The sequence below is a fragment of the Aquarana catesbeiana genome, linkage group LG05 (genome assembly GCF_042186555.1).
Source record: "Aquarana catesbeiana isolate 2022-GZ linkage group LG05, ASM4218655v1, whole genome shotgun sequence".
Lineage (NCBI taxonomy): Eukaryota > Metazoa > Chordata > Amphibia > Anura > Ranidae > Aquarana > Aquarana catesbeiana.
The window spans coordinates 550,863,027-551,007,205 of NC_133328.1; the positions used below are offsets into that span (position 1 = coordinate 550,863,027).

Below are 144,179 nucleotides of genomic sequence, written 5' to 3' on the forward strand. Positions count from 1 at the left end.
GAATTCAGGGACATCTCCCTATATAATCCCTCCCACTCCCAGTTAGCCTCAGTTTTTTTTACTAGTGTCCTTAGGTGATAGACATCTTCTCTTCAATGAGATAAGCTTACCCCCTTTTCTATAGAAGTTTTTCTCTTTCTGATGATTCTCCTAGCAAGCTCCCTGGCTGTATTATAGCCACAGGGGCTCCTTCCCCTCCTTTCCCCAGACCCTGTTGGACTGAAAATATCATGCTGGCCTGTAATGTTGCCAGAATGCACTGGATCCTGTAGGCACTCCCAGTGGCATGTAGTGAGACATGTGGAGTAAGCCCTGGTGCTTTCCAGGTCCAGGATAATGGCCTGCCAGTGGTAAAGCCCTGTCCCTAAAGACTACTTTGAGGTATGCCCATCACGAAGGGTGAAACCAGGTTGGGGTGTGTTGCTCTTTTAATTCTGCCTACACAGCTTCGGTGGTAAGTATATGCAGAAGCCCTTTAAACATTTATGCCCAGGGTGCCATGGATTTATTTAAACCCCCACTGCGGTGTGTAGTAGAAGCAGGAGTGCTGAGTTAATCCAAATCTGGTGCTTGCATTGGCACATAATTGCACAGTGTTACTGAGCCAGCATAACTTTCACAGAGCAGCACACTAATGAGTTTGCTTGGCACTATGTCTGTGCAGCCATATTCTCAAAAAGGTTGTTACCTCTTTCTGTTTCTGGGCACACCTTTTGACCATCAACAGCTCCTTGCTCTTTCACTAGCACACATAGTGGTCCCACCATGTTACCTTGGTATACAGCTGCCTACAGTGCTTGGCACCACGACCTTCCCCTCCCTCTTTACAGCAGCTAAATTTGTGAGCACCCTTCTAAACACAGCATTTCAAAGAGCATGGCAGGTAACAAGGTCAGATGGACTTGCAAGCTCAGGCTCAGTACTTTGCTGAAACAGAGATTGTAGTTCATTCACCCAATACCCTAGTACGCTGCATTTTAGTGGTTATTACCAGTCTTACTCTGCCTTTCTCTGGCCATTCTGCTGGCCTGTCACCATCTTCCTTATTTTATGTACAGAGGAATTTTTTGCCACAACGTAGTATCAGAGAACGTATTGATAACAAGGGAGACAACTGTGCCCCGTAAGCCTCCCTTATTGAATCAATATTTGACTTTTCCCTTGATCCAGAAACATTACTGAAGAGGAGGTAGTAGCCAAGGATGATTTCTCTCCTTCTAAGGAATCAGATTAGGATGACACAATTTTGGCAGAGATTTCATTCAAGCTCATGGATTTCACTGTTCCCCTTTTGACGCTGTACTCTCCTGCTTAGCGTTAGAGCAACCTGCTCACAGAACCATCTAAGCCTTTCCTGGTTCACTTGCTGATGAAGCTTGTCTTAAATAAGGACTAGCCTCACCTGCGAAAGATTTTTACTCCTCCTAAACACCTTACTCAACAATATCCTATTGAGAAGAATTTCCTGCGAAATGGGGCCAGAGCAGTTTTTTGGGCACGATGGTCCCTGAGTTAGTGGTCTTCTATAAGAAGTCCTTCTTAATGTTGTACAAGGGCAATAATGTCTTGAGGCTAAAACCTTCTTCCTCCCCTAGCATGGTTTCTTCACCTCAACCAGAATATTGTCCATCATTCCTCATGTCCTGTTCAGAAACATCGCAGGGCAATTTCTTCCCACTTCAAAGGGTTCCTACAGGGGTATACTGCTTCTTGCTTCAGACAAGTTATCATTTGAACTTATGGTTTAAATATAGGGTTCCTCCGTGCTCTGTTAAGGCACACTCCACAAGATCTGTTACTGCTTCATGAGCTATTCAGCTTCAATCATCTGTGTCTTAGATTTGAAACATTGTCACCGAAGCTTCTGTTCACACATTTGTTAAGTTCTACCAGGTTGATGTTTTTGGCCTCTTTTGATGCCAGTTTCAGACATAAGATGCTACAAGCTGCTCTCTGAGTCTGTTGAACCTTTCTTGAGCCATTTGTTATGTGGTTTTGCTGGTGGTTCTTTGCTGTGTTGCCCACCTCTCAGTTTGATTGCTTTTGGACTTCCCATAGTAAAGACTAAAGATCCTGTACAGTACAACCAAGAAAAAAGGATATTTGACCAGGGCGCAGGCTTTAAGCTTCAGCTTTAAAGGAGAAGTCCAGCACTCATTTTGCACTCCTGTGACCCATTTTCAGCAGAGAGCGGTCTGAAGTCCGCTTTCTGCTGATGTCACCAAGATCAGTCCAGGCACCGCGCCATCCCAACTCTGGAAGTCTGGATTTGCCAGGTGCCTGAACTGAGAGCAATCTCAGTCTCTCAGCAAGCCGCTGAGACGGCCGCTCCCCGCCCCTCCACAGCTCATCGCTCCAATGAGCATGGAGGAGCAGAGCAGAAGAGCTGCTGATTCACAGTCAGCAGCTCTTTGCTCAGGGAGCAGTGAGAACCGAGCCATCGGCGATGTTCGATCGCTCGATTCTTAGTGAAGAGACGCCGGGTGACAGATGCACATCGGACCGATGCTGCATCCACCTAGGTAAGTATTAATCTGCAAAAAACAGGATTCCCATACTTCTCCTTTAAAGCAGGAATTACATGTTAGATTATGAAAAGATATCAGTAATAAACAACCTTTCACATCATACATGCATATTTAAACAGCTATGGGCAACTTGCTATAATGCCTTAAATGTGGCCCCTCATCTCGTGTAAAAGACTGCATATTTTTGAAAACCATTAGATAAAAATTATAGAAAATAAATTAATGTACCAAGGATGCCATCCATGATGTTAAACTTCACACCCAGATATACCAATATTTATTAGTATTCCAGGAGTGACATAAGGGTAATATATTTAGTAGAACAAAAAAAAAAGAGAGACTGTTACTTAAACTGACCTGTGCCATACCTTTTGTAATCACATCTAACAGTTCCCGTACATAGAAGTTGTTGTAAGCATATTTAAATGCTTTAATAGTATGTTTCTCCTAATACAATTACATCATCCCTTAATTTTCGATTGCCTGGAATAATAGTTTTTTGGATGACCACAGCTTTTTACAGCTGCTAGGGATTTCTATAGATCTGTGACATGAAAGAAAAGCAAAAAAAGCCTACAACAGTTTTTGTGCACAAATACTGATAGATGGGATAGCAACAGGAATGGCACAAGTCATTTAATATTTTGATTATATATTTTATATTATTTCATTTAAAACAATTACCTGATGGTGGAGATTTTTTCTCCATAAAAAGGATCTGGTCATACATGGAGAGATCTCCTTCACCTGAGACACACATCCGCCATTCGGTGCATGCTGCGCAATGCCTACATTACCACTCATTAAATATTAATGTAAGTGCCAGGCAATTCATATGTTTATCAGCAGAGATGAACAGAAGGATGGACAAGGCCAAACCTTCTGATCTCTTTAGGTGCTTACGCACCACATACAGTAACAGTGTCATGTAACCATGTGTGGCCACCTTTGTGTTTCTAGAACTCTCAAAGAGTTAAAATGATCAAAATAGCAGCTACCTTCTAGTCTACACTTATAATTACTTACTGGAGTAACCCTTTAAGCAATTATAGTATACACTATAATTACTTAAAGGGTTAATCCAGTTTCAGGGGGAAAAAAAATAAAATATATATATATATAGCATATACAATTGCGACACAAGTCATATTGTAATCTATTTTCTTTTCAATCTGCAGCCACTGTAATTTTCTGTAAAATGCAATGCAATATGGCTATCTGGAGGTGTTCTGTACAGATTATGTGTACGGAACACCCCCCCAGAAAAATAATTTCGTGCTTGTAAGATTGGCTCACTGATTTTCCCAGAAGTTTACACTAAGATACAAGTCAGATTTCAGGTGTCCCCTGCAACAAAAATGTAATTTTTGGTAAGATTCCACCATAGGAAACCATGTCTAAAGGGATGCAGACCCAGCTGTTTTCCTCATTAGAGCCCTACAGCTGCAGCAGCTGGTTGATAATTATGAAACCACTCCTATTTGACTCACTCAGCACAGGGGCACGGTGGAACAAACAGTGATTTCTTCAGAATAACAAAAGGTAGGAATCTGCAACAAAGTTTGTTAAAGACCCTGCAATGTACAGAGATCACCCAGAGTGGAGTGTTTTTTTCTCAACAAAAGTTACGCTTTAATAGTGAGCCAGTCTTGGTGGGCCCAGCCAAAACAGTTTTTTGCTCAAGAATAAAAATCAATCATGATTAAAAATTGCATTGGGGAGAAAAACTTTGTTTGTGTTCTGTATGGCTGCCTTCATATTAGGAAGGTGTTGGCTAAAACCTCTGCTATCCACCAGATGTTGTGAGTGTCAGCATTATTTAGCATACTTTGGTGTGTCCACCTTTTTCCTATCACTTTTCATGTGTGATGTTAGACAACAATCAAGGACTTCATTTATCAAAGTGTAAATAAAAAGAACTTTCTGTATTGGCCAATAGCATTCTGGCTCCAAAGTTTCTTCTCCAGCCATCATTCTTCATATTATTCTTAAATCTAACTTGTTGCTGTATTGCAACAAGACAATTCTTATGAGAAATATTATGATGCACAAGGCCCTCATGTGCTTTACACACTTCCTGGTCCTGATCTAAATTTTTTATGCTTTTTAAGTATTTTTGCCCTATCCTTCTTATTAACTGGCAGTTATCTCCAAATCAGGAAACTCAATAATGATGTTTATGTATAAAGTTGTGCATCTGTTCTGAGTCCAATAAGATCACTGATGTACACGTGTACGATCACAAATACATGTAGGAAATGTTCAAAAACTCTGGTGAGCATTAAGCTCGTACATCATCATGCAAACACGGATTGAACATCCCTTTAGTTTTAGTCAATGTTTCACCTATGTGTGAACCTATTCCTTCCCAGGTGATGTTCCTTTATCTGTTCATAGAGAGCATGATCAAAGAGCATGAGCACTTGAGCTCTCCATCAGTGTCTGACACAGGTGGAATTTATCACTTCATCTAGTCAGTCAGGAAACCTCTGACAGGCCTTCTTCCAGCGGCAGGCTGTACACCATTTATCCCGATTCTCCATCCCGTAAACTTTACGACATTTCTTGCCTTCACCGCGAGGTTTTCTGAAAAGAAAAGGGAGGGGGTATTTTTTATTTCAGAACAGCTGAACCACAGTCATAACAAAAAAATGTAGGTCAGGCAGAGATACAAAAGAAATAAAACATGAATATTGTAACTAGCATGTCTATATGTGTTTACGCTTTTTAAAAAAAATTAAGTAACTTATTCATTAGTCAACTTAATGGAAGTTGATGGAAGTTACAGAAACTGTTGTTCTAAATCTTTATTTTTTCACTTTGCTCATCCAATTAAGATCATCTCCTCTTTGATACTGCAATTGTTAATGTCGACTAAACTCAAAAAGTACAGATCTTTGACCTATAGGAAGCAGCTATGTATCAAAGTTGTGTTTAAGAAGCACCCTGAAAGATCTACCCCTTACCTTAAATTCTTCCTGAAAAATAGCAGTTAGCTTACCATTAATAGGGCCCTTTGTATTTTGAGCCTTATAGCTGTATATCTGCAGTGTGAAATAACTGCTAGTTTCACAAGATTTGGATTGAGATTTGGTGTTGTCACTACTGTGCTGCTCACTGTTTCCATGCTGGAGAGAAAACTGTACATGAGGGCCTACAAGTGCATGCATCTTCCTGCTTCATTCATTTTGTGAATTTGTGCTTTCTGCATCTCTCCTGTTACTTCCTGAACATTCCCCTGTCAATCATCCAGTCATCAGGGGGCAACTAGGACACGAGGAAGATAAGCCCAAGACTCCGCACACCCTGACTGGATATCTCTGCCAAGAAGCTGCTTCCCAAGCTCTGGAACACGAGACCAGTGAATCTGGCTATAGTTACCCCAAGAACTAGGCAACACCAGCTTTGGAGTAAACCAGAAAAAGAACTGTTTATTTGAACAAGAATACAAAAAATATACACCACAGGAGGCCATCCCCCCTCCTGATCATATTACCCTAACAATACTACCTGTACACAGGACTATAATTTCAATAACCTACACATACTATAAACATTACGTTAATTAGCCACATGGATGATTCAGAAGTGTTATTCCAAGTCAGACTTGCCAACTTCAAGCTCAGAAGGTACAATACACATTAACATAAGTATAAACATAGAACACCTTCAGACAATAGGAAGAGACCTCAGTAGCAGACTGTCTTGCTCTTACACAGTTCCAGAGGCCAATGTGACCAGCTCTTTCAATTAACATTAATAGTTCAGAATCAAACAAACCAAGAATAGTCTTTAAATATTTCCTGGGAGATATTGTGGATAAATATTACTGTCCCATCTGAAGTAATCCACCACATTCTCAGTGTCCATCATTAGAGAATGATTTGCTCTCTCCTTGGGCCATAGTCAGTGGGTAAGAGGCTTGCTCTTAGACCTCTCCAGAAGCCCCTATCTTGGTTAGGTCTGGCACACCCTGCACCAGTGTTGCCAACCGTCAGTATTTTTACGGGCAGCCAGTAAAAACCGGGCACTTTTCTCCTGCGAGTAAATGCCCGTAACAGGATAAGGTTGTTAACACCTTCCCGCCCAGCCAATAGCAAATTGACAGCCAAGCAGGGGTTCAGTTTAGCGCAGCAACGCAATCTGGCACTGGCCGTGTCCCGCGAACAATGACCGATCTGAGTACCAGCTCGCTGCCAGTATTATGTGATCGCTGTGATGTATCACAACAGGTCAAATGGCAGTTGTAAACAATAGATGGCTTCCTTTCATGCTATCCATTAAATACAACTGTGTTGCTAGCTGTGATTGGTCAGTGTAATCACATGGTACAGACAGGGCCAATCACAGCCCATCTTTACCACGTGATTAGCTCTGGCCAATCACAGCTAATCAAAACAAAACAGACTGAATGAATCAGCTTTAGGCTTTCGGGGGTTATACCGGGATGATGCCCGCAGCTGCTGTTATACCGGAGGAGCGGGAGGGGACGTCCCCCCTCCCGCCGCCTCCCGCTGCTCTTACTGGGCCTCCCGATCCAAAGGGAGGCCCGATCACCAATCCACCGCCTCCGGCAGCTGCTGACAGCCTGGAACGAAGCCGTGAGCGGCTTCGTTCCAGCCTCCCAATTGTAAACCGGAAGCGACGTCATGACGTCACTTCCCGTTTACTCGGCTGCCAATGGCACCAGTTTTAAACAAATATACAGTATTCAGAATCGCCAAAAACGGCAATCTGAATACTGTGAAGTGCAAAGGAGGGATTGGGGATCTTTTAGACCCCCGATCCCTCCATAAAGAGTACCTGTCACCACCTATTACTGTCACAAGGGATGTTTACATTCCTTGTGACAGCAATAAAAGTGATCAAATTTTTTTTTTTCAACACAATTTATAAATATAAAAATAAATAAAATATATAAGTCGCGCCCGCATATGTAAATGGTGTTCAAATCACACATGTTAGGTATCGCCGCGATCGTCAGAGCGAGAGCAATAATTCTAGCACTAGACCTCCTCTGTAACTCTAACCTGGTAACCGTAAAAAAAATTTAAAGCATCGCCTATGGAGATTTTTTTTTGTCGCCATTCTACGAGTGCGTGCAATTATAAAGCATGACATGTTTGGTATCTATTTACTCGGCGTAACATCATCTTTCACATTATACAAAAAAATTGGGCTAACTTTACTGTTTGCTTTTTTTTTTAATTAATGAAAGTGTCCCTTTTCCCAAAAAGTTGCGTTTAAAACATCGCTGCACAAATACCGTGTGATAAAAAATATTGCAACAATCACCATTTTATTCTCTAGATTCTCTGCTAAAAAATATATATAATGTTTGGGGGCTCTAAGTAATTTTCTAGCAAAAAATAATGATTTTAACGTGTAAACACCAAATGTCAAAAATAGGCTTAGCCATGAAAGGGTTAAAGCAATGTAATGCACTGCTATATGCAAACATAGTAAAAAAAATCCTGATCATATCCTTAGAGTAGTACAATGTTACTACGGTAACATTTTATTGCTCTGGTCACAGTGTGTTAAAAAATAAATAAAAAAAATCGTAAAGAAATAAAATGTAATACATTTTTTTTTTAAATATTAAAAAGTGTTTTTTTTGTTTTTTTGTATAATGTCACCAGTCAGTGTCCCTGATTACTGCCACAGCCATTATATGATAATGCTGTACTGCACTGGTGATATTATGTTTAAAAAAAAAAGTTTTTTTTTTTTTAAATTCTAACAAAAACATTACAACTTCAAAAAACTTGCCATGCCTCTTACTAAATACCTTGGACTATATACTTTCCAAAAGGGGTTATTTGGGGGGTTATTGTACTGTCCTGCCATTTTCGGGCCTCAAGAAATGAGATGTCAGTACATCAGGATTGATCAATTTTCAGATATATACCATAGTTTGTGGATTCTATAACTTTCCTACAGACCAAATAATCTGCATTAATTTGAGTTATTTTCACCAAAGAAATGTAGCAGAATACACACTGTTCTACATTTATAAAGAGTGGCTAAAACTAGCTTTAAGCGGCGCTTTTAGGGCGCTTTTAACCCCCACTAGCTACCAAAGAAGGAGTTAAAAGTGCCCGTGTTGTGGCGCTTCCGAAGCGCTTTTAAGGCGCTTCCTAATCGCTTTTCAGGCGATTCCGAAGAGCTGCCCATTTATTCCAATGCGCAGGGGCGGTGTAGGAGCATTGCATACAGCACTCCCACACCACCCCAAAGAAGCTGCTTGCAGAACCTTTTTTCCTGTCCCGCAAGCACACCACCCTAGTGTGAAAGCACTCGGGCTTTTACACTGGGGAGGCATGAGAGGCAGTTTTCAGATGCTTTACAGGCGCTATTTTTACCACTAAAATGCCTGAAAAAAGGGGAAAAACAATTTTTTTTCAAAATTTTCAGACTTTTATCATTTATTTAGCACAAAGTAAAAAACCCAGTAGTGATTGAATACCACCAAAAGAAAGCTCTATTTGTGTGAACAAAATGACACAAATTTAGTTTGGGTACAGTGTTGCATGACCGTGCAACTGTCATTTAAAGTGACATTTGCATGACAGTGCTGAAAGCTGAATATTGGCCTGGGAGGGAAGGGGGTAAAAGTGGCCAGTATAGAAAGTGGTTAAAATATGGCTGTGGCGCTAGGCCAAGACCATCTGAGTGCCTGCTACAGTGTGTTTGCAGCATGGGTCTGGTGGAGGTGGTGACTGAGCGTGTCGTGTGATGTCATGGTGCAAGTGAGCGGCTGGAGCCTTGTGTGCGGGTCTGCCGGATGGGAGCAAGGCAAGACGGGAGCGGGACTGTCAGTGCTGTTTGGACTGGACTGAAGGGACCACCTGGCCTGGCGAGAGACACTGTCACTGAGACTCTGGAAGGGATATGTCATATCGGCGAGGTGTCATCATCATCTGTGCTGCTGCACACTGCTGTCTGTGTCACTGTTATGGGCCATACACACGATAGGATTTTCCGACAACAAATGTTGGATGTGAGCTTGTTGTCGGAAAGTCCGACTGTGTGTGTGCTTCATAGAAAATTTGTTGCCGGAATTTCCGCCAACAAATGTTTGAGAGCAGGTTCTCAAATTTTCCGACAACAAGACTTGTTGTCAGAAATTCCGAGCGTGTGTACACAATTCTGACACACAAAGTTCCACAAATGCTCGGAATCAAGCAGAAGAGCCGCACTGGCTATTGAACTTAATTTTTCTTGGCTCGTCGTACGTGTTGTACATCACCGCGTTATTGACGTTTGGAATTTCCGACAACATTTGTGTGACTGTGTGTATGCAAGACAAGTTTGAGCCAACATCCTTCGGAAAAAAATCCACTGTTTTATTGTCGGAAAAACCTATCGTGTGTACATAGCCTTATACCCCGTACACACGATCAGATTTTCCGACAACAAATGTTGGATGTGAGCTTGTTGGCTGAAAGTCCAACCGTGTGTATGCTCCATCGAACATTTGTTGTCGGACATTCCGCCAACGAATGTTGGCTAGCAGGTTCTCAAATTTTCTGCCAATAAAACTTTGTTTTCGGAATTTCCGATCATGTGTGCACAAATCCGACGCACAAAAGTTCACGCATGCTCGGAATCAAGCAGAAGGAGCCGCACTGGCTATTGCACTTCCTTTTTCTCGGCTCATCGTACGTCTTGTACGTCACCGCGTTCCCACGTGCGTAATTGTTGGCCAACATTTGTGTGACCGTGTGTATGCAAGACAAGTTTTAGCCAACGACCTTCGAACAAAAATCCACAGTTTTGTTGGCGGAAAGTTTGATCATGTGTATGGGGCATTATGCATTACACACTAGCGGACTTTTCAGCATCAAAGGTCCGACGGTCTTTCCGACGGACTTTCGACGGAGTTACTATGGACTTTCAAACAACTGGACTTGGCCACACACGAACGGACTAAAGTCTGTTGGTTTGAACATGATGACGTACGAAGGCACTAAAATAAGGAAGTTCATAGCCAGTAGCCAATAGCTGCCCTTGCGTCGTTTTTTGTCCATCGGACTAGTATACAGACGTACGGATTTTTCGACCAGACTCGAGTTCGTCGGAAAGATTTGAAACATGTTCTAAATCTTAAGGCCATCTGATTTTTTGACAGTAAAGGTCCGATGAAGCCCACACACGATCAAATTGTCGTTCCGTCCGACCTTTGCTGTCGAAAAGACTGCTCGTGTGTACACGGCATTAGAGTCAGTTTCATGTGTGTGTGCCTGCCGTTCTAATTTCTTGCCCTCCTGAGTCCTGTCCCTGAGCTACTTGTTATTTTGAAAATAAAATAAGAAATAGGTTTTTTGCCTTAATATCTACTTTAAAATGGAAGTAAACCCGATTCATGAAATTTGAGCTGGGACCTCAGAGCTGGTCGTGATGACGCCAGTGACAGCATCCCGACCAGCGCTGCGGTCCAGCGAGCGCTCCACCCCTCTCTCTTGGCTTTCCCCCTACACACCATCATCTTGCCGGTCACAACAGCCGCCAGAGCAGCCAGGATGACTCTTCTTATGAACCAGTGCCATAGATGCATCCCCGGACTTCTAACACCAAGATGTGCCTGTCATTAAGTATTAAAAAGTGAGTTTTTACTATTCTGGTTTACTTCATATGTAACAGTCTACACTCAGAGGCTCCTGCATTCTTTTCTTCTTTTACCTACCAAAAGCATGTAGTGTATTTTGTATCTTTTTTGATTCTCCAAGCTGGAAGTCTGACACTTACAGTGGTTTAACATACCTTGTTACTACAGCAGCTCTGGTAGAGGAAGATAACACCGTCTGAACTGGTTGTGTATGTTCCTCAAGTTTTGTAATGCATGGAAGACGGACCTGAAAGTATAAACAGAAATATTTCATATATTGCAGGAAAGGGTTCATTTATATGATCATGCTAATGTTTTAGCAGTATGCACTTGGTATTTCTTCCTTTCTGTGAAATACTTGGTGATCCTGCCAGTCCCCCTGCTTTCCATTTTCAATCTGACCATGCTAGGCATGACAGCCCATCCATCTCAGCGTGGTCAGTTTTTTGGCTGTGCTGGGAGAATGGCCTGCCTGTCCTCCAATGGCCAAGACTTGGGCTCACATGCTCAACTGCACAGCCATTCACTGGGAAGATCGGTGTACTGTTGTTTTTCCACCCCTACCTCTCTAAACCTCTTATGCAGCTGAGAACAGAGGTTATGTGATCACTTATAAAACAAGAAAAAAAGGTATTTATAATTTTCCAATATATATATATATATATATATATATATATATATATATATATATATATAGTTTTTTCTTTTATTTCTGTCTTAAAATGAGTGAGTTGTCTTACAGGGTAAAGCTTCACATGTACTTTAACTACCAAGATGCTTCTCAGAGCCATCAATCAGATTCAAACCTAGCTTGAAAGTGTGAATGTAACATGAATAAAAGAGACAGAGAGGAAGCTACACAGCACCGGTTTCAGGAAGTGTGTGTGCCGTTAATGCAATACATTACAAAAAACTAAAAATCAAGCTAAGTTACCGTATATACTCGAGTATAAGCTTACCCGAATATAAGCCGAGGCACCTAATTTTACCACAAAAAACTGGGAAAACGTATTGACTTGTGTATAAGCCTAGGGGGGGAAATGCAGCAGCTACTGGTAAATTTAAAAAATAAAAATGGATACCAATAGGTCACAGCCCTGGAGAAGAGCGGGAGAAGAAGAGGGGCCGCATCCGACATTCATCTGACAAGGATGCGGTGTGCCCCAGGTACCAGCACACAGAAGCAGGCATGTTCTTGCCCAGTACGGCACAGACAACACAGAGGCTGCCGGTGTGCAGCAGAAAAGAAGAGCGGTGATATCAGCAGTAATCGGACCACCCGCAGAGGCTGCAGGCGTCCGCAGATGAGCGGGAGAGACCGGGGAACACCCGCACTGCCTTGGAGAACAGGTACGTGGGACCCTCACTCGAGTATAAGCCTCAGCATAAAAAATGTGCTGAAAAACTTGGCTTATACACGAGTATGTACGGTAACTGGAATGCTTTAATAGATTGGTATAACTTGTTAATTTGTTGGTGTGGGTAACACACATCACTGTTCTTCGCAGTTATATAAATATCTTTCAAGATTAAATATAAGTGCACAGAGAAATTTAAAATGACCTAACAGCTATCAAAATGTTAATTAATCCTTTACCTACAGGGTGAATATCAACAAAGAAAACTGTTCTGGCAGTAAGTTGGTAAAGAGAAGTTAGAATGGTTTTGGGTCAACATTATTTTTGTATTTTTTAAGTTTATACTTTTCTAATATACTGTTGTATATGTGCTTATTTGACAGTCTGAACTCTCAGACAAACTTTAAAAATTCAGCACTTTGAATGGATGTAGAGAAGAAAAGACTGCAGATAGACAGGTACAATGTATGTAGGAGGATTTATTTAATCTCTGTGTATCACCTGAGGCCAGTCATTTCACATGATATACTGTATGTAAGGCTTTACAACCACTTAAAGCAATTTTATGAGGAAAAATATATATTTTTTTTAATTAAATTTGTTCCTATTTACTCCTTATTAAGCCTTTAGTTAACCCTAGTCATTCTTAAGTAACTTTCTTCCTTTCATTAGCACTCATTTTCTGATGATATTTATATACAGTATATACTGTATATTTATATATATAGATATCAGTTAAAGCAAATTTACAAGGAAAAATAAAAAATATTTTTTAAAATAAAATGTGTTTCTATTTACCCATGTGTTAAACTGTAGTTAACACTAGTCATTTCTAAAAAAAACAACTTACTTTTTCCTTTATTAACTAAAATTTTTCTGGTTATTTTTTCACTATCAATAATCAAAGTTTTTTTTTAAGTTTTCATTCATCTGTTTGTTATTTTTTTTTATTGCATTAAAATGTGCAAAATTGAGAAAAAAAAAAAAGAGGAACTGACATACCTGTAAATGATCTTGGAGTACAGTATAGGACACAGGAGTTGATTCTGTGACCATGTGTTATATGCAGCTACCTTCTGACTGGACCCCTAATATACCCGTATGACCTCTTTACTAGGTTGGCAAAAGAGGTCGGCTTGTGCCAAGGCCAGTTGCTTTTGAGCAGCTGAGAGCAAAAAGACTTCACCACTCGTAAAAGAGGCAGCCTAGTGATCCTTGACCTTAGTACAGGGAGGGCATATCAAAACTCAGGGCAAAATCTGAGTGTTGTACCTTGGGAACAGCAATCATTCAATCAATTATGTTCACTGTAAATCATAGGAAAAGGAGACACAAGGATAGAATATTACATTTCAAAAGAGCCAACTTTACAAAGCTGCGTTCTATACTACACACTATTAAATGGGATAAAACGCTAGAAACATAGAACATAAAGGAAAAATGGGAGTGCTTTAAGACATATTAAATAATGGTATTAGCCAGTACATTCCAATGAGCAACAAATATAAAATAACTAAAATCAAACCTAGGTAGCTAAATTCTAGTGAAAAGGCATATTAACGAGAACAAATGGTTCCTTAATAAATATAAGGCCAAAGGGTCACCGCCAACATTCCAACACTACAGATAATGCAGACATCCCAAGTCTCCCGTGAGGTGCGGGAGCCTCCCGCATTTCAGGGGCGGCTCCCGCACACCCACAAGTGCTGCCTGAGATCCCGGCTGCAGGGCTGATCCTGGATGGTCCCCTGGTTCACAGTCGGGGATGATCGGTGCAGCAGGAGGGACAGCTTTGAACACCGATCTCCCTGTATAGCTGACATCCGCTTCTCCTTCTGTCGCTCCCACAGCTGTCAGCTAAAAAGCTATATAGGGAGATCAGTGATCACAGCTGTCCCTCCTGCTGCATCGATCATCCCGACTGTTCCCTGTATCCTCTTCCTCCAGCCCCCCTCCGTGTCCTTCTACCCCCCTGTTCTTCACCCCCCGTTCTTCTATGGCTCCCCTCCATGTCCTTCACCCCCCCCTCTGTTCTTCTCCGGCTCCCTGTCCTCCTCCTCCGCCCTCCCTCATCCCCCACAGCTGGCTTCCCTCCTCTCCTCTCCCGCCGGATGTGGGGATCTGTCAGGATGGAGAGCGGAGGAAGGGACCGGCCCCTTCCTTTTCTGCATTGGGCACAGTGAACGAGATCGCTGGGAAAAAAGAATCCTTTGAGAGAGTAAAATTGGGGGTACAATTTTGGCCAGCACTACAGAAGAAAAAGATTTGGGGCACTTATTTTAGATGATAGACAAAATGAGCAAACAGTGGGGGTTGACTTAAACATGAGAGTGTCAAATCTAAAGCTAATTAGGGGGATGGAGGACCTAATTTATAAGGAACGACTGTAAACATTAAAGCGGTAGTAAACCGCAAAAAAAAAAAAAATGCCCCCTGCAAAATAATAGCATAATGTGCTAATATGTATTGCATACCTTACCTTAGAATGAAGCCCTCCAGCGGCCTATTGTCAGGCAGTTTGACTGGCCGAGCTGTGATGATGTCACTCCCGCGCATGCGTCCACTGAAGGGCAGTGCGCATGCACAGGTGACATCACTGGCTGCTACTGTAGTAAGTATCTCCGAAACGGTGCATGTTTAGGACATGTCTACTGTGCCTACAGTATTTTAGGCTTACCTGTAGGTATAAGTAAACAATGTAGGCTTTACTATTACTTTAAACATATTTTCCCTGAAGAAGAGGCACTTTAGAGGAGATATGACATGATATGAGCATAGGGAGGAAACTAATCAGTCTTAAGTCTCTTAACAAGACAGGCCACTCAGTGAAGTTGGATAAGAAGCGGATTACCCTTAAACAGTTGGTGATGTCAGTGGGGAGTGTCGATAATTTCGACAAAACTTCTAGATCGGCATCTTAGTAAATGCAATATACAGGGATATGGAAAATGGTAGGGACACATATACACAAATATGCACACACACATTGATCTGGATGGACTGATATCTTTATTCAACCATATCAACTATATTACTATGTAGTGTAACAGACCTGAACTCAGCACCTAGTGAGCAGTAGGGTTCAGTGACCCTTGAATTGAGAAGTCTGGCTGTCCCAAAGACGTTCTTCAGTAGAACCTGAGGAAAACTTGCATTGAGAGCAAACCAAAGGGTGTCAATGGCAGCATGTTCATCAACATGAGTCATTAATAGACAACATGTCATGCTTAAGCACATGTAATTATAATGATATGAAGATTATACAAAATATCATGCTGAAGTGAATGTATTTAGAATGATATGAGAATCAGACCCACATAACCTGAGCAGTAGAAGGTCGAGTGAAGGAGTCTGAGAATGGTGCAGCATCCACTGCAGAAGGAGGTGATAGCATCAGTGTTTGGTCCTATGGTAAGAGGTTTAACTCTGGAGCTTTTTAAGATAAAATGTCTCCAAGGTATCCTTGATTATTGAGGCTTAGGGTTCAATTAAGGGTCTAATAATATAACATCACAAAGGTGAGGTGAGTTTTTTTAAGTAAAAACCACATTAAAGTAAGGATAGATAAGGAATAAAACCCATCACATTGCGGCTGCTATTAAAGGTAGAAGATCTCTCATCAGAGAGATGTAATGATTGGTCAATAGAGGACCAGGCAGAAGCCCACTGCTATGGTAGTCTTAGTGACAAGTTTAAAGGAGATTAGCCAGGAGGTGGGTACTGCAGTAATTAAAATACATGCTTTTAGGAGCATTATGGAACACATTATTGAGTGGATTAGGGCCCATGTGCAAGATTTTGATCCTTGTAATCCACTCTAAAAGAGAAGGAGGTGACCGCCCCTTGTTATTTAAAGCTGCAAGGAGGTGTGGGAAAAACATTCTGTCCTGTGATGCAGCAGGTAAAAATATGTCAGAGAAAAAAGGACAGAGAGAAGACAGCAAAAATAGGATTTTTATAACAGCTTACCTGTAAAATCCTTTTCTTTTGAAGTACATCACGGGACACAGAGCCATAGTAATTACTATGTGGGTTATAGTCCACCACTGGACACTGGCACACCCTAAACAGGAAATTGCCTCCCTATATAACCCCTCCCACTACTAGGAGTATCTCAGTTTTGTAGCAAAGCAATACACGTGTATACTAGAAAGAGGGGTGGTGGGACCCCTATGTCCCGTGATGTACTTCAAAAGAAAAGGATTTTACAGGTAAGCTGTTATAAAAATTTTGGGAGGGAGACACAACCAAGTAGGGCACCATGAGATCAGAGGATTTATACTGCTGCCTGCAGTACACTGCGCCCAAAGGCGACATCCTCATGTCTTTTTACATCCACCAGATAGAATCTGGTAAATGTATGAATTGAATACCAAGTTGTGGCCTTGCAGAACTGAGCCGTGGAGGCTTGGTGATGCACTGCCCACGAAGCACTAACAGCCCTGGAGGAGTGCGTTTTGATTTGAGAAGGTAGAACTACCTCTTTAAACCATAAGCTTGAACAATTACTTGTTGAATCCATTTAGAAGTAGTAGATTTCGATGCTGCCTGTCCTCTATTAGGACCTTCAGGCAATACAAACAAAACATCCGTTTTCCGAATCTGAGCAATCGCCTTTAAGTAGACATTGACTGCTCTCACCATATCAAGAAAATGTAGTGATTTTTCTTCCAAAGAACAGGGTTCTGGAAAAATGAAGGTAGAACAATATCCTGGTTTAGATAAAAACCTGATACTACCTTTGGTAAAAAGTTAGGATGGGGACGCAATACTACCTTATCCTTGTGAACAATAAAAATATGGCTCTTTACAAGAAAGAGCAGCCAATACTGATACCCTTCTTGCAGCAGATATGGTTACCAGAAAAAATAGTTTCCTTGTCAAAAAAGGACCAAGGGAATATGTCGTATCGGACAAAAAAAAGGCTGTTTTGTAATGCTGACAAAAGTAAATTCAAGTCCCAAGGGTTCAGGGGTTACATAACCGGAGATTAAGCCATGTATCCTTAGATGCAGACAAGCAAAGAAAGTGTTTTCACCGCTCAGGCTGACACTGACCCAGGTGTAAGTAGAAGTTTCAGAGCAGAAGAGCTCCAGGTGCTGGCTGAATGCTAGGCAAAGCAGGCTTGAATGGAGGAGAAGATTCGGATGCCGCACACCGGATGTAGTCAAAAAATTTTCACTTTATTGAAAAAATGGGATCATCAAAATAACAAGACTGTCATGCAGAAAGTACAGATAAGCTGTACTTTCTGCATGACAGTCTTGTTATTTTGATGATCCCATTTTTTCAATAAAGTGAAAATTTTTTGACTACATCCGGTGTGCGGCATCCGAATCTTCTCCTCCATTCAAGCCGGAGATTAAGCCATGTTACCCCCTGAATGAACCAAAGAATGCGAAGCAAGTGGTCGATGAAATAATACCGATAAGGCCGAGACCTGTCCTTAGAAAGCACTCAAGGTCAGCTTTATTTCTCACCCCATCTGCAGAAAAGTCAAGGACTCTACCTTGACTTATTTCCTGGGGTGCAGCTCCTGGTTTCACACCAGGAGATATATGTTTCCCAGACTCCATAATATATAACCATGGAGGCCGGTTCCCTTGCATTAACCAAGGTAGAAAACTACTGAACCTGACAGCCCACGTTTCATCAGAGTGTGGGATTCAATATCCAACCCGTTAAATTTAGCGTTTGTAAAGTAGGATGGAACTCCGGACCTTGCGAGAGAAGGTCTGGCCGTGAAGGTAGGGTTCATGGGTCCCCTACTGCCATCTCTACGATCTCTGCATACCAAGATTTCCTGGACCCCGCTGGGGGTCACAAGAATCAACAACTATCCTTCCTGCTTGATCTGTGAAGAAGTCGTGGACGCAGGCAGAATAGAAGGGAATGCACAAATCAGTGAGAACCGATTCCACGGGAATAGCAAGGCATCTGTTCCGCATGCTAGTGGATCCTTTGTTCTTGACACAAAGTTGTTGATCTCTTTGTTGAACCTGGACGCAAACAGATCTATGTCTGGGATCCCCCATCCTTGACATATTGACATATTGATATTGGAGCGAAGGAACCATTCTCCTGGGAACAACTGCTGGCGACTCAAGTAGTCCGCCCGCCAATTTTCTATTCCTAGAATGAAGACTGCCGATAGGCAAAGTACATTGTTTTCTGCCCAAGATAGGATAAGATTCACCTTTCTCTGGGCCGCACAACTTCTTGTGCCCCCTTGGTGATTAATATAGGCCATTGCTGTGGCATAGACGGATTGAATCCTGGCAGGATAATACCTTAAACTGAACATTCAGGCCCTCAGGACCAAGTGCTCTGTCTGAATTTCTAAAATGTTAATGGGCAAGGCCACTTCTCTTGGACAGCTGCCTCTTTCAGGACTGTCCCCCAACCTAAACAAAAAAAGGTTGGCATATGTTGTTACTATTTCCCAGGTAACTGAAGGAAGGATTTTCCCCTTTGCAGATTTTTGGATGTTAACCATAAACTGAGGCTCCAGTGCCCCCAGCCTACAGAACCTGGTATTTCCAGGTGGTCTTTCATCGGGGGACTAACCAGGCCCAACCCTGCTTAGCCTCAAAGATCAGACGAGATTGGGCGCTATCAAGGTGATGTGACTGTAGGCTTTGAAGTCAGACACATTGGGAATGTGGAGCTTGAACCCGTTGTTTCAAGCCGATAGGATACTGTTTTGCAGAAGTCTAGAAGGAAACTGAGCATAAGGAACGGCCTCAATGAAGCCACCATCTTTCCCAATAACCTCATGCAAAGTTGAATAGGAGAAATTCATCTTGCTTCGACTGCCTAAATCAGTTATGGCGCTGATCTTTGCCTGGGATACGAATACCCTTTTCTGGGTGTACCTATGATCAGACCCAAGTATTTTCTTCATGGTTTTAAGGAAGATTCCCCCTAGGTTGAGAATCTGACCTAGATATTCCAGGTAGTCGAATGTGGTGACCATACTTTGGCCTAAAGGGGCTACCAACTGGTCTATCAAGAACAGATCGACTAGGTAAACCATAATCGTTATATCTTGGGCCCTCAATCTGGCTTGAAGAGGGGCCAGAACCTTTGTACTCGAGGTGCAGCAGCTAGATCGGAAAGCAGAGCTTTCCCAGAGCCCCAGTAGGAACAGTCCACCTCTTCTTAAACTCCCCCTCCATAGGGTAGACATCAAAATTGTCAGGAGAAAGGAAAAACTTCTTTGAGTACAGCCAATTATTATATAAGGTTCATTCAGACTGATCAAGAATAGAGAAAAGCATGTGGCGAGAAGTTGCAGAAGTAAAAGATGAAATTATGGTTCTGAAAAATCATTTGCAGCGTCAGTTAAAAAGTCATCATCCCCTTCACATTCTGCAAATTAAATACAATAGGCAGGCAGAAGAGCATTTTTTGGGTGTTATCACCTAACCAATTCCCAAAGTGACAACAACCTTTGGAATAGATCAGACATAGTGGCAGAGAATTATGCTTTAGACCAGGGGTCTTCAAACTATGGCCCTCCAGTTGTTCAGGAACTACAATTCACATCATGCCTAGTCATGTCTGTGAATGTCAGAGTTTTACAATGCCTCGTGGGATGTGTAGTTCTGCAACAGCTGGAGTGCCGCAGTTTGAAGATCCCTGCTTTAGACAGACAGGCTGAATGTTAGACATCTGTGTGGGAGTTTGAATGAGAGATATGAAGCAGTGTCTTTGGACGACCTTGATTCAGAACCAGGGAACTGCTAACAACCTGAGACGTACTTGGAATTTCTTCAGGGCCTGCTGCAGAATGTCTGCTGTTTGTCCCATGTAACCCTGCTCCTGAGTGCTGGTAATCTGCCATTGCTAAGTGAGGATCTTCCTCTGCAGGGTGATCACAGAATGAACATAAAGTAAGGGGGTTCAGTGTGTCTGGTCTTCACCTTTTCATGCTGGCTGTACATATATATGTGGCCTCTTGTTGTGTGGGCATTAACGTTGAGTGACCGCATATTTGCAGCCCTGTGTAAACCACTTACCATGCTGAAAGTGTGCTCACTGGAAGTGCCATAGCGATAGACCATGGCCCTGGACCTGTATAATACCCTGCTGCTAACCCACTCACTGCACCAAGTACCAAAGTGAGCATGGAATTAGGAATCCAGTGTCTGAAGCAAACATTACTGGCTGGTCCTGGTGTTGCAAGGTCCAGGTATGGTTCCCAAGATATACATCGAGGCTAACCAATCCTGAAACTGCTAGTGAGCCATAAGGCAAAAAGCATTAGAATCATGATATAAATGTCAGTTGAAGAAAGATAGAAAATTGTAGGATAGGGATCCATCTTTTAAGGACACTAGCACTATACTGCTTAACAGAGTAGGCGGGGATATATGGGTACACTGGTGGGCAGTTCCCTGTAAAGCTTTTGCCACTGTCCAATCACCTGAAAGTAGCAGCATGTAACCCATATAACTCATGGTCTAAGAATCAACCAATTGTCCTGAAAAAGAATATGTTCTGCTTCAGATAGTAACCTTATAAAGATACCAAAAAAATCATAGTGGAATTGTAAAAATTGCTTTAGTCCTTAAGGGTAGTACAGATGCAAGAGCTGAAGTGGTTACAATGTAAAAAGTAGCCTAAAGCACGCACTGGCTCAAAAACCAAAAAACAACTATTATGCTTCAAAAGATTTTTAAATGTATTTTTTAGGCCTGGCCATGAACTATAAAAGTAATAATTTACAAAACCACTAAGCATTCCATATAAATTCATCACCTATTCTGTGTTACTGTCTATTCACACAAAGAGGGTGGGACTACCTTACTTCCTTTGTCTGGGTACTGTTTATGAAAAATGCTAATAGTAAAAAATATAACAAATAAGTTATGCAAAAAATAAGTATTCATTCCTTTTAAAATAAGAGGCTAGACAAGCAGATTTTAGTCTAAAGTGTATTTTTAAAATGCCACATCCTTTGTTTAAGCTGGTCTGTTCAGTCTCTACAAAGGGCTCCACAGCTGTGATCAATTGTAGTCACAACTCTAGGAATAAATGCAGAATAATGAGGTTGAATAACAGCAATTCTGTTGTCTCGCCATGAAGTCAACAATTAAATTCATGAACTACCCAAATAATTAAACAATTTCTAAGCTCAAACAAGTGACAAGTTAATGAATACTGTGATGCAGAAGATGTGATTTTCCAGCCATGGTTAATATTTGGACTGGGTATGGTGCCATTGTTAAGCACTAGAATGACAATGCCTATGAATGGTAACTATAGCTGGATCCTTCATGGAGGATTGTATGAACTTGTGCTGAGGTTTCTAGATGTAATTAGAATTTTAGTTCAACTTCCTCTTCTGTATGTATGAAATAACCATGTTCTCTATATAGAATCAAGATTAATATATAGAAATCCCTGAAGGCACCTATGGGTATTATTTTATGACATTTGTGCCAAGCAGGCCAGAAAGCTCAATGCTGCCACAAGGGAAAATAATTTGATCTAGCAGATATAACCAGGACTTTATAAAATGGAACTTTACATTTTTTAAATTATATGACGCCCGTCAACTTTCCTTTCATATGTAAGCCACAGGATATGGGTATAGTTATATAAATGTATTATTAAGGAGTTTGGTTAATGTAAAAGTTTAGTATTTACATATAAATTTTACACATTATAGCAGCAAAGAAGGAACTGAGATATATTATTTTATGGAAGCGTCGTGAGTATTCTTATTTTCATAACACCGGATAGACCATTTTACCTATCCATCATCTCAGATTCCCACTCTAATTACTCTCAGGGCTCCTCTTTGCTCTAGATGCCACCATCTCATACGCTTCACAATTTGCACTTCTTGCACAGGCTCAGATGTCTGTCTCCACTTTGTTTTCAAAAATGTTATGGCCTCCTATGGTCTGCTGATATCCTTGATTCTTAAAGCCCAATTTCAAAAATGTTCTTGGTTTGGATAAAACAAAGAAGGACTAAAACTTTTGTCAAATTTTATTGCTGTACATGTTTGGGAGATTTTGCTTCCTCACTTTCTGTCCACGTGACAGGTGTCAGAGAAAACAGGAAGTGAGGGAACATCCCTGCAGCAAGGATACAGGCAGTAATCAGGATAATTCTTTTACTCACTTCCTCTCCAAGTGACAGCTGTAAGACAGAACAGGAGTGGAAATCTCCTTAACAAAGATACAACCAGCATTTAAAAAACTGACAGAGGTTCTGACCCTTCATTATCCTAAACATTTCACTACAGTTGGGCTTTAAGGTATTAATAGATAGGATCTGACTGTGCTTTGTTTTGTAACCCTGTGTCTGATGTCTTCCGGACAAGTACAAGTTTTTGCCTGCTGTTACAATAGCCCATACTAAAGCCTAGAACATACTAGTAGTATGGGCTGATTGAAAAAAAAAACAGGTCAGGAGGAGCTGCTATACTAACTATCCAACCTTAGTACAGCAATCTCCAATTTTGTTCTATTGTGTTCTGAAAGGGGGATGCCCCCCCCCCCCCCCCCCCGCCAGAACACTCCGGTCAGCGCTCCCAGCCATTGGCTGAGCGTGCTGAGCATAAGCCGATTGACAGACATTTTTTGATCATGATCCTTCGGCAGAAGCCAGCCAAATGGCCGGCTTCTGAATTTACTCCAGTACACACGGGCCGAATATCGGCTGGTTTCTTTTGAACCGGCCGATGCTGCCCGACATTTGGTCTGTGTGTATTAGGCTTAAGACTTCTTTATTGCCATGCGTTTTTTTTTTGCCATGTAATATGTGTTGTACTCAACCATTCAGAAGTGATATACTTGCTTCAATCATGCCATGGATTGGATCATTGGATCTGTATATTGATGTTGTTTTTCTATCCTAATATGACATGTATAATTTGTTTTTTAAAAGTAATAAAATTAGATTAAACACGTCTGGTGTCTTTCATTGTCCTATTTTTGACTGTTTATGTTTCTCAGTGTTTGCACTATCTGTCTTGGATCTTCACCAGTGATGTGGTCTGCTCTACTCAGTATCCCCTATGACTTCTTTCTATTATATTTACTCACTGAGGTGCCATTAAAAGTAGTTTGAGGCAGGAGTTGAGGAACACTGAAGTTGTTGACATTACTTTGCCTTGAGTTTGGAATGTTTGGAATGTTCACGGAAGGAGTAGCCTAAAAGAAAACAAAAATATTTTCTATAGTTATCAGGCATTAGTTACAAAGTTATAAATCAGTTATTTACAAATACTGTGAAAAAAAAATCTTAAATTGTGACTTTAAATAGCAAGCCACCAGAGCTTCTTTGTAGACCATTCCAGGACCTTGAAAACCCAAAGTTTTTGGGTTACTGACACGGATTCCCTCCTTCCCTCCACACTTTATGTCCCTTACTGTTGGCTAGCAAGGGCCATCACAGTGATTGGCTAATAGGAAGGCTTGAGAGGGTGATGGGACCAGCAACTAAGAAGCACTTATGTTTCAGTAATCCCAGATAGGTATAAAAAGGTGTCTATTTTTACAGTACTTTAGAAATGTTTTACCCCCACAAGTTTGCTTAATTAGATTCTGGCTAATGCCACAGTGCTTTTGGCGGTTGCACTCATCCAGGGATTAGCCACAAGATTAAATCTAACGAATGAGGTTCTATTTAAAATATATTAGTGAGACCACCTAAATATTTAAATTCAAATATGTAACTCAGAATAGGGGCAATCATGACAACCATAAAAGATATTCCTGATCACATTGCATACTTAAAAAAATAGCACATCAATGGCTTTGCTGTTAACAAGTTGTTGGTTTCTTGCTGAGCAGTAAGAAGATTGTTGAACAAACCTTGTTATCAGATGATGAGGTGGCCAAAAAGAACTTACCCCTGTTTAGGGAGGCTGGTTCCAATTATTGACAGACAAGCGAACAATACAGAACAGATGCAAGAGATATCTTCTTTGTGACATCTTGTCCCATTTCAGACCCACCCATCACAACAGATATAAGAACCAAACCAAAAGCCATCACTTACAACTAAGAACTAATTGGAGATTTTTGCTGTTCTAAATTCCCTCTCTTACTCATTTTCCAACAGTTCCCGACCTTCAGACGAACTTCTTCCTGGTTTCCTCATTCTCATATTGGTCTTCAGCTTCAAGCCAAAACAAAGAGAGGACACTGGGTCCTCCTTGCCCTTGAAGCCATTTCTTTGTGGTGATGGGTTTTGGTCTTTCCTTGTGATGGTGAACGCTCATATCCCGCAGTGTTGTTAAGCATGTCTTCCAAGACTGGGAATTAAAAATGAATGATGGACAGTGTATAGGGTCAAACAGAAAATGGTAAAGTAAAAAATGTATGGGACCTCTTAGAGCCAAAATTAAAGACTTGTCAATTAATGTATTCAGCTAAAATATATTGGTGGAGATGAATTATAATTGGTGGAGAACTAAGTGGCCAATTAGGAGCACACCACAAAACATTGAATTAAATGTCTTTAGTTACTAAATTTAAAATAAATCACTAAATGTAACACATTTTATTTTTTTCCAGATGTAGTACAACTCTTACGCCATGTTATTTATCCATAGGTTGGCGCCACCATTTCTCTTCTATTTGAAAATCCTGGAACTGTTTATAGATATTAGTGTTGTGGCAGGAGAAAAAAAATGTTGTCCCACCACGATATACACAATAGGAAAGTGAGTAAGCTCTTTTGAACACAGCAGGTAAGTGAGTGACAGTTCATAAATATACCAAAAACCTAGATTTCACAATATAACTTTTATCAGCATTATGAACCTTGCTATGTGGTAGGTAACACTATTTTTTCCTTACAGATATTAACTTACTCTGATTTTCATGGTTTACCTGATAATCATGATCTGAGCTCACTAAGTAATAGGTGTTCGGAGCTGATCTACTCAGGTGGGTATGTAGCTTGGTTTCTGCCTTGGTACAAATGGCTTCATAATTTCCAGCACTAGGAAGGAGTACTGTAGATGGAGCCGATGCATAGGTTGGAGATACGGGGGACAGGCTGTACAATCCCTCGCTGCCAGAGTCATTGTTTAGTCTAATCTCTGTATAGTAGAAGTCTTCTTCACCATCACAGTCATCAGATTCACCACTACGGCTGAAGAGAGAAACATTGAAATAAGAATCTTAAAATGAGCTCGCTAAGTGAAAGCTTTGTAGTTCATGTGTGTGTATGAAAAATACAGTACAAAGACATGATTATATAGTGACATAGTTGGTAAGGTTGAATAAAGACACCAATCCATCTAGTTCAACCTGTGTGGGAGTGTATATCAAAAATCATTTCCTATATTCCTGTGTAATGTGTTCCCCAAATTTACCCATCCAAGCGTTTTTTTTAAACTATCAATACTTGCCACTGACACCACCAATTGTGGAAGGGAGTTCCACATCCTTACTGACCTGACAAAGAAAAAAACCCTATGCAGTTTAAGGTTAAACTGCTTTTCATCCAATTTCATTGATTGACCCGTGTCTTCTTACACTCCCTGAGACTGAATAGTTTATTCCCTACGCTAGAATCACCATTGAGGTATTTGTATATCATATCTCTTCTCAAGGGTCTCTTCTCCAGGGAGAATAAATTTAATGTTTGTAGTCGTTCCAAGTAACTTAGGCCCTCCAATCTTCTTATTAAATTTGTTGCCCTTCTCTGGACTCTCTCCAGTTCCCGCATCTCCCTCCTGAGGTTTGGTGACCAGAACTGGACACCAATCCTCAGAAGGAAGATACGGGAACTGGAGAGACAGTCCAGAGAAGGGTAAACAAGTTAATAAGGGGACTGGAGTACCCCAGTTATAAGGTAACTAGTAACACATACCAGTGGTACATCCTGAAAACTTCTGAATACAAATAGGAAGATTCACAATATAGTATGTATAGAGCAGAGGTTCCCCAATATTCTATGTGGTACCAACTGTCAGCCCATATGTCACTACAGGGCACAGTAATGACCTAGGAGCTGGTGAAAGGAACCACATACACTGTATCTCTGCAAGAGATTGCAGATCGGTGGTGTGGACAGCAGGACAGATAATTAATAACTCTTTTCTTTTCAGAGAGACATTTAAAACAATCTTACACCAAATTCATCCAGCAAATTAAAACATATACATATAGCTCTTAGAAAATAAAAATACAGGATCTTTGCTAAATGAATTTTTCAAAATATATATTCAATGAGATTTGGTAAAAAAAAAATGAACATTTTAGCCATGTGAGCAGAAAGTTAATGTGTTGTAGATAATGCTTTATATCTGTTAATTTTTTTCAGGACAAGCTTTCCTGAGATTTAATCACTTTTTTAGATGAGAGCACTACACAAGAACACTAATGGGAAGCAATCACCTCAGTGTTGTGAAAATCTCCCATTACCTTGCACCTGTTAATGGAAAGATTGGATTTATAGACTGTGGTTTCTGTACTGCTTCTTCTCCTGGTAATACCAAGAGACCAGAAGGTAGAGTAGGGCTTAGAATCATTAGACTTATTTCAAGCTGCAAAGATCACAATTTGCCATAAGGACCAGCAATGAGGGGACCATTATTTTCAGTGATGAGGACAAATGAGATCCTATAATAACAGTTGCACAGATGAAAATACCAGATGAGTCGTAGCTAAGCAATTTGAACCCACAGACTACCACAAGTATTATAATAGGTTACCCCAGGTGAATGGTCCGAATGTGTTTCTTGATCCCAGCAGCAGTGCTTAGAATTTTCCCACACTTTTTCCACAGACATTTAAACATCACTTTCATGGAGTTCTATGAATAAACATGACACATTGTAAGGATTCTTTACAAAAAATATGAATAATATAAAAAGACAGAAATACTTTAGAGCCCATTCACACTTTTATGAAATGTAAGGACTGTTAATATAGGTTCACAGAATTGCCATTGTTTATAATAGTGCTAGTGCGGTGGGTTGAGGTGCTTATGCCAAAAAGTTTTAGTCCTCATGTTATAATGTCTTATAGGGGCTTTTGAGTGGAATGGCAGTGTGCATCAACGTATGAAAAGCCATCTGCCCAAAGCAATAAAAAAACACAGGAAAATGCAGACACAGTTGTGAAGACCTTAAAGTGGTTGTAAACTCTCCCCCACAACTTTGTCCCATGTAAATCAGCATAAAAAACCCTAATGAACACTGCTTGTAGATATCTCCTTACTTGCTTAGTATTGTTGTAATCCCTTTTGTTCTTTAGAATGACGTCACTGAGCATGCCCAGATCTCCCCTGATTTACGGCACACTCTTGTCTATCTATTATCAGGACTTCCTACGGCACACCACTGAAATCCCAGGAGACTGCATAATCACTCAGCGCTTCCTCCTACACCCCATGTGACCATGTGACATCACATGCAGTGTAAACCAGGGCATCAGACAGCATTACTGCAGTCTTATCAGCTGAAGCTGATAAGACTGACATAGGCAAACACTAGATAGTCGGCACAAGTAAATACTATGAAATAAAACAAGTCAGCTATGGACAGGGAAGCAAGGTTGCCATAGAAACATTGGATTGAGAAGGAGGCTTGGTTAACAGTACAGGGAGTGCTCAATGTAAGGGAGGAAATACACTCCTCTATGGACTCTATGGACTCTATGGACTCAGAAGACAATACTTAAGATGGCGCTGCCTAACCCCCGGAAACAAGTTTTTTAAAGTTTCTTTAAACAGTAAGTAATATGCGATTTGGGCTGGATTACAGTGGCTATAGTTTGATCATTACTTATTATAATGGACTAAATGAAAAGAAGCATCAGAGCGGAAGAGTTTGCTTCCTCTTTAAAGTGAATTGTAAACAATTACTTTGTAAAACAACCCATTCAGTTTAAAATAGAAATGAAAGGCAAAACATTTTTGTATAGATATAAAAAAAACACTATAAATACCTTTTTCCCCTTTTTTTATAAGTGATCACCACCCCTCTGTTCTCACCTGCATACGAGCTGGGGGGAGGAGGAGAAGCAGCAGCATACTGAGCTTCCCAGTGAATGGCTGTGCAGTGGGGGCATGTCAGGACAAGTCTGATCATTGGAGGAGAGCACACTGAGTTTCCAGCACAGCTAAAGAACTGACCACAGTGTTCCCTCCTGCTTAGTGTAGTCAGTTTTTAATAGGAAAGCTGAGGGACTGGCAGGAACACCAGGGATTTCACAAAAAGGAAGCAATACAAAGAGAACAGGATACATCTTCATACAAGTACATGGTCCAGCAGGCACATATCAGGAATATGAAGTGTTGGGGTAACAAACCCTTTAAGTCCCTAGGCAGCATGACAAACATTTTGCTGTTCCTGGCAACAAATGTTTTATTATTAATTTGATTCATGGCACCAATTCAAAACACATCATACTGCAAAATATCTGAGTGACAATCACTTGCAAGGATTTTAGGGTCTGGTATGTCATTTTAGGGGGAACCCTATTTTTTGTTTTGTTATTTGCGTGGGGTCCCAATTGACATCTATACCAGACCCTCGTCTAAAAGGGACTGTTGGGTCTATGCAATCACATTGATGCATGTGGGCTAACACCCCACTCTCCCTAGCCTCATAAACTGCAATTTATCAGTGGTAATATACAGCAATGAATACAGTACTGTATATAGCAATTTATAGCTCTGTAGTAAGAACTGTCTACTGTCCCTCACTCTCACTTAACTCGAAGGGCTGGATTGAGACTTTGACCAAAAACCATCATTGTTCAAAGGTTTGGAGCTGCCCAGCAGTCAGGCCCAAGACTTTGTCCAATGATTGTGTTTTCAGTGCATTGTGGAATGTTTGGCTGGGTAGTTCTCACCAAAAATCCAGAAATTTCAGATTTAAACCAAACCTCCAAACAAGCAAAATTTAGCCCTGACCTTGTGCTCATCTCTATTGATTATAAATGCTTACTATGAACATGGTAGAGATGCTGTTGGAATTGGGAAAGCAACAGGCCTGAGAGAACTACTACTGGTATTATGTAGCCACACTAAGGTGGTCCTTATTCTATGCCTATTCTAAATATATATATATATATATATATATATATATATATATACACTAAATTGCCAAAAGTATTTACACGCACATGAACTTTAATGGCATCCCAGTCTTAGTCCAAAGGGGTTCGATATCGAGTTGGCCCACCCTTTTCATCTAATACAGCTTCAACTCTTCTGGGAAGGCCGTCTACAAGGTTTAGGAGTGTGTCTATGGGAATGTTTGACCATTCTCCCAGAAGTGCATTTGTGAGGTTAGGCACTGATGTGGACAAGAAGGCCTGGCTTCCAGTCTCTGCTCTAATTTATCCCAAAGGTGTTCTATCGGGTTGAGGTGAGGACTCTGTGCAGGCCAATCAAGTTCCTCCACCCCAAACTCGCTCCTCCATGTCTTTATGAACCTTGCTTTGTGAACTGGTCCAAATCATTTTGTGGAGGGTGGGGATTATGGTGTGGGGTTGTTTTTCAGGGGTTGGGCTTGGTCCCTTAATTCCAGTGAAGGGAACTCTTAGGCTCGATTCACACCTATGCATGTTGCTTTTGAGCGTTTTTGGAGGGTTTTTTTTCATGCTTGCCACGTTTTTGAGCAGCGTTTTTGTAGCGTTTTTGCCGCGTTTTTGCCGCGATTTGCGGGTTTTTTTTTTTCATTTTTTTTTACAGTCTTAAAAAAAAATTACAAAAAAAAAAAAAAACGGCAAAAACGCACCAAAAACGCTGCAAAAACGGTGCACTTGCGTTTTTGATGCTTGTCCACTGAAATCCATTACATGCAAAACGCTGCTTTTTGCATGAAAAAAAGTCCCCGACCCTTTCCAAAAACGCAGAGGTACAAAAAGGCATTGATGTGAACATGTTCCATAGGATCCCATGTTAAAAAATTCCCATGCATTTCTGCAAAATGCATCAAAAAATGCGCTAGTGTGAATGGAGCCTAAAGGGGTCAACATACCAAGACATTTTGGACAATTTCACGCTCCGAACTTTGTGGGAACAGTTTGGGGATGGCCCCTTTCTGTTCCAACATGACTGCACACCACAGCACAACGCAAGGTCCATAAAGACATGAATGAGCGAGTTTGGGGTGGAGGAACTTGCAGGCCAGTCAAGTTCCTCTACCCCAAACTTGCTCATCCATACTATATTGCCCAAAGTATTGGGCCACCCCTCCACTTGACTGGCCTGCACAGAGTCCTGACCTCAACCGGATAGAACACCTTTAGGATAAATTCAAGCGTAGACTGGGAGCCAGGCCTTCTTGTCCACATCAGCACCTGACTTCACAAATGCACTTCTGGAAGAATGGTCAAACATTCCCATAGACACACTCCTAAACTTTGTGGACAGCCTTCCTAGAAGAGTTGAAGCTATTATAGCTGCAACGGGTGGGCCAACTCAATATTGAACCCTACGGACTAAGACTGGGATGCCATTATAGTTCATGTGCGTGTAAAGGCAGGCATCCCAATACTTTTGGTAATATAGTGTATGTACAGTGCCTTGACAAAGTATTAATACCCTTTGAAATTTTCCACATTTTGTCATGTTACAACCAAGAACGTTAATATATTTTATTGGGATTTTATGTGATAGACCAACACAAAGTGGCACATAATTGTGAAGTGGAATTGAAATGATAAATGGTTTTCAAAATTGTTTTACAAATAAATATCTGAAAAGTGTGGTGTGCATTTGTATTCAGCCCCCTTTACTCTGATACCCCTAACTAAAAGCTAGTAGAACCAATTGCCTTCAAAAGTCACTGAATTAGTAAATAGACTCCATCTGTGAGTAATTTAATATCAGTATAAATAAAGCTGTTCTGTGAAGCCTTCAGAGGTTTGTTAGAGAACCTTAGTGGACAAACAGCATCATGAAGGCCAAGGAACACACCAGACAGGTCAGGGATAAAGTTGTGGAGAAGTTTAAAGCAGGGTTAGGTTATAAAAAAATATCCCAAGTTTTGAACATCTCAAGGAGCACTGTTCAATCCATCATCTAAAAATCGAAAGAGTATGGCACAACTGCAAACTTACAAAGACATGGCCGTCCACCTAAACTGACAGACTGAGCAAGGAGAGCATTAATCAGAGAAGCAGCCAAGAGGCCCATGGTAACTCTGGAGGAGCTGCAGAGATCCACAGCTCAGGTGGGAGAATCTATCTACAGGACTATTAGTTTTGCACTCCACAACTATGGCCTTTATGGAAGAGTGGCAAGAAGAAAGCCATTGTTGAAAGAAAGCCATAAGAAGTCCCATTTGCAGTTTGCGAGAAGCCACACAGGGGAAGCAGCAAACATGTGGAAAAAGGTGCTCTGGTCAGATAAGACCAAAATGTTACTTTTTGGTCAAAAAGCAAAACGCTATGTGTGGTGGAAAACTAACACTGCACATTACCCTGAACACACCATCCCCACCATTAAACATGGTGGTAGCAGCATCATGTTGTGGGGATGCTTTTCTTCAGCAGGGACAGGGAAACTGGTCCGTGTTGATGGGAAGATGGATGGAGCCAAATAGAGGGCAATCTTAGAAGAAAACCTGTTAGAGTCTGCAAAAGATTTGAGACTGGGGCGGAGGGTCACCTTCCAATAGGACAATGACCCTAAACACACAGCCAGAGCTACAATGGAATGGATTAGGTCAAAGCATATTCATGTGTTAGAATGGCCCAGTCAAAGTCCAGACCTAAATCCAATTGAGAATCTGTGGCAAGACTTAAAAATTGCTCTTCACAGACACTCTCCATCCAATCTGACAGAGCTTGAGCTATTTTGCAAGGAAGAATGGGCAAAAATGTCACTCTCTAGATGTGCAAAGCTGGTAGAGACATCCCCAAAAAGACTTGCAGCTGTAATTGCAGTGAAAGGTGGTTCTACAAATTTAATGCACATGAGTGGTTGGACTATACCAGGGGATAGTACAGACAAATCTCCCAATCCCTAATAACATATATCATGCAAAAAAAGAGAGAAAAGAGGAACACCTCTTTCTCCAGACACGATATCACTGATTCATATTAACTACTAATAGAGGTCCAGGCGCATCCTGCAGCCATCCATCACGACGGGCAGTAACACACTCTCCGGATTAGGAGCCATGCTTAGGCCTCTCCCTCCTACCTCCTACTAAGGTACGGATCACCAGTTTTCTGCCCTTATTTGTGTAGTCCAGTCCTCCTATTGGTATTGTCCTTTTGGGATCTGGCACCCAGGGATAATCTGCACCAGTTGGTTCCACAGTTGATGCCCGATGAATGGTGGTGATTGCTCTGTTCTTTTTGACCTCTATTAGTAGTTAATATGAATCAGTGATATCGTGTCTAGCCCTGATGAAGCGAAAAGTTCTTTGCGAAACATGTTGGCTGATAGTCACGTATGAATTCTGAAATATACTACTGGATGGTCATTTTCTTATAATGTCAATTTTTGTGTTATATTTTAATTATATTAAATAAAATTTGTATATTTTTATCAAGTTGATTGATTATTACCTACTTCTGATGGACTTAGTATTTCCTTGTAAAATCCCATTTATTTTGGAGAAAGAGGTGTTCCTCTTTTCTCTTTTTTTGCGTGGTTCTACAAAGTATTGACTCGGGGGGGCTGAATACAAATGCACGCCACACTTTTCACATATTTATTTGTAAAGCATTTTGAAACCCATTTATTATTTTACTTTCACTTCAAAATTATGTGCCACTTTGTGTTGGTCTATCACATAAAATCCCAATAAAATACATTTACGCTTTTGGTTGTAACATGATAAAATGTGGAACATTTTAAGGCACTGTATATATACTTTATATATACTTTTTCAAGGCACTGTATATATACTTTACATATACTTTTTTCAAGGCACTGTATATATACTTTACATATACTTTTTCAAGGCACTGTATATATATAGTATATAAACTTACATCTTCCCCTACTGGCTGACCACTGCCAAATACAGTAAATGCCACTGGTGAGCAGTGCAACTACTTTCACCTAACTTTAATTGAATGGCTCTTCTTTATTCTACCTTTATCAGTGTAAGGTACTGATGTAAGCATTGGTGTTTCCTTATTGCCCTACATGTGACCTTTTAGCAGTATATAGCAACTGCTCTAGGTAAATAAATGATTATTTTATTTAATTAAACATTCCATGTTTATTTCATTAAACATAAACTAATTTATTCATTCATTCATTCACTCTTTCATGTATTCAATTTCCGGCCTCTTAGTCCATGAGAGCTGCAGGGCCACACTAGTCGTTGCAAATCTGGGTTCAGGCGTTAAGATTTGTTTTACCTTCTGCATTAAAGGGTTAATTAAATTCTAAAGTGTGTCAAAACCAGGCTATGTTTGTCAGGAGCACTGTGTAATGGGATGGTAAAACATCACATTAGCATTCCACAGGCAATACAGTGTGACATATAACACCTGTACATACATTAAAGAACATTCAACTCATAAAGCAGTGTGCATTGACACCAATGTGGAGGATAGGGTGATCTCAGAATGATAAATGGATTATGCTTCATCAATTCGACCTTGAGATTTCACATTTCTGAAAAGTGGAATTATTAGGGAAGGCTCTAAGAATTAAAAGTTTTTAAGATCTGAATAATAAACAGCCTGGCAGCGCAACCCAATAGCCACATAGTAGGCTCCCCCACCCTAACACATGCAGAGTGGTGCATTAACAACATCCTATAATTCTCATCATTATAAAGTCCTTTAATTTAAAGTGATATTGAACCCAAGAGCAAACATTTATTTAATTGCAGCTTACCAATTCTTAGATGTGATGGCTGCATTCGTTTTCTGTTTTAAGCTTTCTTTCATTTATTTTCACCTGGTAATCTGGCCAGTAAGTCTGTTGTTTTTCAACAGAACAAGCTCCCCTGCAAATGTCTCAGTTAGAGTTTAGAGCAACCATTTACCACTGATTAGCTTTTACTTATTCATGTAAAACTTCTCCAAAAAAAAACTGTTGCTGTAACTGCACTGTGAGCTAGAGTTTGGCTTCAGTGTGTGCCCATTTTCCTATCATGCAATGTTTTTGTTATGCAGCAGCCTGTACACGCTGCTAGTGTTCTGTCAAAACAGCCGAGTCGTCGAAATCTGCAATTACTGCTGCTGGAGAGTCACAGGACGTGACGCAATTGGAAATTTTGACGAGTTGGCTCTTTTGACAGAACACCGTGCCTTTCTCTTTGAGGTGCTCCCAGTCAGGGAGGCCCTGTTTGAAAGCCTGGTGCAGTGGCAAGTGGTGGAGAGAGGAGTCAGTATGTCATTAGCTGATCGCCATCTGGGCTCTCCAGACTTGGTGGTGTGGGAAGAGGATGGCTTCACCAAGAACAGCAGGGTTGAGCACTCCCCTATGGCCAGCAGGTTGCACTCTGTTGAGAGCCCTCACAAGAGGACCAACCAACAAGTGAAGGTACAGCGCAACCAACAGCCGATGAGAGGATCGTCCTGACAGGTGCATGTTCCACTTAATGTGGAGCCTCTATGTGCATTAGTGCCAACTGTGTCCCCAGTCCAGGAGGAGGAGCCTGTGGAGAGGCATGGGCTTCTAAGCGTGCTGCCAGGACAGAGAAGCCTGTAGGATCTGTGGCTTACACAGCTTCATCTGACATGCAAGCATCAGCACCCACCACTATTTTGTATCAGAGGGGGTGCTGTCGGAAGCTCCTCATTCCCTGGGAGACCTGGCATCCCCCGAATATGGAAGCAGAGGGAATGATAGGGATGAGTCTAGAAGCTTGCAGGAGGTGGCCCAGCGCCCAGTCCCCTCTGCTCCCCAGGAACATGGACTGAACAGGCGGCAGAAACAGTACCTTTAATAGTGCATAATCCATCAAGTCTGGGAGCTCCATGGATTAGAGTTCCCTTATTTTCTGGGGGCCCCCTTCCATGTTATAGAATTCCAGCAGCAACATATGATAAACAGTCTGCTGCTGCATGTAGTTAATGCCAGCTTTTGATGTGTGCATCCTCTCTAGTATAAGAACTACTGCTAATTCTATATGCTTAAGATTGTTTATGTTTCTTGATGTGATTTGGCCTACTGCAAGAGAACCTCTATTTAAAGTATCTTCCACTGAACATATGCTTACCTTTTGACCTGATATTGTCTTAGTGTCATTATGATGTATATATTAACATTCTCTATATACGCAAATTGCTATTTTTTGTGATAACTTATATATATATATATATATATATATATATATATATATATATATATATATATATATATATATATATATATATAGTATATATTATTAGTAACAAACCTAAGTATAGCTCAAGATCTACTAAGGCTAAGCCCTAACTGTTTACATCCCCTACTGGTTTCAGGATGCATTCTTGATGTATATATTGATAACTATATTTTCCTACCTTTCATTTATAATGTTTTGTATTGGGTGTATTATGTGTACAGATTTAAGTGAAGTGATATGCTATTGTTTATCACCAGGCTACCTATATTGGTAGGCTTGGTAGCCTTTGGGTTGACTATTGAGCCACTCTTATAGTACAACCTGATAACACTTGTGGTACAGGCACTTGGAGTCTTATAACTAAATTTGTTGCACTGTTGTACAGTTTAAGCATGATACAAGGCATATGGACATTGATACCTTGTCTTTATTGAGTTGGCAACATTTAAACCATGCAACAGGTATGTAGACTAATAAATCTTCAGTTATGTTTTACTGTTTGCAGGTAAAAAAAAAAATTAAATTCATTATTTTATTTTTTTAGGAGCCGGTAAAGCTTTGCACCCACGATCAGCAGATCACAGGTTCAATCTCAGGATCCTGCAGACTGTCAATGTATCTGTCTGCTCGTACCTCGTACGGCAGGCAGTTACACAATGACAGGAAGACTCAATGAACTACCTAGAGCGCTCACTAGTGCCCTGGTACTGTAGTTCATTGAGAACTACAAGCCATCAGCTGCAAAGGCTGTCGATACTTGTAGTTCAATCTCTGCAGGATGGTTCCCTATATACAGCAATCAGTGATAACCAGCAGTGTCAATGCACCCTCACACACATTGGACCACAGACAGCTGTGTTCCACAAGGGGAGACAATGTTGCAAACCTTAAAGGAGAAGTACAGCCAAAACTCGTTTGGCTGTACTTCTCCTGTGGATCACAGGAGTGCAGTTTGTTCTGCACTCCTGTGTCGGCTGATGCCACAGAGATGGTCTAGGCTTGGGAAAGATTGCAACCATGTGGTCGGGATCCACCCAGATGCCTGGACTGACACTTGGCTAAGCCTCTCAGCAAGCCACTGAGAGCCTGAGCCAGCCACTACTGCCCCCTCCACACCCCTCTCACCAGTACTCTGCTCACAGAACCCTGAGAGATCAGTGATCTTTGATCGCTCGGTTTTCAGCCTTCAAAAAAAAAAAAAAACCCAAACTTCTCTTTTAAGGCTACTGTCACACTGATCCGCCGCAAAAAATGTGGAAAAACGCATATGCATTTTTGCTGCAATTTTTAAAGTATGTGTCTAAGAAAACGCACCAAAAACGCATTGCGGGTGCGTTTGTGACGCGTTTTTACTGCCTGTTTGTCATGTTTTCCATTGCTTTCAATGAGGAGGTGTGTTTTTTTTAACTGACCAAACATGCTCCAAAAAATGAGACAAGCAGGATTTTTTACACCCCAATGGAAGCGGTGAACACATACATAGAGTTTAAGGGGAAGCATTTTTCTTGAGCTTTTCTGGTGCTTTTTTAAAATGCAAAAGCGCTTCATAAGCTCCTCAGTGTGAAAGCAGCCTTCATTTAAAGCGGACCTTCATTCATTTTTTTCAACTTTCCATCTATTAAATCTTCTGCCCTTGTTGTTTTAACTTTGAATAGTAAAACATTTTTTTCTGCCAGTAAATACCTTAAACAACACACTTCTTGTTTCTCATCTGGCTATTAGCCTAGGCTTATGACATCATGCACAGCTCTCTCTCTCACTCTCATGAGAGTTTGCCAGGAAGGGAGGAAGATGAGCCATAAGAGGGCCAATGAGAGCTGCAGAGCTGGAAGTGTGCCTATGCGTGTCGGTGTAACTCCAGAAAGTGAACAGGCAACAACTTCAGCTGCCCACCGTTAAAATAGATGCGGCCAGACTCAGTGGAGGGAGATTTCTGCCGCATATTTGGCAAGTACAGAATCACAGTATATATATAATAATATTCAAAGTGGTTGGAGGGAAGCTTCAGAATGGCAAAGATGTTTTATTATAAATTATGTGTGCAGACTGCGGTTCCTCTTTAAACTTTCAGTGCTTTCAATTTAAGGTTTGCAATATTGTCTCTCCTTCTGGAACACAGCTTTCTGTGGTCCAATGTGTGACAAAGTGAATTGACACTGCTGGTTACCACTGATTGCTGTGTATAGGGACCGATCCTGCAGAGATTGGGATAGGGTATATTTTGGAGGTTTTTCAGCATTTGGGCATCCCCTATGATGAAGTCAGAACAAACGAAACAAGTAGGTTGAACCTGACGCTGAGAGCGATTAGGAACTGTGTCCTGTTATTTTTGTTACTTTTGTGAGCTGGGAAGGATTTCAGTGGTAGGCAGCTGGCGGCTTCCCTGTATATCTTTGTCAACACAACTATATGCTTGATTTTATGCTTACACAGATTGTGTGAGTACCTTGATTACTTGTGTAAAATAAATTTGGATGTTTACGATACTATACTATGGGAGCCTGTTTTTTTGTTATTTTATGCTGGCTATGAAATCTAACCACTGAATGGGGAGAGGACAGCAGTGGAGGTGAAGCCCTAGAGTGGACTGTACCTGTTTGGAAGATCTTTGGAATGAATACAAGCTGTGTTTGCCTAATCTTGTAGTGAGGTTAGGCATGCATTTCCTGTACGTGCGTTTTCCCGTATTAGTGGTGGTGGTTACCTTGGACCAAATATTATTCTACACTTGGAAGCAGTGGCGGCCCGTGCACTGTGGGCGCACAGGTGCCGTCCTCCCGTCCATGCGCCCAGCCCCTTTCAGGACGCCAGATGCATGGACTCCTATGGCGGGGTGGGAGGGGGTGGTACTTTCTGAAGCACCTGATCAGAGCCAGAGGCTCTAATAGGCTTCAAAATAGGGTGGGCTCAGGGCGCAGAGAGTGTGCCCTGATCCCACCCAATTGTGTGATGATAGCGAATAAATTTTCGCTATTTTCACATTAACCTTCCTCACCGCCAATCAGGAGGCAGGGTGTCAGACCTGTTTCCTGATTGGCCAAAGCACCAGGCCACCCTATTGGATGCCTGGTGCTTTGGAAGAGGAGTGGAGGAGACATACGCTGGAGCGGAGGTCGCCGCCACTCTGGTGCACTGGAGAGGAGCTGCTGCAGTGAGTCCCCTTGGCTCTTTCAGAGCCGCGCGCGCGGGGGGGAGTGTTTGGGGGTGCTGCCAGAGCCGCAAGTGGAAGGGGGGGGGTTGGTGGGCACAGTGGCTGCATATGATGGGCACAAGTGGCTGCATATACTGGGCACAATTGGCTGCATTTGAGGGGCACAAGTGGCCTGCATATACTGGGCCAAAGTGGCTGCATTTGAAGGGCACAAGTAGCTGCATATGATGGGCAAACATGGCTGCATATGATGGGCAAACATGGCTGCATATGATGGGCACAGTGGCTGCGTTTGATGGGCACAATGGCTGCAATTGATGGGCACAGTGAATATTATTGGTGGTGGGAACTTTTTAGTCATTACACAGTTGGATTGCTTTATTTGGACTTACTGTATTTTGTTTGAAATTAATTTTGGTTAAAAATATTTTCATGTATTGTTTGGAGGACCTTATTTGAATACAATATTTATTGAATGATTTATTGTGTATGAATTTTCACACTAAGGGTCAGGTTCACACTAGTGCAATGCGGGAATCCTGCGAATCCACTGCGGATTCCCGCATCGCACCTGACTCGCGAACTGCTAGGAGTGTCAATAGAAAGTTAATGACACCCCCAGATCAGTTTGCATATCGCAGTGCGAACTATGAATTCGGACAGGAATCGGATCGCATGGGTGTGAACACCCATGAAATCCAATTCTGGTGCAGACTAAAAAAAGGCTGATATCGCATCGCACAGACATCGCATGTGATTTGCACTGCAATGAGGTGCGAATCACATGCAATATCGCACAGGGCACCAGTGTGAAATGAGCCTAAAGAATCATTTATATTATTGAATCCGTGCTGTAATTATTAGTTTATATCACTTAGGGGTTTATATACAGTATATTTATAGCTGTTGGTTATTGGTAGAAGAAGAATAAGTTACTTGGTCACAGTTTTGCAATATCATTTTCCCTCAATTTATTATATTCATCAGCGCAGAAGGGTTTATACATTTATTTAACCACTAAATGTGATTGGTAATATACTGTCAAGTGACTCCTGAATATATGTTGATGTTTTGTGCCATTTTTCAAGTACAACCAGTAAAGTGCAGCAACCTTAATTATGTGTGGACATCCCTTCCTTTGGGGATATAAAGGTCAACGGCCCAGAATGTCATGTGGAGGCCTCTGGCATGGAGCAGGGCACAATATGGCAGAGGGTATAGCCTCAACAGGAGGGTTAGTGTTCTAGAAAGAACAGGAGCAGGGCAGGGACTTGTGCTTTGGTGCCAACATCCAGCTAATTGCAGAGCCACTCTTACAACCACATCGAAGGATTGGTAAGCTGCAATATATCACATTTTTGGTTTTGTGTTTAATACAGCTTTAAAGACATGGGGGGTTATTTACGAAAGGCAAATCCGCTTTGCACTGCAAGTGCACTTGGAAGTGCAGTCGCTCTAAATCTAAGGGGTAGATCTGAAATGAGTGGAAGCTCTGCTGATTTTATTATCCAATCATGTACAAGCTAAAATGCTGTTTTTTATTTTCCTTGCATGTCCACCTCGGATCTACAGCGACTTTACTTTCAAGTGCACTTGCAGTGCAAAGTGGATTTTCCTTTAGTAAATAACCCCCGTAGTCACAAAGTTACATATCAACAAAAGGCTTAGCGAAAATAATCTACACAGGCCTCTGCACACAGATGTAATAATTCAATGATATTGAATGATATTAATACACAAATAGAGAAAAGAAAGATCCTGAGTAAAAAAACACATTTTTCATGAAGACCTTGCCTCCACAGACGTACAGGTGCTTAAACACATGTATGCATGCATATACACGCATAAAAGTATTCTTTGTTCTCTTCTAGCTGCCAGCAGTTCAATTGATAGACTCATATGCACTTGCATATACTCATAATTTATCTTTTTTTTGCAGCTCTGAATGTCCCATTGCGTTACGGATCTTTATACAGCTGTGTGCATTGTCCCATAAACAACAATGCACCTGTACCATGCGGAAAAAAGATTCAGAAGTGGTTTTATTGCTGTCTATGTCACAGTTGGAGGGATTTTCTTATTTGGCAAGGCAGGAAATGAGGGGAAACCTCCCCAGAAAGGAAAATAAAGAAAAGGAGGGGGGACTGTCCATACATTCAGTTTAGTGTCACTTTTAACTGATATTTATTATATTGGAATGGTTCAATAAAAGTCTGAACTTAAAGTGTTTCTAAAACTAGGACCCTGCATTCACAAGATCTGGTCTCCCACAGTACACAGAACATGGAAATGTAATGCAATTATTTTAGTAAATATAAAGGGCCAAATACGTTTTCTCATCAGCAGTATATAGCAGTCTTATTACTTCTATCAGTGTCTGGTTAAAGCCTGTAGGAGGAGTTTTCATACTGCACTGAGCTGACCTATCAGGATCAAGGACCCTGACCCTCTGCCTGGCCCTGTGCTGATCACATGCACTCTCCCAAGGAAAAAAAAAACTCTCTAGCAATACACACCAAACTGAGCATGTGCACACTGACTCGAAAGGTTCTGTCTTATCCGGAAATCTTCTGGAGTCAGTGGAATAAGGGGAGGATCTGTGCATACAACTTTTTACTCAATGCGGAGGATTAACCCCTTATGCCGCGTACACACGAGCGGACATTACGGCGGACTTTGCCCGGCGGACTGGATTTCGTTGGACAATTCGATGTGTGTGGGCTCCAGCGGACTTTGTTTTCTCAAAAGTTGGACGGACTTAGATTTGAAACTTGTTTAAAATTTATCCGTTGAAATCGAGTCCGGTCGAAAAGTCCGCCGTCTGTATGCTAGTTCGACGGACAAAAAGCCATGCTAGGGCAGCTATTGGCTACTGGCTATGAACTTCCTTGTTTTAGTCCGGTCGTACGTCATCACGTACGAATTCGACGGACTTTGGTGGATTGTGTGTAGGCAAGACCGTTCATTCAGAAAGTCCGTCGGAAAGTACATCGAAAAGTCCGCCGGGCAAAGTCCGCCGTAATGTCCGCTCGTGTGTACGCGGCATTAGGTTCCACAGTTAGTATAGCAAACATACTTTACTGCATATACAGACTGATTTTACTGTTGTGGGTTTAGTAACCCTTTAAGAATTTGCTGTTAAAAGAAAGTGTAAAAATAATGGTGAAAATATGATGAAAAAATAATGGTGAAAAAATGAAAAATAATGGTTAAAAAGTACAATATAAAAATATTGGTGAAAAGTATAAACACTGACTAAAAATACTAGGGCAAAAATGAAGAATTATGACTGTGAAAGACACATTATACTTACATATTGCCATCAGTTAGGACGAAAAAAAACGTTCAACTAAAATAGAAAAATGAAAAACTTGTACCCTCAAAATCCCAAACCCACAGTTGAGAAAGGCAAAAAACCTTTATTAAGCATGATCCAATTTAACAGGGAAAAAAATACTTTGTACTATTAAAAGTAATGAAATATTCTCCAGAATAGCATTCTGCAGAATCAGTACTTATAAATATTAATAGCCAGTTATAGTTTTTGCATTTAAAAACAAATCAAGCAATCTACTGAGTTGGCTAAAACAGGCTTATGTGGAAGACTATTCTACATTTTCACATCTCTTACTATAAAGAACCCATGCTGCTTTACAGGAAGAAAGAGATTTGATGGCTCATTTTCCATGTAAGGAGCTACATTTTTTTTTTTTACATTTTCTAAATAAATAAAATAAATTATTAAAAATCACACAGTTAGGCTGACCTTTCTTTTTCTTGGGACAGGATCTTCAAACAGTAGGTTGCCAGCGTCAGTATCATCAGCGTTGTCGTCTGGATGAGCTGTACATCGGAAATGTCTGAAGTTGTCTGCAAATAAAGGGGGCGATGGAGTTGATGGATTTGAATGGTCACTTGTGTTGCTCCAGCTCCAGTAACCACTGCTGTCATGGCTGGATGATGCACACCCCGTCTCTTTCCATGATCCATTCACATCTGCCAATAGAAGGGTCGCAGTATATATACATGCTCACCGGAGAGGAGAATGTCCACAGGAAAGCTGACATTTCTAAAACTAAAAAAAAGAACTGCGACCAGGAAGATTTTATTTTTTTTTAACATGCAGAAGAGACACACCATGTCCCTTTTGCAGTAAAATCTTCTTACCTTCCTGTTTGCAATTTTTTCAGTGTACACTGAGCTGCTGCATCTGCCAGATGCTGGGTTTTATTAACTCCTGTGCCCACACAGATGCCAAACTTGGAGCAGCGGCCGTGTATGTGCAGCTGCTGCGTCCCAATTTACATGAATAGGAGTGCCTGAATGCTGATGCATGTGCATCCCATGCAGGTAAAACATGGCCCCCACATGGATGTACACTAAGGGTCTATGCACACAGGGCAAAGACACATATCTAACATGCAGGGTCATCTTTTACCCACACAGGGATGCTCAGGTGTTGCGTGCATCCCCCTGCCGGCGTCCCACGGATGTCTATTGGGTAACACCACTACATGGACACAGCGTTCCAATATATCTTGCAAGATGTCTTATTAGGACACAGCGTCTGTGTCTCAATAGAGATAAATGGGACGCGACACCTGTGCATCCCACACCGGTAAAAAAATGGCCCCCATATGAATAAACCCTTACAGTAAGTACGCACCACGCCAATGTAATTGAGGTTTTAGAAATAAAGCTGATATAGATACAGCAGTTCCTGAATATGTACATCATACCTGGAGTTCAGTATTATTACATGTGTGTCCTGAGTAGCCATGGGTAATTAATTTGAAAACTATGAAAAACTGCAGGGTAGGTTCTCAATTTGCTTAGTAACTGTACAGAAGGGTCCTATTTTTGTATCCGGCATATACATTCTCATATACTTGTCACAGTTGTATTGCATAACTGCTCCTGAGGTTTCATTTACAGGCAATCCCTGGAATTCATAAAGACTGGTGCAGACAGATTCTGCAAAAGTGTCTCTCATGTGTTCTAAAATTGGTGAAGCATGCGCCAAATTCACGTTCCTGTCTAGAACTTGTACTTGAATTTGGTACACTTTTAGAATGCACGTGAGACACTTTTACAAAACCTGTCTGCACCAGTTTCTCTCTGTGGACCAAGAGAAATTTGGTCTTAATTAGCTCCACTTTTGTAAGATACAAACTGTTGGAATTTTTTTTTTTATTTGGTGCACCACAATGTAAATAGGGCACCTTTTAGAACTACCTGAATTTGGTGCACAAGTTGATGTCAGAAACAAAAGTTTCACATATGCTTCATGAATTTGGGACAATATATCAACAAAAGGGATTCATGCAAAATAAGTGGTGCAGTAGCTTTATTGAATTCCTGACAGTGTGTCTTAAAGGACACTAAAAAAAGTTATATTGAAAACCCAGTGTGTTATATTAGTAGTATAATAAAAAAAATACATAAAAAAAAAAAAAAGTTTAAAAATGTAAAAAAAAAATAGACCCAAGACCATTATGGAGTCCCGCAGTAAGCACTATGATACAGTTTTGGACACATGATCCAAAATTAGGACACCTAAAGACAGACAAAATATCCATATCTTGCCACGTGAAATATAAATTGTCACAATAAATGCTGTACCTACATACACAGGTTTGTAATGACTGTGGTGTAGAAGTATTTACATGTACAGTGGGGACGGAAAGTATTCAGACCCCGGGCCGAAGGTTTACCTTCCAACAAGACAATGACCCTAAGCACACAGCTAAAATAACGTAGGTGTGGCTTCACAACAACTCCGTGACTGTTCTTGAATGGCCCAGCCAGAGCCCTGACTTAAACCCAATTGAGCATCTCTGGAGAGACCTAAAAATGGCTGTCCACCAACGTTTACCATCCAACCTGACAGAACTGGAGAGGATCTGCAAGGAAGAATGGCAGAAGATCCCCAAATCCAGGTGTGAAAAACTTGTTGCATCTTTCCCAAAAGGACTCATGGCTGTATTAGATCAAAAGAGTGCTTCTACTAAATACTGAGCAAAGGGTCTGAATACTTAGGACCATGTGATATTTCAGTTTTTCTTTTTTAATAAATCTGCAAAAATGTCAACAAGTCTGTGTTTTTCTGTCAATATGGGGTGCTGTGTGTACATTAATGAGGAAAATAAATGAACTTAAATGATATTAGCAAATGGCTGCAATATAACAAAGAGTGAAAAATTTAAGGGGGTCTGAATACTTTCCGTCACCACTGTATATGTAGTTGTGTGTGATCACTGTGTATTCTGAGTCTGTGCTGGTTTCTGATAGCTCGATATGGGAAGTACCCTTCGTAGCACCTTGATCACTACATGTGGCTTCCACATAGGTTTGTAAATTATGTAAGTTATCAGCAGCAGTTTAGAGTAAGGTACTTTCTTTGCTTTTTTGCAATATAAAGAAACAAGGGCCCTCTAAGTGCAGCATACAAATAACTTTTAATAAAACAATGGTTAAAATCACATAAGCACCATGCCGATCATCTGTTTCTCCAAGGAAGCGTTTGTGGCAGCTGGATAGTCTGGTTTTGCAAGGGGAACTGAGGACGCTGGATGGTGTCCCTTGGCTGCCTCAAACAGAGCTGGAGCGCATTTGGAACGCACTCACAAAGCGACTGTGACGTCAGAGGATGAATCAATGTCTCCGTGTCTCGGGCAAGGCTATGCTCTCGGAGCCAACTGCTCCTTCGAGAGGCCTGTAGAAGGAACAGTTGGCTCTGAGCGCATAGCCTTGCCCGAGACACCAATCCATCCTTTCCTTTCCTCTGACGTTACATCCGCTTTGTGAGTGCGTTTCAAATATGCTCCAGCTTCATCTTACAATTTGTGAGTGGTTTTAACCATTGTTTTATTAAACAGTTATTTGTATGCTGCACTTAGATGGCGCTTTTTTTAGCTTGATTCATCAGAGCTGGCTTACTCTTAAAAGGGCTGCCACCGGTACGTGCTTTACACTATGAATTTACAAAGGACTACAAGAGATGGCATTTGGAATTTAGAGCTTTCCACTTTTGCACCCATGATTTCTATGGTTTTTCTGTGTTTGCTTTTTTTGCAGTTGCTGTGAATTGTCCATCCCACATGTATCCCCTTAGTTGGTCTAAAACTCAAAAAGAGCTTATTTTATTTTCTTTATATAATGGAGGAGAGTAATTTGCTTTTCTGTACACATTACATACCATTAAGTCGAACCGAAGGACTCTGAACCAAGGGACTTGTAGACAAACTGGTCAGTACCATTGCAGCTGTCACTTTATCCATGTCTATCTCTTCATATTTCCTAGAACACAGAGGAACATATATTACTAGCATCATACAACCTACATCCAGCAATGCTGACTCAACAATTCAAAGTAAAATAACCATCAACCATAAACCAGAACTGGGCACAGAGTTACAAATTGACTTTAGGTAAACTGTTCCTTCCTTGCTGCTGCCATAAAAAAAAAAATTATATATTATTGCTGGCTGTTGGCTTCCTCCCAGTCCAAACTACCGCTGACACCTCTGCTGCTTTATCACAGCCGAAAGATAGTTCTGTGTGATCCAAAGGCTATGATCATTAGATAATGAGTTCCTCATTATCCATTACCCACCCTGGGCTGGGGTGAAAAAGGTAACCAGCAGCCTGTTGGATCAGGAGGGAGTATGCACCAGTGAACAGCTACTCACTTGATGGTTTGCAAATGTTATCTTTATCATGGCAGCAAGCAGGTGTTCAGGACCCAAAGTAAATTTTTGCTTTTTTCACTTTAATATGCTATTTATGCACATATTAACCACTTAAATACAGGGCATTTTCACCCCCTTCCTGCCCAGACCAATTTTTAGTTTTCAGCGCTGTCACACTTTGAATGACAATTGCGCGGTCATGCGATGTTGTACCCAAGCAAAATTGACATCCTTTTTTTCCCACAAATAGAGATTTCTTTGGCGGTATTTGATCACCTCTGCGGTTTTTATTTTTTGCGCTATAAACAAAAGAAGAGCGACAATTTTGAAAAAAACACAATTTTTTTACTTTTTGCTATAATAAATATCCTACTTTAAAAAAAAAACAAAAACAAATTTTTTCCTCAGTTTAGGCCGATATGTATTCTTCTACATATTTTTGGTAAAAAAATTAATGGCAATAAGCTTATATTGATTGGTTTGCGCAAAAGTTATAGCGTCTACAAAATACGGGATAGATTTATGGCATTTTTTTTTTTTTACTAGTAATGACGGCGATCTGAGATTTTTTTCGTGACTGTGACATTGCGACGGACATATCGGACACTTTTGACACATTTTTGGGACCATTCACATTTATACAGCGATCAGTGCTATAAAATTGCACTGATTACTGTGTAAATGTGACTGGCAGAGAAGGGGTTAACACTAGGGGGTGATCGAGGGGTTAATTATGTTTCCTAGGGAGTGATTCTAACTGTAGGGGGCGGGGACTCACAAGGGGAGGAGACCGATCGGTGTTCCTCTGTACTGGAAACACACCATCGGTCTCCTCTCACCTGACAGGACGTGGATCTGTGTGTTTACCCCGCCCAGGATGGGAGATCCCTCTTGCGGGCGTCATATTACTATGGGCGGGTAGGGAAGTGGTTAAACAATCCATACACAATATAAGTATTAAAGTAGAACTATAGATATCTCCCTCAGCTGAGTGCTTTGGCGGTTGTGACTAGGTTTCTGACTTTCTACATTGTTTCTGGACCTGCCCAGTAGTCCAGAACTTCTGGGTGGACATAGGCTCCTTTATCTCCTCCACATTGGGTCTGCCGAATATAGTGAATCCCAAGAACTGCCTTTTTGGGCATTTTTGGTGACCTGACGATTCTCTCCCATGCCAAGAGACTGCTTCGCATCTTATATTTTTATGTGGAAAAGTCCCTTTCTACTGTCCTGGAAGGGATCAATGTCACCTACATGATCCGATTGGCTGAAATTGTTCAATGACTCCTTACCCCTGTATAAACTCACCTTTGAACTTTGGAAAAAAGTCAAAACATTTCATAAAATCTGGGGCAAGTGGATAGCTAGTCCTTTGCAATGATTGTAAAGTCTCGTTTTAAAAAAAATTAATAATAATAAACATGTTATAATTACCTGCGCTGTGCAGTGGATTTGTACAGAGCAGCCCCGATCCTCCTCTTCTCTGGTCCCTCTTCGCTGCTCCTGGCCCCTTCCTCCTATCTAGTGCCCCCACAGCAACCAGCTTGCTATGGGGCACCCGAGCCGAGTCACAGCTCCATGTATCCATTCAGAAGCGGAGCCCTGACCCAGCCCCCTCTGATTGGCTATCTGACTTTGACTGACAGTCACGGGAGCCAGTGGCGCCGCTGCTGTGTCTCAGCCAATCAGGAGGAGAGTCCCGGACAGCTAAGGCAATTGTGGACATCGCTGGAGAGAGATGGGGTTCAGGTAAGTAATTAGGAGGTGCTGGGGAGGGCGCTACACACAGAAGGTTTTTTATCTTAATGCATAGAAAAAAAAAACGTCTGCCTTTACAACTCCTTTGACTTTGACACCTATATCATTGTGATTGGCTGTGACCTTTTATGTTTCTGTCTGCTGTATACCTCGCTCTGACAGATGTTCCGTTTGCTTATATTATATTGTTGGTGAGACATATTTCTATTTTTGTACGGTTAATGATCACGGGAGACATGTGAGATGATTGAAGAAGGAATGTTTATTGCTTGATTTTGTACGCAGGTTTTTCTTTGTATTATGTACTGTTTGTTGTTGGTTTTTTTCTGTGTATATGTCTGTCTTTCTTAAAAAACTGAATAAATATATCTTAAAAAAAAAAAAAAGTAGAACTAGAGGCAAATTTTTTTTTTGGATAGAGCAAGGGAGGGTTATAACCCCTTCAGATTGTTTTTCGCCATGTCCCATAGCCAAACAGGAAGTGAGAGGAAGTCCCTGCAAATGAAGGAAATCCCTTGGGAACCTCTAGGTCATCTGGACTAGTGTCCCCATTGGAAGATTTCCCCTCTATTACTTTTCTGGGGACAACGCAAAATTAGTTTACTTTCACTTTCAATGATAATTGTAAACAGGACAAATATAGAGGGTGAATCTCCTTAACGAGGGTACAAACAGCAGTAAAAACCTAATCCCTCTCCACTTTATCCAAAACTAAAAAAAAAAAAAAAAAAAAAAGTTTTGCCTTAAAGGGGTTGTAAAGTTATTATTTTTTTTTTTTTTTAAAATAACAAACATGTTATACTTACCTTCACTGTGCAGCTCGTTCTGCACAGAGTGGCCCCGAACCTGGTCTTCTGGGGTCCCTCGGCGGCTGTTTCAGCTCCTCCCCGCAAGCATTTACCACCTTCATGTGAGCTCCCTCGCACGGTGGTGAGTGCTTGCGGGCGCGCTCCCGTGATACAGCCGGCGGCTATCACTCGGCCCCGCCCCCCGGCACGCCGCGTCATCGGATGTGATTGACAGCAGCGCGAGCCAATGGCTGCGCTGCTTTCAATCCATCCACTGCAGCCAATCAGCGACCAGGCTGAGCTGCAATGAAGCTGACGAGGACGAGCAGCGAAGATTCGAGGCATCAGGTAAGTAAAACGGGGGGGCCTGGGGGCGGCGGTACTGTCAAAAGTTTTTTCACCTTAATGCATAGAATGCATTAAGGTGAAAAAATTTTTACCTTTACAACCCCTTTAAGTCTTTAATGCACACAAGGCATTAGAAAAAAAATGAGCTGCAAAGCCACTACCAACGCTAGGAAAAGCAGCTGTAAAAATATGCTTTTAGTAGCTTTTTGCATTGGCGTTAATGCATGTTTAGCCGCGCTAGCTTTTAGCAGCATTTCTCTGCCTCTATTCAAAATCATGTGTTCCCTATGAGATCCATCTTAACTGATCCAACTTTCAGCCCATTGATTTGAATAGAAGTCGCATTCAAGTCGGATCATGATGATCTGACGTGGTGCGTCCTTTGCTCTGAGGATCTTGAAGGGAAACCCCACACTAAAATGAAAAAAAAAAAAAGGCGAGCCCCCCCCCCCGAGATCCATGCCAGGTCCTTTGAGTCTGATATGGACCTTGAAAGGGAACCCCTGCCAAAACAAAAATGGCATGGGATCCATAATACAGGGTGTGTGCTAATGAGACCAGCTGGTCAACTCCTTCCTGTGTCATGACCTGAAGTCTGTCCAGGAAGTAAGGCAGAAGTACTGGAGAAGTGTTTTTAAACAGCTGTGAAGACAGTGAGGTAAGCGTGTGTAGAATAAATAGAAAGCTGTTTTATTTTTGCAAAAGAAGTACAATAACGCTATATCGGTACAAGCTGGAGCTGAAATTTAGACAAAAAAAAAAAAAGGTGAACTTAGCCTTTAAGTAACCTGTTGCATTGTGTTACCACGTGCTGTTTAACATTATGTTCTAGTAAGGTTTAAACAGACCTTCACCTCTGTTTCAATACAGTGTACCAAAGTGCTCAATTGGTTCACATGTACAGATGGATTGTGCATTAAGAATGTGTATGTGGATTCCATTCAAAATTAATAGTGCTGCAATTCAGCAAAACATACTGTATATGGTGCATTACCACGTAATGCAGTAATACACAGATATAAATCCAACCTTACAGTAGACAATCTCCCTTTCTGCAGTTTACATACCTTATCCCCCTTCGGGAGCAGGTCCTATGCTGAAATTACCTGTACCTGACACCAAGAACAACTAATCTAGTAAAAAAAGTCCAGAGACACAGAAAAGGAATATACAGGAATATAATGGGGAGAAGGAGAAAAAAAAAGGGTAAGTGAGACAGAAGCTTGGAGGTAAAGAGTGAAGTAAGAGATACTGTAGGAGTAATATACAGATCTAGAGAGAGAACGAATGAAAATGAATGAGGAATGAGATTGTAGTGTGTGTGAGAGAGAGAGTGTGGAGATACGGAATGAGAGGCAAATACTGCTTTTCCATTTGCTCTCTGCTCATTTTATTCACAGTTGTAATAAAGAGGATATTGAGCCTAATGCTTTTGAAACATATCTGAAATGTTCTTTTATTATTGCAGTAATTTATACAGACTATTCTCCTTATCATCTTTTGCTACAAGTGTTTCCTAAGAAGTTTGTGGAGATAAAAATAGAATTTAGCATTTTATGCATGAAACTCTAAATTGGATTTCACATTGTTATGTCCCAGGGGATGACAAGTTGCTTGAGAGTAACTGATAGAACAGGTTTAGAATCACTCTGTAAATAAATTGCAGAAAACGTGTTGCTGAAGATGGACTACCTGCTCTTCAACATGAGTGCAATGATGCTGGATACCTGAAAGAAATACAGAGGCCAGGGCCAGCGCTACCACTAGGCAAACTAGGCAGCCGCCTAGGGCGCATTGCCGCCTAGGGCGCAGCTATGGCCACCTGGGAGGGGCTGATTGGGCCAGCCGCCACAGACTTGCCTTAAAGCAGGGCCAGTGTCAGCATAGTAGGAGGTGCAGGAAATGGTGTAGGAGAGGACTCCAGTGGCAGACAGGAAGCGCTACTTGCAGGGGGACACATACCTCCCGGGCCGGCTGCTGGAGACACAACTGCACTGAAGGAACACAGTGGACTCTCTCCTTCATAACTCCAGCTGGCACACCATGACAGTTGCACTGTGGTAGGGAGGGCCGTCCTGGGAGGAAGGTGAGCGCACTGAACCCTACACTGATCAAGTGCCACAGCCAAACAGTCTCTGCATGGCTGCTGGATGGGGATGTCTCTTTGCTGGATTTTGCCATCTTTTTTGCTGGATTGGGATGTCTCTTTGCTGGATTTGGCTGTCTCTTTGCTATATGTGGATGTTCCTTTGCTGGATTGGGCTGTTTTTTGTTTTTTTTTGCTGGATTGGGCTGTCTCTTTGGCAACTTATGGCACTTATTTTTGCAAATTAAAAAAAAGTTAGCAGTTTCATGTTTAGATGTTTAATTATTTTCTACAGTTTTTAAAAATGTAGACGCTTTTATTGTTTTTTCTTTTGGGGAGTGCAAGTAGCTGGTCTTGCCTAGGGCGCAATATAGTCTAGCACCGCCCCTGCCAGAGGCTGATAGCTGCTTTGCTGCCATTAAAGTCCCTGATCCAGAACAAGCATGTAGTTCAAGAGTTCAACTTTATTCTGACCTCACTTGTTGCATAGTTGTTTCAGATCAGTGACTTTAAGTACTGTAACATATGCAAAGTTAGAAGCAAAAGGCAAAACGTTCAGGATGGCAAAAACATGCAGACATGTAGAATAATTGAAAGCTGCACATACGTGGACTCTTCACAGAAATGTCTCTGTGGCTTAATCAGGGTAACATGGCTGAATAGCATAGTCTCTATAACAACAAAGTGAAGATTAGAATCACTACTCAAATAAAAACATAAAACAGTTGCTGGCGATTATCATCATAGACAGTGTCCCACTCAGTGAAGTCAAGGTTAGCTCTGGTAACACAGATGAACAACTGGGGGGACATGATGCCAAAGAATAAACCCTACTGGAAAAAGTACTTTGGTCACAATTAGGGAGGTGCTCCCCACAGTAGCCAAATCTTTTGGAGAAGCTGAATGGCGCTATTGGGTACCTGCCAGGCTGCCCACACGCTGGTTCTGACAATGGAGGGCTGCTTACCTTGCTGTAGATCACTTACCTAGCTACTTCAAGTGTGGCCTCTCTGAGCTGCAGGGGGGAAGTTGGGGAATTTATACCCAATTTATACTCCCTGGTTGAGTCCAGGAACCCCGGGAGTTGTGGGAAATGGAGTTAAAGGGACCTGTGCCTGAATCTGAGCATGGTGAGTAATTGGGCACTCCACTATATATATTTCTACTAGTCAAAAATATTTTATAAGTCATGACTGTCATCTTATGTCTATGTTCAGCTTAACGTAAACTAATGTAAAGTATTGTATTTGAAAAGGTGTTCTGCCTTCTGCACAAAAGGTAAGTGCTGTATTCTGAGATAATGGCTATGAGCATACAAGGAAGGCAGTTTCCAGAACATTTATTGAAAAGAATACAAATCCAAAAATTAAGGCTTTTACGTATATATAAGATAGTGACCCAATACTACAAAGTGTTAAAGGAAAGCTGCAATTAATCAACAGCAGCATTAATAGATAGAATTCAGACATAACAGCCCAACCAAAACAATATTTTAGTTACTGGTGACAGGATCGCTCACTGGATTCCTCTATCATTTGGTGACTCATTAGGTTTCCTCAGAGATGTTCCTTTTTACTCATGAAAATTTCTCTCTTCCTGTTCTAGCCTGAGGGGGATAGAAGGGGTTGGGGGATTTGGTAGTCTTACTAATACTGCTTTGTTTTGTATAGTGTAAAATAAATGAAAAGTCTACAAATAAATAATGACCCTCTTGTAATGCTTACAGCAGGTGGATGCAGCTGGAGCTTCAGTGCAAATGCTTCTTAATTTCTACCAGGAGGCAATTGATTTATCCTACTAAGAACTACTCTAAACTACAAAACCTGTTTTGGGTGGAATAACCAAAATTCTGGTTCTCTGTCTTCAATATCTGGCCTTTTACCCAAAGCAGATATTGACTTCTATTGCAATTCCTGCCATTAGGACATCCCTGACAAGCAGTGCCCTGGATTGGTATCCCTGACTCCAACACTGATGGCATTCAGATTCAGATACTGATTCATCCAGAATACTTTATTAATCCCGAAAGGAAAGTAATTATATACAGTTACATTCAACGAAGGCAACACAAAATTACAAAAACAAACAGAAACAAGACACAATAACAACAATAAAATTACCAATAACAGCAAATGAATACTAAATAGAACTAAATAAATACGATACTGTAATAAACCATACCATCCTATTAAAACACTACAAATAATTCAGATTGAAAATAACAGAAAATCAAACTACCAAAATGCAAATAATACACCACTTTCTCTAATATTACTCAAAAATCATTACGCATAGTTAACCTAATACCAACATAATAAAAAACTACAAAAAAATCTTGGTCATAAACCAGAATAAATTATCACAACCAGCACTCACAGAGAAGAATTATATAATTTGATGGCCACAGGCAAAAATGATTTCCTGTCTCACTTTGTGGTGCATTGTGGCTGTACCATGTATTGGAAGCTGAACCAGGGCGCCAGCCAAGTGTTTTGTTTCTTGATACAGTATATGCAATAAATAAAAAATATTTGCATATATCATTACTTTTATAATTGAATTTATTTATTCGTTTGACTACTGTAGTTGGATTATAAAAAAGTTTTATATTATTTTACTGACCGTGGAGTCACTTAATACATGATTCGAAATAATTAATCTAATCATGTGGACGTACAGTGTGTTTTGACATATGATGGACTTTAATCAGCCATTCCTAACCAAGGTCCCATGGAATCCTAGGGTTCCTCCAGAGGCTGCTAAGATTTTCTTAAAGCGGAGTTCCACCCACTTTTGAGAGGTGGCCTTAAACTAAAGACCACCTTTTTGCAAGTACTCAGTGTACTTCCGTTCCACCTGGGCCGCAGCGCAGGACGTCATGTCCTCTGACCATGCGCAACTCGCTCATGGACAGTAGGAAACTAGCAGTGAAGCCGCAAGGCTCCACTGCCGGTTTCCCTTAGAATTGCGGCACCTGCACCCGATCAGATGAACGGATCAGCCTCAAGGGGGGCTGACATCGTGGGCTCCCTGGACAGGTAAGTGTCCTTATTAAAAGTCAGCAGCTACAGTGTTTGTAGCTGCTGACTTTTAAAAAAACAAAATTTGTGTCTGGAACTCCGCTTTAAGTTGTGGCTGACTGACCTCTAATTTGATGGTGCCTGTATTTTTCCAGGGCCAAGGCCACCTGGCAGAGCTAGCGGCATGACACCAATTATCTTTTTTAGCTGTCTGTAGGAAGGGAATCTGACCACCACTGGGTTCCTCTGAAGAAAAATGATCGAGAAAGGCTGGCTAAGCTGGTTATAGATTGAATTATCTTTTCTCTATTTAATTAGGCTTCATCAATTGTTTGTACTTTTTATATGATTATATATTTGTAGCACTCACTGGATCATATGTGTTCTGAATAGAATTGCAGTGTTGTCCATTTACTATATGCAAGTTCCTGACTGAGCACCTTCAGCCCCTGGATGCAAACCGCTAGCCCCATTCCCTCATCTTTTGATGATGCTTGAGAATTTAGGAAATCATCTGATAATAAAGACTGCAGTTTCATGACAAGCTAAAAAGGTCAGCTGTCTCTTGTAACACAGCAGCAAAAAAAATGCAGGTGCACACTTGGTATCATTTGAAAAAATCAAAGAACTTATGTGAAGTGAAATGTTCTCCTCAAATTGTCCCTATAGGATTACGATTTAGCCACACCTGTTACTGCCTCTAACTATGTCAACAGGTTGCTTAAGCACCCTTCAAAATACTAATGCCCCGTACACGCGGTCGGAATTTCCGACAGAAAAAGTCCAATGGGAGCTTTTCATCGTATATTCCGACCACGTGTATGCCCCATTGGACATTCTACGTCGAAAATTCAGACGGACTTAGATAGGGAACATGTTCTATATTTTTCAGACGGAACAAATTCCTATCGGGAAAACCGCTCGTCTGTATGCTGTTCCGACGTACCAAAACTGACGCATGCTCTGAAGCAAGTACGAGACGTTGTACGTGTTGTCCCGTCGTACGTGTTGTACATCACCACGTTCTTGACGGTTGGAATTTGGTGTGACCGTGTGTATGCAAGACAGCTTGAGCTCCACTCCACCCACCCCCTTCCTTTAACTCTACCTGCCTCCTCTGCTCATCTTTGCACCCACCTTCCTTACCTCTATACATCCTCTCCTTGCTCACCTGTGCACCCCAAACTGTAATTCCTTCTCTGCAGGACTGGCTGATGTTAGGCTTAATAACTACAGTTGCAGGCAGGACTTTCAAGCATGCCCTTTTACCTCCCCAGTGGGCAGCATTCAGTATAGGTGTAGGTGATGGTGGATATGACCTCAGGGGGGCATGATATACATATGAATGCCGCCATTATTTAAATATCAATGCAGCCAGCCACCACTATTTACATATCAATGCTGCCACTATTTACATATGAATGCCAGTTATTACAGGGTCTGCAGGTGAGTCATCCATACACAACAATAGGGCAGAGCTGGGCATCTTTTGTAGCAGCACTTCACACTGAGATATTGGGACACAGCACAGGACTAAAACTTTAAGGAACAAGGGAATTTAAACCAGGATAGTTGGCAAGTATGAGGCAGCTGCTTTGGGCCCCACAACAATGACAGGGCCCAGGGCAGCTGCCCCTTTTGCTCTGCTTTAAAGACGGCCCTGAGTGTAGCATTAGTATAGTTTGTTAGTATAGTGTAGTGTGAGTATAGTGTCAGTATAATGTGAGTACAATGTAGCGTGTCAGTATAGCGTGAGTTTAGTGTGTCAGTATAGTGTGAGTATACTGTAGTGTGTCAGTATAGTGTGAGTATACTGTAGTGTGTCAGTATAGTGTGAGTATAGTGTTTCCGTATAGTGTGAGTATAGTCCTTGTCTACAGCTACTCCTGACATCCAGCATCAAGCATGGAGGAGCCAGCTGAATTATGTGAACACAGCGTCAGCCACTTGCTTTCTGATAATGCACAGGCATTACTTGATTCTAATGTTGGTTCTGAGGTAGAGGAAGGGAGTAACATGAGCCTACAGAGAGGGCAGAACACTGATAACCAACAAATTGGCAGTCATGTTCTCCCTGCCACAATGTATTGCCAAGTTGGCTCCAGTGTTGATAAGGATGGAGGGGATGATGAGGTCACTGATACGACTTGGGTGCCAGATAGAGCAGAGAAGGAAAGTGAGAGGGAGGCACAACCCCAATGAGACAGGATGTCCTCCAGAGGCAGCCACCATGGAGGAGTAGAGAGCAGACACCTTATTCCATCAGATTGTGGATTATCTCCTGGCCCATTTCCCACAGCTCTGCTGTGTGGGTTTTTTTTGCACATGTGCAGCCGATCACACTGTTGCAATTTGCAATCTCTCCCGCAAGCAGATCAAGCATGGCAAAACACCAGCCATTTGAGTACCACATGCTTGACAAGGCATTTAACCTCCCACCACTCTGCCCATTGGGAAGAGCACCTGAAAGCCGCACACAAGGGACACAATTTTTCTCCTCCTCACTCCTCACCTTTCAGGTCCACCCCCCGCTATATCTCATGACCTCTCAGCAGCCTCCACTGACAGGGATGATGGTATAGCGAAGGGTGTCACATGTCCTTGCAACACATCTACCAGTAGCACACCACCAGCTGTACAGTATAGCAGGCAAATTTCTCTGTCCCAGCTACTGCATCGGAAAAAAAATAAATACACTCCCTGCCATCCACATACCCAGCATCTAATTTCCAGCTTGTCCAAATAAAGATAGCTTGCAGGGAAAATCAATTTAAAAGGTCTTTTTTTTTTCTTTATAAATGTCAGTTGGTTCTGCAGCAGGTTCTGTAAACGGTACAGATGCACCATTTCCCCCGCAGACTAAGGGGACCCCCAGGCACTATATTTAAAGGAATTTCTAATTTTTTACTGTTTCACTTTAAGCATCATTAAAATTACTGGTTCTTTAAAAACAATCTTTTTTTAAAGTTTTTTTTTTTGCATTGGTACATGTCCCTCAGGGCAGTACCTTGGCCCCCTACCCTTTTTATGGCCAATAACTTGTATATAAGCCTTTTTTCAAGTTCAGGTCCCATAGACTTTCGATGTTCGAGAGTTCTGGCGCAAACCGAACCGAGGGGTGTGCGCCCCATCTCTATAAGAAACCTTCTGCTGAATCCTTACCAGACCATTATCCCATAGTTTGTAGGCGCTATAACTTTTGCGCAAATCAATATACGCTTATTGGGATTTTTTTTTTTACTAAAAATATGTAGCAGAATACATATTGGCCTAAATTGGTGAAGAAATTTGATTTTTTAAAATGTTTTTATTGAATATGTTTTATAGCAGAAAGTAAAAAAATTTTTTTTTTCAAAATCGTCAGTCTATGGGAATGTTTTACCATTATTCCAGAAGCGCATTATGAGGTCAGGACCTTGCACGAGCAAGGTCCATAAAGACATGGATGAGCGAGTTTGGGGTGGAGGAATTTGACTGGCCTGCACAGAGTCCTGACTTCAACCCGATAGAACACCTTTGGGATAAATTAGAGCAGAGACTGGCCTTCTCGTCCACATCAGTGCCTGACCTCACAAATGCGCTTCTGGAAGAATGGTCAAACATTCCCATAGAAATGCTCCTAAACCTTTTGGACAGCCTTCCCAGAAGAATCGAGGCTGTTATAGCTGCAAAGGGTAGGCCAATTCAATATTGAACCCTATGGACTAAGACTGGGATGCCATTAAAGTTCATGTGCATGTAAAGGCAGGCGTCACAATACTTTTGGTAATATAGTGTATATCCAACACTAGTATGATTGCTGAGAGGTAATATAGAATTACTGTCATATCTTAAACACCCTTTAGCCAAACAACAGTATGTCAATGTGATTACTGTTGCTGTAAAAAAACAAAACAAAATGGATATTAAAATTTAATCACAATTTGCATTGCAAATGTTTGTCTCACTACTCTTACAAATAAGCAACTACAACATATTAGGTAGCTGTGGCTGCAAGCCATTTTCCTTTCCGAGTTGCACCCTACCAGTGAGGCAATTTGCTTTCTTATGAAAGTATATTGGATACATGAACACTAATGTCTTCCCAGTTTATTCTCTGCGCTGCAGTTTGGAGACGTGAGCTGGTGAAGAGAATTAAAACAAATATCTACCTCACATGTAAAATTCTGCTGCAACAGCAGCCTGAGCAAATCACATTTTAAAATAAATGACAAGCTGTTACAGTTTTTGTAAAATGAAAGTTTATTCTTGAATACAACTAAGAGATGAATAAACTGAGAGTTGCAAGTCAAAGATGGCAGAGCATTGGTGATTTGACTTAAAGAAAGGCTGGCGGATAATACACCACCACAATTCATAGCATTTTATGCCTCGTTTCCACTGAGTAGAATGGTTCGGGGTCGGTACAGTTCGGAAGGGTTAGAATGGTCCGGCCTATTCAGGTGAGTGTTTCCACTGCAAGTCGGACCAACAGGGGCCATACGGGGTTTAGAAAAAATGCCTTTGACGTGAGCATTGACGTTTTTTCTGTCCGCCATTCAGTGGAATGTATCGTGTGATGTCAGTAGCTCCGCCTTAACCATGCCGTACCATTTTCTATGGCCCACATCTGAAGCAAGACCATGAATGGTACGGCATGGTTTGGTGGTCTGGGCCGCTTTCATAATTGAAACACTCAAAATAGCGTACCGTACCGAACCAACCCGAACCCATCCGCTCAGTGGCAACGAGGCATTATGCCCCGTACACACGGTCGGACTTTGTTCGGACATTCCGACAACAAAATCCTAGGATTTTTTCCGACGGATGTTGGCTCAAACTTGTCTTGCATACACACGGTCACACAAAGTTGTCGGAAAATCCGATCGTTCTGAACGCGGTGTCGTAAAACACGTACGTCGGGACTATAAACGGGGCAGTGGCCAATAGCTTTCATCTCTTTACTTATTCTGAGCATGCGTGGCACTTTGTCCGTCGGATTTGTGTACACACGATCGGAATTTCCAACAACGGATTTTGTTGTCGGAAAATTTTATAGCAAGCTCTCAAACTTTGTGTGTCGGAAAATCCGATGGAAAATGTGTGATGGAGCCTACACACGGTCGGAATTTCCGACAACAAGGTCCTATCACACATTTTCCGTCGGAAAATCCGACCGTGTGTACGGGGCATTAGTGTGTCTTATTTGAAGTACATTTAACCCATAACAATGAAGTTCTCTTATTTGCTCCTGTTTAGTTATAGCTATTTGATAATTGGAAAAAATATCTTGGAGTATAGTACACGACGCAGGAATTTATTCATAGACCATGGGGTTTTTACCACTACTTTCAGGTGATTGGGCACTAGCAAAACCTTTGCCAGGTCTGCCTCCCCTAGTGCCCCCATGCAGTATAACACTACCCTCTGCATGAGGTCCCAGTTTTGTTAGCAAACAATAAAGAGATCACAGAGAAGACAAGGGAGGGACCTGTGTCATGTACTGTATTCAGGGATATGGAATTTACAAGTACATTGGAATTCCTCTTATTTTTATTGTACAGGACAGGATGCAACAGGCCATGGGATGTCCCTAAGCAATATTTGAGGGATGGTACATAGCCATACAAGTCTTGACTGACCTCTAACATCTAAAGGAAACTAAAAACAAAATGTTAAGCCATACAGCAGTATATGGCAAGCAAAGAGTAGAAGATGTCATTATGGAAGCAAGGAATAAACTGGCCACAAGTGTAAAAATAAGGAAGAATCCAATGCAAAAGTACCACTTCTGATGGTACCAGAAAAGGAGGATCTGCTCTTAATGATCCCCCAGAAAGAAAAGCCTTTTATTTAAAAAGATGGATCTTGACTTGGCTACAAGGTCCTGCAGGAGTCCCAGCAGGTGACAAGGAGGAGCTCTCTCCAGTAGGAAGTTGCACAGGAGGTGCAAGGTCTCAGAAGCCAGGGAAAGGGTGTATATAACCAACCAAGACCTACAGGGTTCTAACTAAAATGCCATGAGCAAAGCCAAGTTGATGGATTTACAGAATGAAGGACAAGTGGCAAACATAGGAAGGGGTTACTTATCAGACCTTTGGGTAGAACTGTCTTTCCAAAGGCTACAGAGCAGAGGCAAATCAACCTGCCCCTATGAAGATGTAAGGGGGACATCTAAGGCAAGGATTAGAATGTGCTAACATAGGGGGGTATCCAGGAAGTAGGGATATCACCTGGGAAGGCTGCAAAGCAGTCATAGGCTAAGGAAGATGACTAAGCAGGACAGGCAAGCGACAAAGCTCCTATAGAAGGCAAGTGGTGAGGAAAGGGGGTCACTTAAGAAATCCTGAAAACAGGGGGATGGCAATTTGTTCTAATTCAAAATTTGGCAATGAAGTCACCCGGCACCAAGTTTAAGATCTGTGGAAGAGAATGCAGGTTAGGCGCCAGCTACAGAAAGGTTAGGGGAAGAGCGCGTCGGAGCTCAGAACAAGGCTTAAGGGCTGAAGCCAGGAATTACATTCTATGGCAAAGCAGGGCAGCAGAGGCTCTGTGCACCTCCTGTAAATGGTATAATGAAAGAATGTTCATAGTTGAGCCAAGGGCAAGAAGTGTAATTTTGAATAAAGATTAGGATTACCTACTATAGGAGAAAGTTCATCATGAATGTCTTTGGAAACCACTAAGGTGACAATGAAAAATGGTCGGCTAGGGGCGTGACCGGAAGCCGACCCTGATGGCAGCCTAATCCCTCAGCTCTCTCAGCCCACAGCGAAAACGGCGTATTTTGGGTGATTTTGACCGCAAATACATGGGCAAATCCAGGACCACCAGATCCTCCAAGCCTAGAGGATCGTCCCTACCACCTCCAGGGGCTTCCACGGACCTCCGTTCCTATTTTACACAGCCCGGAATGTCCCAGGGAGACGAGGCCAATATGGCGCCGGACACTCCAGCCCGCACACCAAGGAGTCCCGCCCAGTCTCCACGATCGGATCATCCTGAGCAGCAGCTCTTGGAAGGACTTCAGCAGGCCATGGAGTACCCCCGAGCATCCATCACAGACATGGGAACGGTGAGTCCCCACCGCCAACCACACTCCCCCACTGAACAGACTCGGTCCGCCATGCCGCCCGCCTCCCCCCCGCACTACACTCAGTGCTCGGCGGCGTTCCCGAGACTCCTGAGAACGGCTCCGGAGCCGCTCTCCCAGACCCTAGAGCCAGTCTTCACTGATTCCTCGGACATCTCTCAGGACTTCCCCCCTCTGCCAACTCCTGCAGGTCTGCAGGCTGGCTCACACCGATCCCCTGATGACCCCAATGAGAGATCATGGGCAGTGGATGCCGCTTCCCCACCTCCCAAAGCGCAAAGAATGTCTCGCTCCAGAGACCTTAGTGCATCCAGGCGGCCATCCCCCTCAATACCATCCTACGCACAGAAAGCAAGTGCCCCGCTCTCCCACCCAGCAGAGGACTCTAGTTCTAGACCCCCAATGCAGCAGCAACAGAGAGGGGCATACATAGACCCATGGGACCCCCCAGCAACTGGAGTGCAGATCAACCATGCAGCAGGTGCTTTAATCCTACACTCCCCGCCACGTGTATCATCCCCCCCTCGCCACTACTGCAGTCCTACAAGAGACTCATATGTACCCCCACATATGCCTCAACCATGGCATACATATCTGCAAGCCATGCCCACAAAAGAGGATTTCAGACAACTAATTGAGGACGTGAAATCCACATGTCGCACGGAAATACAAGTACTCCAAACAGGCCTTAAACATTTGACAGACAGAATGGAAATGGCTGAAGAAGAAATACAAGAAACGAAACTAGCGGTCCATAGAACACAACTACAGGGAGCAGACCACAGAGCAATGCTAAGAGATATGCAGAGACATATAGAAGACCTGGACAACAGGGGGCGCCGTAACAATATACGGGTGAGAGGCATCCCGGAACCAGAAAACGCAGAGGACCTGCAAACCATTTTGCAATCCATTTTCAACAATCTCATTGGGGAACCCCCCTCTAAACACATAGATATGGACAGAGCCCATCGGGCACTCAGACCCAAGGGAGCCACCCCCAAACCCAAAGACGTTATCTGCAGAATCAGTTCCTATCCCCTCAAAGAGGAAATCATGAGACAAGCACGTTTGGCATGCAAAATAACTTATATGGAAGCTCAGATTCAAATCTACCCGGATCTGTCCTGGATAACACTGCAAAAACGGAGGCTTCTTCAACCCCTACTACAGCAACTACAGAAAGAAGCCATTATCTACAGATGGGGCTTTCCCTTTAGCCTCACAGCGAAACATCAGGGTAAATCCGCTGTCCTACGATACCCAGAAGACCTTCGTATATTCTGTGACATTCTTGAAATACCAATCCCACAACTACCAGAATGGGACATAGTTGCTACACCCCCACCGCCACCTGCAACCTGGCAAAAGATCCCTGCTCCTAACCGACCTAGACATCCAGATTCCCAACGCAAATCCGCAAAGTATAAGGATCGCAGATCCACTACTACCACAACAACAAACAACACGGGGACTTGAGCATTTAGGCTCAGCAAATAGAACTGTCCTACTAATACCCTGTCTAAAAAGACCCTGGATTGTCCCATTTGAACACACCCTAACGCCCAACTTTAGTTCACCAGTGAGGGCTAAACTCAGACGAGCTTTGAGTAGACCGGCATAGAAGCCATCGTTTATCACCCCCCTCCCCTTATTTTTTGTTCCCTCTTATTTCAATTTTATTTTAGCTAGTTACTGGTACACAGTATTAGACTGTGTGCGGTCTGGAAAATATTGTTGACGGGATGCGGGCTCCTGGGTGGACCTCTTCAACCGCCCTAAGGGGGGTGGGGGGGGGAGGCTCACGCGGAATTCCGCTCTAGTCTAGGCCTGTTGGCCTATCAAAGATGTTTGACGAGGTTGATGTTGTCTTATTTTTGTGCATTAACTGTTCGCCTCTTCTCTCCCCAGTCTTCTCTCTTCCTCTCTCTTTCTAACCACCTTCTTTGGTACATGACTAAGTCCATGAAATTTCCTGGTCTCCTCCCGGAGAGTGCATTTCCTGACCCTGGGATCTCGAACCATGACAAGCCGCCATTAGGTAAGCGTATACCTGCACACACTGAACCGCCACCATGACTAAGGTACTTTCACTAAATGTACACGGATTGAACTCTAATAGGAAAAGACATCTGGCACTGAGGGAGTTTAGCCAATCAGGAGCTGATATTATTATGGTCCAGGAGACCCATTTTGACAGGGAAGGCTCATTCGCGTTTGCATCCAAATATTACCCCCAAATATACATAGCTTCGGGTAGTCGTAAAAAGGCTGGAGTGGCCATACTTTTCAAGAAGGGAACTCCCTTCACATGCGTGTCTCAATACTGTGACCCTAACGGCCACTTCATTATTCTGAGAGGAACGTGGCAAACACAAGAAATAACGCTATGTGCTCTATATACCCCTAATACTAAGCAACACAGCTTTCTATCCAAGGTAATATCCCGAATATTTAGATCTACCCCTAAGGTGCTTGTTTTGGGAGGTGATTTTAATCTTGTACAGTCACCCATGGCGGACCGCCAGACGATAGCCCCCCACGCTCCAACGCCTAGGGTCCATAGAGACTCGAGACTATTCAGACAAATCACCAGACGATATGCGCTCTTTGATGCATGGAGGGCTCTATGTCCTGGAGGCCGACAATACACATTTTACTCAGCTCCCCACTGCACACATACACGCATTGATTACTTTTTCCTTAATAATTTCACTCTAAAACTGACACGTAAAGCGCAAATACGACCTATCTCTTGGTCAGACCATGCCCCTATTTTACTAACGCTAGACCTAGGCACCCCCGTCCGCAGACCCTACAACTGGAGACTGAATACATTCCTTCTCCAACACCAACCGGCCCTAGAGGAACTAAACTCTACACTTAAACTTTATTTCCTAGAAAATTCCAATCAGGAAGTTTCACTCCCTACTCTTTGGGAAGCCCACAAGGCGGTTCTTAGGGGTAAATGTATAGCGATCTCCTCAAAACTTAAAAAAGACACATTAGCTGCCAAAATAGAAGCAGAGAGCCAACTTAAAACACTTGAACATAGGCTCCAGACCAACCCCACGATAGAAAATCTAAGGAAAATAATTAAACTTCGTGCTACTCTACGTGATCTAGCTATGGGACAAGTGGAGAAAGCCCTAACCAGGTTGAAACAAATGTTTTATGACAAGGGGAATAAGGCACACTCTCTGTTGGCTAACAAATTAAGGGAGAGATCCCATATGCAAACCCCGAATCAGATTAAAAACAAATTAGGTCAGTTACTATCGCATCCTGAAGAAATTGCAAACACATTTGCGGACTTTTATAAAGACCTCTACAACAACCCGGGCATACCTAGCAACCCTCCCTCTTCTGACCTGTCCCACTCGATGAAACAATACCTAGAGCAAAGTGGAATTCCCCATATACAATCATCAGATCTGCTAGCACTTAATGCACAGATCACTGACGAGGAAATAGAACTCACTATTAAATCCCTACCGTCCCATAAAGCCCAGGGTCCAGACGGGTTCCCATACGAATACTATAAAGCATTTCTCCCTCTTATACTACCCCATCTTCGTAAACTGTTTAATGCTTTCCTTCAGGACACTCAAATTCCCTTAGAAATGCAGAAATCTTTCATCACCCTGATTCCCAAAACAGATAAAGACCCTTCCATTTGTGCAAATTATAGGCCTATTGCACTGTTAAATTCTGACTTAAAAATCTTCACCAAACTTCTGTCTAATCGCCTGAACACGATCCTGCCATCATTGATCCATAAAGATCAGGTAGGGTTTGTCCCATTGCGACAAGCAAGCGATAACACTAGAAAAGTGATAGATTTGGTGGAGGTGGCGAACAGGGACGGCGCCCCCTCTATGTTGCTCAGCTTAGACGCTGAAAAAGCTTTTGATCGGCTAGGGTGGCCGTTCCTGTTCGCCACGTTGAGCCACATGGGCTTCCGGGGCCCCTTTTTGCGGGCAATAAAACACTTATATTCAAATCCTTCCTCACAGGTCAGAACTCTTTTTGCACTCTCAACAACATTTTCAGTCTCGAACGGTACAAGACAGGGGTGCCCGCTGTCGCCCCTGTTGTTTGCACTATGTGTAGAACCCCTAGCGGCTTCTATCAGGAATAATTTAAACATACGGGGAGTCATGGTCAGAGATAGAGAATTTAAGATTTCCCTCTTTGCGGATGACATAATTCTCACCCTGACCCAACCCCATATCTCCCTCCCAAATTTACACGCTGAGCTGAACCAATTCCGAGCCATCTCGGGATATAAAATTAATGCCTCAAAGTCAGAAGCTCTACCCATCAACATCCCTGACGCTGACATCGCACTCTTAAAATCTAACTATAACTACAAATGGAAAACAACTGCCCTGAAATACCTAGGGACTTATATCACCCCTAAATTTAATACCCTGTACCAAGAAAACTTTCCCCCTTTTTTTGGCACCATTAGATCCCTATTAAATCAATGGAACAAACACCATATATCCCTACTAGGACGAATTGCATCTATTAAAATGACTATTCTCCCAAAGCTACTGTACCTTTTCCAAACACTCCCTATACCTATACCACTTAAGCAATTGAAAAAGCTCCAATCAGACTTACTTCACTTCGTATGGAACTATAAAAAGCACAGGATCTCCAAAACAGTGTTGATGGCATCACGCAGTGAGGGGGGTCTAGCCTTCCCCAATATCGTTAAATACTACCAAGCTACACAGCTAAGAGCGGTGGTATCATGGTTTACTCAAAAATCATATAATAAGTGGACAGAGATCGAGAAATTATGGCAAGCCCCGATACACCCGAACAACTTATTATGGAATGCAAATGCGGAAGTAGCTCCAGAACGCCTTCTGGGTCCCATGTCCATGTTAAAGAGGATTTGGCGTAAATTAGCTCAACCTCACAAATTAATTTCAGAAAGATCGACCCTGACATCTTTTGTCTGTAACCCCAAGGTGCCAGATAGCCTCACGCATCAGATGTCACACCCTTGGTCCTCTAGGAGCCTGTTCCACTTTGGAAACATAATAGATCCCAGAACCCGTAGGCTCCTATCTTTTTCGGACCTGCAGGCCAAACACAAACTGCCAAAACAAGCTTTTTACGGATACCTACAAATACGACATTACGCGCTAGCTATAGCCCCGAATCTACAATTTTCACCTCCATCCCCGTTTGAAACTACCATCTTGGCAGGTAGCTCACAGAAAGGGCTAATATCAGAAATATATAAGAATTTGAATACCATCGATCTGGAAGAGCAGGGTAAACACCATTACATGCTCAGATGGGAGAAGATCCTTGGGGAAGAACTTCCATTAGCGCAGTGGCAGGCAATATGGAATCAGACAGCGAAGAGTTCAATGTGTACACTATATAAGGAAAACTCATATAAGGTTCTCTACTTCTGGTACATGACCCCAGATGTACTTCATACAATTTTCCCAGATAGCTCAGATAAATGCTGGCGATGTCAGGACGCTAAAGGCACTCTCATACATATATATTGGACCTGTCCAATATTAGCTCAATACTGGGAGATGGTTCGCCATCTCCTCTCCCGCCTCCTAGAAGTAGAAGTCCAAGCGACTCCAAAATTCTTTCTATTAGGTCTATCACCATTAAAAATTTGCAGACCATACAAGAAATTAGTAAGACATATACTCACAGCAGCACGCTGTCTTATAGCCTTAAACTGGAAACGTACCACTCCACCCTCAGCTGAAGATCTTTACTCTAGAATTAAAGATATAGAGTTGATGGAGAAAATGACAGCTAGAATTCAGGACAAGTTGGAGGCGCATAACAGGGTCTGGGAGCTATGGCACCTCCGGGAGGACCCACCATGACCAGGTAACAACGCCAATTAGAAGGCTTATTTTCTTCTTCCCCTTCTTTCCTTTCTTTCCTCCTATCCTATTCAGTAACTGAATGAGCGTTTATATAAGCTTACCTGCATTACCATAGGAACTAATATCAGATAAACCATAAAAAAAAAAAAAAAAAAAAACACATGTGTAATACCACAAATGGATATACTGTACAATGTTTGTGAATGTCCATGTTCCTTTATATTGTATTACCATAATCTACAATAAAAATTGTTATTTGAAAAAAAAAAAAAAAAATGGTCGGCTGTAGGACATGGGCCAGCTGTAGGAACTCAAAGAGTCCCAAAATGCCCAAGCACCCAGTAACACCCAGTAACCCCAATATAAACTGTAGACTGAACATTCAGTGCAATAATGGCCAGGTCCACAATTAAGACAGACCATTTTTGCATCTATGTACATAGGATACAAGGCTTCAAAGTTGTCAGGAGGGGGAAGAACCTCTCCAAGCTTGGCCAATCATTTTATAAAGCCCAACTTGCCAGATCCAGAGTAGGAAAGGACTTTATAGAAAAGGTCCTATTTTTGAGCATCCTTGAACCTAAAGGTGCTGTGAAGTGCTAGGCATATCTATCTATAGACTAGTACATGCTGCTATAAGTATGTCAGGAAATGTTGGTTTTAAGCTACAGTTTACAGTCAGGGAGAGGCGAGGCAGAAGAATGCTTCTGGCTGACAGTGGCTTATGCCAGTGGTGGCGACAGCCCTTTGAATGGGTCTGACATCGTGGATGCGAATTCTGCATTAGTCAAAGAGGTTGCATGTTTTGCGCCTGCAGAGAATTAGAGTCAGGGGCTGGAGCAGTGTCTGTGTTAGAACTTGGGAGAAGGGAACCTCTATCAACTTATGAGGAACTTGGAGTTTCTTCTGCGACTGGCAAATTCACTGTTGTTTGTCCCATGTGTGGATTAAGGGAGGTCAGCGTGTAAACAAACCAAGCATTAACTGAGTGTCAATGGCTGCAGAATCTTGCAACCGGTGGTATGGCAAACAAAAGTGGACAGCTAGAGGTCTTAATGGAGCTTGATGGAGTAGATGTTCAAAAGAGCATTGGCGGGGGGACCGCACAATGTATCATGATACGTTTCGTAGGTACCATAGCCTCACTTCTTCAGGTTCTATGAAACTATAAAGCTATTCCTGGTAGGCTTTGCAACCAAATGTAATTTCCTTCCAGCCAACCAAGAGGATTCTGGATTTGAAGTCTACCACTAATTCTGTAGTTCCACCAAAGTATAGTTGACAATGGCAGTTTGCAGGGCCCAGATAATTGGGTGAGGAGCTAATGCAAGAAATGCTGAACTGTACTACCATTTTCTCAGTGTCAGCTACTTTTTGGAAGTCAACTGTTACCAGGTCTTTTAGTTGCAGAGACCAGCAATGTCAACTCATATATTTACTTTAGAGTTTCCTTTAAGGCAGAATGGAGCAGAGCTAGTCTGTGTATTGGCAGCCCTCTATCTACCAGAGACAAATGTGTAAGTTATATTCAGAGATCTAAATGCAGGGCAGCAGTAAACCATGCATGAGAAAGGGACACCCAGGAACAGTCTAAGCAAGTTTTTCCTGCAGCAAAGTCAAGGCAGCAGTTTCAATGCATGACTTTGTACAGTAAGTCCATAGCATAAAACAAAGAAAACATCTATTAGTCTGAGCCTCTAACAGTTCCTTACTACCAGAGTTCCCCCTAATGGGTTCCACAAACAGAAAGCACTTATATCTTCTTTCAGTATTCTGTCAGCACTCAACCTTTTTACACAGCAGCAAAGAAAGTGGGAGAGAACCCTGAGCATCTGCCAGCGCACATATATAAAGGCCTATTGACAGCTGAGTCTAATGAGTTCCAGGTAAGTCGTGAATTTGAGAAATGGAGACCTTATTCCATCCAAAGCTCTACAAAGCCTCCAGACTCCAGGACCCAGACAGACATTATTAAGATTCTGAGGAAACAAAATGTTTGTTTTCTCCACATTAGCCGATAACCTTGGAGCCCCTCACCATGTGTATGTAAGAAACCAAGTGGACGCATGCAAACTGTCCACGGTTCTGCCAGTCAGTGCCTCAAAGTTCATATTTCAGTTTCAAGTTTCAGTAACATGGATAAAATACAGAGCTGGTATAAGCACTTGGGATATATTTCACATCAAACACCTGTATTTAATTCCTGCTATATATCATGAATTCAATAAATGCCTTGCTTGGAAGATTATATTTTTTAAAGGTTGAATATGGAAACCCTTTTCATGCTGCCCCCAGATAATTCTCCCCTGAAGAGAGTACCAATATATCAGCTAAAACACATATATAGTTCATAATTAAAGAAAATTACCATTTAAATGACACTTGTGACAAAACCATTCCAATTTTTTCTTTCATGGTCACATACAGTGGCCTAATTTAGTAAAGCTGTTAATCTCAGTTTCCAAAGACACTAGGAGAAGTATTACATGCCTGAACACTTTCTGTGAATGATCACCCCTCATATCCGATTAATGAAAGACATGTACAGCTTGTGCTAGACATACCTGCATAAAATGATAGGTAAAAGCCACTTTCAAGTTTACCCTTAAAGTGCGCCTACAGGGCCTGAAGGACCATGGCAAAATGAATTCATGTCCTTGTTAATCTTTTTCATTAAATGTTCAAGTTCCTATGAAATTGAAATCTTATTCCCAACATATGTTTAAAGAACAATTCCAGACAAAAAAATTAAATCAATGATTGAAATGTTAATGTGGTCAGTGTGATTGTACCAGTACAAAAGTCAGATAGGAGACTCAATTTTTTACTATAGTTTTTAGGTAATCCACAGTCAAATATCAAAACAGCTCCTCTTATTTGGAAAGACAGGGGTAGAGGGAAGGTCTACCTCTTATTTCCTCGGTTTCTGCTTTCATATTTCTAATTTAGGTGTGAAAAGTACTTGGCCTTCTGACCTGGACACAGGGATTCTACCCCCACAGATATAAAATGTCACACCAAACTTTATCTACAGTACTCCAACATAGGCCTGCTATAGTGGAGTACACTTTTCTGCAAATCTGAAAAGTCAGTTGACTTTACATGCCTGTGCCTGTACAATAGCACTGTGAAGTACCAGCACTTTCTCTCTATCTGTGAAGGCCTGTCTGGGATTAACTCCTGCCATTACCAACATTGGTTCAGGTGTAAGCACTGGAGTTTCTTCTGAGAATGGGAAAGCATGTCTGTTGATTAATAGTGCAATCTTCTTTCTGAAGACTAAATAGACTGAGATATAACATGTATCCTTGCCCTGACCCCTTTATTTTATAACTTCGGTTCTAACCTATTACATACCTTGCTTGAGGGACATCAATATTTGAAGACACCACCTTGCGCTTCTGTTCCAGCAGACAGACTGATCTTGCACATTCTTGACTCACTTCCTGTTCAAGTTCGATCATTCTGCTAGAGCTTCTCAGTACCATGTAGGAAGCATCCTTCATTTCTTCAGTAATTTTGGGATTCAAGCTACCATGACCTCTTCTGATGTTCACTGGCTGCTCTTTTGCTTCCCAGTTTTTTTTATCATGTGTTATCTGCAAATAAGATTCGGTACTTTAATGTTTAAAGGAAAGCAAACTTTTAATATTGAAAACAGTAATGCATATCTTCCTTTACAATATACCTGGCTGTCACTCTAGACACAGGTTATAATCTAGACTAGTGATACAGTGCAAGCAGTAGCTTGTGCAGTAACCCCAGTAACCAACTAGAGTCTTATGTATTACCATAGCTATCAATCAGAACTGCCCCGTAACTAAGGTGGTGGCAATGAAAAAATAACTCCACTCCACTTCTTAGTAAACACTAATTGATACATAAGGCCCTCTGAGTTAGCTTTAATCATATTGTCCATTATATTGTATTTGATTGAAAGTTGATCCTATATTGGTTGCTTTAGGTTACTACACACACATTGTTATGTCATTTTCAATATAGTAAATACATGTAAGACATGAAATTGTTTTTTTTTAAAGCTGAAGTGCAATGTATGCATACATAATCCTCCCTTGCCCCTACCCCTCCCTCCAAACCCATTCAAAAAACATTTTTCAAATCTTATTGCTTTCAAGAAATACCTCTTTTGAGACCCAGTGACGTCTTTCTGTTGGCCTTTGTGCCGTAGCAAGATCGACTTTGGTGAGAAGGCCTAGAAGACACCTGTAAACATCACAGCACCCTGTCTTACATAGTTACATAGTTACATAGTTAGTCAGGTTGAAAAAAGACACAAGTCTATCCAGTTCAACCTTAAAAACAATAAATAAAAAAAAAATGAGTGTTGAGTGTTAAATGAAAGAACAAATCCCTGGCATCCCTTTTGGTGTGCATTCCTGCTGGCTGCTGGCAGCTGACTAGTTGTGGTTGGATGGTAAAAGATTTGGAATTTATGTCAACGTTGTTAGCTGCCTGTGTTCCCAATTCTCCCCAGTTCCTATATGATGAGTGTCACATTGAAAAATACATTTGGAGAAATCTTCCTGCTTGTATACTGGTTTACAATGCCCCAGTCGGGAAGCTAACAGGTAAAGTGGTTGTAAACCCTGTACAACCACTTTTACCTTCAGGTAAACCTATATTAAGGCTTACCTGTAAGTACTGGAAATATCTCCTAAACCTGTACGGTTTAGGAGATATTTACCATCTACGCTTGTGCCGACATCGGATGCGCACTGAAGAAAGGGCACAATCGTGCCGTTTCTAAAGGGCTTGTGCCATGACTGGCAGATGCGCGGGAGTGACGTCAAATATTATATTAACAACAACTTTTAAGTGCCCCTCAGCACAGCCTCACCAGAGCCCATCAATGCAGGCTCACCTGTGCCTATCAAAGCGTGACCTGTGCACATCATTGCTGCGTGACCTGTGCCCACCAATGCAGCCTCACCAGTGCCCACAATTGCAACATCACCAGTGCCCACAATTGCAGCATCACCAGTGCCCACAATTGCAGCATCACCAGTGCCCACCATTGCAGCCTCACCTGTGCCCACCATTGCAGCCTCACTGTGCCCACCATTGCAGCCTCACTGTGCCCACCATTGCAGCCTCATCTGTGCCCACCATTGCAGCCTCACTGAGCCCACCATTGAAGCTTCACTGTGCCCACCATTGCAGCCTCACCGTGCCCTCCATTGCAGCCTCACCATGCCAATCATTGCAGCCTCACCATGCCCACCATTGCAGCCTCACCGTGCCCACCATTGAAGCCTCACCGTGCCCACCATTGCAGCCTCGCTGTGCCCACCATTGAAGCCTCACTGTGTCCACCATTGCAGCCTCACTGTGCCCACCATTGAAGCCTCAGTGTGCCCACCATTGAAGCCTCACTGTGCCCACCATTTCAGCCTCACTGTGCCCATCATTGAAGCCTCAGTGTGCCCACCATTGAAGCCTCACTGTGCCCACCATTTCAGCCTCAACTGTGCCCACCATTGCAGCCTCACTGTGCCCTCCATTGCAGCCTCACCTGTGCCCACCATTGCAGCCTCACTGTGCCCACTATTGAAGCCTCACTGTGCCCACCATTGAAGCCTCACTGTGCCCACCATGGAAGCCTCACTGTGCCCCCCACTGCAGCCTTGTCTGGGCACAGGAAGAGAGAGGGTGGCCGGATCATGACTGGAGGAAAGGTGAGCAGAGGGATCACAGAGCGGGATAGCACACCGAAACAGCTTACATTACAATTGCCTCCGCTCTGCTTGCCGTCATACACAGCCCCGCTGATAGACAGAATGCCGGTCCAATGCTGGGATGCGTTCTCTCTATCACAGGCTCCGTGTCAGGAGGAGGCGGGGCTGTGTATGATGGCAAGCAGAGTGGATGCAATTGTAATGTAAGCTGTAACAGCAGGCTATCCGCGCACTGTGGTCCCTTGACTCTCCTCCTCCTTCATGCTCTCTTCCCCGGGGTAATCGCTGGGAGCCCGCCGGCGGTGCTCGCCCCCCCGCTCCCAGGCAGCCCAGCTCCTCGCCAGCCCTCATTTTCCATTCGCATTTAAAATTTGAGGGCTGCACTAACCCATTATGCTTTTACTTTGCAGCGGAAAAAGAGGAAGTAAAACCCATCAGGGTTTCATGGGCTTTGCTGGGTCTGGCCCACTGGTTTCATGTGATATAAAAGGAACAGAGGGTCCAAACCCAAGGATTAAAGAGAGAGAGAGAGAAAGCCTGAGCCTAAAAAGGGAAGAGAATAAGGTACGTTTGGAGTCGAATTGGACCCAGAAATGCAGGGGTTGGAATACTGTCATGCTGTCATCAGAGCCTGGAGGACCAGAGGGTTGCCGAAATCGGAGTTTAACCCACTATGGACTCATCCAATTACGGACTTAATCTAAGCAGGTATGCTGGGGCAGCCACAAGCCTGTATACGTGACTAGGATTAGGGATATTAGTGGAATGTCTGCACTTTATTTCGAACTGTTACATGTGAATGTCATCATTTTAATGTATTCTTCAGTAAAGCTTTTTGAAACTTTGCCTGGTTTGAAGTTACTAAAGGGGTGCAATGTAAGTAACCGGCACATATAGTCTACAGCTCGGGTCACTAAACACATTGGATGAGTTTGAAGATGAGTATGAAGACATTAGTACAAAGAGTTAATGCAGTGTGAAGACACAAGTGGTTACCAAGGGTAGCAATGGTTTCTCCAGCAGCCTATCTTTAACTGTGTACATGTGACAGGTGGGCTATCCTCTTGCAGCGAGGGAGCTAATGTCACCGCTCCTTTAGCCACAATCGGTCTGCCATTGCAACGGTAGCAGATCAGCACTGCAGATGGGCCTCAGCCTGTGCACAAGTACAGAAGAGAAAGAGTTCAGTGAAGTGCACAGAGTCCACGCTAGGTGCATGGCAGGACCCCATACCGTTACTGAACCGTGATGACCACCCCATCGCCTATTGTCACTATAAGTAGATTTATTTTTTTGTTCGGGTAGCTGGTGACAGAACAGGAAAAAAAGGAAATATCTCTTCTGTATATATGGACTAAACCTAGGAAAGAGCTAATATAGAGCAGCTGTAATGTGCCTAAAATTTGCCCATAAATTGTTAACAAGCCAGCAGGTGGATCATGGCTGCCTTTTTGTTACACAAAGCACAGTTGTTTATTGTGTAGATTTCAACCTTGAGCTCTGGTACTGTGCCCACCACTGGCATCCTAACAAGGGATGATGTAATCGTTTGATAAGGAAGACGTCAGGCGCCTGCATCCTTGTTTGGCCCTCTCCTGCTCCTCTCCATCAGCACTGGGATCACTTTACCTGAGTGAGGGGGAAGAGGAATGCTGGAATACTAGCCAGTACCATTGTGCAAAGGTGTATTAGCTTTGTAAGAATACATCACCTGTAATGTTGGGTGTCCTAAATGTGTGGATGTTGCTGCTTGTTTAAGTTTTACCCCACATTATATGGTTCTGGTAAACCTAAAGGAAAATTGTATAATGTAGTGCTCACAGATTTACTATAAATGATTTAAAGGGTTAGTTTACCTTTACGAAAAAAACTGCCTATGCAGATAAAGGTTCTGTAGATAAAAACAAGCTGTGCAGCTCTGACCAAAGTTGAATGATACTCTTGACATAGGAGTAGGCCATTTGCGTACCTCATGAAGCCTGACTGGAAAATTCTAGGACATGCCTAGCTGTTATTGTTCACCTTCACCATCACAGTATTGAGCTCCCAAATGATGAGCTCAGAGCTACTGCATCAGGGGCAAGTAAGTGCAGAGAAAGAACTCGCTCCTGTGATGATGGGGGTAAATAATAACAGCTAGGCTTCACTTAGCAACATCCTAATAGCTTACCAGTCAAGGTTCATTAGGTTTATAAACGACCTGCGTCTACAGTATAGCAAGGGCATTATTCAACTTGGTCAAAGCTCCACAGCTTGTTTTTATCTACCAGCCACCCTTTTTCTGCATAGCCATTTTTTTGGTAAAGGTGAACTACTTTAACCGCTTCAGCCCCGGAAGAATTTACCCCCTTCCTGACCAGAGCACTTTTGGCGATTCGGGACTGCATCACTTTGACAATTGCACGGTCGTGCAACGTTGCACCCCAACAAAATTGACGTCCTTTTTTTCCCACAAATAGAGCTTTCTTTTGGTGGTATTTGATCACCTCTGTGGTTTTTATTTTTTGCGCTATAAACAAAAAAGAGACAATTTTGAAAAAAACACAATTTTTTTTACTTTTTGCTATAATAAATATCCCCCAAAAATGTATAAAAAAACTATTTTTTTCCTCAGTTTAGGCCGATATGTATTCTTCTACATATTTTTGATTAAAAAAAAAATCGCAATAAGCGTATATTGATTGGTTAGCGCAAATGTTATAGCGTCTACAAAAAAGGGGATAGTTTTATAGCATTTTTATTATAATTATTTTTTTTTACTAGTAATGGCGGCGATCTGAGATTTTTATCGGGACTGGAACCTTATGGCGGACACGTCGGACAATTTGGACACATTTTTGGGACCATTGGCATTTTTACAGCGATCAGTGCTATAAAACTGCATTGATTACTGTAAAAATGTCACTGGCAGTGAAGGGGTTAACCACTAGGGAGCGATCAAGGGGTTAATGTGTTCCCTATTGTGTGTTCTAACTGAAGGGGGGAGGGGACTGTGTAGGGGAGATGACAGATCGCTGTTCATACTCTGTATGAACAGACGATCTGTCTGTTCTCCCCTCAGAGAACCGGGATCTGTGTGTTTACACACACAGATCCCGGTTCTCCGTGTGCCACGAGCGGTGATCGCGTCAGGGCACTCGCATCAGCTGCGTGGGCGAGTGGGGGGGGGTGCACACGCACGCCCCTAGTGGCCAAAGATAAAAGTGACGTAACATGGCGGCGATTTGCGCAGCCGAGCCATGTTGCCGCAGTACAACTGCAGTGGCTTGTCGCCAAGCGGTTAAGCATTTTTGGTACCTAACAGCTGTACAGAATCTAAGCAAGCAGACAAGGAACACAGGTCTTTGAGTGTATTCTATGCCACAAACAGCCCACCTATCACTAGCAGAAGAAATCTAAACCCATGTAAAGTGAGAAAAAACTTGAAAACCCAATACCCCCAGCTACCTTTTTCTTTATCTAATACAAAATTCAAGAGAGTTGGAAAAGACGCGAGGTAAAGTAGAAAAGTCCTTTGAAGACTCTTTCAAAACAAAAATGTATTCAGAAAACATGCTAGTAAGAAGAAATATGGCATCTTATTGTTTAATATGTAAATTATGGAATGTTAGTTTCTTTCTTTGTATCTACAAGCTATTAATCCATGTCTGAAAGGTACAGAACAATAAGGTGTGATAAGTGCTGGAGCCAGTGGCTTGTGTTGATTATCTTCTGTGTCTATTATAATTAATATGACGTAAAAACTGTGAATTTACATTGAATAAAACATTTTCTTGAATGTGACTATTTTTGTATTAAGTTAGCAAATGGCACATTGCTGATAGCTCACTGTTCATTAGTAACTGTAACACCTTTGCTGTGATTCACTGAAATATATGACAAGAAACATATTTTAAATGTATCATACGGTTTCTCCGTTGACTTTGTCACTATTTTAGTGGATGATTTCCAACATTACCAAGGCTAGATTTACATACCTCCCAACTTTTTGAGAAGGGAACGAGGTACACCTATTAGGAAAAGTACGTAGGCATAGGACACACCCCATGCCACGCCCCCTCAAAGGAGAATTATACAAAAAAAAAAGATTGGTTAAACCCACAGGTGCTTTTTTTTAACCACTATTATTGCTTTACACCGGATTTTGACATTTACAGATGCAGCAATTTAAAAATTGGATGAAAGGTTTAGAACTGGTAAACACTTTTTGAAAGATAAATAGTGCATTTTATATACAGCTGTATAGATCAGAGCAAAATGAGGGACAAATGAGGAGGAAAGAGGGAAAAAAGGACTTTGTTCCAAATCAGGGACAGGCCCCCTCAAAATTAGGGAAAGTTGGGAGCAATGGCTGTAGGTCTACCAAAAGGTTCAAGGGGCTTTGTTCCTCTTAGTAAGCTTAGGAAAATGCCTGCTTCGCTCCTCTGATGGTGAAGCTTTGCATCAAAACCCATTCTTTCAGCTATAATACAGCGTTAGTTAAGAGTAAAAAGCATTGATTACATGCACACTGCGGCAACATATAACAACCCATCTGAAATAATCTCTAGATTAATACAACTTCTTATTATTTCATGCATGTTCCAGGTCAGCAACTCAGTAGTACTAAAGCCAGGCAACTAGCATTTTCATGAGGTTAACATTAGCAACCCTCATATTTCTCAAATGACTGCTGTTCTGCAAACTGGATTATGTAATTGAAGAATGCCAGATGCCAAGGTTTTGTTAGTAGAGAGGCAATGAACCATCCCCATCTATGGATTAACTGAAATGATGAAGCCACTCAGGCTGTGCGGGCACATTACCTCTTACATGTAGAGAATGTACAAAGATTTCGTGGAAGCCGCTTTAAAATAGAAAAATATAATCGTACACTTAAAAGCTGCAAAACAGTTTTCTTTTCTACCGCTACACAGAGAAAATGAGTTACAACCTCTTAATGGCTTTGTTCCTGGAAAGCACAAAGGCTGAAGAATAATTGTATTTGCAAAGAACACTGCCATCTACAGTCAGAACTGCCCAGCCAACATCAGGAAGGAATATCGCAGACTCGCTGCTGATTATATAAGGTAATAGACATTACTCTGCCACAACCAGCAGCAATTTTCTTCTAATCAAAATTCTGTTGCAGATGGATTCATTTCTGTTAAAAGGCAGACAAACCTAATACCCATTACCAAGTATGTTATTTAAAGGAAAGCAGTACTGAGGAAAAATTATAAGCAGCCATTGGTGACCTCCTTCTAAAAAATACAATTTGCCTTGCTGTTTCTGGCTTTAATAATTTTACAGATTTAGAACAAGTGTCTCTAAAATACACTCACTGACCACTTTATTAGGTACACCTGTTAAATTGCTTGGTAACACAAATTGCTAATCAGCAAATCACATGGCAGCAACTCAATGCATTTCGGCATCTAAATGTGGTGAAGATAACTTGCTGAAGTTCAAAGAATGGGGAAGAAAGGGCATTTAAGTGACTTTGAACATGGCATGGTTGTTGGTGCCAGACAGGTTGGTCTGAGTATTTAAAAAATGGGTGATCTACTGGGATTTTCATGCAAAACCATCTCTAGGGTTTACAGAAAAATGGTCAGAAAAAGAGAAAATATTCAGTGAGCGGCAGTTGTGTTGTTGCCTTGATGATCTCAGAGTTCAGAGGAGAATAGGCAGACTGGTTTGAGATGATAGAAAGGCAACAGTAACTCAAATTAGTACTCGTTATAACCAAGGTATACAGACTACCATCTCTGAACGCACAACACATCGAACCTTGAAGCAGAAGGGCTACAGCAGCAGAAGACCACACCGGGTGCCACTCCTGTCAGCTAAGAACAGGAAACTTAGGCTACAATTCACACAGGCTCACCAAAAATTGGACAATAGAAGATTGAAAAAACGTTGTCTGGTCTAATAAGTCTAGATTTTAGCTAGATTTTAGCTGCAACATTTAGATGGTAGGGTAAAAAATTGTGGTAAACCACATGAAAGCATGGATCCATCCTGCCTTGTATCAATGGTTCAGGCTGGTGGTGGTGGTGGTGTAATGGTGTGGGGGATATTTTCTTGGCACACTTTGGCCTCTTGGTACCAATGAAGCATCGTTTAAACACCATGGCCATCTGAGTATTGTTGCTGACCATGTCCATCCCTTTATGACTACAGTGTACCCATTTTCTGATGACTACTTCCAGCAGGATAATGCACCATGTCACAAAGCCCAAATCATCTCAAACTGGTTTCTTGAAAATGACAATGAGTTCACTGTACTCCATTGGCTTCCACAGTCACCAGATCTCAATCCAATAGAGCACCTTTGGAATATGGTGGAATGGGAGATTTGCTTCATGGATGTGCAGCCGAGAAATCTGCAGCAACTGCGTGATGCTATTAAAATCCAGACCAAATCTCAGAGGAATGTTTCCAACACCTTGTTGAATCTATGCCATGAAAAATTAAGGCAGTTCTGAAGGCAAAAGGAGGTCCAACCCAGTACTGTGGCGGCACAGTAGTGTAGTGGGTAGCACTCTCGATTTCTACCTGCCTGGGGTTTGCATGCTCTCCCTGTGCCTGCGTGGGTTTCCTCCGGGTACTCTGGTTTCCTCCCACACTCCAAAGACATGCTGGTAGGTTAATTGGCAAATTTTGCCCCCCATAGCTGTGCCATTACTCTGGAGATAAAAGGTGCCATTGAATTCAAAACAATTATGTATGAGGCAAAAAAGGGTCCATTCAAGGATGAATTGAGCCTGCCTAGCATTCATGAGAGGATCCTCCGCCAGGTAGTGCTCAACCGCCCGAAGACCCACCTCATGGGGAATGGATGCATAGAGGGAAGACACATCAAGTGAGACCCACAAAAATGTGGTCTCCCAAGAATAAGGTGCAATCATTTTTAGTAGGTGTGTTCCATCCCTAATATAGGATGGTATTGCTAAGCGACTGGCTGTAGAAACTGGTCTACAGAGATGGAAAAACCACTCCTAAAACTGTCCATCACTGCCACAATGGGACGGCCAGGTGGATTATTTAGGTCCTTGTGGACTTCTGGCAGATGATAAAAGTATGGGCTCTTAAAAAAATTGTCTCTTAAATAAGGATGCCTCTGCCTTGGTGATAATATTTTCCTCTAATGTTGCATTAACAGGGGAGAAAACTTCCTAGGAAAAACTGGAAGGGGGGTCATGATTTATTTTTTGATATGTATGACCATCAGACAGTAACCTATAAGCTTCTTTGTTATAATCATCTCTATCTTGGATTACCAAACCTCCTCCTTTGTCGGCTGGTTTGATTACAATGTTCTTATTGTTGGTAAGATTATCTAATGCTTTGATTTCAAGAAGAGTGAGGTTAGAAGGTCCACGTGTTTTGGAGGAGTTTGCTTTACACATGCAAAGTAAGTCAGCATACACAACTTGATAGAAGGTTTGTACATAAGGCCCTTTTTTATGTGTGGGATTAAAAGTGGATTTGGGCTTAAGATGGGTGTTTTTAATAGGCGGGGAAGTGGGACAATGTTGGGTAAGCCAATCAATGTCCTCATAGCAATTATCTACATAAACTTCTCAAGTTGTGCTAATATGGGTAATTCAGTGTCATCAAATGATGTAGATTCTACTAAGATTTCTGATGTAGGAGTGTCAGTAGTGGACAAATTGTCTGTGGGTTTAATACTGTAGAACCTTTTGATCATAAGGTCTCTAATGAACTTATTTAGGTCCTTAAAAGGGACAAAGGGGTTGGGTTGTACTGTAGGGAAAAAAAGTTAATCCCTTACTTAATAGGGAAATGTCATCACTGGACAGTATGTGGGTGGACAAGTTGAACATTTTCAGCTCTACCCCCCTCCTTCCTCTTTTGTGAGTTTTCGTTCTGTGAGATGTGGTGGGGGGCTCATAACTAAAAAAAAGTCACCGGATTGGGAATAGAGGGGAAGGAAGGTTGCCCATTCGGGAGCCTGGAGGAGCCCCGGGAAGCCACACTGACCAGCGTGGAACGTACGCTGGAAGTGACATCACTGGGAAGGATGAAGGACCAGAAGATAAGGCAAGGCTATGTGCTCGGAGCATCTAGCTCCTTCTACAGGCCTGAGGGAGAATTGTAATGGAGAGCAATATATAGCAACATGTAAGCTAGAGCCTATGCAGGAGAGACCGCAGGCGACCTCCCAGAGTTCTTTTATAACAGAATAACTGTGGTTAGGACAAGAGAGGTCCCACCTGTTTTGGGTCTCATCCAGCCAGCCCCCAATGGTGTCAGTTCCCTCAATTCCACCATAACCACATTTGCTATATCAGATAATGAGGTCTCTACTCATACTTCATAAGATAAGCAAACTCATATGTCTCCCCTTGAGTCCACTTCCATCTGTGATTCCCAACTATACATCATCAGATACTGTATGCACTCCAATATGCCCTGACCACAACAAAAGTTCTTCAGTGCCCTCTATTTCCAATCCGGTGACTTTTTTTAGGAATGAGTTCCCCACCATACCTCACAAAACGAAAACTCACGGAAGAGCAAGGAGGGGGTAGAGCTGAACCAAAGGAAAGAAAAAATCTGAAGACTGTGAAAATCTTCAACTTGTCCACTCACATACTGTCCAGTGATGACATTTCCCTACTAAGTAAGAGATTAACTTTTGCACCCACAGTACAACCCAACCCCTTTGTACTTTTTAAGGACTTAAACAAGTTCATTAGAGACCTTACTGTCAAACGGTTCTACAATATTATTGAATGGCTTACTCAATATTGTCCCACTTCCCCACCTATTAAAAATACCCATCTTAAAGTGGATGTAAACCCAATGTCATCCTTTCTAAACTACTGCCATAGTGGTTATCTATAAGGATATACATGCCTCCTGCATGTATCTTTACCTGTCAAATGTCTCCCCTCTGTCTGTTATGAGAGCCGAAAAACTGCAGATTTTGTGGGTGGGTCTGTTGTTTGGAGCTCGGTGGGTGGAGTTGTGATGTCAGTAGACTCCCCCCCACCTCTACACTCCCCTTGTCAATATGCATTTTCTCCTGTGTATTTCTAACACTGAACTTCTGCTATGATCTCTAACATCCAGTGAAAAGACAGGAAAGTAACCACATGACTTCAGCATGCCAAATCATGCTGAGGTGTGGAACAGTCAATCCTTGCAGAGCTGCTGAAGAAAGGAGTGGGGGTGGGAATTCAAAAATAATGCATGTCTTAGACTAGTGCACGAGATATGTAAATCACCTGTCACTCACAGCAAGGGGGAGGATTTGACAAACTTTTTCTCTGTTTGTCAAGATTTATCTCACTGAACAATAAAAGAGGATTGCTCAGAGCTGGATTAACTCTGTGTGGCAAGACTGGGCTCAACTGATAGGAACTCTTACACTCTACATTATGACATCAAAAAAAAAAAAAAAATCGGGTTTACATCCACTTTAAGCCCAAATAAAAAATGGCCTTATGTACAAACCTTCTATCAAGTCGTGTATGCTGACTTACTTTGCATGGGTAAATCAAACACCTCCAAAACACGTGGACCTTCTAACTTCACTCCTCTTGAACTCAAAGCATTAGATAACCTCACCAACAATAAGAACATTGTAATCAAACCAGCTGACAAAGGAGGAGGGTTGGTAATCCAAAATAGAGATGATTATACCAAATAAGCTTATACAGTAGGTTACTGTCTGATCTTTGTACATATCAAAAAATAAATCATGACCCCTTCCAGTTTTTTCCCAGGAAGCTTTCTCACTTGTTAATGCAGCATTCAAGGAAAATATTATCACCAAGGCAGAGGCATCCTTCTTTAAGAGACAATTTTTTAAGACCCCATACTTTTATCATCTCCCAAAAGTCCACAAGGACCTAAATAATCCACCTGGCCATCCCATTGTGGCAGCAATGGACAGTGTTATGGTAGGTTTTTCAATCTATGTAGACCAGTTTCTACAGCCACTTGCTCAGCAATTACCATCCTATATTAGCGATGGAACACACCAACTAGAAATGATTGCACCTTATACCTGGGAGACCACTTTTTTGTGGGTCTCACTTGACGTGTCTTCCCACTAAATGTCCATTCCCCATGAGGTGGGTCTTCGGGCGGTTGAGCACTACCTGACGGAGGATCCTCTCATTAATGCTAGGCAGGCTCAATTCATCCTCAAAACGACCCTTTTTTGCCTTAAACATAAATATTTTGAATTTGATGGCACCTTTTATCTCCAGAGTAATAGCACAGCTATGGTGGGCAAATTTTGCCCCCAGCTATGCCAACCTCAAGATGGGTGTTTGAAAGCATCTATACAGTACTAAGAACAACCCCTATGCAGCCCACATAGTATTTTATGGTCGCAATATAGACAATATTGTTATTATATGGGATGTTCCAGCACATACAGTTCATGCTTTTACGGCACACTGCAACCATAACACCCTGGGACTCTCTTTTACTTACATACAAGACCCAGATACTCTTGCCTACCTGGATTTGGAACTGTGTCATGATGGCCCTCATATTTTTGCTAAAAACTACGTAAAACCCACGGCTGGTAACCCATATATTCATTCACTTTCAAAGCTGTCACCACCCTAGATGGATTCAAAATATTCCCAGAAGTCAGTACTGCCGCCTTCGTAATAACTGTACTCGGGATGAGGTTTATGTTATACATGGTAACCTTCTCACTGAGAAATTCCTGGACAAGGGGTACCCTGTTCCCATTGATCAGGAAGCCTTCCAGTCCTATCTTCATAATCCTCCTCATAATTGTGAGCAAACTACTAACTCTGTACAACCCCTCAGATTTACCACGCAATTTCATGCCCAACATAAGAAAATGGAGGGGATTCTACGGAAGCATTGGTCTATATTGTTGGAGGACCCCTACTTATCACCATGCCTTACAGCCCATCCCAAGGTATCCTACCATATGGCTAGTAACGTAAAAAGCAAATTGGCCCCTAGCAAACTCAAGGGCCCTCAAGACCACAACATCCAACGCTCCATCACCCTCACCCCCTTCACTGGGATGGTCCAGTGTAATAAAGAATTATGCCTCGCATGCGAGTTTGTACAACATGGTAAAAAAAAAAACATTCACTGTCAAAGGTAAAACATACACTATCAGAGATTTTTACAACTGCTCTACTGAGTACTGTATGTTGTATATTGTCTGATGCCAATACAGTTTGTTTTATGTAGGGAGGACCATTAGGACCCTACGTAAACGTGTCTTTTATAACAGTGTTTTTTTTTTCATAATAATGTTTTTACAATGTGGTTTCTTTATATTCAATGCTTATAGTGCTTCCTGATATAATTTCTTGTCCCCATACTGTTTACTGCTCCTTTTTTTGCAATCATTGGTTCACTCATAGGCAAGTCTTTAAATGTTTACTTGTTTAAATGTTTATTTTTTTAGAATTTTGACATTTGATTTTCCTCCATTTGCATTGTGTTCTGTTTTGATAGAGTCGCTGGTCCTTGTAGTTCTCTGGCCGCGGCTCTAGCTTACATGTTGATATATATTGCTCTCCATTACAATGCTCCTCCAGGCCTGTAGAAGGAGCTAGATGCTCTGAGCGAGTAGCCTTGACTTCTCTTCCGGTCCTTCATCCTTCCGGTGACGTCACTTCCAGTGTGTGTTCCACGCTGGTCAGCGTGGCTTTCCAGGGCTCCTCCAGGCTCCAGCAGTTGGAACATCCCACAGTGGTCCTGCAGGTTGGATTTAGGAGGAATCAACTCCCATTTACCCCACACCAGACAAGCCTTTTTATCATATACCTCTTGTGAGTGTTTTTTATCCACTGTCTATTGTAACTGTCTGTTACTACACTTTGATGGCGCTTTCTTCCCTTTGTTCCTTTCTCTCATTTGACTTCACCACTTCACCATTGGCTGTTTGTGTTAACTAGCAATTGAACAGGTGTACCTAATAAAGTGGCCAGTGAGTGTATATGATTTGGTATCTCCAAGTAGGGGGCACACGAACAAGCACCTGCTGCTCCTGCTGTGCTGTCATTCACTACAGCACAACCCGATCAGTGGGTCCCGTTCAATGATTTATGGTTGAGTGAATGACAGAACAGACCCCTGTGTAGGTAAACAACACAGGGCTTTCTACAGACAGCAGCGATGTGCTGTTTTTTCCTCCCTGCAGGTAGGAAGTAAAAACTGCAACATTGCTTAGTAAAAACAGCACACATTACACACATTAAGCATTGTTAGGCGTACATTTAACCTCTTGATTGCCCTAGATGGTAAAACATTCCCAGCCATTGTCATTAGTACAGTGACAGTGTATAGTATTAGCACTGATCTCTGTATTAGTGTCACTGGTGATGCCAGTGTCAGTTAGTCAGTACCCCCCCCCCCAGTGTCAGATTGCCGCACTATCGCAGTCCCATTATAAGTCATTGATCACCACCGTTAGAAGTACAAAAAATAAAATAAATAAAAATTCAAATATATACAGTTGTACTCACGAGTTTGCATACCCTGGCAGAATTTATGATTTCTTGGCAATTTTTCAGAGAATATGAATGATAACTCAAAAACATTTCTTTCACTCATGGTTAGTGTTTGGCTGAAGCCATTTATTATCAATCAACTGTGTTTACTCTCTTTAAATCATAATGGCAACAGAAACTACCCAAATGACTCTGATCAAATGTTTACATACCCCAGTTCCTAATACAGGGGGTCCCCAGGTTACAAACAAGATAGGGACTGTAGGCTTGTTCTTAAGTTAAATCCGTTTGTAAGTTGAAACAGGTACATTTTTTAAGTGTAGCTCCAGCCCAAAAATCAATTTTTAAGCTTTTTGGATAACATAGGGAGGGGTTATCACCCCTGTAACATTTGTTTTGCTGTCTGTGCCCCTGTTCAGAAGATTTCACCTCACTTTCTGTCCCAATGACAATTGGATTTTGAAAATTTTGGGTTATTAGGGAAACAAGGATTGGTGATAAAGCATCAGTGGAGACACCTTTTTCCCATATTAACTCTTACAGGAGAGAATTTCCCTTCCTAGGGGATGATTTCCTCTCACTGCCTGTTGTCTCCCACCGTTTGTAAGTAAGAGTCGTTTATAAATCGGATGTTTGTAAGTAGGGGACCGCCTGTACACTTACCATGTATTGCCCCCTTTAACATCAATGACAGCTTGAAGTCTTTTGTGGTATTTGTGGATGAGGCTCTTATCTTTATATTATCTTTATCTTAGATGGTAAAGCTGCCCATTCCTCTTGGCAAAAAGCCTCCAGTTCCTGTAAATTCTTGGGCTGTCTTGCATGAACTGCACGTTTGAGATCTCTGTAGAGTGGCTCAATGATATTGAGGTCAGGAGACTGAGATGACCACTCCAGAACCTTCACTTTATTCTGCTGTAGCCAATGACAGGTCGACTTGGCCTTGTGTTTTGGATCATTGTTATGTTGGAATGTCCAAGTACGTCCCATGTGCAGCTTCTTGGCTGATGAATGCAAATGTTCTTCCAGTATTTTTTGATAACATACTGCATTCATCTTTCCAACAATTTTGACCAAATTTCCTGTGCCTTTGTAGCTCACACATCCCCAAAACATCAGCGATCCACCTCCATACCTTTCATCATAGGCCTTGTTGACTCCTCTCCAAATGTAGTGTTTATGGTTGTGGCCAAAATGCTCAATTTAGATCTCATCACTCCAAATGACTTTGTGCCAGAAGGTTTGAGGCCTGTCTGTGCTGTTTGGCATATTGTAAGTGGGATACTTTGTGGCATTTGTGTAGTAATGGCTTACTTCTGGTGACTCGACTATGCAGCCCATCTTTCTTCAAGTGCCTCCTTATTGTGCATCTTGAAACAGCCACACCACATGTTTTCAGAGAGTCCTGTATTTCACCTGAAGTTATTTGTGGGTTTTTTTTTTGCATCCCGAACAATTTTCCTGGCAGTTGTGGCTGAAATTTTAGCTGGTCTACCTGACCGTGGTTTGGTTTCAACAGAACCCCTCATTTTCCACTTCTTGATTAGAGTTTAAACACTGCTTATTGGCATTCTCAGTTTCTTCGGATATCTTTTTATATCCCTTTCCTGTTTTTATACAGTTCAACTACCTTTCCCAGCAGATCCTTTGACAATTCTTTTGCTTTCCCCATGACTCAGAATCCAGAAACCTCAGTGCAGCACTGGATGAAAGATGCAAGGGTCTGTCAGAAGTCCAGAAACTCATTGACCTTTTATACACACACGCTAATTACAAGCAAACTGATCAGAATGAGGATGGTTACCTTTAATAGCCATTTGTGTCAACTTGTGTGCATGTTATCAGACCAAAATCACCATTGTATGTAAACTTTTGATCGGGGTCATTTGGGTAGTTTCTGTTGCCATTATGATTTAAAAATAGTGAACACAGTTGATTGATAATACATGTCTTCAGCCAAACACTAACCATGAGTGGAAGAAATGTTTTTGTGCTATCATTCATATTCTCTAAAAAATGGCCAAGAAATCATAAATTCTGCCAGGGTATGTAAACTTACGAGCACAACTGTATACCATAATATGTAAACACTATAACTTTTGCGCAAACCAATCATTATACACTTATTGGGATTTTTTTTTACCTGACAAGTAGCAACATAAATTTTGGTCAAAATTTATAAAGACATTTGATTTTTTAAATTTTTTTAATTGAATATGTTCTACAGCAGAAGGTAAAACATATTGTATTTTTTCAAAATTTTTGGTATTTTTTTGTTTATATCACAAAAACTAAAAAAAACAGTGGTCATTAAATAGCACCAAAAGAAAACTCTATTTGTGTGACAGACAAATTTTAAATTGTCACCAGAAAAAGAGGGAAAATCTTCAATTTGGGACACTCTAAGGCCCCAATTTTTGTCTTCAGATTTACCAAAACCATGTAGTGCAAGGGCCTGCCTGATTGCATACAAATTGAAACTCTTAAGCCTCGTACACACGATCGGATTTTCCACAGACAAAACCTCAGACTTTTGTCCTAAGGGCGTTGGCCAGGAACTTGTCTTGCATATAAACGACAAGGAATTGTCGCCCAACAAAAACAAACGTAGTGACATACTACGTGGTTTTTTTAGCTCTTTAGCGCCACCCTTTGGGCTCCTTCTGCTAATTTTGTGTTAGTAGAAGTTTGGTGAGTGTTGATTCGCGCTTTTCATTTCGCGCTTTTCAGTTCGTTTTTGAACGGCCGTTCGTTGACCAGCCATGTTGTGGAATCGGAGGCGATAACGTGTTACATAGTTACATAGTTACATAGTTACATACATAGTCATAACTCCATCAGTATCACCAGCAAAGCAGCTTCATTATTATCCCATAAAAGAAGAAGAGAATGTGTGCTGCATTTCGAGATTTCATAATTTGCCACGTCACGAATGTTAATTCTCCATTACGAACGCTAGTTTACAAGACCGACCGCTTCAAGCTCATCCTTGCTTCCGAGCATGCGTGTTTGTACTTTGGACTTTTGTCTGACGGACTTGTGTACACACGATCATAAAATCCGACATATGTCCGCGGAAAATTTTAAAGCCTGCCATCCAACATTTGTCCGTGGAAAATCCAACAACAATTGTCAGATGGATCGTACAAACGGTCAGATTTTCCGCCAACAGCGTGTCATCACACAATTCCCATCGGAAAATCCGATCGTGTGTACGAGGCTTAAGGGTTTGACCGCAAATTACACGGTTTTGGTAAATCTGAAGACAAAAATCTGCAGAAAATCTAATAGTGTGTATGGGGTCTTACTTTCTATGTCTAAAGGACAGGTGGTAAAGGAAAGTCTGCCCAATGAAACACAGATAGTCAAAACACTTTGCAAGGGTTTAACCATTCTCTACTCCAGACAAAATTGAAAAAAAGTTGTTCATCATCAAACTACTATAAAGATTCTCAAACTTTCGAAATATATAATAGCATCAGTGAACAATAGAGCTCAGTTACATAATATAACACCTTTTAAGTTTTCTGGTCTTTTATGTTAGTCACTGGGCATCTGTTATTTTAAGATCAAATGTGCTCTGTTGCCAGCTCTGTATTCCCTACAATATCACAGCTTGCGTGGCCAGCATAGCAAATTTATGGATATTTTAATATCTTCTTACTTAGCTGCTGCTGCACAATTTCCCTTAAATTTGCTCTCATGCTGTTGTGGCATATTGGACTTGTCTGAATTCTGCAAAGCAAGCAATTAAGTGCCACACAGAAATGATATTCCCTGTGAATGTTTTCATGTGAATATTTGTATTTTGCTCATACAAGTCAAGTCCTGCACCACAGTGGGTTGCTCTGGAGCAGATCCACTCCAAGGTATGGAAGGTCCTACATATAATAAGATTCAAGTCATTTTTCCATCTTCAAAATAAGAATGACAGCTGAAATTGGATAGCTCATGCAACCCTATTTTTTCTTTTCTTTTTTTTTTTTTTAAAGTTTACACAATGCCCAGTACACACATATAAAGCATCTTTAACTTCTAAACTGTAAAATATATAGATCTAGATCTATATATACACCTTAAAACACAAAGACACAAAAATATAGAAGGGTGATAGCAGAAAAAAGAGCAAGTAGTCACTCGAGTCTGCCCTAAATTCTTTTTACCTACACAATATATATAGATATATATACAGTGCCTTGCAAAAGTATTCACCCCCTTGGATTTTTACCTATTTTGTTACATTACAGCCTTTAGTTCAATGTTTTTTTAATCTGAATTACCGTATTTATCGGCATATAACACGCACTTTTTTCCCCTGAAAATCAGGGGAAAATCGTGGGTGCGTGTTATAGGCCAATCCCCGCCGACATACACAGCCCTGGGTAGATTCAAATATGGCGCAGAGACTGCAGGGATTCGTCGGAGCCGAGATAAACATACTCGAGTGTTCTCGGCTTTTTTCGGCGCCGCCGTCACGCCCAGTCCCGCCCTTGGACCTGTGTTATGTCCATCATAGGGCGGGACTGGGCGTGACTGTGAGCGGCGCCGAAAAAAGCCGAGAACACTCGGGTATGTGTATCTCGGCTCCGACTAATCCCTGCAGTCTCTGCGCCATATTTGAATCTACACACGGCTGTGTATGTTGGTGGCGAGTGCACAAAGCTGCACTGACATGGCTGCACTGGGGCAAAGCTGCACGGGCAAACCTGCACTGACAAAGCTGCACTAACAAAGCTGCACTGGGGCAAGGCTGCACTGGGGCAAAGCTGCACTGACAAGGCTGCACTGACAAAGCTGCACTGACAAGGCTGCACTGACAAAGCTGCACTGACAAGGCTGCACTGACAAGGCTGCACTGACAAAGCTGCACTGGGGCAAGGCTGCACTGACAAGACTGCACTGACAAGGCTGCACTGACACTGAAAAGGCTGCAGATGGACAGATAAGGCTGCATTGATGGGCATTTTAATGTAAGTTTTTTTTCCTTAAACTTCCCTCCTAAAAGTTTTTTTTCCTTAAAATTCCCTCCTAAACTTGGGGTGCGTGTTATACGCCGGCGCGTGCTATACGCCGATAAATACGGTATATGTGATGGAGCAGAACACAATAGTCTTAGTTGGTGAAGTAAAATTAGAAAAATATATACATAAAACTATTTTTCAGAAATAAAAAAATGATAATTGGCACGTGCGTATGTATTCACCCCCTTTATTATGAAGCCCATAAAAAAGCTCCGGTGCAACCAAATACCTTCAGAAGTCAAATAATTAGTGAAATGATATCCACCTGTGTGCAATCTAAGTGTCACATGATCTGTCATTACACATACACACCTTTTTGAAAGGCCCCAGACACTAACCAAACCAAACACTGCCATGAAGACCAAGGAACTCTCCAAACAAGTAAGGGACAATGTTGTTGAGAAGTACAAGTCAGGGTTAGGTTATAAAAAAATATCCAAATCTTTGATGATCCCTAGGAGCACCATCAAATCTATCATAACCAAATGGAAAGAACATGGCACAACAGCAAACCTGCCAAGAGACGGCCGCAAACAAAAAAACTCACAAACTGGGCAAGGAGGGCATTAATTAGAGAGGCGGCACAGCGACCTAAGGTAACCCTGGAGGAGCTGCGGAGATCCACAGCAGAGACTGGAGTATCTGTACATAGGACGACAATAAGCCATACGCTCCATAGAGTTGGGCTTTATGGCAGAGTGGCCAGAAGAAAGCCATTATTTTCAGCAAAAAACAAAATGGCACGTTTTGAGTTTGCGAAAAGGCATGTGGGAGACTCCCAAAATGTATGGAGGAAGGTGCTCTGGTCTGATGAGACTAAAATTTAACTTTTTGGCCATCAAAGAAAATGCTATGTCTGGCACAAACCCAACACATCACATCACCCAAAGAACACCATCCCCACAGTGAAACATGGTGGTGGCAGCATCATGCTGTGGGGATGTTTTTCAGCAGTCAGGACTGGGAAACTGGTCAGAGTTGAGGGAAAGATGGCTGGTGCTAAACACAGGGATATTCTTGAGCAAAACCTGTACCACTCTGTGTGTGATTTGAGGCTAGGACGGAGGTTCACCTTCCAGCAGGACAATGACCCCTGTGATAGCCGCAAAAGGTGGCTCTACAAAGTATTGACTTTAGGGGGGTGAATAGTTATGCACATTGACTTTTTCTGTTATTTTTTCCTATTTGTTGTCTGGTTCACAATAAAAAAAAACATCTTCCAAGTTGTGGGCATGTTCTGTAAATGAAATGATGCAAATTCTCAAACAATCCATGCTAATTCCAGGTTGTGAGGCAACAAAACACGAAAAATGCTAAGGGGGTGAATACTTTTGCAAGGTACTATATATATATATATATATATATATATATATATATATATATATATATATATGAATGAATATGAGATACAACAGTCTGTCACATTAAACAAACAAATGTGAAAAGACACATAATATCAAAGCGGTGCTCCTGTCAAATTGCTGATAATTGACACAATATCATATAGGTTAAATACACATAAAGTCGCTAAGCATTAAATCACAGATCTGACAAGTGGATAAACGTGAAGATAAAGTTCGTGGCTAGCTTTATAAGTGAATAAAGAAGTGGAGATGGTCGGATTCAAACCCGTGCTCCACACGCCCCTCTGGGGTTCAAACTCACCACAAAGTTGCAGATAATAAGCATTCACGATCTCCCACTAATTTACTGCTGGGCCGGCTTGGAAATCCACATCATCAGCGTTTATACGGAAAAAAAGACAGGCTCCACATAGAGTAGTACTATTTTCCAAAGGATTTGTTAAAGATGCGTGTTGTCCAAGTTGTATATAAAAAAACCTTGCTGTTTCACATAACTGCCATCAATATCCTCTCATGCAGTGACCTAATGTCAGGTTTCCAAGCTGACAGTGTTCAGCCAAAGGAACGAAGATGGATCGGAAATGCCAAAAAGCCGTGCGGGAGACACTGTAAACCAGTGAGCCGCTCAGTACAAATCCTTCCCAAAAACTATGCTGGACATTAGAGCGCAGTATATGTAGATCTATTCAATACGCCATGAGATCGTTCCCTGATCGATTTCATCTTTCTGACTTTATCAAAGGGGTTTGACCTCATGGCATTACATGTCAGAATAAATAGTGTTGTGTGAAGGCAATTAGTGTTAACTCCTTGTATCCCTCTCAGTTGCCATGTTAAACAGGTGCACTCCACAACCTGAGAGTTCCAAAGGAAACAAGGAGGTCAAATAGATTACTAATTTGAACCGGCATTAAGTCAGAGGATCACAGAATCTACAAAAATCATGTACATCATTATTAATGACACCTCTCTCACACAACACTCTATACACATAAAACAAATTCATTAAAATGCATTAAAATAGGTGGTACGCTTTACTCTTAATATTCCTAGACTAAAATATAGTATATATTCACTAGGATCATTCACAGTGCAACTTATATCAAAAATAGAAAATAAAAACCTCTCTTGTTATCTCTGAAATTACAGTGTCCAAAGCATTAAACAAAGTCAGCCCAGTGTCAAAAAAGAAAAAAAAAAAAAAAGAAAAAGAAAAAAAAAAGGAATAAATAAAAAAATTAATAATCGCTAATAAAACAGTTCAAATCGATATCCACATTTAACCCTCTAGGAGCAAGGCTATCAGTTAAATAGATCCACTCCGTTTCCTTTTTGGATAATTTTCTCACCAAATTGGTACCCCTCCAAGAGGGTTTAATGTGGTCTATACCCCAAAATTTAAGACCAGCATGAACTCTTTGTTATTGGAAGGGGAAACAAAGGTCTTTACCCTTCCAATAACAAAGAGTTCATGATTAAACAGTCTATGACATGCAATACGACACATGTAGTGTATGCCCTAACTTGCCCTTGTGGCTTGTAATATATTGGAAGAACCAAACGCCTTTTGAGAATACGTGTAGCAGAGCACATTCACAATATACGTATTGGTTTTATAGATCATAATTTATCTTTACATTTTAAAATCTACCATAATCAGAACCCTGCTGGTCTTAAATTTTGGGGTATAGACCACATTAAACCCTCTTGGAGGGGTACCAATTTGGTGAGAGAATTATCCAAAAAGGAAACGGAGCGGATCTATTTAACTGATAGCCTTGCTCCTAGAGGGTTAAATGTGGATCTCGATTTGAACTGTTTTATTAGCGATTATTAATTTTTTTATTTATTCCTTTTTTTTTTCTTTTTTGACATGGGGCTGGCTTTGTTTAATGCTTTGGACACTGTAATTTTTATTCTGAGTAAATCCTCTGTTTCAGTTATTCAGAAATAACAAGAGAGGTTTTTATTTTCTATTTTTGATATAAGTTGCACTGTGAATGATCCTAGTGAATATATACTATATTTTAGTCTAGGAATATTAAGAGTAAAGCGTACCACCTATTTTAATGCATTTTAATGAATTTGTTTTATGTGTATAGAGTGTTGTGTGAGAGAGGTGTCATTAATAATGATGTACATGATTTTTGTAGATTCTGTGATCCTCTGACTTAATGCCGGTTCAAATTAGTAATCTATTTGACCTCCTTGTTTCCTTTGGAACTCTCAGGTTGTGGAGTGCACCTGTTTAACATGGCAACTGAGAGGGATACAAGGAGTTAACACTAATTGCCTTCACACAAAACTATTTATTCTGACATGTAATGCCATGAGGTCAAACCCCTTTGATAAAGTCAGAAAGATGAAATCGATCAGGGAACGATCTCATGGCGTATTGAATAGATCTACATATACTGCGCTCTAATGTCCAGCATAGTTTTTGGGAAGGATTTGTACTGAGCGGCTCACTGGTTTACAGTGTCTCCCGCACGGCTTTTTGGCATTTCCGATCCATCTTCGTTCCTTTGGCTGAACACTGTCAGCTTGGAAACCTGACACTAAGTCACTGGATGAGAGGATATTGATGGCAGTTATGTGAAACAGCAAGGTTTTTTTATATACAACTTGGAAAACACGCATCTTTAATAAATCTTTTGGAAAATAGTACTACTCTATGTGGAGCCTGTCTTTTTTTTCCTTATATACGCTGATGATGTGGATTTCCAAGCTGGCCCAGCAGTAAATCAGTGGGAGATCGTGAATGCTTATTATCTGCAACTTTGTGGTGAGTTTGAACCCCAGAGGGGCGTGTGGAGCACGGGTTTGAATACGGTGATTGATGCACTATCCGACCATCTCCACTTCTTTATTCACTTATGAAGCTAGCCACAAAATTTACCTTCACGTTTATCCACTTGTCAGATCTGCGATTTAATGTTTAGCGACTTTATGTGCATTTACCCTATATGCAATTGTGTCAATTCTCAGCAATTTGACAGGAGCGTCGCTTTGATATTATGTGTCTTTTCACATTTGTTTGTTTAATGTGACAGACTGTTGTATCTCATATTCATTCATTTAATTTTTAGTTTAAGTGGCAGCCAGATTATATATTTCTCTCTTATTGTGATTAATCACAGTGCCAGCATGTGTTAATCTGTTTGGAAACTCATTGAGCTTGGTTGGAAGGAGATAAGTGAGCCTAGTTTTATTTCTTTCCTCTTTTTTTCATATATATATATATATATATATATATATATATATATATATATATATATATATATATATAGTGAGTACACCCCTCACATTTTTGTAAATATTTTATTATATCTTTTAATGTGACAACACTGAAATGAAACTCTGCTACAATGTAAAGTAGTGAGTGTACAGCTTGTATAACAGTGTAAATTTGCTGTCCCCTCAAAATAACTCAACACACAGCCATTAATGTCTAAACCACTGGCAACAAAAGTGAGTACACCCCTAAGTGAAAATGTCCAAATTTGGCCCAATTAGCCATTTTCCCTCCCCGATGTCATGTGACTCGTTAGTGTTACAAGGTCTCAGGTGTGAACGGGGAGCAGGTGTGTTAAATTTGGTGTTATCGCTCTCATTCTCTCATACTGGTCACTGGAAGTTCAACATGGCACCTCATGGCAAAGAACTCTCTGAGGATCTGAAAAAAAAGAATTGTTGCTCTACATAAAGATGGCCTAGGCTATAAGAAGATTGCCAAGACCCTGAAACTGAGCTGCAGCACGGTGGCCAAGACCATACAGCGGTTTAACAGGACAGGTTCCACTCAGAACTGGCCTCGCCATGGTCGAACAAAGAAGTTGAATGCACATGCTCAGCGTCATATCCAGAGGTTATCTTTGGGAAAGTGCTGCCAGCATTACTGCAGAGGTTGAAGGGGTGGGAGGGGGTCAGTCTTTAAGTGCTCAAACCATACGCCGCTGTCGTCCCAGAAGGAAGCCTCTTCTAAAGATGATGCAAAAGAAAGCCTGCAAACAGTTTGCTAAAGACAAGCAGACTAAGGACATGGATTGCTGGAATCTGCGGTCTGATGAGACCAAGATAAACGTATTTGGTTCAGATAGTGTGTGGCAGCAACCAGATGAGGAGTACAAAGACAAGTGTGTCTTGTGTCCAGGCAAGCATATTGATATGAGTCTGGGGCTGCATGAGTGCTGCCAGCACTGAGGAGCTACAGTTCATTGAGGGAACCATAAAAGCCAAAATGTACTGTAACAAACTGAAGCAGAGCATGATCCCCTCCATGCGGAGACTGGGCTGCAGGGCAGTATTCCAACATGATAACAACCCCAAACACACCTCCAAGACGACCACTGCCTTGCTAAAGAAGCTGAGGGTAAAGGTGATGGACTGGCCAAGCATGTCTCCAGACCTAAACCCTATTGAGCATCTGTGGGGCATCCTCAAAGGGAAGGTGGAGGAGCGCAAGGTCTCTAACATCCACCAGCTCCATGATGTCGTCATGGAGTAGAAATCGGATTCCAGTGGCAACCTGTTAAGCTCTGGTGAACTTCATGCCCAAGGGGGTTAAGTCAGTGCTGGAAAATAATGGTGGGCACAGAAAATATTGACATTTTGGGCCCAATTTGAACATTTTCACTTAGGGGTGTACTCACTTTTGCTGCCAGCGGTTTAGACATTAATGTCTGTGTATTGTGTTATTTTGAGGGGATAGCAAATTTACACTGTTATACAAGCTGTACACTCACTACTTTACATTGTAGCAAAGTGTAATTTCTTCAGTGTTGTCACATGAAACGATATAATAAAATATTTTTAAAAATGTGAGGGGTGTACTCACTTTTGTGAGATACTGTATCTATCTATCTATCTATCTATCTATCTATCTATCTATCTATCTATCTATCTATCTATCTATCTATCTATCTATATATATATGTAGCACTACCTATGAAGGAACCGTTGGCAATTTGGGCCTTTTTCCCCTACTCACAACATACAAAGCCAGGCACACAGCATTTTCATCATTCTTCTTTTGGCTCAAGAATCAGTCTAGGGGTTTCTTTTAGGGGTTTTTTTGGAACAGTAACTTGGATAGGGATGGGAAGCATAGGGTAGGATCGGAAGCATGGGATACTCTGAAAATTTAGAACTTGAGGATTGCTAGGCGTCTGGCTGCTCCAAACAAAAATGCAGGCTGTATTGCACAACCTCAGGCTGCACTGTAATCTCTTGGCTGACTTGTACAACTCCTGAATATCTTGTACAACTCCTGGCTGTACTGAGCACACTTTAGCAGTATTGCATGTTCCTGGCTTTCTTGCACAATTCTTGGCTGCACTGCACTTACTTGTGAGATAAACCACCCCACAGCCACTTCTCAGGATCAAGTACTCAATCAGCCGCTGAATGGCTAGGCTTCCTCCCACCAACTCACTCCTGGCTCTGCTCAGTCTCTGATCCAGGCATCATTCAGTAGGCCCCCCCAGCTAAGCCTAGCTGGGGCCTTGATGTCTTCAAAAGGCTCCTCTGTCTCTCTCTACCCCAGGGTCAGAGCCCCCTGCACAGGGGTCTCCTTCAGAAGGCTGGACTATGGAACCCTACACCCTGGCTGCTAGGCCTCAGAATATTTATGGGCTTTCCTTCCACCTTCCTAGCACGCCTCCCAGGGATTGGCCAGTGTTTTATAAATATTCAGGCTGCCTGTCCTGCTCTTCCACCCACTATACTTCTAGAAGTCTCCAGAAGACATGGGGAATTAACAGAACAGCAGCCTGTGAGACACCAAACAGCCCCAAACAATCAACCCCTGCTCCACCGTTTACAGAGGAGCTAACTAAATTTACCTAAAACCTACTGTGAACTAGAAAGGTGCTGCATATATTTTTTTAAAAATCTATCATTAGAATTTTTATTTTACAGTTCGGTCCCCTATGGGACAAAGTAGATTTAGTACTTTGTTCAATGGTTCTAAATGCTTTCTAAACCTGATTTTGTGTACCAACCTGCCCCCTCCCCTTCTGCGCAGCCAATTTAACAACAGCTGTGAAGGAGACACCAGATTCATAGCTGCACCACAACTTGTCTTGGTTGTGAAGACTTTCCCGAGACAAGTAATGGCAGGAGGAATGCAGAGGGAGCGGGGACAGCTTGTGCATGCCTCTTTCCCCTGCTTGACTCAAGAACATCACAGCCGAGACAAGCTTTAGTTATTTATCAGGCATTTCTTTCATAGATGTTGTCAGATCAGCCATGGCAGGATAGGACAGGGGCAGGTCGGACCTCATAACTAGGGTTAGAAAGCATTTAAAAACATGGGACAAAGTACCACATGTATCTTGTCCCATTGGGGACGGAACTATAAAATAAGCCTGAGTATAGATCTAAGTTTGTCCCAAGCATGTTTGAATACACTTGATTGTTGACTGGCTCACTACCTCTGCTAGAAGTCTATTCCAAACATGCAGAGATGGAACCAGCTAAATCAGGGATATGCAATTAGCGGACCTCCAGCTGTTGCACAACTACAATTCCCATGAGGCATAGCAAGAGTGACAGCCACAAGCATGACACCCAGAGGCAGAGGCATAATGGACTTGTAGTTTTGCAACAGCTGGAGGTCCGCTAATTGCATATCCTTGAGCTAAATGTTGATTTCTTCGGCCACCGACTTCCTTACACAGGTTTTACATAAAGTATGTCACCTGGTTTGAATAACAAATGCCAAGCAACATTGTATTTACTGCTGCAGATTGACAATATCTGCAAATATAATGGCTCTGCAGGGGTGGACGCTACAGTATAATTTTCAATACAAAGAAGTTATAGGAAGTTCAAGTAACTTGTCGCAGGCAACATCCACTTTGCTCCTGCGCAAGTGCTGCTCTCATGCACTGCTCTGAATATACAGCTGCCAAGTATAATGCGGCAATTACTCTACAGCTGCAAGGGTACCTGCCATGTCTCCCACAGAGAGATTTACACTAAGAACACACATAACATTCTGCCACTGACACACTTACAAACACACTAGAGGTGCTATCCAGCATCCTCCACCAGTGCTGTCCTCCTGTGAGTGCCACCTCCACAGATCTCAGCATAGACTCCTCCCCTGAAGTCCCACCACACCAGGAAAGACACCCACAAGATAAGGATGCCCTTTCAGCCCTGCATGGCAGCAGTTTTCATGTAATAGGGGACTTTGCCCTACACCTCCTTTCACAATTAGCATCCTTAAAGGATAAGTTCATCTTTGGGAACATGCTATATGTTCCACCCGTTTTTAGTTTGTTCCCACTACTGCAGCCGCTGCCCACTCCACTCTAGTGACAGCTAGCGTGGTATCTTCTCCCCCCGATGTCACTATTAAAAAAAAATAAATAAAACACGGCCGAGCGGGGCTCCGCCTATCCAGTCACATCATTCATTTACAGAATTTGCAGCTGTTGGCTTGTAGTTCTCAATTAACTACCATGTTGAGCGCTCTAGGTAGTTCATTGTTTCTTTCTGTCAGTGTGCATCTTTCTGCCTATACAAGGTACAAGCAGACAGACACACTGAAAAGTCTGCAGGAGGCCTGCATGGCACCCGCGATCTGCTGAATGTCGGTGCAATGCTTTCCAGACTACAGTAAAAAAAAATAATAAATACATTTTTTTTTTTTACCTGCAAAAAGACATGCATTTATTTCTTATAAAGGTGAACTATTACTATAAAGGAAATCCACAGTCACAGCATGCACTTTAACCACTTCAGCCCCAAGCCTCTTTCTGAGATTTGGTGTTTACAAGTTAAAAACAGTTTTTTTTGCTATAAAATTACTTAGAACTCACAAACATTATATATATTTTTCTAACACCCTAGAGAATAAAATGGCAGTCGTTGCAATACTTCCTGTCAAACCGTATTTGCGCAGCGGTCTTACAAGGGCGCTTTTTTTGGAAAAAATACACTTTTGTGAATTACAAAATAAGACAACATTAAAGATAGCCCAATTTTTTTATACTGTGAAAGATAATGTTACGCTGAGTAAATCGATACCCAACATGTCACGCTTCAAAATTGCGCCCATTCGTGGAATGGCGACAAACTTTTACCCCTAAAAATCTCCACAGGCATCGCTTAACAAATTCTACAGGTTGCATGTTTTGAGTTAGAGGAGGTCTAGGGCTAGGATTATTGCTCTCCCTCTAACAATCGCAGCGATACCTCACATGTATGGTTTGAACACCATTTTCATATGCAGGCGCTACTCACGTAAATGGCCGATTTGCAGAACTCACTCATCCAAAATACCGTTATCTGTATCTGTCTTAAAGACATATTAACAGTATAACACTGATTCCTTATATTGACCAATATTAGTATTTACAAATATATGTAGATAAATAAGACAGAATTTGTACCAATATAACGTTCTAGATTATACTTGATCCCTCTAAAGATGGCCGCAATTTTATACACAATGCCACCTGTAAAATGGCCGCGACAGCACAGGCGCATTTAATGACATAAAAATGGCCGCGGTAAACACTAATGAGAATATAAAGTCACTGTACCACAACAAAGATGGCCGACACACGACTTCCGGTATCGTCATATATAAGACATGCTCCTCGGACCAATCCGGTTCCCCAGTTGAAGTCACGGGCGGTGACGTAACGCGTAGGGCGTGGCCGAGCACAGACGAAACCGGAAACTAGTAAGGAGGCGTCTCCAACGCCGCTCCACAACTCCTATACTTTTTATGCTGTTTTAACTTGTTTTAAATGTAAGAGACCACCTGTATGTTTTAATAAATAGCCAGTTGTTTTAACCTACTACACCATCGGAGGCATCTTTTCTCTCTCCCCTTCCCATTTACACCACCGGACTGGTGGAGCCCAGGTGGGCAATCCTCTTTGTCCTTATAAATCACAGGTACTGGCAAGCAGAGAGATCGCTGCAACATCACCATATTACAAAGAACAAAGAATCTGGTTACAATGCCCCTTATTATTTGATTCAAGGTGAGAGTCTAGAGAGCCCGGTGCTACCGGATTAGAAAATTCAAGATTATCATTACTGTGTACCTCCATTGAATGACCCCAGTGAAACAACACAATATAGACTTTGGGGCACATTATGAACTTTTGATCACAATTTATGTTTTTTATTTGCATTGCCACTTCGATGCACATAGCACTTTGATATATTATTGCACTATGGAGCACTTTTAATACTGCACGGTTAGTGATCTGTATTATTGTATGCACTTTATTTTTAGGTGATAGATGCATTTAGCGCGAAATCAATTTTTATTATACTTATGCAGAGTGAAAGTGAACACTGTTAATTTTGCTGCTATCCACAGAGATATCATCACTGTTCATTTGTATCATTTTACACATATATAGGTTAGCTCCATTTAAGAATATTCACATTATCCACACACTCAATTCAGCGCGAGGGATCACCATACACCATTATTGTTGGTCTTACAAGGGCGCTTTTTTTGGAAAAAATACACTTTTGTGAATTACAAAATAAGACAACATTAAAGATAGCCCAATTTTTTTATACTGTGAAAGATAATGTTACGCTGAGTAAATCGATACCCAACATGTCACGCTTCAAAATTGCGCCCATTCGTGGAATGGCGACAAACTTTTACCCCTAAAAATCTCCACAGGCATCGCTTAACAAATTCTACAGGTTGCATGTTTTGAGTTAGAGGAGGTCTAGGGCTAGGATTATTGCTCTCCCTCTAACAATCGCAGCGATACCTCACATGTATGGTTTGAACACCATTTTCATATGCAGGCGCTACTCACGTATGCGGCGTTCGCTTCTGCACGCAAGCTCGGCAAGACGGGGCGCGGTTAAAATAATTTTTTTTTTCTTATTTATTTTACCTTTTATTTTTACACTGTCACTTTTATTCCTATTACAAGGAATGTAAACATCCCTTGTAATAGAAAAAAGCATAACAGGACCTCTTAAATATGAGATCTGGGGTCAAAAAGACCTCAGATCTCATATTTACACTAAAATGCAATAAAAAAAAAAAAATTATTAAATGTCATTTAAAAAAAAAAAAATTCTCTGGAGCTATAGGTGGAAGTGACGTTTTGACATCGCTTCCGCCCTGCAATGGTATGGAGACGGGTGGGGGCCATCTTCCCCTCACTCATCTCCATACCACACACAGAAGAGGATCCGATTGATTCCGCCGCTACCGATGGCTCCGGGTAAGCGACGGAGGGCTCCGGAGCATGGCGGGAGGGGGGGGGGCCCTCTCCCGCCACCTCAAAGACCACTTTTATCTGAAAGCGGACCGCCCGCTGAAGAAGAGGATAACAGGGTTATGGCAGCTGGCTGCTGCCATAACAACGATATTCCTCTTCAGAGTACTGACATATAACGACGGCGGGTAAGTGGTTAATTTTTATAACTACAGCATTATAATGACAATACAAACAATAGTTGATTTTGACAATCCAATATAAGTTTTCTTGAAAAATCTCCTTTCACAATGTTAGTTCTGCCTGTCTGCTGGTCATCTCTTTCCACAACTTCCTGGGTTCCCTGCATGCTTTGCAGCTTCTCCTCTGCTGCTTAATTTCTAAGGACTACATATCCCATGGTACCTTGTGCATGCAAGCAGTGACTCCTGCACTGATGCCTCCTAAAGCTCCTACCCTCAGCACCTGTCATTCAGAAGGCAGGGTCTGTGAAATGTGTGACACAGCAGTACATACTCACGGGACATAATGAATACGTCACAGAATTCTAGGAAGTAAATGTGTGCAGATCTAAGTAAGTATACATACTTTAAGACTGTTTGGATTAATAGGAGTAGGCTAAAAATAATTGAAATCCAATGTGCACGTTAATATATATACATTATAATATATATATATATATATATATATATATATATATATATATATATATATATATATATATATATATATATATATATATATATATATATATATATACCATAGATACACTTTAAACCTTTGTTAAAACTGAACTCTGGGTTGAGTAAAAAAAAAAAAAATATATCCTTGCAATGTCAATCCCCTCCCCCCCCCCCCATACTGCAAGGATTGAATGCAAATTGTGTCCAGGGGTAGAGGAACACTTTAGCTTATTCCTCGGTTCTGTAGGCTTTGTCCCTGCTGTAAGACCAGCCCCCTGAAGCCTTCCCCACGCTGCCATTTGTAGGCATTTCAATGGTACCAGGTACAATGCAGGACCAGCAGTATGAGAGGATGGTGAGAGCCCACCCACATCATGGAGAATAGCACCTATAGACCAGAAAAAGGTGAATGAGGTAAGTATAGTTGCTTACACCTCTACCCCTAGAAAAAATGAGCATTTAATCCTTGCAGTAAGGGGAAGGGATTAGCATTGTAATTAGCTTTAAAGTGCAATTCCAATAACAGAGTAGGTGGGGGGGCCTGTCTGTATGCATGTTTGTATGTTCATTGTAGGGTGGAGGTGGCTGCAGTGAGCTTCTGTGAATGGAGATGGAGGGGTGGGGTGGAAGGGGACATCAGAAGATGACAGCTGCTTGGGTACTGGAGGTTGTGGGTTAGAGGAATTAACTTAGAACTACAGGCAAAACTTTTTTTCCATTTTGGATAGAGTAATGCCCCGTACACACAATCGGACTTTCCGCCAACAAACCGTGCATTTTTGTTCGAAGGTTGTTGGCTCAAACTTGTCTTGCATACACACGGTCACACAAATGTTGGATAACAATTCCGAACGTGGGAACGCGGTGACGTACAACACGTACAATGAGCCGAGAGAAAGGAAGTTCAATAGCCAGAGCTGCTCCTTCTGCTTGATTCTGAGCATGCGTGAACCTTTGTGCGCCAGACTTGTGTGCACAGGATCGGACTTTGAGAACCTGCTAGCAAACATTTGTTGGTCGGAAAGTCTGACAGCAGATGTTTGATGGCGTATATACACGGTCGGACTTTCTGACAACAGGCTCACATCCAACATTTCCCGTCGGAAAATCCGACCATGTGTACGCAGCATAAGAGAGGGTTATGACCCCTATCAGATTTTTTTTCGCCATCTATGTCCTATTGCAGAGATTTCCCTTCACTTCCTGTCCCACAGCCAAATAGGAAGTGATTTGAAATCCCTGCAAATTAAGGGAATACCTTTGGGACCCCCAGGTCACCAGAGCTAGTGTCCCCATTGGAAGATTTCCTATCTATTACTTTTCTGGGAACAACCCCAAATTTGGGATTTTCTTTTACTTTCACTTTTAATGATAATGGTAAACAGGACAAATAGAGAGGGTGAATCTTCTTAATGGAGGCATAGACAGCAATAAATACCCAACATGGGGTCTAAACTCTCTCCACTCCATCCAACACTAAAAATAAAGTTTTGCCTTTAGTTATACTTTAAAGTTTCAATGAAAATAGCAGCCACCAGCACAAGGGACACTTTTCATTCAACAGAGTGTACTCTGTTACACTCATTAAAAAATATACTGTATATATTAGTTAAAGTAGAAGTTAACTTCCATGCATGACTTTTACCTATAGGTAAGTCTATAATAAGGGTTACCGATAGGTAGAGTAAATGTCTCCTAAACGTGCACTGTCTAGAAGATAGTTACATTAGATGCAGCCAGTGACATCACTGGCACATGCGCTCTGAAGGAATGGCCACCCATGCCGTTTCTTCAGAGCCCGCGCCATGACTGTCATCGTGGCTCCGGCCAGTCACAGAGCCATAGTCCGCAAACCTGGAAGCAAGTCGGGTGAAGATGGAAGCGGCCTCCAGATCTGACATCTCGGCGCAGGAGGGCTTTGTTTTAAGGTAAGTTCAACATAATGTGCTAGTATGCGATGTATACTAGCATATTATGCCTTTACCTTGCAGGGTAAAAAAAAAAAATTCAGTGGTTTACAACCACTGTAAGCTTTATGTATACTTTGTATGATCAAAACCTTAAACAGAGCAATAGGGAGGGGGTGAAATTACTTTCTTGACTTGAATTGATTTGTATGTGCCTGAGTATTATTTTTTTATTATTATTAGTACTTGTCATAAGAACTAAAAGCAAATGTATACAAAATTATAATGTATTATCTTTAGGCTACTTTTAGCTGCGCTTCAGGTAGATCTAAATTACATAAGAAAAAGAGACAATCAGCGCAAACTAAAAACTCATAAAATGCAAGCTGGACACTATAGGAAATCACCAAGCCTATATAACTGTAATGGAAATTTGTAAGTTCTGTATATAATTGTATTGTATTTTGTATGTATTGCACACTGCCCTCACTGTGCACACAGCACTAATAAGGTTTTCAGTACATTACATTCTTTTGAGTCCTGATTAGAATTAGCCTGCCTTTGTAACGCCCCTTGTTACCATAAACGTACAATTGTAATATTAATGTGATACCTACGTAATCATGTGCATAAAAACCTTCAATTGCGTCATAATAAAGCAGAACAGTTATTTGGAAAGATGCTGAGCGTATCTTTTGTGTCTGTTCCCTACTGCAGTAGTTATTATTAATTTGGAACCACTAATCAATATGAGGATAGGAGTTGCCTATCATCAATTCAACTGAGTCAGCATGGCGAGCCAGCCAGGAGGGGATTCCAGGTGACCCTGAGTATCCGAAACGAGGAGCTTGAGACGATCCGGGAATTTCTGATAATCAGCCGGCTGAGGTAAGCCTTTTGCTTACATTTGAGTTATCAGACTTCCTTGATCGGTAAGGCATTTTCGGGACAAAGGGTACCTATTTTACTCCCCTTAATCGAACTGTATTGATTGGTGGTTATATGTTATGTTGTCCCTGTCTACTGTCCATTGGAGTGTTATAGATAAGAAAGAGAAGAATAGTGCTGTTCACAGGTATATGTAGTAAATCTGCTAGATAAAGTAGTTTAGAGGCAAGAGGGTATAGGCACAAGTAGAGAAGAGAGAAGAATGGCCAGTCATTATGGGCATTGAATTAAGTAAGGGAATGAAGGGTAAGAGACCCTCAAAAATGCCCAGCGCAAGAGGAGCGCTATATATGAACCAAAGGTGCGGTTCCGCCTATACTGAGCCCCTAGATTAATGGTTAGAGTGGACATGGATCCACAATGGGTAACTGGGTTACCAAAGGCCATAGGGACTAAGAATCATGCAGAGTAAACAGCTAGAGAAACAGCTATCTATGTGAGCGGGATGGATCAAGGGTGACATTAACACTAGACAGAAAGGGACATTTTCATGTTAAGTTGTGGGATGAATTTGGGGTCAGGCACTACAACTAGTAAAAGTCAGAAACAGAGAAATGAGAATTAAAACAGAATACTTTATATGTTGTCAGAGAGGGAAGATGGGATGAGCACTCTGGCTGCCCGTCTGATCATAGAAGCTAGATATAAAAGATATCTGAACAAAATAAGGAATGCAGAATTTATGCAGGGAAATATTAAAGAGTTAAAAGAAAGTGAGAGAATGATATGCATGTGTTGTGTACAAATGGGAAAATAGTGCGATTTTAGAGAGATATTGGTGTATGTGTGTGCTAATGCTGGGACCTTTAGTTCTATTGCTTGTGTGTGTCATGTACGCAGATGTGACCCCCTCCTTTGTGCTCTCCTGAAAGAATGTCCCTGAGAGGTCAGTGATAAGCTGGAAGGACACCATGCCAATTTCAGTTTTTTAGACAAAACATGTGCCGGGTTAACGAATCTAATGGTAAACAATGTGATCACAATTATTTTTTGAATCTGTTTTCCAAACATGGTAAAATGAAGGTTACATTTAACCGTGTATTACACAAATTGAATATCCTTTGATAGTGGAAACAGTGCATTTAAAAAAGGGAAATTAAGTAAAATTAAGTAATAATGAGTATTCATTTCTAATATGAGTTTAACAATTTTATTAATAATATAGATATATTGAAACTGGTTTAGACAACCTTTGGTTGGAAATGAAATTCAGGTTAATGGGGAAATTTGTAATGAATGAGATTAGTTTAGATTAAGATAACAATTTTGTAATTTTACATTTATAGAATAAGCCCTGGGAGAAAAAAACGATTAAGATGAGGTTGTTATTTGGAATAAAGCTGCCATAATATTTAACAAAGCCAAGATGGATGGGATACATAAGAAGTTTTTCTACAAAAATGAAATTTCAAGGTTCTTGATAATAACTTGATGTGCAGTCCATGATGTGAGAGTAATAATAAATAAAATTTAAATATAACAGACCCATCACATCAAGTCCACACAACCTGTTAGGATAGATGCCACCTGCAGCCAGTTGTTTTATAGTTTTTGATGCTTTCTGGTCCATCATACAGATTGTTGATCCTTTTGTTTTTATTTATTTTTATTTTTGAAATCCAAAGCAGAATGTGTGGATTGTGAAATGATGTGCCCCTTTTCCTTGTAAGTACAGTGGTATAAGCAGAAGAATATTTTGGATTTATGGGCATCTCTCCATGACCACAGGGTATTGTTATCATTTATTATAATATTGCCAGGAAAAAGTTGTGTTTTGAAACATGAAACTGGAGTTCTTACACAAACAGTGTGATAGAAAACAAGCCATTGTAATATATTTATGCAAGCTGGACCCAGTAATGAAGGGTTCACCCCGATATATCAGAGCTGCAGCTTTTATGCAAAGGTGCTATTAGACAAAGTTAGATATTGTTTTGGTCAAACATTTAATTTTTAATGGTCCGACATTCTGTGCAGCAAATATACAGCTAACTAAATGTCTGTCTAATGAAAGGTTTAAAATATGAGTTTGCTTATGTACAAATCTAACAATGAAAAATGCGTACATTTGAATCCAGACACCTTATGGCCTCTATTAAAGGAGGCTGGAGACAAAGGAAGACACATGTGTTAAATTGATGACGTAGGAATCAGCTGCTGTGAGCCCAGTGCAGGACACACTCCCTGAAGACCCAGATATTACATTTCTTGTAGATTTGAGGATGCAGTTTATCACCCAGAAGGATACTCTGTATTCAAAGTCATTGGATCCTTTTTTTCCCCAGCTCAAGAAGCAGAGCTCCATGTTTTAGCAAAGCCCGTGAGCTATAAAAAGAATGTATATTTATATAGATAGTCGAGATATAGAGAGCTTTTGGTTCCATTTAAAGGGCCAGAAGTTTGTTTTTACTTCAGCAGGTAAACCAACCAAGCATGCCAAGTTAATTTGATCGGCTGTTTTCAGCCTTCCAGGTTCTTGCTGAGGTAGCCATATTAACTTTAAAGCTCACACATGGAAGTAGACCAGGTGACTAAGAATGCTGCATTTACAGCCCCGGACACTTGATGGGTCTGTGCAACTCACAGATTCCACCCCAGTTCTGGCCCAGTATAGCTGGGATTAATAATTCAACTTTAAGGACCCCAGAACGAGAAGAACAAGTGGTCCACAGGGGGCAACTTCTTATGAAACAGGACTTTGGAAAAGGTGATCATTTATGTCTGCCAGCCACTCTTTTCCCTCCAGCTTGACACATGGACCGTGTCATCAGTCACAAGCAGTTATGGCTGCCTTAGTAAATGAGCGTGGGATAGAGCCAGGGTTCACCGCAGTTGTTTTTATAACATACCACTTCTTGTTTTACCTGTTACCAAAGGTGTTACCAAAAGCTGAACATCCCTTCCAGAGATCACAAAAACATATATCCAGATGCCCAAGTCAGGATCTTACAAGTATGCATTTTGTCTGTATGGACATGTTTTTTGGATGTCCAGTGGCAAATGCAAGGCCACAGTAAAAAGTGTTATCAGAAGTAGTTTGTAAGTACAGAGTGCCAGAAAGTACAGGGAGTAACAGAGGAAATAATTCTTTATAGGAGAGTCCTTACTAGAAGTTTTGAGGTTTTATTTTTACACCCCTTACTGTCTACAATGTAGCGGACAAAGTAGAGTAAGAAACTAGAAAACTTTTGCCTGAATGTTTTCTTATATTTTATCAAGCCCCTAAGGGGGATGTTGGACTCTCTCCCTATGGGATTTGGTTTGGGAGTGTGTTACTCACTTGCTTATATTTTGTCTCAGCAGCTGAAGTCCTCCATTCGGATCTCACAGAGAAAGTTGCTGATCTTTTAAGGTTTTTTGACAAACTCATTTATGTGTTTTCTCCCCAATTCCAGATCCTAAAAGTTTGGAAGGATCTAAAACTAAAGACAGGTGACTTGTGGATTGTTAAGAGACATTTATATATAAGGAAATGTTTGGAGACTCAATACAGCATCTATTTCATGTACAGTTTTTGCAAAACTTGAAGGAAAAGTCACCTGGATCCACACCAGACACAAAAATGACTAAATTAAAGAAATCTCTGTGTTTGATTTGTTTCCCTCTTGTGATCACAGTCTAGGGTACTTTTTGATTCAATTACTTTAATTGTAAGGGATATATATATATATATATATATATATATATATATATATATATATATATATATATATTTGAAAAGTAGTTCAGCCATGTTGAAGTCATATTTGTCTTTTGTACGTCTTCCATTTTATGTAGAATTGTCTGTGTTTACATATGATGATAAGTCAGCATGTCCACAATTAAGCTAGAAGGCCATTCTGGCCACATGAGTGTACAGCCAGTACTCTGTAAATATGTCTTATCAATCATTTGTTTTTCACAATGAAAAGTCATTTGGTAATGAAAAAGTTGCTCAGCTATTATTTTCTCCACAATGGAGTTTTTGCCTCTTTGGCCAGGACTACCTCCACCTAAGCGTGTGGAGGTTCCAGGTTAAAGGTGATAGCAGGTATGGTTAGTGATCAAAATATTGATCAAAAGAGGGGAGACTGTAATGGAAATTTGTAAGTTCTGTATATAATTGTATTGTATTTTGTATGTATCGCACACTGCCCTCACTGTGCACACGGCACTAATAATGTTTTCAGTACATGTTTACATTCTTTTGAGTCCTGATTAGAATTAGCCTGCCTTTGTAACGCCCCTTGTTACCATAAACGTACAATTGTAATATTAATGTGATACCTACGTAATCATGTGCATAAAAACCTTCAATTGCGTCATAATAAAGAAGAACAGTTATTTGGAAAGATGCTGAGTGTATCTTTTGTGTCTGTTCCCTACTGCAGTAGTTATTATTAATTTGGAACCACTAATCAATATGAGGATAGGAGTTGCCTATCATCAATTTAACCGAGTCAATAACTATTGCAAAAACTATATTAGTGCAGCGCATAAATAAAACAGTCCATGTAGAAAAGGAGAGAATCCCTCGTGGCGAGAAGAGGAAAAACAATTCTTCTGTATAAAGTGACGATAACCTCCACCCCAGACACGCAGATGTGCTTACCAGGTAGGGTGGACCTCTTATTACAGGAGGTCATAAACGCATGTAATCACTCAAGTGGGTAGGGAGTCCACGGCCACTATAGATATCCAATGCAGCCCGCAGGAGAACTCTCCAGTGCAGTGGTAAGGGAGGTATATCCGCCGTGTGGTTGGATGTAGAAGAACTCCTATGGTGGCCGTGTGTTCAGGATGGAGACTGAGAAGAACGTGTTCACCATGTGGAAAGGTCTAAAATGGCAGAAAAAGCAAAACAGGACTTCAGCATAGGAGTTCTTCTACATCCAACCACACGGCGGATATACCTCCCTTACCACTGCACTGGAGAGTTCTCCTGCGGGCTGCATTGGATATCTATAGTGGCCGTGGACTCCCTACCCACTTGAGTGATTACATGCGTTTATAACCTCCTGTAATAAGAGGCCCACCCTATCTGGTAAGCACATCTGCGTGTCTGGGGTGGAGGTTATCGTCACTTTATACAGAAGAATTGTTTTTCCTCTTCTTGCCACGAGGGATTCTCTCCTTTTCTACATGGACTGTTTTATTTATGCGCTGCACTAAGATCTAAATTACACCATTAATGTAATTCTGTATTCATTAGAGCTGTGTATTTTCAAAGCAGTGTAAGTATCTGAATGTAACTTGACATCAGCCTCTTGCAGTCCACTGTACAGCAGAGCTCAGGCTGGGAGAGAAAGACACAGCACAAGGAGCCAATCAGTGTTCATGTGCTAACAAGGAGACAACAGTGTGACATAGAGATGAGCTCATCTGTGTGCTGCTTCTTGTTCCAGAGTTCAGTTACAGGATGGTGGTGAGGAGGGGACCTGCAACAGTGAAAGGTTGGATCCCCCCCTGCCAGACAGGTCTGTTTGGTGTAGCAGAGCTGTGTAAATCTCAGAGCTGGAGGGGCAGAGATGCAAATCCTCTTGCAAGTAAAACAACTTGCATATATTTTAGCCGTGTATTTAGCCGCTTACCTAGAGTTCAGCTTTAGCCATCAACACTGAGAAAAAAGAAAGGGAGGAAGATTAATTCAGAGATAATATGAAAACCTGAATTATGTAGGAAATGGCACAGGAAATTCCAGTGGAAATGGTAAAAATCTACAGGTAAACTGAAAAATACATTTAAGAATATCATAAAAGCTATAAAAAAATCTGAAAATATGGAGGGATACAGATTGTTTATTTAATTTCACTTTATTCAGAACTTTTTTTTTCTACCAAAAATAGCTGAATTGAAATGGCAAATCCTCTCAGAGTCTGCAGCTCCAGACACTTCTCCGACATCAGTGTGGGAGCCTATCAATGCCTGATTTGAGGTTATTTATTCAGCATGGGGCCAAATGAAAAAAAACAGGCAGGCACACGTAGATACATTAATTTCCTAAATTGCCACCTTAGAGGCAACACATAAATTCTCCTTCGCAGAGAAGAAACAACTGACTGAGCTCCAAGCCCTTAGAAATAAACTACTTTATCTCCTGGTACAGAGAAAAAAACATTATTTTACCATCAGCCAAAAGGTACTGTGAGTACAATAATAAGTACAGAAAAATGCTAGGAGATCCATTCAAAAGAAAATATTCTAAAAGATTTTTGAGACACATTATTACATTATTTAATAAAGGCAGCGTAAAGTGCAGTGACCCATAGCAGCCTACCAGAATTTGGTTTACTGCAGTCAATGTCACTTTATTCTAAAAATAAATATATAAATGTGCCAAAGGGAGACACTTGATGAATGCTTTGAGCATCTGTCAGCCAACCCTAAACACCTCCCAATGACCAGATGGATCCTCTCATTTATCAACTGCATGTGTGAACAACCATAACATTAAAGTGTATTTTAGGTTAAAATATTATTTTCTGGCTTTGGATAGAGTGGAAAGGGGTTACAATGCTTTCAGGTTTTTATTGCTGTCTGTGTCCCTATTCAGGAGATCCACTGCTTCTGTATGTCTTGGTGACCATTGTCACTGGGACAAACAGTGAAGGAAAGTCCAACATTTTGAACTGTCACCAAACTAGGAATAGAGGGAAATGCTTCCAATGGTGACACTTGTTCCACTGACAACTAAGATTAAGGGGAGACAACTAAGGTTAAGACAACTTAAAGGATTTCCCGAGCTTGTTGTGTCTAAAGGAAACAAAGTAAAGGGAAGGCTCCCCAATCATGCAGTGTGGGTTTCATTTAAACCAACTTCTGAAGAGCAGACATTGAAGGACCTGCTTCTGGGCTATCCAAAATTGTTCCCTGAGCACAAGACTCCATTACTATCCAAAATTGCTTCCCTAAATTCCAGGGCTATTGTTTCCTCAAACACAAGACTCTAGGGCTATCTGAAATCATTTCCCACTGAACTCTAGTCCATGGCTATTCAAAATTGTTTTCCTAAACTCAAGACTCCAGGGCTATACAAAATCGTTTCCCCACATTCATGACTCCAGGGCTATTGTTTCATAAAAAATTATGATTCCAGAGCTATTCAAAATAGTTTCACTGAACTTAAGTCACCAGGGCTATGCAAAATCAATTTCCACAAATTCAAGACTCCAGGGCTATTTCAAATAGGGTTCCTCGAACTCATGACTCCAGGGCTATCGTTTCCCCAAACTCAAGACTCCAGGGTTATCCTAAATAGTTTTCATCAAACTCATGACTCTAGGGTTATTGTTTCCCCAAATTCAAGACTCTGGGGCTATCCAAAATCATTTCCCTGAACTCAGGACTCCAGAGCAATCCCAAATCATTTCCCTGCCTCAAGACTCTTCTCTACTTTCTGATCCTTCAAAGGAGCTCAAACCCCAGGAACAAACAGTGGCATCCTGACCATCCTATATGGAGCTCTCCACTTTCCAAACCAGGGATAAGATATTCCACACATTCGTGGCTGTGACAGTTTAACATAGTGTCTCATGTGCTAGCCCTATAGGGACATGAGGCACATTCATCATGACAAAGTCAGCACTAGTCAATACCACCGCTCTTAGCCCACTCTGTAACAAACAAAACTACACCCTCCACCTTTTTTGCAGGTTCTTAATAACAGCAATGTCCAGGCCAGACTGACATTGTGCTCATTACTTGCGAATGTTGGTACAAATCCAGCAAAGAGGTGCTATTCTTTAAGGAAGTTGCAGCCTTCCTTCAGAGTATAAAAAACATAGAATTCTTCACAGTACTTTTGGTATGTAACAATAATCCAGTGTCTCTGCCTATCTTCCCCAGGGAAGAGAGTAGAGCTATTAGTTATGGAGTGGACTAAGTGTGGTGGTATAGACTAGTCTGACTTTGCCATGCTGGAGGTGCCTCATGTCCCTGTAGGGCTCCGCCACTTCCCCATTGAGCTCCACCCACCTCTCTTTTATAATACTCAGTAAAAGCTTAAAGTGTAGGAAGAGCTGCCTTGAAACCTCCTGGACATGGCTCTTCCTAAAAGAGATAATCCACAATCAATTCAAAGAAATATTAGGACATCTAATAACACCCATCAAAATTACACCCTAGCCTCTACCATGAGAATACAACAGTCCTACATAAGTGAAACAGACAAAACCAGATTGTGTAGTGACATCTAGTGGTGCTTGAGAAAATTACAGCTGAGATCCTACCGGATAGGGATGTAACACCCAGAAACAATTGAACACATGGGCAAAAAATAAAAACTTGACAGGGGTTTTAAACATTCACTACTCTATCCAAAATAAAAAAAGTTTTGTCTTTAGATATACATTTTTTATTTTTTGCCCATGTGTTCAATTGTATCTGGTGATATATATATATATATATATATATATATATATATATATTTTGTGGCACACTTAACTCCTGCTCCCTTCAGACCTTTGCTCGGTCTTCTTAAGGGTTCAGAGTCTAAAGTAACTTTGGATGGCCATCCTAGGGTGAGGTAACTCCCGTACATGCACATGACAATTACTTCATCCAGGCTCCCAAGACATGCTGAGATTGAACACCAAGCTGCACATGAGCAGCTCAGATTACACTCAGAACAAAATTGCTGCTAGGAAGGGAAGACGCTTTTATTACCGAAGAGATAGAAATGTTGTTTCACACTATTCATTTATATGTTTACTGCCAGAAAAAACTCTCATGAAAGGTCTTAAGTGCACCTTCCATCAAAAAGCAAGTTCTGATTATTTTTAGACTGCCGTTCCTCTATGTAAAGAAAAAAAAAACATATTTTTTATATTAGGCAGGGGTCTACAAATAATTGGATCTGGCAATTATATATATATACTGTATATATATATATATATATTTGTTTTTTCTCCTAATTGTGTGATTTTTTTTGTAAGGTTACTTTTTCAGGGAGAATCTGGGAAAGCCAAAGATCCCAAATCTGGTGAGAAGATGCACCTGTAGCACGCTAGAACATCTTCTTGTGAGATTTGAGATGCTCAACTTGACTAAAAATTCCTGTGAGGCCCATGATATCGCCCTTGTCTATGCAGTCAAACAGGTAGATTTTTATATACTGGGGCGGCACAGTGGTGTAGTGGGTAGCACTCTCGCCTCACAGTAAAAAGGGTTGCTGATTCAAATCCCAACCATGACACTACCTGCCTGGAGTTTGCATGTTCTCCCTGTGCCTGTGTGGGTTTCCTCCAGGTACTCCGGTTTCCTCCCACACTCCAAAGACATGCTGGTAGGTTAACTGGCTTCTGTCTAAATTGGCCCTAGTATATGAATGTGAGTTAGGGACCTTAGATTGTAAGCTCCTTGAGGGTAGGGACCAATGTGAATGTACAATGTATATGTAAAGCACTGCGTAAATTGACAGCACTATATAAGTACCTTAAATAATAATAATAATAGTAATAATATTACTAGATAGTCAAACAGGTATAATGTATACTCAATATAAATACCACATTTAAAGGAATCTGCCTGTCTGCTGACTGCAATGTACGCACCTCACTGACATTAATTTTTCAAACTTGGTTACCTTTTATTATTGTATAAATAACATTTTTAACAAAAAAGATACATAAACTCCATCTAAGAAAAGAAAGTAATTCATGCTACAACAGCTATAGGGAATAAATTAGCTCAGCATGATTGATAGTGAACCTCATTCTGGAGAAACCTAATCTAACACATGAAAAGAATGCAACTACTTGATAATCAGACATTTGTTAATTGATGTGCTGTTAGCAAGCGCATGATTCATGCAGGAAATACACATAGTTATAAATCAGCAATCACTGAAATCAACCATCCTAATTATTCCATGACCGTTTAAACTATTGAAAAAAAAGGTCAAAAATAATGTCCATATAGTCACGACTGCCAAATATGTACTAAACAGCCATTCATGCTTCCATAAAAAAGCTCTATGGAACAGGGCTGTCAATAGCACAGGTATGTAACAGCTTAAAGGATATGATGCAAAGAACAGAAGTCGAGCCACTCAACTTCGGAGGCCAAAATAGATTTATTAAACTTACCTGGTACAAGAAAAATCCACCTGCTCCCCCACCTTACGCGTTTTGGTGCACAGTCTATCTCTATGACTAAGCTCTGGATGGAGTGAAACAAGTCACAGGGGAGCAGGTGGATTTTTCTTGTATCAGGTAACTTTAATAAACCTATTTTGGATTGTGAAGTTGAGCAGCTCCACTTCTGTTCTTTGCATCATTACCTCTATCTGGTCACTGACTGATTAGAGCTGGCACCCGTCTGTCGGTGCAGTTAGGATGAAAAAGCGGAGTATTTGGAAACTGTTTGCAGTAAAAGCTTAATGTTCAGCCAAAACATTTTTCTTCATTTTGAATAGACTGAGCAAGAGTCAGAACCCCTCTCATATTCTTACTGTTATCCAGGTCTGCATTCCAGAAGTTTCCCCTCATTTCTTGTTCTGATGACAATAGCAAAACAGATATAAAAAAATCTTTTTTTTTTTTTTTTTAAAGTAGGGCATAGATCCCAACTGTCCCTGATTTCGGGGGACTGTCCCTAATTTGGAACAAAGTCCCTCTGTCCCTCTTTCCTCCTCATTTGTCCCTCATTTTGGTCTGATATTTGTATATAAAATGCACTATTTATCTTTCAAAAAGTGTTTCCCAGTGCTAAACCTTTCATTCAATTTATAAATTGCTGCATTTGTACATTTCAAAAGCCTGTATAAAGGAATAGTAGTGGTAAAAAAAAGCACTTGTGAGTTTAACTAATCTTTTTTTTTGTATAATTCTTCTTTAAGGGGGCCTTGCAGGGGGCGTGTCCTATTCCTACATACTTTTGATAATAGGTGTCCCTCATTCCCATCTCAAAAAATTGGGAAGTATGAAGTAGGAATTTCACTTTATGTTTCAGATTTCCCCTCACATCCTGTCCAGGGAAAGTGTTTTCACTGGGACAGGAAGTGAGGGTAAATCTCTCTAACAGAGCGTTGAATAGCAATAAAAACCTGACAATTTATTCAAAACTAGAAAAATAATGTTTTGGTTTGGCATAAACTGTCTACTGAGTTATAGTGGGCAGATTCCCCCAGTGTGATGGGCTTTGAGGTTGTCAGAGGTACAGTAAACTTTTTTGCATAAAGATCAAAGATCAATCAGCAACCTCACATGGAGGATCCTTGTCAATGCAGCAGCTGAATAATGGTCCATGAGGCTGTTGTGGCAAATCGTTAAGAATAGACTATAACTTTTGATGGAGGGTGGCTAGGCCAGTGCCATAGGCAACCAAGCTGGGTGAATTATGACAAAACACTGGACAATGCCATGCATGATATGTGATCCTTACATACAGTATATAGTTAACAATTGTGGAAACACCCATCCATCACTTGTCTTTGATGATGTTGTTAAGAGAAGAATACTAGAAGTGAGCATGCATGTCAGGCAGCGTGCTAAGGTTAAGAATGCAAGTAATGGCTGTAACACGTAGGTTGGAGAATTTTGCACGTACACACAATTACCAATATACATTGTGTTCAATACCGAAATTCCATTAATGCAAACTGTAAGCACCCAACCACTGGCACCAAGAGGAGCCCCCTTCTTCTAGAATCGCCTCATTTACGCCAAACAACTTTTGGTCTACTACTCCTAACTGGCATTGAATACTGCCCAACTCCATGAATTAGACAAAATCTACCTTTACATTCAAAACAATCCCCATACACTGCAAAGGTTAACTGTTTGTTAGGTCTTTGGGATGTGGAATATTATTATTATTATTATACAGGATTTATATAGCGCCAACAGTTTGCGCAGCGCTTTACAGCATGAGGGAAGACAGTACACTTACAATACAAATCAATACAGGAGGGATCAGAGGGCCCTGCTCGTTAGAGCTTACAATCTAGAAGGGAGGGTCAAGTGGAAACAAAAAGGTAATAACTGTGGGGGATGAGCTGATGGAAAAAATGAAAATACAGTTGTTAAGTGTGGGTAGGGTAGGCTTCTCTGAAGAGAAGGGTTTTCAGGGATTGTCTAAAAGCTAATAGAGTAGGAGATAAGCAGACAGATTGGGGTAGGGCATTCCATAGGATTGGAGAGGCTTTGGAAAAGACCTGGAGGCGAGCATGGGAGGAGGTGACGAGGGAGCTAGAGAGCAGGAGGTCTTGAGAGGAACGAAGAGAACAAGTAGGTTGGTATTTAGAGACTAAGTTAGTGATGTAGCTGGGGGCGAAATTGTGGATGGCTTTGTACGTAGTTGTTAGAATTTTGAATTTAATTCTTTGGCCCAGCGGAAGCCAGTGGAGGGATTGACAGAGAGGAGTGGCAGACATAGAGTGATTGGTAAGGTGGATGAGTCTGGCAGCGGCATTCATGATGGATTGAAGAGGTGATAGACTATGTAGAGGTAAGCCAATGAGAAGGGAGTTGCAGTAGTTGAGGCGAGAGATGACCAGCGAGTGAATTAAGAGCTTTGTTGTGTCATTGGTTAGAAAGGGGTGTATTTTGGAGATGTTGCAGGGGTTGAGGCGGCAGGATTTGGACAGTGATTGGATGTGTTGTTTGAAGGAGAGTTCAGAGTCTAGGACTACACCTAGAACCTTGGCATGTGGGGATGGGCTTATAGTTGTGCTATCGATTTTGACAGAGAGATCAGGGGAAGGGGCATATGGGGGAGGAAAAATTATAAGTTCGGTTTTGGATAGATTGAGTTTGAGGAACTGGTGTGACATCCAGACTGATATATCTGATAGTAAATTAGTGATACGTGAGGAGACAGAGGGAGTGAGCTGAGGGGTAGAGAAATAGATTTGGGTGTCGTCAGTGTAGAGGTGGTATTGGAAGCCATGGGAGGCTATCAGTTGACCCAGGGAGGCGGTGTAGATTGAAAATAGGAGAGGTCCAAAAACAGAACCCTGGGGGACCCCAACAGAGAAAGGAAGAGGGGAGGAGGAAGTAGAGTTGTAAGAAACACTAAAGGTGCGGTTGGATAAGTAGGAAGAGAACCAGCGAAGTGTACAGTCACGGAGACCAAAGGCATGTAGTTTTTTGAGGAGGAGGGGGTGGTCAACCATATCAAAGGCAGCAGAGAGGTCCAGGAGTAGGAGTACAGAATAGTGTCGATTGGTTTTGGCCGTTAGTAGATCATTTGTTAGTTTTAGGAGAGCAGTTTCTGTGGAGTGTTGAGGACCAAATCCAGACTGAAGGGGATCAAGAAGGTTATTATCAGCGAGGTGGACGCTCAGTCAGTGGTAGACCAGACGTTCAAGGAGTTTGGATAAGAAGGGGAGCAAGGAGATGGGTTGTAGGTTGTTAAGATTGGATGGGTCCAATGAGGGCTTTTTAAGTATGGGTCTGACAAGTGCATGTTTTAGAGAGTTGGGGAAGATGCTAGAAGAGAGGGAGAGATTGAAGATGTAGGTTAGAGAGTGTAGCATAGGGCCAGAGGGTGAACGTAGCATTTGTGAGGGAACGGGATCCAGAGGGTAGGTGGTAAGGTGGACATTAGCAAGTAGTTTAGCAACCTCGTCTATAGTGGTGGGGTTGAAAGAGGGAAGTAATGATTGTGCCTGTGGGCATGAAGTGTAAAGCGTGGAGGGTATCGGAACAGTAGAGATCTCCGCGCGAATTGTATCAATCTTTTGTTTGAAGTGATTGACGATCTCCTGGGCAGTGAGTGAGTTGGCGGGTGGAGGCGGTGGAGGACGAAGTAGAGAGTTGAAGGTGGAGAAGAGTTGTCGGGGATGGGATGATAAGTTGCTAATGAGTGTGGTAAAATAGGTCTGCTTGGCAGAGAGGAGGCTGGAATTATATTTTTGGAGGGCAGATTTATATTGGTTGAAATCTCTCTGAGAGACTTAGTCTTACGCCACAGGCGCTCAAGAGCATGGCTACGTTTTTTCAGACTTCTAGTATCATCTGTTTGCCAAGGTTGAAGGGGTCGGGGCTTGATTCTGTGTGTAGTGAGGGGGGCCAGTGAGTCCAGTGAGGCTAGAAGTGAAGCGTTGTAGACAGAAGTGGCTAGGTTGGTGCAGGATAGGGGTGAGATTTGGTAATATGACCTTACTCTTCACTCCCTTAGTCTTCCAAGGCCTCCTAAGGTACTACCAGCTGCCATTGCATGCCTGCCTCCTCCATATACAATGTTGGGTTATTAGTCCTGCATTGTACATGGTAATGCCAAGGGAACACCCAGAGCACCACAAAGAGAAGGGGGAAGTGCCAAAGCTTGTAAGAACAGACAAGGGTGTAAGGTAGGTTTTACAGTCTCTTCAGCTTCCCTAGACCTAATGGTCCCTAAACCTAAATTAACCCTTGCAGTGCATGGAGGAGGAGAGGCATTGCAAGGGTAGATCTTGTATAATTCAGGCTTTAAGACCAAATATGTTCCAAATAACAAATATTTGCTAATCACTGGGTGAAGAACATAAAATGAAACGTATAGTTTATTATTCTAGCCATTGGCCAATTCATTGTTTAGAATCTCCATTGACTGTATTATTGTAAACGACTGTACTAAAACATACTGTTAGTAACAAAGAAAAAGCAGCACATGTGTTATGAACAGGGTGACAATAAAAAGGCCAAATCTAATGGTGGTCCCATGAACATTCTGCATATCTGACCCCATACTGAGGCTAAGGGACAAATTGCTCATTAAAAAAATGACCTCACATAGCAACACCTTTTTTGTCAAAATCACTCCTTCTATTCTCTGTATGAATTCTATCTGGAACAAACAATCTAATGCCTTTAGATGTCCACCGTGCTTAAAGAAAAAATGTTTGGATACAGAGGAACAAAGCCTTGAATGTCTGTGATGTGGTCATATACACATACAGTATGCAACATCAAAAAATGTTGCGATTTCCCAGGGAAATGGTAATAAATATACTGTGCCCTCCAGATTACAATTAGCATAATGTTTGGCATAAATTATTCTTTCCATTTGCAACAAGAATCAAGCAATCTGAGTCCTGTTCCTTATATTGGCAATAATTATGACTCCTGCAGAGAAATGTACATTTTATCTCACAGCTATCACCTCCAGATGATCTCTTGTAGGGATTATTGGAAATCCACTCACATCTGCCACTGATAATGTAATGTGTAGATTGAAAGGACAATTTTCTGCACTAAGAGATTGGTTTTAAAATAGTGCCCAACTTTTTGAGATGTAAATGAGGGACACCTATCAAAAGTATGCAGACATAGGACATACCCCTTGCCACGCCCACTTAAAGTAGAATTGTACAAAATAACAAGATTGGTTAAAGCCACAAGTGTTTTTTTTTACCACTACTATTCCTTTATATTGGCTTTTGGAATTTACAAATGCAGCAATTTAGAAATCAGATGAAAGGTTTAGTGCTGGAAAACACGTTTTGATAGATAAAAAGTGCATTTTATATAAATCTATATAGATCACATCAAAATGAGGGACAAATGAGGAGGAAAGAGGGACAGAGGGACATTGCTCCAAATCAGGGACAGTCCCTCAAAATCAGGGAAAGTTGGGAGCTATGTAGTGCTGTTGTTTTCACAAGTGTCTGTTGTAACATATAATAAGATTACTGTTATACATTATGTAATTATTTTTTTTTCTCAAGATGGTCTCAGTCAAAATTGCAGAATAAAGCACCTATAAACTAATCGCAGTTGCCCATTCATAAGATAAGTATGCCTATTACAAGATGCAATGTGACTAATCTAAAACACTGCTACTCTCTATGAATATTTGCATGATTGTAGGCCTTAAAATGTCCATGAACTTTCCCAAATGGAAAGCAACAAAGCAGGCAATCAAACTGAAGTTTAGTCACATAATCACATGATCAAAAATCAAATTTTTTGCTTTAGCCAAAGGTGCTGACTGATGGAAATGCCTTAAAGCAGAACATAACCCATAACAATTTGATAAAGAATAATGTTCTTTAACAAGGAACATGCATTCCACATTAATATGTTATCAAAATTAGTGTGTGCTGCAGACTGCCTCCAGCATTGCTCCTGTTTCTTCCTGTTGGAGGCTGCCATTTTGCTGAAGCCCCAGAGCCTCTGAGCAGCAGTAAATCTTTAGGCTGTCAGCAGATCAGCCTCTACATTTTTAGCAAAGGGCCGGAAAATAGAGAGCAACTGAGCGAGTGAGACAGTGTATTAGTGGATTTCAACTATTTCCTGCCGTAAGGCAGCTACAGCGCTTAGGGGGTCCATGGACGTCCTCCTGTGATTTTGCTGCCCGCACGCCCCCTGTGGCATGCAGGCAGTGTGCTCTATTGATGAGTCCTTTGGATCATGGTTTGGGGTAAAGGGAAAAATCAGATTGGCCCTTTACCACGTGATCAGCTGTCAGCCAATGACAGCTGATCACAGGATGTAAATACAAGCCGTTATCAGCTTTTCTTTCCTCATGCTGACATCGTGAGGAGAGAAGAAGAAAGTTGATAACCCGCTTATGTTAAAGGGACATAATAATCAGGGCACTGATTATCAGTGCAGTCCCACCAGTGCTGCCAATCAGTGCCTACCAGTGCTGCCAATCAGTGCCACCCATCAGTGTAGCCTCATCAGTACAGCCTATCAGTGCCCATCAGTGCAGCCTCATCAGCGCACATCAGTGAAGGAGAAAAATTACCTGTTTGCTATATTTTATAACAAACTATGAAAAATGTTTTTTTTTATTTTGTAATTTTTTTTTCTTTTGTTTAGCAAAAAAAAAAAAAACTGTGGTGATTAACCACTTCAATACAGGGCACTTAGACACCTTCCTGCCCAGATCAATTTTCAGCTTTCAGTGCTGTCGCAGTTTGAATGACAATTGCGCGGTCATACTACACTGTGCCCAAACTAAATTTTTATCATTTTGTTCCCACAAATAGAGCTTTCTTTTGGTGGTATTTGATCACGTCTGCGGTTTTTATTTTTTGCTAAACAAATAAAAAAAGACCGAAAATTTTAAAAAAAATAAAAGTTTTGCTTTTGTTTCTGTTAAAAAAAATTGTAAATAAGTAAGTTTTCTCTTTCACTGATGGGCACTGATAAGGCGGCACTGACAGGCACTGATACGGCGGCACCGATGAGGTGGCACCAATGAGCGGGCACTGACGATGGGCACTGATATGCTGCACTGATGGGCACTGGTAAGCGGCATTGATGGGTGGCACTGATATGCAGCACTTATGGGCATTGATAGGCCGCACTGATGGGCACTTATGGGTGGCACTGGTTGGCACTGATAGGCGACACTGAAAGGCGGCACTGCTGGACACTGATAGGGTGGCACTGATAGGCGGCACTGCTGGGCACTGATAGGCGGCACTGATGGGCACTGATTCGTGGCACTGCTGGGCACTGATATGTGGCACTGATACGCGGCACTGATATGAGGCACTGATGGGCATCCCTGGTGGCACTGGCAGTGGTAGGCATTGGAGTGGGTACAGATTGGCAGCTGCCTGGGCACAGATTGGCAGCTGCCTGGGAACATAGTGGCATTTCCCTGGGGGTCTAGGGGCATACCTGGTGGTCCAGTGTGGATGGCTTCCCTGGTGGTCCTGGGTGGCTTCCCTTATGGTCCTGGGTAGGATCCGAGGGGGGACTGTGCTGATAAACAATCAGCACAGACCCCCCCCTGTCAGGAGAGCAGCCGATCGGCTCTCCTCTACTCGCGTCTGTCAGACGCGAGTGAGGAAAAGCCGATCACCGGCTCTTTCTATTTACATTGTGAGCAGCCGTGATTGGACACGGCTGATCACGTGGTAAAGAGTCTCCATCACAGACTCTTTACCTAGATCGGTGTTGCAGGGTGTCAAACTGACACCCCGCAACAACGATCGTCGCGATGCGCGCCCCCGGGGGCGCACAGCGGCTCGATATTCCTGATCACGTCATATGACGTCCGGTCAGGAATATCAAACCACTTTGCCGCCGTCATTTGGTAATAGGGCGGGCAGCAAGTGGTTAAATACCACCAAAAGAAAGTTCTATTTGTGTGAAAAGAAATGTGGCCATTGTTTCCCACTGGTCCTGTTTCGAGGATCTCCCGCCTCATCCCCGGTTGGGACCACCTATGCCGGGCCACCACTCTATTCCATTCCCTGGAGCTGGCCATAACTTATGGGCTGCTTTGTAACTAACATTGATAGTGCTTCTTCTTTCTCCTTTCTGCCTTTTTCTTTTACCTATGGGGAATAGTGGATCCCTATAGATAACTCAATAATTTGTCTATTTAATTTTTTTTCTATTTCATTTTTAGTTAATTCATGCATCAGACTCCTGACGATTGGCAAGAGGCCATGAAACACGTTGAGTGTTCATCTATGGGTGCCAAGTACAGGTTTGTCCTGATAACTGTATCATATTACAACTTTTATCAATTTCACATATCATGTAAACATGTATGAATTATCTGTATGTATTTTACTGCTTATCATTTACTTAGTTTGTCACAAATCATGTTTATCAATTATTATTATTAAATGTATTATTATCATATATATTGACTCTTTATGATTACATTTTGTATCATAAATGTTTCACAGTTATGCTTATTTTTATTATTATGAATTACCCCCTTGGGGATTGTGACATTCAATTTATACATGTTTATTCTATATATCATCATACATATCAACATGCCTCATGTAAAGTCCCAACCCCACTTGTATAAAACAACAGTTCATTTTATTGTAAGGCCAAAAAAAACTGCTTATACTCACCTTCATTTTTGTCCCTATCTGCTTTTTTTATTCCACCAGCAGTGAGAAGAGGTAGCTCTGTATAAGCGACTTGGAGCTTAGACAGGTCTGAGGTCCCACTCCCTGCCAATAGGATTGTGCTGGTACAGGAGTAACTGTCACATGGAGCAAAAAGTATGGCAGTCAAAGACCCCTGTACAGGATCATCATTTTTTCAGGCACTTTTTGGTCTCCCATTATTCTGTACATTGCTACTTTCAACATGGATTAGGTAACCCATTGTCTTTTTTCTAGCCACCACCCATAATATATCAACTTAGTTTTGATGTTTTTCTATTTTGTTCTGTGTCCAGGATTTTTGATACCTAGGGCTCGGGAGGAATCTTACTCATTTTGGGAGATTCCCCCTATCTGAGTTTGGGAGTCGATTTTTAATTGGGATTAGGCTGATACCTTTGTTTACTTTGGGTGTTATCTCTTCATGGATTTATGGGACATGCTAGGGTTTGCAAATACTACATAGAAATGTAATAGAAATGTGTAGCGCCAACAAATAAAAATCTGTTCAATAAAGAAAAAACAAATGTGTGAGTGTCCATCAATGATAAGAACAATCCTCTGTGAGAAGGAAAGTTCCAAAAGTGAAGTCTTGTAAAAAAGTATATATGATACAGATAGAATCCAACACCTTCTGAAGTGAAAATAAATTCCCAAAGTGCTCAGAGGTCAACCACCGCATCCCAGTGAAGTGAACACTCACCAGAGATGATGGCAGCCTTTACAACACCATATACGCCTGTATCTTTAAGTCAAACTCCCACTGGAAGTATAAGGATTGCGCCCAATATTCACATTTAAAGACACTCCTCAGAAGGATCAGGCTAGGGTAAATGAAGCTCACCAGGAGCCAACATAATACTCTGATTGTGTAGTATTTTTAATATGAATGCATGTACATATAAAACCACAGTATAAAACATAAAACTCTTACATAGAAAACCGTTGCTGACAAGGGATCATACAGCAGCATGACATCAGCACTAGTAACTCCTCTCCGGCACGTTTCGTCCGGGAGGAGACATGTGCTACATACATGTCTACAAATTACGAAACTGAAAAGCAATAGAATTTGTACACACATGTGGACATTTACCCAATCCTGATGAAGCAAGGAATCTATTTTTCAATCGATATATGCTAAGCCGTATAATTGTACTATAATCCATTCATACATGAATTGGATGCAGGTTTCCGGGGCAGCTGCGGTCAGGATTCGGAAAGGGTCTTGTGCGTCTTTGGCTCTGAATCAGGTGCAAATTCAGGCAGAAGTCCGGACCTGATTTGCACCTTAATGGGAGAACAGGAACGCACTGGGCCCCCTGCTGTGAGCCACGGCTGCAGCATGTCTGAACCCAATCTAAGAGTCTGGAGAGCTCCACGATTTAAATGCAGCACAAAAAAATGAACAGACATGGATGTCACAAAAATAAAATTAATTCTATTCTGATTCCATTCAGCAGGTGGTGTTTACAGATCCCCTGCTGATTGGGCCAGACATGGCTTGTGTGAAAGGGGCATAAGAAGACATCTGTGTAAAACAGCAAATCCATACTTAAAGTGGTTGTTAAGCCACTACTATAAAAACCTCCCATTCACTCTGTAACATAACAATAGGTGTCCCTGTGCCTGTGTTATAGATCAGCATATTTTTTATGTAACAGACACAGGAATACATATTGTTATGTTACAGAGGGGATGAGAGGATTTTATAGTAGTTATGAGAGCAGCAGGAGGGAAGGGGAGGGGGCACTGAGATGAGCAGACAGGCAGGGAGGGGAGAGAGGACAGAGAAGGACAGAGGAGAGCTGCAGATGACTGAGGCATGTAAACTGACCACAGTGTCAGGGCTCAGCAGCCATGATAAACCGTGGTCAGTTTACAGAGGGTATAGCCAGGCAGGATCAGCCAAGTTTTTTTAGGTGATAGAAGGGGCCAAATTACACAGCACAAGCACTGTGCTGTATAAGATGCTTTAAGGGAACATGACCTGTGTTTTTTTTTTTTAGGTTAACAAACACTAACCTACAAATTTTTTGCAATATATGGGCCAGCCACTCTACCAAATATTCCTGCATGTTGATGAATGTACAGAGACCCAATAAAACAATGGAAATTAACTAGAAATGAGAACTTATGTGAAAAAGGTCAAAGCACCCTGCAATGTACTTTGCAATTCACTATAATAGGGCCCATGTACATTTTTGCAGAGCATTAACGCATGCGCATTATTGAGCATTATCTTGTCATGTTACTGTGTATGTGTGGCATGCTGCAACACAGGAGCATTGCCTTATCGCCCTGGAGCCCAACTTGCAGCCCTTTGGTATATGATGTGTGGCCTTTGGCCCTCAGCAGTCTGTAGCGGGAACATTGATTAGGGTAACAGCATTGATCTCTACTAGCCTATTAGCCTCATGTTCCCAGTTTTGTATTGTCTTCTTCAGCATATCCCCAACCAAAAATGTAGCATGTCCACACTCTGTGATCCTAATTTTCTCTATTAGGTCTGCAGTTTCTGAAAGTCCTCTCAAGCATTACATATAATGAATGTTATTATGTGTGGCCCTTTGATGATGCCAGGGGCCGCATTTGAGGCTCATAAGTTGACAACTACTACCTTAGTGCATTGGGGAGCCTTCAAAATGAATAACACCACAACAGAGCAGTGCATGTTATGTGTGTTACTGCATGTTGCGGTAAGATGTACAATGCTTAGCACATTACCACAATGTGTTCTTGTCACTGGACCCTTAAAGTAGCAATGCAGACAAAACTTAGAGCCAGTTCACACCACATGCAGTCTGGTGTGTTTTTTCTGCATCAAAACTGCATGGAAAGTAGGTTATATGGTTTTCAATGGCTTAGTTCACACCAGTGCTTGCAGTTCCAGTGCATTCCAGTTCCAGAAAAAAAAGTAGAACATGCTGAATTTTTTCTGCACTGACTGTACTGAAATGCTGTAAAATGCATCAAACATGCACTGAAATGCACCTAAACGCACCAAAACATGTCCTTTTTTAAGGTTAATAAAAAAGAGGGGAAAAAATGCACTGCACTGCATCAAAAACGCACTGGAACGCATCAAAAACGCGCATATGAAAAGTATCTGGAATGCATCCAGACTACGTTTCTATGGTGTGAACTGGCCCTTATTCTTTAGCTCTGTGTAGAGTGAGGAGTGGTTAAAATATCCGTTACGTTGGTCCATTTCTTTTGGACTTCTGGGAAGCACTTCAAATTAAACAGTTTTTTATTCACTTTCTCCTCCTCATGCTTTTCAACAACCTCTATCTCACTTGAAAGAATTATGCTCTGTCACAGGCCATATAAAACACTCTCTCGCCTCGACTTACTCTATTTTGAATACTACAGCTGACGACTATAAACCAAATTATATCCAGAAATGGGAGAGTGACTTAAAGAGTAACTCCCCTTTTGTTGAGAAAAAAACATTCCCCTCTGGGTGATCTCTGTACATTGCAAGGATTTTAACAAACTTTGTTGCAGATTCCTACCTCTTGTTATTCTGAAGAAATCCCTGTGTGTTTGTCTGTGCCCATGTGGTAAGTGAATCTAATGGTAGTGGTTTCATAATTATCAATCAGCTGTGCACCTGCAGAGCTCTAATGAGGAAAGCTGCTGGGTCTGCATCCCTTTATACATGTTCCTATTGGGTGCATCTCACCAAAAATGACATTTTTGTTGCAGGGGATGCCAGAAATCTGACTTGTATCTTAGTGCAGACTTCTGGGAAAATCAGTGAGCCAATCACACAAGCAGGAAATTATGTTTCTGGGGGCGGTTCTGTACACATTCTGTGTACAGAAAAACAGCAGGTAGCCATATTGCATTGCATTTTTAGAAAATTATAGAGCTGCAGATTAATAAGGAAAGGTAATTATTAATAACATTCAATTAATTATTATATGACTTGTGTCGCAATTGTATACACTATATTACTTTATTTGCTATTTTTTTTCCCTATGAAAGTGGAGTTACCCTTTAACCACTTCAGCCCCGGAAGGTTTTACCCCCTTAATGACCAGAGCATTTTTTGCGATTCGGCACTGTGTTGATTTAACTGATAATTGCGCAGTCGTTCGACATCGTACCCAAACAAAATTGACATCCTTTTTTTCCCACAAATAGAGCTTTCTTTTGGTGGTATTTGATCACCTCTGCAGTATTTATTTTTTGCACTATAAACAAAAAAAAGAATGACAATTTTGAAAAAACAATATTTTTTACTTTTTGCTATAATAAATATCCCACATTTATTTTTTAAAAACAAATTTCTTCATCAGTTTAGGCCAACATATATTTGACATATTTTTGGTAAAAAAAATCGCAATAAGCGTATGTGGATTAGTTTGCACAAAAATCATAGCATCTACAAAATAGGGAAATGATTTATGGCATTTTTATTATTATTATTTTTTTTTAATTGTAATGGTGGTGATCTGCGATTATTATCGAGACTGCGATGTTGCGGCGGACAAATCGGACACTTTTTTGGGACCACTGACATTTATACAGCGATCAGAGCTAGAAATAGCCACTGATTACTGTGTAAATGTCACTGGTAGGGAAGGGGTTAACACTAGGGGGCGATCAAGGGGTTGAGTGTGTTTCCTATGAGTGTTTCTAACTGTGGGGGGGGGGGCTTACTGGGACATGACAGAGATCACTGTTCCCGACCACTGGGAACAGTAGATCCCTGTCATGTCACCTGTCAGAAAGAGGAAATGCCTTGTGTACATAGATATTTCCCCGTTCTGCCTGTGTACAAGGCAATCGCAGGCCGCTGGAGGACATCAAGTAAATACCTTATGGGGGGGGATGAGTCATAAGAGGGCCAATGAGAGCAGTGCTGGAGGTGTGCCTCTGTGTGTCTGTGTAAATCCAAGAGGTGAACAGGCAGCAGCTTCAGCTGCCCACAGTTAAAATGGACGCAGCCAGACTCAGTGGAGGGAGATTTCTGCTGCATATTTGGCAAGTACAGAATCACAGTATATATAAAATAATATGCAAAGTGGTTGGAGGGAAGCTTCAGAATGGCAAATATGTTTTTATTACAGATTATGTGAGCAGACTGCAGTTCCTCTTTGATGACATGGAAAATCGAGTCCTTTCCTCACACAACCTACATGAAAATGACAATGTTTTTAAGTGCTCAGATGAGGGAAAAGTATTATGCATAACTAGCAGTTCATTTATTACATTCTGGCCCCTATTCCCTACCCTACATCCCCCTTTTCCCTTTTGTTTGTTTTTTGTATATTTATACATTTTAGGAGAATATGAAGGAAGTGAATTTGGTTTCTCCTTTCTATTTCCTCTAACTTATTACTGATTTTATGTTATTTATTTACTTATTTATTTTTTTGTGACATTTTAACTATATTGTATATTGTTTGATTCCGCTTTTCGGAACCCCCCCCCCCCCCCCATGTCACATTTGGCACCTTTCAGGGGGGAGGGGGGAGCATATACCTGTCTAATACAGGTATTTTGCTCCCACTGCCAGGCATAGATACCCGAGCCACCTGCGGGTATCTAGGCCACTTCCGGCGCCTTCTCCATCCCCCCTGCTGTCTCCAGGGAGACACACAGGTCAGAAGACAGCAGGGACCAGTGGTATCGCATAGCGCAAGTCGGGCATGCGCAGTAGGGAACCAGGAAGTGAAGGCGCAAGGCTTCACTTCCTGTTTCCCTTACTGAAGATGGCTGCTGCAGCACCTGAGAGCTGAGGGAGAGATCAGCTTCGGGTGCCGACATCACAGACGCCCTGGACAGGTAAGTGTCCTTATTTATTCCTTAAAAGTCAGCAGCTGCAGTATTTGTATCTGCTGACTTAAAAAAAAAAAAAAAATAGTCGGAACTCCGCTCTAACCACTTGCCGACCGCCGCACGACTATATACGTCGGCAGAATGGCACGGGCAGGCAAAAGGACGTACAGGTACGTCCTTGCCTGCCCGCGGGTGGGGGGTCCGATCGGACCCCCCCCCGGTGCCTGCGGCGGTCGGCAAATCTCCCCCGGCGATCGGTGGTGAGGGGGAGGCCATCCATTCGTGGCCCCCCCCTCGCGATCGCTCTCAGCCAATGGGATCATTTCCCTGCCTCTGTATTGTACACAGAGGCAGAGGAAATGATGTCATCTCTCCTCGGCTCGGTATTTTCCGTTCCGGGCCGAGGAGAGAAGACTGCAATGTGAGTGCACAACACACACACACAGTAGAACATGCCAGGCACACAAATCACCCCGATCCCCCCCCCGATCGACCCCCGATCCCCCCCCAATCACCCCCCCCCCGTCACAAACTGACACCAAGCAGGTTTTTTTTTTTTTTTTTCTGATTACTGTATTGGTGTCAGTTTGTGACAGTTACAGTGTTAGGGCAGTGAGTGTTAGGCCCCCTTTAGGTCTAGGGTACCCCCCTAACCCCCCCTAATAAAGTTTTAACCCCTTGATCACCCCCCGTCACCAGTGTCGCTAAGCGATCATTTTTCTGATCGCTGTATTAGTGTCGCTGGTGACGCTAGTTAGGGACGTAAATATTTAGGTTCGCCGTCAGCGTTTTATAGCGACAGGGACCCCCATATACTACCTAATAAATGTTTTAACCCCTTGATGGCCCCCTAGTTAACCCTTTCACCACTGATCACTGTATAACCGTTACGGGTGACGCTGGTTAGTTTGTTTATTTTTTATAGTGTCAGGGCACCCGCCGTTTATTACCGAATAAAAATTTAGCCCCTTGATCGCCCAGCGGTGATATGCGTCTCCCCAGGCAGCATCAGATTAGCGCCAGTACCGCTAACACCCACGCACGCAGCATACGCCTCCCTTAGTGGTATAGTATCTGAACGGATCAATATCTGATCCGATCAGATCTATACTAGCGTCCCCAGCAGTTTAGGGTTCCCAAAAACACAGTGTTAGCGGGATCAGCCCAGATACCTGCTAGCACCTGCATTTTGCCCCTCCGCCCGGCTCGGCCCAGCCCACCCAAGTGCAGTATCGATCGATCACTGTCACTTACAAAACACTAAACCCATAACTGCAGCGTTCGCAGAGTCAGGTCTGATCCCTGCGATCGCTAACAGTTTTTTTGGTAGCGTTTTGGTGAAATGGCAAGCACCAGCCCCAGGCAGCGTCAGGTTAGTGCCAGTAGCGCTAACACCCACGCACCGTACACCTCCCTTAGTGGTATAGTATCTGAACGCATCAATATCTGATTCGATCAGATCTATACTAGCGTCCCCAGCAGTTTAGGGTTCCCAAAAACGCAGTGTTAGCGGGATCAACCCAGATACCTGCTAGCACCTGCGTTTTGCCCCTCCCCCGGCCCAGCCCACCCAAGTGCAGTATCGATCGATCACTGTCACTTACAAAACACTAAACGCATAACTGCAGCGTTCGCAGAGTCAGGCCTGATCCCTGCAATCGCTAACAGTTTTTTTGGTAGCGTTTTGGTGAACTGGCAAGCACCAGCCCCAGGCAGCGTCAGGTTAGTGCCAGTAGCGCTAACACCCACGCACGCACCGTACACCTCCCTTAGTGGTATAGTATCTGAACTGATAAATATCTGATCTGATCCGATCAGATCTATACTGGCGTCCCCAGCAGTTTAGGGTTCCCAAAAACGCAGTGTTAGTGGGATCAGCCCAGATACCTGCTAGCACCTGCTTTTTGCCCCTCCGCCCGGCCCAGCCCAGCCCACCCAAGTGCAGTATCGATCGATCACTTTCACTTACAAAACACTAAACGCATAACTGCAGCGTTCGCAGAGTCAGGCCTGATCCCTGCGATCGCTAACAGTTTTTTTGGTAGCGTTTTGGTGAACTGGCAAGCACCAGCGGCCTAGTACACCCCGGTCATAGTCAAACCAGCACTGCAGTAACACTTGGTGACGTGACGAGTCCCACAAGTGCAGTTCAAGCTGGTGAGCTGGCAAGCACAAGTAGTGTCCCGCTGCCACCAAGAAGACAAACACAGACCCGTCGTGCCCATAGTGCCCTTCCTGCTGCATTCGCCAATCCTAATTGGGAACCCACCACTTCTGCAGCGCCCGTACTTCCCCCATTCACATCCCCCAACCAAATGCAGTCGGCTGCATGAGAGGCATTTTTATGTCCTCCCGAGTACCCCTACCCAATGAACCCCCCCAAAAAAGATGTTGTGTCTGCGGCAAACGCGGATATAGGCGTGACACCCTCTATTATTGTCCCTCCTGTCCTGACAATCCTGGTCTTTGCATTGGTGAATGTTTTGAACGCTACCATTCACTAGTTGAGTATTAGCGTAGGGTACAGCATTGCACAGACTAGGACACACTTTCACAGGGTCTCCCAAGATGCCATCGCATTTTGAGAGACCCGAACCTGGTTACAATTATAAAAGTTACAGTTACAAAAAAAGTGTAAAAAAAAAAAAAACACAAACAAAAATATAAAATAAAAAATAATAGTTGTCGTTTTATTGTTCTCTCTCTGATCTCTCTCTCTATTCTCTCTATTGTTCTGCTCTTTTTTACTGTATTCTATTCTGCAATGTTTTATTGTTATTATGTTTTATCATGTTTGCTTTTCAGGTCTGCAATTTGTTATACTTTATCGTTTACTGTGCTTTATTGTTAACCATTTTTTTGTCTTCAGGTACAGCATTCACGACTGAGTGGTTATACCAGAATGATGCTTGCAGGTTTAGGTATCATCTTGGTATCATTCTTTTCAGCCAGCGGTCGGCTTTCATGTAAAAGCAATCCTAGCAGCTAATTAGCCTCTAGACTGCTTTTACAAGCAGTGGGAGAGAATGCCCCCCCCCCCCCACACAGTCTTCCGTGTTTTTCTCTGGCTCTCCTGTCTCAACAGGGAACCTGAGAATGCAGCCGGTGATTCAGCCAGCTGACCATAGAGCTGATCAGAGATCAGAGTGGCTCCAAACATCTCTATGGCCTAAGAAACCGGAAGCTACGAGCATTTTATGACTTAGATTTCGCCGGATGTAAATAGCGCCATTGGGGAAGCATTTTATCACACCGATCTTGGTGTGGTCAGATGCTTTGAGGGCAGAGGAGAAATCTAGGGTCTAATAGACCCCAATTTTTTCAAAAAAGAGTACCTGTCACTACCTATTGCTATCATAGGGGATATTTACATTCCCTGAGATAACAATAAAAATGATTTAAAAAAAAAAAAAATGAAAGGAACAGTTTTAAAATAAGATAAAAAAGCAAAAAAATAATAAAGAAAAAAAAAAAAAAAAAAAAGCACCCCTGTCCCCCCTGCTCTCGCGCTAAGGCGAACGCAAGCGTCGGTCTGGCGTCAAATGTAAACAGCAATTGCACAATGTATGTGAGGTATCACCGCGACGGTCAGATCGAGGGCAGTAATTTTAGCAGTAGACCTCCTCTGTAAATCTAAAGTGGTAACCTGTAAAGGCTTTTTAAAGGCTTTTAAAAATGTATTTATTTTGTTGCCACTGCACGTTTGTGCGCAATTGTAAAGCATGTCATGTTTGGTATCCATGTACTCGGCCTAAGATCATCATTTTTATTTTATCAAACATTTGGGCAATATAGTGTGTTTTAGTGCATTAAAATGTAAAAAAGTGTGTTTTTTCCCCAAAAAATGCGTTTGAAAAATCGCTGCGCAAATACTGTGTGAAAAAAAAAAATTAAACACCCACCATTTTGATCTGTAGGGCATTTGCTTTAAAAAAATATATAATGTGTGGGGGTTCAAAGTAATTTTCTTGCAAAAAAAAATAATTTTTTCATGTAATCAAAAAGTGTCAGAAAGGGCTTTGTCTTCAAGTGGTTAGAAGAGTGGGTGATGTGTGACATAAGCTTCTAAATGTTGTGCATAAAATGCCAGGACAGTTCAAACCCCCCCAAATGACCCCATTTTGGAAAGTAGACACCCCAAGCTATTTGCTGAGAGTCATGTCGAGTCCATGGAATATTTTATATTGTGACACAAGTTGCGGGAAAGAGACAAATTATTTATTTTTTTTTTTGCACAAAGTTGTCACTAAATTATATATTGCTCAAACATGCCATGGGGATATGTGAAATTACACCCCAAAATACATTCTGTTGCTTATCCTGAGTACGGGGATACCACATGTGTGAGACTTTTTGGGAGCCTAGCCGCGTATGGGACCCCGAAAACCAAGCACCGCCTTCAGGCTTTCTAAGGGCGTAAATTTTTGATTTCACTCTTCACTGCCTATCACAGTCTCGGAGGCCATGGAATGCCCAGGTGGCACAAAACCCCCCCAAATAACCCCATTTTGGAAAGTAGACACCCAAAGCTATTTGCTGAGAGGTATAGTGAGTATTTTGCAGACCTCACTTTTTGTCACAAAGTTTTGAAAATTAAAAAAAGAAAAAAAAATTTTTTTTTTTTGTCTTTCTTCATTTTCAAAAACAAATGAGAGCTGCAAAATACTCACCATGCCTCTCAGCAAATAGCTTGGGGTGTCTACTTTCCAAAATGGGGTCATTTGGGGGGGTTTGTGCCACCTGGGCATTCCATGACCTCCGAAACTGTGATAGGCAGTGAAGAGTGAAATCAAAAATGTACACCCTTAGAAATCCTGAAGGCGGTGATTGGTTTTCGGGGTCCCGTACGCGGCTAGGCTCCTAAAAAGTCCCACACATGTGGTATCCCCGTACTCAAGAGAAGCAGCAGAATGTATTTTGGGGTGCAATTCCACATATGCCCATGACCTGTGTGAGCAATATATCATTTAGTGACAACTTTGTGCAAAAAAAAAAAAAAATTGTCACTTTCCCGCAACTTGTGTCAAAATATAAAATATTCCATGGACTCAACATGCCTCTCAGCAAATAGCTTGGGGTGTCTACTTTCCAAAATGGGGTCATTTGGGGGGGGGGTTTGTGCCATCTGGGCATTTTATGGCCTTCAAAACTGTGATAGGTAGTGAGGAGTAAAATCAAAAATGTATGCCCTTAGAAATCCTGAAGGCAGTGATTGGTTTTCGGGGCCCCGTATGCGGCTAGGCTCCCAAAAAGTCCCACACATGTGGTATCCCCATACTCAGGAGAAGCAGCTAAATGTATTTTGGGGTGCAATTCCACATATGCCCATGGCCTGTGTGAGCAATATATCATTTAGTGACAACTTTTTGTAATTTTTTTTTTTTTTTTGTCATTATTCAATCCCTTGGGACAAAAAAAATGAATATTTGATGGGCTCAACATGCCTCTCAGCAATTTCCTTGGGGTGTCTACTTTCCAAAATGGGGTCATTTGTGGGGGTTTTGTACTGCCCTGCCATTTTAGCACCTCAAGAAACGACATAGGCAGTCATAAATTAAAGGCTGTGTAAATTCCAGAAAATGTACCCTAGTTTGTAGGCGCTATAACTTTTGCGCAAACTAATAAATATACACTTATTGACATTTTTTTTACCAAAGACATGTGGCCAAATACATTTTGGCCTAAATGTATGACTAAAATTGAGTTTATTGGATTTTTTTTAGAACAAAAAGTAGAAAATATAATTTTTTTTCAAAATTTTCGGGCTTTTTCCGTGTATAGCGCAAAAAATAAAAACGGCAGAGGTGATCAAATACCATCAAAAGAAAGCTCTATTTGTGGGAAGAGAAGGACGCAAATTTCGTTTGGTTACAGCATTGCATGACCGCGCAATTAGCAGTTAAAGCGACGCAGTGCCAAATTGTAAAAAGTGCTCTGGTCAGGAAGGGGGTAAATCCTTCCGGGGCTGAAGTGGTTAAAGGGATAGTTCACCTTTACCACAAAACTGCCAATGCAGATAAGGGGCATCTATAGATAAAAACAAACTATGCAGCTCTGACTAAAGTTGAATAATAGCCCTTGCTATAGGCGTAGGCCATTTACATACCTTATGAAACCTGAATGGAATACCCCCAGGATGCTGCTAAGTACTCCCGGACGTTGCTAAGTGAGGCCTAGTCATCACTGCTCACCTCCACCATCACAGGAGTGAACTCTCAAATGCTGAGCTCAGAGCTACTGCATCAGGGGAGAGAAAGAGTATCTGAGGGGGTTTGAATCAGAGAAAGAGCTCACTCCTGTGATGGTGGAGGTGAGCCGTGATGACTAGGCCTCACTTAGCAATGTCCTGGGAGTATTCCAATCAGGCTTCATAAGGTATATAAATGGCCTACACCTATAGCAAGGGCATTATGCCTCTTTAGTCAGAGCTGCACTGTTTGTTTTAATCTACAAACACCCCTTACCTTACCTTTTTTTTTGTAAAGGTGAACTATCCTTTTAAAAAAACAAATTAAAAAATATATCCATTACGTTACTACTGGTTTCTGTTTCCCTACTCGGGAGAGTTCCCGTCTTTTTCAGGGACAGGAAGTAAGGGGAATCTTTCCAAGAGGACAAAGGCAGCAATAAAATCACAAAAGTGGGGAAGGATTATCTCATTTCCTGCTGTGTCACCAGGACATGAATTGAACAGAAATATGTTCAGTGGGGACACAAACAGCAATTAAAACTTCAAAGTGGTTCTAATCGTTACATACTTGGCAGGAGTTTGGCTGTCTAGCATTCACAGAGGTCTGCAGCACAGATGGGGCCACTACCAGATATTTTTACATTTGGAACTTTGAGCACATATACAATGCCTTTGGCAGCCCGGGAAATGGCAGCGAATATTTGGACACTGAATGTGACCTTTTTAATGGTTTGAACAATCCTGTAGAATAATTTGCACTTTTAACTATGAATTTATAACTATATAGATTTCTGGCATGAATCATAGACTTACTACAAGCAAGCCAATTAACAACTGTTTGATCATCCGGTAATTGCATTCTTTTCATTCCATCATGTGGACTTGGTAGGGCTTCTCCTGAATCATATTCATGCTGATCAAACTTGAAGCGGTATTGTACCCAAAAGCAAACATTTATTATATTGCAACTTAGAAATTCTTAGATGTCGTGGCTGCATTTGTTTTCTTTTTGGGGCTTTCTTTTTTCCATTTTCATCTAGTGATCCAGCCACCATTTGTTATTTCAAAAGCACAAGCTCTCCAGCAGAATGTATCAGTTTACATAGAAGAGACATATCATGTAACACTGACAGGGGTGATTATAATGATCAGCTTCTATTTTTTTTTATAAAAAAAAAAACCTTTGTACCAAAAGGGAGAAAAAAATGTTTGATGTAACTGATTATAAACTGTGATCTGGAGGTTGGCTTTAATTTGTTAGTGCATCTAAATCTGATAATACATTTAACACTACCCCCACCCTCCTCCTCAACTGACTATGCTGCTGTCTACTGTGCCTTCTGTGCTCATTCATTCAGAGTTGTGTCTAACTAATACAGAAGGCGTGCTACTGGCCAGATCACCAGGTGAAAACAGAGGGAAAAAAGACAAAAAAAAAAGAAAACGGATGCAGCCACCACATCTAAGGATTGGTAAGCTGCAATATATTACATTTTTGGTTTTGGGTTTAATACAGCTTGAACCCCAGCAAACAGCTAAATATGTATATGAGTGTTGTTTTGTATTTCTGTCCATAGCACAGCCCTGTCTGGCAGGGAAGATGACCTGATCTTTCTTATATCACTGGACAGTAAAAGAAACAGAACAATGATGAGCTCATCTGTGTCACTTTACTCTTTCCTCCTATCAGCATGCTCCTTCCACTGCCGCACACCTGACTGGCTCCTGTGCTGCTTCTCCCTTCCCCTCTCTGAGCAATACTGTGGTGCAAAAGGCTGAGAGCAAGTAAAATTCAGGTACCTATGTAGCTTGCAATAAAAAAAAACACACATTGAATAACGTATATTAAAGTGGCTGTAAACCTCAGACATGAACTATAAACAAAGCATATCCTTCTATAGTGTATACTTGTCTCACTTAAAGCACAGTTCTAGGCTCTAAAAAAAAAAAAAATTAAGTCAGCAGATACAAATAATGTAGCTGCTGACTTTTAATATAAGGACACTTACCTGTCCAGTGCAGGTTCCGGCATTGCAACTAAGGGAAACTGGCAGTGAAGCCTTCAGCCGGTTTCCTACTGCGCATCCGTGAGTCGCGCTGCGCTTTCTGAATGGCCCTTTCTGAATGGTCATCTTCTGGGACACACACAGGTCCCAGAAGGCAGCGGGGGGGGGGGGGGGGGGAGAAGGGGCCGATGCAGATGGAGAAATGAGCAAGACCTAGCTGTATTTTTGCCTGGAACTCTGCTTTAAGAGCACTAAGTGTAATTTCTGTCTGCTGCTTTGTTCCTCTGCTATCAGCAGTGGCATCACTAGGGTTGGTGTCACCTGAAGCAGAAGCAGGACAGAGCAGTAGACACTTGGCAGGCCAACGCATAAGGCTCTCTCCCGTCTAGCCTGCCACAATGCACTTGATGGTTTCACCCAAGGCTCAACCACGCCCCCACCACAACCCTCCCACAGGGGGAGAGCACGCCGCGATAAAGGGTAGGTGTGACCGAATTGCGCTGTCAATGGGAGGGCCATACAAAGGCATTGTTAAATACCATGAGTGCATTATGCACAGGGTTCAGAAGTACACTACATAAAGAGTGCAGCGTTTAGGAATGTGATACAAACAGGGTGCAGAAGTTTGCTATGTACAGGGTGCAGGGCTCAGGAGGGTGCAGGGCTCAGAAGTGTGCTATGTACAGGGTGCAGGGCTCAGAAGTGTGCTATGTACAGGGTGCAGGGCTCAGAAGTGTGCTATGTACAGGGTGCAGGGCTCAGAAGTTTGCTATGTACAGGGTGCAGGGCTCAGAAGTTTGCTATGTACAGGGTGCAGGGCTCAGAAGTGTGCTATGTACAGGGTGCAGGGCTCAGAAGTGTGCTATGTACATAGGGTTGCCACCTTTTCTTTAGGTCAAACCCGAACACTTTGGCGTCGCACAGCAATTTTTTTTCATAGTATGCATAGATAAACAATACATAGATGTTGCTATTAAATAACATTTTATATCATATGAAGTTAATCACAAGAGTCCCCCTTTACATCAGAATCCACAGAGTTCCCCTTTTACATCTGAATCTGCAGAGCTCCCCTTTACATCTGAACTCACAGAGTTCCTTTTCAGTGTAAGGGGGGCTCTGCAGACTCTGATGTAAGTGAGAACTCTGGGGACTCTAACATAAGGAATGCTCTGGTGTTGGAAGAGGACTCTGGTGTAAATGGGAGCACTGTGGCCTCTGGTGCAACGGGGAGCTCTGATGTAATGAGTGCTCTGAGAACCCTGATTTACCTTAGTATACTAACTTAGAGGCAGGAGAGAGAAGGGGGGAGGGGGGAGACTTAGTTGGATCTGAATAATGTGTCCGGGTCTCAGACAGTCTGAAACCCGGACGCATGATTCCACACCTGAACTGTCCAGGTGAATCCCGAACAGGTGGCAACCCTATATGTACAGGGTGCAGTGCTCAGAAGTGTGCTATGTACAGGGTGCAGGGCTCAGAAGTGTGCTATGTACAGGGTGCAGGGCTCACAAGTGTGCTATGTACAGGGTGCAGGGCTCAGAAGTGTGCTATGTACTGGGTGCAGGGCTCAGAAGTGTGCTATGTACAGGGTGCAGGGCTCAGAAGTTTGCTATGTACAGGGTGCAGGGCTCAGAAGTGTGCTATGTACAGGGTGCAGGGCTCAGAAGTGTGCTATGTACAGGGCTCAGAAGTGTGCTATGTACAGGGTGCAGGGCTCAGAAGTGTGCTATGTACAGGGTGCAGGGCTCAGAAGTTTGCTATGTACAGGGTGCAGGGCTCAGAAGTGTGCTATGTACAGGGTGCAGGTCTCAGAAGTGTGCTATGTACAGGGTGCAGGGCTCAGAAGTGTGCTATGTACAGGGTGCAGGGCTCAGAAGTTTGCTATGTACAGGGTGCAAGAAACGCTATGTACAGGGTGCAAGGCTCAAGAGTACTCTATGTATAAGGTGCAAAGTTAAGTACCGCATGCTTCACAGGACAGAAAAGAGGGCAGAAGAGTGGACAGAGAGGCTACTGCCAAAGAGCAGCTTCAACTTACAGAGGGTCAGGTGTGCAGTCTGCAGACACATGTCCCTGAGTTGTAGATGGACCGGGATAGTGGAGCCACTGCAGGGATGGTAGAGCTGCCGTGCACATCACCCCATCACATCACCTGTTCTGTGTGAAAGTGAAAGCAGTGAGCGCGCGTAAGGGGCTATCGCCGGAGGTGGTCACCGGGCAAAAAAAAGCTCTGGTGTCACCTCTCTGACGGGTGTCACCCAGGTGCGGCCTGCACCCCCATAGCAACGCCACTAGCTATCAGCATGAATCACTTATGACAAGTTTTCCTGACGCTAAGAAAAAAATAGTGACAGAGGAGGGACCTCCAGCTGATTGACAGCCTCAGCTCTGTTCCTGTGTGGAGAGGGGTGTGTCCCTTCCCTCCAATCAGCTCTCCTCACTAACCTCTATAGTGTGTAATTTCAGTCTCCTCCCCCTTTTTACTGACAGCTCAGACAAGCTTTATAAATTCTGGACTTTGAATGGATGCAGAGAAGAGAAGACTGCAGATAGCCAGGTACAACCTATGTAGGAGGATTTGTTTCATCTCTGCGCATCACCTGAGGCCAGTCACTTCGATGGATAGATGAAAGGGCTTACAACCACTTTAATGACTACAGAGCTGATGAATTTGTGCATTTTTTATTTACCTGAAATTCAGCTTTAACAAAAACCCCTGCAATAGAAAAGCATTTTAAATTGGAAACTGCAGAACTGACTTAACATTGCCAATAAACATGTGTACATGCAAATGGAGAGCCGCCAACAAGCAAATTAGTGGTTCCCAATGGTTCAAATCCTTGAAAGGAAGCCCCATTGTGTTATGGGAATTTTTTTTTCCTTTGTTCATACCTACTCCGCTATGATTGGAGGAGGAGGACAGGTCCCATGCAAAAGACGAAAAAAAAATCCAATTTCTGTGCATGTACCTGTTGGGAACATTGGGACTTTCGTAAAAATACTTGTTACAAATAACACTGAACTGGGTTCTTTAAATGCCTTTATAACAAGGCCTATGTGTTATCATTCCATTGTTCCTGAACTATCAGTTAGAAAGTCGACTCCTGGCTTCGACGGTGTACTCTGCCATCACAAATGACTAGCACGCAGGAATTAATTAAAAACATAAAACCCTACACAGGCAAGTAGGTTTGAAGAGCTACATCTATGTGCTGTGCATCTGTGATGGTGTCATTTGCTCAGCATGCGAGACAAACCTATGACAGCTCATTTGCTTGCATAATAGTTAGCGGTGTCAGAAATCATTATGTGCTTCACAATATAAACATATGATGAGCTTGTGCTAAAATGATATATTCCTTATTATTAATGCCCTCTTGTATTTGACGCAGTTGGGAATAAAAAGGAGATGTAAATATGGAAATACAACATTGAGTCTAGTTAGCTTATCCTTCTGTAACTGAATGACTGGTTTCCCCCAAAGATATGTATAATGTAATGTAAAGTACTAAATACACACACACACACACATATATATATATATATATATATATATATATATATATATATATGTGTATATATATATATATGTATGTATATATGTATGTATATATGTATGTATATATATATATATATATATGTATATATATAATTTTTTTTTTTAGCACAGTATATAAAATATACCTATATGCACAACATTTGCACACTCCTGTCACAGTTCCTTTGTTGTTGCAGAGGCAAGTGTACCCCTTACCAGTTCACCCCCCTCCTCCATGATTGTCCGTTTTGGAGTTTTATTGGAAGTGCCTCTACTGGGAATAAGTTCCCTACTGTCCTTCCCTAGTCTAGCGTAAAGAGTATGCACACCTAAAGGGATTCCAAGGTATGTTTTTTTTTTTTTAACAGCTCTGTATGCAGAGTACCCATGTCTGCAGGCAATTTAATCATGAAGTGGAAGGAAATTTGAACTCGATGATCCCAGCTCAGCTCCCAAAGGACAGCATAGAAAAAGGACTATTATATTTGCAGACATAGTTGATTTGCCTGTCAAAAAATCCCAAGATGGAGTGCTGATAGCTAAAATACGCTGTGAAGCGGCGGTCCCTACTTTATCTGAAGCTAAAGGCCAACAGACTGTGCACTTTGCAAAGTGCAGTTGTCCAGAGCTTAGTAAATGTGGTAAAGCTTCACTTTGCAAATAAGGGAATATGCACAAAAACACCAGCGATACCACAGCGATAAAAACGCCCGTCTTTCGCGTTCAGCCGCGTTTTTTTTACATTAGTGTCATTGCGCTTTCTCCCACGTTTTTTTGTCATTTTTCCATTAACCATTTAATCCCCGGACCATTTGGTTGGCCAAAGACCAGAGCACATCTTGCGATTCGGCACTGCGTCGCTTTAACTGACAATTGCGCGGTCGTGCGACGTGGCTCCCAAACAAAATTGACGTCCTTTTTTTCCCACAAATAGAGCTTTCTTTTGGTGGTATTTGATCACCTCTGTGGTTTTTTATTTTTTGCGCTATAAACAAAAATAGAGCGACAATTTTGAAAAAAACGCATTATTTTTTACTTTTTGCTATAATAAATATCCCTAAAAAATATATATAAAAAAAAATTTTTCCTCAGTTTAGGCCGATACATATTCTTCTACATATTTTTGGTAAAAAAAATCGCAATAAGCGTTTGATTGGTTTGCGCTAAAGTTATAGCGTCTACAAAATAGGGGATAGTTTTATGGCATTTTTATTAATAATTTTTTTTTTCTACTAGTAATGGCGGCGATCTGCGATTTTTATCGTGACCACGACATTATGGGGGACACATCGGACAATTTTGACACATTTTTGGGACCATTGTCATTTTTACAGCAATCAGTGCTATAAAATTGCACTGATTACTGTAAAAATGACACTGGCGGTGAAGGGGTTAACCACTAGCTGGCTAGGGAGGGGTTAAGTGTGTCCTTGGGAGTGATTCTAACTGTTAGGGGGCGTGGCTACGTGTGACACATCACTGATCACCGCTCCCGATTACAGGGAGCTATGATCAGTGACAGTGTCACTAGACAGAACGGGGAGATGCTTGTTTACATTAGCATTCTTCCTCTCCGTGAGACGATCGCGGGTATCCCCACGGACATCGAGTGGCACACGGTGGCAAATTCAAAGGGACGTACCTGTACACCCATTTGCCCAGCCGTGCCATTCTGCCAATGTGTATGTACAGGCGGCGGTCGCCAAGTGGTTAAAAACACTCTTTATAATGTAAAAAAGCCTGAAAATGTCAAACGCGGCTAAAAGCAGCTTGACACATTTAGCCACGTTTTTTGGCGTTTTGCGTTTTTACTGCTCCTGGAAGCACAGGCTGTCTTTTTTTCTACTGCTCCTAAACGCTTATGCCTCCAAACACCTCTGACAGTTTATGTGTGCATGGACACATAACTAGTTATTTACTAACAATGGAGAGTGAAAAATCTGGTGCAGCTCTGCAATGAAGCCAATCAACTTCCAGGTTTTATTGTCAAAGCTTAATTGAACAAGCTGAAGTTAAAAGCTGATTGGCTATCATGC

At 41.7% G+C, this 144,179-nt stretch overlaps 1 protein-coding gene and 1 pseudogene across 1 annotated transcript; both read right to left on the reverse strand.

The window, feature by feature from the left end:
- Positions 1-1,479: 1,479 nt before the first annotated feature.
- ZNF704 (zinc finger protein 704) lies at positions 1,480-71,124 on the reverse strand. Its single transcript, XM_073632846.1, has 8 exons — positions 70,887-71,124; positions 46,083-46,183; positions 42,651-42,880; positions 27,187-27,287; positions 25,355-25,619; positions 23,561-23,668; positions 11,295-11,386; positions 1,480-5,114 (listed from the first exon to the last, which is right to left on the reverse strand). The coding sequence occupies exons 1-8, from the start codon at positions 71,033-71,035 to the stop codon at positions 5,003-5,005; spliced, it is 1,158 nt and encodes a 385-aa protein (XP_073488947.1). The 5' UTR covers positions 71,036-71,124; the 3' UTR covers positions 1,480-5,002.
- On the reverse strand, positions 19,016-19,134 carry LOC141146372 (5S ribosomal RNA; annotated as a pseudogene).
- Positions 71,125-144,179: the final 73,055 nt, after the last annotated feature.

Bases quoted from the DNA above. Each gene is read 5' to 3' on its own strand.
- ZNF704 (XM_073632846.1), bottom strand. From the start codon at position 71,035: ATGAAGGATGCTTCCTACATGGTACTGAGAAGCTCTAGCAGAATGATC. The intron at 42,881-46,082 runs GTATGTAATGTG...TTCTATTGGCAG, and splicing joins TCCTTCGGTTCGACTTAATG to ATGTGAATGGATCATGGAAA. The intron at 23,669-25,354 runs GTAAACCATGAA...GTTTTCTTTTAG, and splicing joins GCTCAGATCATGATTATCAG to GCTACTCCTTCCGTGAACAT.